This window comes from Protopterus annectens, chromosome 12.part0 (genome assembly GCF_019279795.1).
Source record: "Protopterus annectens isolate FY-2018-M chromosome 12.part0, PAN1.0, whole genome shotgun sequence".
Classification (NCBI taxonomy): domain Eukaryota; kingdom Metazoa; phylum Chordata; order Ceratodontiformes; family Protopteridae; genus Protopterus; species Protopterus annectens.
The window spans coordinates 1,503,168,881-1,503,313,059 of NC_056746.1; positions in this window are offsets into that span (position 1 = coordinate 1,503,168,881).

Consider the following 144,179-nt stretch of genomic DNA (forward strand, 5'->3'; position numbering starts at 1 on the left):
ATAAATGTGTGAAAAATAAACAGTAAGCTTAGTTATACCCTTACATGAGGGTAAGTGCAGCAGGAAGTTTAGGGAACTTACAGGCCTGAAAACAGCAGTGGCAGGGAAAGTCAGAGAAAATCATGTGAGGAAAACTTGTAGTGCTTCCAGACAGCAAGCAGTACGAGTTCATGGCAGGTAGGATTGGTTGCTCATATCTGTTTTATGGTTGGTGTGGAGAACAGGGGATATAAATCACACCTGCTGCCAACAAATATATGACAAGCGGAGTGGGTACTAAATTACTGAGGTACAGCAATGACAACAGCTTAAATACGAGAAACTTTAAACAGTTACTTTCATAATACTTTGGGGAACTTCGTTAGAACTAAGCATTCACATTTAAGTCATTCACTCCAGTGGAGCTCAGGAAGTTTGCACTGTAACTTCCAGTGGGCGGAGCATACACTTTTTGACCAAGTCAAATTATGTCCTCACATTTCAAACAAATGTTCATTTCTCTGGAACCGTAGGGGTTATGAAAGTAGTATAAATGGCAAACAGTTCAGCACAAACTATTTTTATAGTGGTAGTATTCTTTAGGTTCCAAGTCTAAAGTAAATATTGCATTTGTAATATTTTGTAAACAACTTTAATATCTCAGCAACCACTCAAGTTACACACATACTGTCAGTAGCATTTTATTCATCTGTCTGAGGGCTTTCATATGAGGCTAATGAGTTTTGTTTGTGTTACTTGGTTGTTGAGATATTTAGACAAATGTGAAAATTAAATTGATATAAATTGATATCATAAAAAGTTAATATCTAGTTACCTGCACTAGACAGAGGTCAAATGTTAATGCAGTTGAGTTTACCATTGTGTAAGCTTCAAGATGATATCTTAAAACCTTGTACATAGCATGGCTTTGGAATTACTGATGCAAAGATGAACAAACAATATTTGATGCCTAGAGGTGTCAATGGGAGTGAACTGCAGATGCACCTGGAGGCGTCAGTCTGATGTAAGAGTTAAACCCCATTTAAGTACACTTGAAGTAAAAGGTCGTCTGATAATATCCACAGAATACAAAGAATCAATTAAAATTCAACTAGCATCATATCTGAATTTCAAAGTAGAACTGATGGAACAAGTAACACTCTCCAGGTTAATTATTTAATTATTTTTCCCCCCAGTTATATTTACTTTTCCCACCTTAACTTGTATCTTCGTTTCTTTTTTGTATATACTATTTCCCAGTACTTGCATTTGTGCTATTTTCTTGCAATGTATTATTGCTTGTTATTGTATTACTTTTGTTGTATTCAGGATTGTTTGCTGTAGTGCAGTAATGTGGAGCTTTTCTCCCCGGGTCTCCGCTGAAAACGGGCCCCTGGCCCAGTCGGACGTACCCGGTTAACAAATGTAATAAATAAATAAAAGTATAGTCTAACTCAGGTTAACTCATGGCATTCATCTAAGTTGCCATTTCAGTTTACTTTTTCTAAATGCTCTTTTACTATAAATCCCTTGGATTCACTTTTTTACTTGTTCTATCACAAAAATAAGACAAAATGTTTGCTAAAAGTATTTACATGTTTAAACAAAGCATTTGCAACTTTTCCTTACTGCATCTAGAACTGGTCTAAATGGTGGGCTCTCCAGACACTTGTGGATCTTGGGGATCCTAAAAATGCCAGCTGTTACATGTCTTTCATTCGACATATAATCACATTCACGTTTAGATATTTGGCCTTGCATTAGCATATCCTCTAAACATCCTTGAAAAAGTTATATTAATGTCATTGCGTGGAAAATCTTCCATCAGTAATGCATTCATATTAGTCCTCTCTATTCATTAGGACAAGCCCACCCCCTTTCTCCTGTTTCAATAGCCTGATGTTCCTGACTTCAGTTAATCTTACATCAGTATTGCATATGTTATAAAACTTTACAGTACTTGGTTGTTCCAAAACATTTCTAATATCCAATTCGTAAATTCTTTCAAACACTTGGACATTAAAATTAAAATGCGGGGGGGGGGGTGCAGTGGGCAGTTAAAACCCTTCTGTCTATGCACTAAATTAGTGCTTAATGTCCTTTCACCTAAACCAAAGTGCCAGATTTAATTTACGAGTGTACAATGTTAAGTCCTCCAAAATGTCTACAATATTGGCTGTCCTAGCTGGAACAAAGGTAAGACCTCTAGATGAAATAATTTAAATCATTATGTACTCACTTGACAGCATCATTGCAGTCATAGTCAGCCGTTAAACGACCGTTCAGAATTTCTTGTTGGAATTTTAATGGGCCTGGCCCCTGTTTGTAAAATACTTCATCACTCTCTGGCTGTCTTCAAGAATTGTTCCGATAATTCCTGTTCTGGATTCACTTGAATATTTACCTATATTGGTTAAAAGTAGGACAGATGCAAGCGAGGCTTTGCTGCGCCTTAACAAAGAAGCAGTTTCTGAGGGTAATTAACTTATTACCATCTATACCCTTAATAGCAGAGACATTGCTAACGGTATGTATAAAACTGGGATATCTTTACATTCGATAGAACTATCATGGAAAAAATAGGTTAGAGACCCCATATTGTATACAAGAAAGACAAAGCAGTCAAACTTATTTAGAGCATAATAAATATAAGGAGGATGGCAACAAGTAAGGTTTATGTGGGATGTTGGGTGCTGCTCCTAATGTGCAAGTATTATTACAGGTGATAGTTTCACCTCTTATGCAAAAACATTCAAGATTAATGGTCATTTTTCCTGTAATTCAAAACAGGTTGTTTACCTAGCAAAATGACATTTTTGTTCAGTGTTCTATAATAGGGAAGACTTCTAGGACGTTAAAAGAACATGTATATGAACATTTGTTAGATGTAAAGGAGAAAGTTACAAATGCTTTGTTTAAGCATGTAAATATTTTTAGCACACATTATTTTGTTTTTTGTGATCGAACAAGTAAAACGTGATGCCGGATGTATGGTGAAAGAGCACTTAAGAAAATGTGAACTGAAATAGCAATTTAGATTAATCCAGGATAGCTCATTGTATTCAAATGATACTTGTTCCATCAATTAAGTTTTGAAATTGAAATATTATGATGCTAGTTGAATTTTAATTGATTTAATTGATTCTGCGGATATTATCACTTGACTTTTTACTTCAAGTGCATTTAAATGTGAGTGGTTAGTTCTGACAAAGTCCTGCAAAGTATGAAGAACAAAAGCACTTAACTGACCATAATAAAGTTTCTTGCATTGTAGCCATTATCATTGCTGCACCTCGGTAATTTATTAGTTTGTTGGTTTTAGATTTGCTCAGGTCCATAGTTTGTAAGCAGTGGGGGTATGTTTACGCAATCCACAGTACTGCATGCTTATGCAAGGGACAAGCTCTAAAGGCGTACAGTAAATGCACTCTGCTGCCAAAGATAATGGTGAGCACCTGCACTTTCAGATCAACAAGATCAGTTATTTCTGGTTTCTAAGGACTTCACCCACTTTAGACTGAGCTTAGTGCCTTCCAGTGCAGTCTTGCCAACAATAATTGAAGCATGCTCAAAAGCATTGTACATGCAGGCAGAATTTTCCAGAAATAGCATCATATGTGATAACTCCACCGTCAGTACCCTTTATTCCCGATTTTACATTAATATTGCCATTTGACACTCTACCCTGCCAAAGAACACAAATTGTTTTTTTTTTACCCTTAAAATAAATCAACTTTTAAATATTTGAATTATAGCCTTCTTCTCTCAGCAGTCAAAAACATTGATAGGCAAATGCCAAACCATTACTATCAATTCAAGGCACAGCCCTTTGAGCCCCTAAATTAGCCAGGAATATTTAAAACTGAGTAGTAAAATTTTATTTGAAGTAAATACAATTTCACTTAAAAGATGTATACAAGCAGGAATGATTTGGAAGAAAATTTTTAATTAAAAGTTATAAACAGACAAATGAGACACTGCAAACTATCTGGTAGTCTAGGCCAAAGTTTCTGTTAAAGATGCACTGTGTTCCTGTTACTGGTTTAGGTCTTGCGGGTAGTATTCTGTCTCTCTCTTTTTTGCATTCTCCAGCAGGGAAATCCAGCAGCGCACGAGCCAACAGCTTTGCATTTTAAGATGCCTTTATGTAGCTGCAGTTACTTCTGGGAGATTCCAAAATAAGCCAATATCTTTTGACCTAGCATAGCATCTTCAAGGAGTGTTGGGCTTTAAACAGTGCAGATATGTACTCAGAGTTGGTTTCACTTTCAAAGTGCAGTTTAATACCGCAAACATATAATTCTATATGATTATTCACATATGAAAATTGCATATTTTTGAATATCTTTTGAAGAATTGCTTACATTTTAATTCAGTACAGTTTTAGTACAGCTTAGTTAAATTCTCCTGCATTTCTCTATTGAAAGAACAGTTGCATTTTTCACAGCTTATTACAGCTTTTTGCACCTTGCAATTAAACTTGATAGATGTGGGCTTCCTGGACTTCAGGAAAACCGTTGACTTTGTCCCACATAGAAAGCAAGTAGAAAGTCTTTAGTGGTTGGTGTAGAATCAAGACTAAGGAAGTGGACTGCTGCTGTGATGCATAATAAGACTAGGATTTGTGCCAAGAGGAATCCTTTTAAGCATATGGAAGGTGAATGGTGATGTACTGCAGGAGTCGTCATGGATCCAGTACTCTTTTGTGTGTGTGTTTCAAACATCTCAGAGAACAGTCTCCGCCTGTTTGTTGACATAAAGAAAGGTGCAGCAGTGAAGGACAAAGAGGAGATTGTAGGGGAGGAATTGGAAAAGATGGTCAAATACACTGAAAGTTGGTAGTTGAAGTTCAGTACAGACAACTGCAAAATACTGCATTTGGACCACAACAACCCTGGTGTGAACTACCAGCTTGTTGGAGAGAAACGGACAACAGAAGATCAGGAAAAGTTTTTGAACTCATGTGAACTTTGGACAATTAGCTGCAGAGTAACCGTGTCAACAGCCAAACAATGCTGGGTTGTAACTCTGAAAACAGAGGTGGTGCTTGTGATCTAAAGGGCTGTGGTCAGATGACATCTTTAACTGTCTGCACCTCTGGAGAGGCTTCTGGCAGGAGTCCAGGGAAAATCCACCAGATCCATAGTAATTAGGTTGCCAGTTCCAAAGGCCATACTTAAAATGACCAAGCAACACTTGGAATTGCCCTTTTCTTGAAACAGACTAAGCTTATACTCCTATGCCCAACCAAGGCATCCAGCATAGACTGTCCCTCCACCACTGTTACAATATTAAATGCCTTATTCTCTGTTCATTGTGCTACCATTCCTCACTTTTCTTGTGTCTTCTGCAATTACTTTTTCTCCAGGGACAAATGCACACTTTGCTGTACCAGCTTCTCTTCCCTCAGTGCTGACGTATGTAGTGTGCTGTGCAGCCCTGTCTGTCTAGCAGTTTAGACATCCACACAGCAGTTGCTGCTGCTACCCAGTCAGATGTTGACTCTGCAAACTCTGCCAGTTCAGTCACTGAAACCCTTCTCCAGTATGTCATCTGTGGGTGACAGATGAGTCAAGTTGTACCACAGGATACAATGGAAGGACTTCAGCTACTTTAAGCAAAAAATCCTTGAAAGTCATTGTGAACCAGAACTCCCTTGAATGGTCTTGAGACCATGTGCTTAACAAGGAATTTAGAATCCCCTGTAGTCACCCATCACCACAACATATCTGACAGTCCAGAGTTTGAATTCTTCCATCTAATGCAATAGAAAAGGGGCATCTCACAGACACATTCTCTTCTACAAAGAGAATGCTGTAGGAAGCATGGTTTTCAACTCGCACCAAATGGGTGGCCCCACCCTTTGTGGATATCTGTATAGTGTCATCTAGGCTGCATAGTACAGTCCTGACCCATTAGACTTTCTGTTCAGGACATCAGAATATTTTGCTGCATAGGGATTGGTCAGTCTGGACAGAGACTCCAGAAAGTAAACTACTATGTAAGCAAACAGCCTTGAAGAAAGCTTCTGCTCCTCTTGACCCCTAAGTTCATTCACCAGATAGGGAATCCAAAGTGATGTATTAGTTTGGGAAGTGTTTGCATCCCCCACCCGTGGCTTATCTTTGAGGACTCACTGAACTATTTAACCATATGACATATTTCCTTAGACAAATCATTGACAAAATTCCCCAGGTAGCATAGTAACTGACAGTTTGTCAAAAGAGGGAAGTGATTAAGGCCAAGGCGGACACTTCTTCTAATTTAATGATCAAGATGGTGTATAATTTATAACATAGATAAGAGCTCAACCAGAATCACAGCCCAGGCAGTAGTGTCATAGCATGTATGGCTCAGACCCACTGACTTTGCAGAAGCATTCTTTAAACAGAGCCTTTCCTTTGTGATGATGAGGTCAATATGCATCCTAAAAGTAGGGAAGAGCATGGCAAACCCCTGATAGCTGTATGTGGGTACAGAGTTCTAGCTTCCACAAAGGTCCATAAGAACCATCGCTGGATATGTTTTCAATGCATCTTGTACCAAAATATCAAACTGGGAGCAGAAAATGCTGGAATCAACACTCATTCTATAACTAACAGACAGACTTAGGCAATGACTGCCAAATAAAAAATTCTGTGGGCATTTCATGGACAGCAGTGCTCCTGAAGTTTTTCCTGGCAGCTCTCCACTGGAGGCAATTGGGGAAACATTTTCAGTTGACTTTGAAGCATGTTTAAAACTTAAACAGGACAAGTGGATAATGTAAATAACAGCTGGAGGTTTCAGAATTCCCTTCAGAGAAGTCCCCCTGCAACTGATGACTCCGATCCACATCCCACTATGGCATAAGGTGACCAACTTCCTAAAGAAAAAGCCTTCCAAGAGGCCTCAACATATCTAAAAGGTCAAGACTACTATTCCACATTTTGTTAGTGTGAAAAAAGACAATCTCATTTTAGACCTCAGCAGTCTAAATCAATTCCATAAAGGAATAATTTTGAATGGTCTCTGTGCAAACAGCTCTCATGAGTATAGAGGATAGATTGGATTTGCTGTTTGGGCCTCTCTGATGCCTACCTTTACATCTGGGTCTCTTGTGAATTTTCTGTGTGACTTAACAAAAAATTTGCTGAAGAATTCAGGAGCTACCAAAAACTTTGTCCATGAGCCAAGTGCTGCCCATCCAGAAGTCTGACTTTTGATCTCACAACGTCTTTGGGTACATTCAGTATGTGCACAATGGTAGTAGCAATTTGCTAGAGACTGAGACAGCAAAACATTCCTGTATGTGGGCGGTTATTAACTTTCTGCAGCCTCCATGAAGCAAGTAAGCAATCATGTACAGTCTCTAACCAGGATGTTGAAGCCTCTGGGCACCATTGCTAACACACGAGCCATAACTTACACCTGTCTAGGTTATTAGTTTTCTTAGGTTTGTAGGCTTTGGTGTCCAATGATGCCCTTCTATGCATATGCTGCAGTATTTATAACATGAGGGAGTCTGCCTCAAGCTAACTTGTATGTCCAGCCAGTATACAAAAGTCTAATGCTACTGTAAGATACCTGTGATGCCACAAATCAGCATACACTGGTCGTAAAGAGACAATGGTTATAAAGCGGACATCAGCATGTGCCAACCTCAGAACTTTTCTGCCACCAGTCCGATCACCGCTCCAGTCATCTCTCACTAGATAAGTTATGAACATTCGTTCAGATAAGTACCCTGCTGGGTTTTTCTTTAAATTTTGGCTACTGTACTGTGCTGTGATTAAATGTCAACAAGGAAGGGCAAGTGTCATTGTGGCAGGCAAGTTTCACATAAGGACTGACACTCTCTTTCTCTTTGTTTTGCTTAGGCCCAGATCATGACCATACCACCTGTGCTATCCGTAAGCCCTTTGTAACCAAAACCCTTTGCAGCCGTCTAGCTTCCCTGAAATTATATCTTGGGAATCAGCACCTTAAGCGTCTCACACATGATATGGCGGCACCGTCTGTTCCTTCAGACAAACCACAACCCAAAAAGGCCAAGAAAACATGGTCTGATCTTCCTGCTGTTCCATCTCTTCCAGGCATCCTTCTCAAGGCAGATGTGGGCCCAGAGGCTGTCCTGGAGTCGGTAGATGCTCATTTGATGGGTACCGGTGAGGATGCCATGAAGGACCCTACCAGCATATCCGCTAGTGAATCACAGGTGTCCGATGCGGGCATAAGGGAACCACTGCTTGTAATTACTGAAGGTCTGTGTGGCGTCACCCAAATCATCATGCAGGAGGATGTGCCTACGGACATTGTGGAGTGCAGGCTGACAGTCTAGTCCTTCCACCTAAAAATAACAAAAATTAAAGCTAAACACATTTCTCCGGTCCCCCAGGATCAAGCAACGGATTGGCAGGCCTTCTCCCAATGCCTATTCAATGCCTTTATGGGCCTACGTCAGACCTTGGCTCCCTCTTTCTCTTCTCTTGCCTTTCCTCCCTTAAAGACCCCTCTGAGGATATTTCCTCAGATGATAAGGAATCATCAGGAGATGAAACCCTGGCTTATTCGACCCAAATTTCTTCCCCTTTGGGTTACGCCTATCCAGAAAAAGAATCTAATGGTACAGATTCCACTAGGGAGGATATCACCTTTGGGGAAACTATTCTGAAAATGAGAGTTCTTCAGGTGGGACTGTTGCAAAGTGTCTGACATACAAATGAGGTACTATGATCTCCTACAGATGGACTCTGCCTCTCCATCTGCCATTCCCCCTGTCTTGCTTGGCCACCTTAGATGCCTTTACAGCTGCTTCTAAGTGCCCTGACTCCCAGCCTCCAGCCCCTAAGTGCCCAGACAGATTTTTAAGGTACCTGAGGACTCCAAATTCCTTTTCAAAGCCTTCGCTGTAGACCCAGCTACTATCTCAGTCTCTGCAGAGAAGGCATACAAGTTACTGCCTTCTACCTCCTTGCTTCCCTCAGATAAGAACAGCAAATCATGGAGAGATTTGAGAAGAAGGTATACACCTCTGCTATCATGTCCTTCAAGGCAATTAATTATCAAAGTCATATGGCTAAATATTCCCTAGCACTCTAGATGCAGGAAAGATTCTTTTTGAGCACCTGATTCTCCCACCAAGGCTAAGCTCGCCTCCATTCTAATTTCTTCTACACATGTTTCAAGGCACTCCATTAAGTGCAGTTATGATGCCATGGAGGCATCCGCTAGGGCGGCTGTATCTGGGTCACTCCTGAGAAGGTATTCATGGCTCTCAGGCTTCAACCTTTGCCAGATGATGTAAAAGGTGAGATCATGGATGCCCCTCTGGACAACAAAGTCTTGTTTGGAAACTCTGCTGTGGAACTTTTTAAATCTTTACAAGAAAAGGGAAACGAGCTGCAAAATCTAAAACACATTTGATCCCCCTGTTCAAAGGTTTCAGAGGAACTACCCCACCAAAACCTGTTTTGTCAGAAAGGTAGCTAGGCTACCATCTACCAAAGGTAAGATGTATTCCAGGAAACAGGTCCCTTCAAAATCTGCTTCTTCTACTCCCACTCAGAAACAGCCCTTTCAGGCTAAGCCTAGTAGTCTGTGACTACCCACCTCCAGGCCAATCAACTCCCTTGCCTCTTTGCCTCTCTCTCTCCCTGCTTGAAATCAGAAAACCCAGGATTCCTGGGTCCTTTCCATCATCCAACAAGGATATTTCTTGGTGTGGAAAACTCTTCCCTCCTTCAGGGGCATTCCACAACCACCAAAAGCACAACTGGAATACTTTTGCAGGTCATAAACAGCCGTCTCTCTCAAGGAGCTATTCAGTAAGTCCCACTCTCTCAATTGGGAAAAGGATTTTATTCTAGGATGTTCCCGGTTCCCAAGAAAGATGGCCTCTGGAGGCCCATTCTAGACCATTGCTATCTAAATACCTTTCTGAAAGTTCCCACCTTCTGTATGCTAACCTTACCAACCTTTCTCCAATTCATACTTCCCCAGGCCTTCATAGTGTCAGTAGACATCAAAGATACCTACCTTCATATTCCCATTCTCCTTCGGTTCAGGAAATTTCTTCAGTTTTCTGTTGCTTCCTCACATTTTCAGTTTTGTGCTTTGCCCTTTGGTCTGTCAGTGGCACCGAGGGTCTTCACAAAATGCTTAGCTTCTATCTTGACCTACCGCACACAACAGGGTATACACATTTTCCTTACCTAGATGACCGTCTCCTCCAGGCCCCATCCACAGACATCCTTCAGGAGCACCCTTCTTCACAGTGTCTCTCCTGGCGAGTCTAGGTTTCATGATAAACTATCAGAAGTTTACTCTAACCCCTTCTCAAGACCATATTTTCCTTGGCTGCAGGATTAAAACAGGATGCTAGCCTCCTTACCTGCATAAAAGGTCCTGTTCCTTATTTCCAGCATCTCTTGCCCCTTCAATCTCTGATGGCCAGGGACTTTCTATGCCTTCTGCAGTTTATGGCCTCAATGATTCCCATTCTCCCCTTAGCCACGTTACACATGAGAAGATTCCAGTGGTTCTTAAGGACAGGTTAGATGCAACACGCTCATCCTCTGGACTTTATCCCACTCATGCCCTGCTTGAAAAGGGAGTTAGACTGGTGAATACTTCAGGTAGCAAGGAATCCAGGACTACCCTTACAACAATCTCTTCCCACTCATGAACTCTACATGGATGTTTCAGATATAGGATGTGGTGCAGCACTGGAATCCTGGAAGGTCAGAGATGTCTGGTCTCCAGTTCAAAGGAGCCCATCAACGTAAAGGAAATGAGGGCCTTGATTTTTGCTCTCCAAATCTTCAAGCCTATGCTTTCCTCATGGGTTCTAAGGTGGTTCACAGGCAATACCATGGTCCTCTGGGATGTCAACAAATGAGGACAAAGTCTTGCCTTTTGTGTAGACTGGCTGTACAGACCTGGTAGCTAGCCTTGCAGAGTTGAGGTTTCTGGACCAGGTCCATCAATGGGGTACACCTCACATAGGTCTCTTTGCCTCCCCATGACCAGACAACTTCCCAAATTTTGTACCAGAATCCCACATCTGTTGAGATGGAAGGTGGATGCTATATCTTTCTGTTGGTAGGGGATGTTTCAGTATCCCCCCTTCCCACTTCTCCAAAAGGTCCTGCTGAAAATCCAGCAGGAGCAAACAATAATCTTGCTAGTGACCCCCTTCTTGCCAAGACAGCATTGGTTTCCCTCCTCCTCTTGTATTTAGCCAAGGGCAATCACCACAAGTTACCCCACAGGATGGACCTACTCACACAGGACAAGGGAACCCTAGTACATCGCAATGTCAACTTTAAACCTGACTCTGGGTGATAGGGTTTTTGATTTCCTTCAGCCACCCTTTTTCTTAGGACATGCTTCAAATTCTGCAGAAGGCCAGAAAACCCACAAACATGAAATCCTAAGTTTCTAGTGTCTCAAAAAGAATTTACAACCACTGTTAAGGACAAGACCACTGGGACATCCAATATCTGTGTGACTTGATGAAGAGTGGGCTGTCTTACTCTTCAGTTTAAGCCCATCTTTCTGACATCTCTGCATGTCTGCCTTTAGCTTCTAGGTTGGAAGTTAAACTTCCTAAAAGGCATCCTTCACACTAGACCACGAAGGAAACCAGTTCCTCTTCCTTGGAATTTCAACTTTGTCTTGGAGAAACTTACCCTGGCCCCATTTGATCCAACAAGTTCCTCTTCTCTACAACTTTGCACCTGGAAAACTGTTGTTCTCGTGGCAATTGCTTCTTCCAAAAGGGTATCTGAGTTATAAGTTCTGATGTCTACCTCCCCCTTCACAGTCTTCCACAGGCATATGGTCTTCTTACACACTAACCCTCCATTATGCCCAAGGTGGTTAATGAGTTATCTCCCAGTCTATCAGCCTTCCAACCTTTTTCCTTTCTACTCAATCCTCCAGTGAGAGGATTCCACACATTTGTAGACATGCACAGGCAACTCGGGTACTACTTGAGCAAAACCAATCCTATCTGTAAGTCTGAATGCCTGTTTTTCTTATCACCCCAGGACCTTGGGTCAACCTGTTTCCAAGCAGACATATCTCCTATTGGATTTCCAAAGCTATTTCCTTCAGTTATTTGGCAATAAAAGGAATATCTCCTCTCCTGTTAGGGCACATTCCACTAGAGCAGTGTCCTCATCTGGAGCCTTCTTTAAAGGCTTGGACACCTGCTCTAACCTAGAGGCAGCTACCTGGTCTTCTGTCCATACCTTCACTAAACACTATAAACTAGATATCATCTCCAGGTCCGGGGATGGGTTTGTGGAAAATGATTCTGCTCCTCTGCTGCCCAATTCTTCATCTGCATGAGCTGTGGCATTTTCCCTCATGTTATGAATACCACAGTATATGAATAGAAAGACATAGAATAGTTGTGTAAAATCTTTCCATAACCATAGATGTCCTCTTCTATATGCTGCAGTATTACCTGCCCCCTGCCCTCATCCTGATACTTGCCTAGCCCCTGGTGGCACATTTTTCCCCACCTAAATATCAGGCCAGTGCTTTTGTGGCATACATTTCTGAGTTTGGTATGTGCTGACATCCACTTGCAGCATTCATTTCTGAGGTTGGTATATGCTAACATCCACTTTATACCAGTCATCTCTTTATGACAGTATGCAAGCTGATATGTGGTGTTGCACATACAGTACCTTACAGTAGCATTAGACGTTTGTATACTGGCTGGATATACAAGCCTGTCAGAAGTGGACTCACCTGTGCTATAAATACTGCATCATATAGAAATGAACAGCTATGGTTATGGTAAGATTTTACACAACCATTCTTTCACCTTTCTGCCAGAGGAGAATATTCTGGCCCTGCAAGTTTGTTTTCAACCATGTCTGTGGAACATGAAAAGCATTGTGGAATTCATACCCTAGTCTGGAGTGTATTGCTTCAGTTCTGTTTGATGCCCTGTTCTGTGTTTCATGCAAGACCACTGTTGTGAGTGCTAAGGCTGCAGCAGCAATACTGCAAACAGTCACCATCACATGGTGAAGCATGAAAAGCTTATGGTGGTGGCTCCAAGCCCCAAACTTTGCATTAGCAAACTGTCCCTGTCTCCCCTTTCTATTACTTCACCATGAACAGGGCATTTCTAGTGTAGAGTGGTTCAAGGTACTCATCCTGTTCTTCACATCTCAGCATTAGTGTCTTGAAGCTCTGTGTTTTCAGCCCTTACAAACTTTAAAATGTTCTTCCTTGGGGGATCCCTAAATATCCACATGGACATCATGTCAGTGGTCTGATGCCTCCACGAAAATGAGATCTAAGAGAGAGAGAGAGAGAGAGAAAGAAGTAATATTTAGCTTTCAAAATGTCCCTAGTTATACAATCAAATCCCGATTAAATGTACAAGTGCTACATATCAAATCTTCATTCTCTAACCCAGTTCTCTTATACTGAAAGAAAGAAAATGGTACTCCTTAATTATCACCTTTTCCATACAATTGAAATAATCACACAGCTGCAGGTCATTGTGAAAATACATACAAATTTTATAAAAACATTACCGCAAGGAAATCGCATCCAGAATCCAGAGTCAGAATCCTTAAATAAATTTTGAATGCTGAAATTCCACGCCACCAAATGGCTTATGTGGTGGCTCCATATCGAGCACTAATAGAAACCTAAGTAACCTCCTACCCAGTAAAACAAAAATGGTAGTGGTACCAGAGTACAAAGGGGGCTGTGCTTAAATCAACCACAAACAATTTAAGACCCATTAACATGACCAGGATTCTATGCACACTTGTGGCAAGACTAATATTGGAGCTTACTCATAAGGAGAGGGATGCTTACTTATGTTGGATAGGGAAAAGTACTCGTTTAAGGGCAGAGTTTGTCTTTTGAATTTTGTGGCATTTGAAAAGTTAAAAGGAGCACAAGAGAAGGCTTGGCCAAATATAACTGCTTATCCCAATCTTGCAAAGGCTTTTGACAATTGCACATAAGGGAGTAACTGCTAATTTAAAAGCATTGGCCATCGGTGTAGAGCATTGAACTGTTCTTGGCTATAATAAAGTTGGGAAGTGTTCTCTAAATAACCAGATAAGGTAATGATTGCAAACTGTGTAATAAAGTTAACTTCAGTGAATATCAGAGGTCCTCCATGATAGCCTACAAAATCACATGCCTTCTGTAACCGTAATAATCTCTTATAAAATGTTAATAAACATTGACTAACATAATTCTTGCTAAAAGGACATAAATCATTGCAAAATAAGTGACCCAATTGTAAATAATTACATTATCTTTAAATATCTAACTTCAAATAAATGAGCAGCTGGGGGCACACTACCACAACTTTATCAACACAAATTTTATTTTTTACATTTGTTGACTAGGCTAGTCTAACTGGATACATGTCCATTTTCAGTAGAGGCCCAAGGAGAAAAGCTCCGAAAAAAGAACAGTTTATACAAAATGCAAATAGATACCTATACATTCAAAAACAATTCGATAACTATGCATTCATGTACACTTATTTCAGCAGCAGTAAGCAGATAGGGTAACACTATGAAGATTTTTGCTTCAGTCATTTGGAGCAACAGTTAGTATAGACAAATGTAAGCATTAGTCCATTAACATATTGTGTCGAGGAAGTTGACAAAGCACAGTGATGGGTATGAAGAGAACACATTATTTATATTTTTAGAAGAGAGAGCAGTAGCAAAGGTAAAAGAATAGATGTAAAAAAAGGCTAAAGGCAAGGGAAGATAGGCTTGGTGCAAAGGAATTCACCAAAACATAACGTAAAATCCATGATATAGACAATCAATACATTATGTTCTCAAAATTAAGTGCTTTCGTTCTTGATACAATGGGACTTCATAAGAATAACACAACAAGGAACCATCTTTACTTAATTATTTTAAACTCCTCCCAGGCAATCAGAACACAACCAAATTAATGAATAACATTGAGGGTTTAACCTCAATGTTATTCATTAATTTGGTTGTGTTCTGATTGCCTGGGAGGGGTTTAAAATAATTAGGTTTTAACCTGCGGTGGTGGTGCTGCGGTAGCATTGTCGCCTTACAGTAAGACAAGGTCCAGTTCGATTCTCAGCTAGAGCGTCTTCTGTGTGGAGACATACGTGAATGGGCATACCTTTGTTGAAGGTTGTGCGTTGGGGCTGGCAACTCGGCACGTAAAAATCTACTGCCAATCATTAGCGGACCGGAGTTCCGCTGTGGCGACCCCTAACCGGGTAAAGCCAAAAGACACAACAACAACATTGAGGTTTTAACCCCTACATTTCCATGTATCATATTTATCAGAGTGAACATCACAATTTTTTTGTAAATGTGTTTAAGTTTAAAACTGTATGAATCCTACAAATAATTAAAAATAGTAAACATCAGCTAAAATTGTATTTTTAGCGTAAAAAGGTATTGTATACATTAAATCCCAATCCCTGAGTTTAGCAACATGACCTAACTTTCAGTACACTACTGATGGAAGTTAGTGGTGAAGATCCAAATTGCTCATACTTGTGCATAGTTTGTAACAGCTTGTGTGCTGGCATGATGTTACTAGGTTGGTAGCTTCCACCTGCTGACTTCTGCAATGTGCCAAGAGCCTTCAGCTTTTCCTGTATTCCTTCATTGGATTAACTGGGCATTCAGAGATGGAATGAGTGTTCATAATCTCTTCCAAAATTTAGAAAAATTTCCTTTTCAATCAGAGTTAACATCCTTCAAAAAATATATATTGGTGTTTGTATATGATAGACACACACTTGGCACAGAGATTAAGGTTGTGAACTGTAGTCCTTGTGCTGCAGGGTTTGATTTCCCTCAACCCTCCTTTGCCTATTGTGACATCTTGAGCAAGTCGCTTAACCAGACATTGGTCCTGGTCGCCTCTGAAAAGGGACTGTGTATCCAGTATTTCTACATGGTTAACAAATAGGATTTATATATATATATATATATATATATATATATATATATATATATATATATATATATATATATATATAGACCTACTTTAAATTCTTGAAAAGCTATAATGGTGAGACAAACAAAAGTTTACATTCATGAATGTCCAGATTGTCATAAGTTTTTGCTGCAAAAAGAGTCAGTTGGCTAATGTGGTGAACTTTGCTCTTTTATCCAGTGTAGTAAGATCTCAGAGTTGGTATACTTAGTTGGGGGGGGGGTGAATCCCCCCACTTGGATGAGTTTTATTTCCTTTGATTTGTTTTTTTAAGTTTTGTTGGTGATTGTTTACTTAGGGGAAAATTTAAAACTATCTGGATGTTTGTGAATATAAACGTTTGTTTCCGTCTCGCTGTTTTGTAACTCGATGTTATGGTAATTTATTTTGACATAGATCCGTATACATACATATACATATACATACGTACTCATGGATGTGTTTATAAATATGAATGTAACAAGTCCAAGAAAACCGTGCATCCTGTAAAATATATATTTTATTCTCCTAGCCCCATAAGGGTAAAACAAAGCAGTCTTTAGAAATTTTTTTCTCAAGCGTAAACATTTATAGGCCATTTATTTATTTTAGCAATGGGCTTCTAAGTCCCATCTGTTGGGCTTGCTCAGACCCCCCCCAACAACTTCATGAATAGCCTCAAAATGATGGGCTGTGCTTGTCCCACATAAATTCTCTAGGTTCTTCAGCTGAATTTCTGCTCACCCCTCGTTGATCCCACAGATGAGAAGCTATTAGTCTTTGGAACTAGGACCCTATATATATATATATATATATATATATATATATATATATATATATATATATATATAAACAGTACAGAGTTCATATTCAATGACTAATGCAACCAATTTCTCAACTAAAAGGCTGGGAGAGTTGCACAATTCACTTAAAGATACATACTCCATTTTCTAATGCATGACATTTTATATGCATTTAAAGACATATATTTTCATTTGCAAGATGTTACAGCTAACCTCAACAGAAGACTACGCGTTTTGAACTCCTAAGGTTTGGTTATAAGCCCTTGACAACCCATCCGCATTTCTGCTGGCTAGGCTGTGCATACTGATCACTGTAAGTGATAGGGCCATTAGCATAACTTTGTTTTGCCATCATTCTGCCTACTCAGCCTTTGCAGTGTGGGCATGCTCAGATACCAAATGTGAAGTGCCTGCCTAAGAAGTAATACTTCAAGTATAGCAGGCTGACTGTACAGCTACACCCACTTTTTTTCAATGGTTGAGTATCTCCTTTTGGCTTAGCATCTTGCTGATGTAGCATACAAGGTACTCCTCACCTTGAATATCCTGGGATAAAACTGCCCAAATCAATCTGTGATGCATTGGCTTATAAGGTAAATTGGTCAGTAAAATCAGAAATCAGTAACAAGGTTCAGAACATAGGATCCTTTTAGTTCATTAAATGCTCAGTCTGCCTTAATAGACCATTGTACCTTGATGGGAGTTGTCCCTTTTGTCAAACCTGTTAGAAGGGCTGGGAATAGTTACATATTTAGGCATTAATTTCCTGTAATACCCAGCTACTCAAAGAAAAGCCTCCACCTGTCTACCAGAGGAAGATAGTCCATTTTTATGGCCTGTAATTTTTTTTTTTTACTTGTAATCCTATAAGCTATCTCAAATACCTTGCTTCCACCATGCCTTAGGCCACATATTCCCAAGAAGCCATCTCACTTCCAGAATCTTGTGCCACAACAATGACCTGGAATTTCTTCATATCCTTTTCATGGTAAATACAACTCAACACCTTATCATATACATTTGTCATACCACAACCTTATAACTTGCAACACATGAGGTATATGTAAACAAACAGATATCCCTCCTTGTCCAGCCTAACACTGTTCTTTTTTGTGACTTGCCTATCCCTCCATTAACTGGGAAAACCTATACTACCTCAAATATCCACAAAGATTCCTGGATTACATTAATGCCAGCTCCTCTGACCTAATAGTTCTCTTCCCAACTAGGGGTTCAAAAATATTGGACCTAATTCTCATCAATTTCACCATGGTATGCTCAACAACTACAGTTATTGTGTCAAATGCTTAGTGAGGGTAAAACCTGATGTACCCTAAAACCTTTCTGTCTTTAGAGACTAATCTAAGGCAAACTTAATCTGGCTCACAGTTGACCTGATGAAATGAAAGCACCCTCCTCATCTTAATAACCCCATTTTGCATGCTGCCACATTTGTGGATAATTTCAATGCCTACTTCAAAGCACATATTGAGGCATCTGTCCCCATAAGACTTGTAAATACAACTCAATTCGGGAATAAACCCCTTTGGTGGAATATTGGTATAAACAAAGTATACAACAGCAAGACAAAACTTAAAAACAAGCTTAATACCCCATCATCAAGAGATGAACTGAAAAACATCAATAAAGAACTCAGAAAACAATAAAATCCACCAAAAGTAAGTATGAATTGAGAATTGCAACTTCTGCAAAGGACAGCCACAAAGCCCTCTGGAGCTGTATCAGAAACCTTAGAGGTAATGCCGAGCAATGCTCAGAGTTGATAGTTAACACTTTGAGGACATAGCCAATATCATCAACTCCTTTTCCCCTTTTTAAAAGGGGTCAGGGTATCCCATTAACTACAGTCAATGTTTGTATCACCACTATTTGTGGATAAATTTAGCTCCAACTTTATTTGCCTATCTCCCCCTTACTTTCCCCAACTTATCACACCCATACCACTCCCTATGACTAACTCAGAGCTGGTCCTGAATACTCTCTCTGGCCCCCCCAAAAAATTTACTGTCATTTGTGACAATATGCCAGGCTGCCCTGTTATCAACAACAGACATGGTCTGGAAGACTCACTACTACACCTAGTCAATCTCAGCCTCTCCACTGGACTGGTGTCAGAGAAAAGGAGAACTGCAGTAGTCATTCTGTCCAAAGGAAGTATACAGCATTGATCTAGGAAACTTTAAGCCTCATCAACCCTATCTGCAAAGAAAGGAAAGCATCATTATGAACTTTGTAACCAGGAAATAGGCAGTCTACAATTCCTGGACCCAAGCCAGTTTGGGTTTGTTAAAGGCAGATCCTGAATCTGGTTGGCTTCTTTGAACATGTCACTGATGCATTAGACTCTGACAAATCAGCCACACGTGCCTGGAGCTGTCACAGGCCTTTGGTAACCATCCTACATTTTGACATTGACAAACTAACCAAACTAAATGGAAACCCATATGTTACCCATAGTGTAGCAAACTGGCTGACAGAACCCAATCTATTAGTGTGGGAGGCCCACTCTTTTTGAAAGGAGTAGTTAACAGCTGTGTCCTGCAGCATTTGATCCTAGGGCCACTTCTATTTGTTGTTTATTGTATCCTCTATCTTCCCCTTCCCCTTCCCTCCTCACTCAATCTCTATCTCACTTCATCTCAACTCCAAATACCTATCCAAGTGACTTTGCACCTAGCTTCCTATCACTACCATGTACACTACTCACTCAGTCTTCTCTCTTACTCCTCTATCTTCCCCTTCCATCCCATTAGCCCTTCTAGCTTGTTCCACCTTCATGTGGAGCCTCTGCTTTATATCTTTTGAGTTTAGTACAATATTTCTATATAAGATTTAGGTATATGAGTTTAGAACAGTATCTTTAAGCTAATCTGTATATACATCTTAACTTTTTATTCCTAGCCTTTAGCTAGATATTGGTATATTTGTTCATTACTATGTTTCATACTGTATGTATAGCTAATGTTTGCTGCAGTATGTATTATTTACTATTGTATGTATATTTATATGTTCTTCGTGTACTCTGCTGCTCATTTATTGTTCTGTGGAGCTTTTCTCACTGGGCCTCCACTGAAAAAGGACCTGTGTCCAGCTGGAATTTCCCAGTAAACAAATGTAAATAAATAAATAAATGATTTATCTGATGTCAAAGCAGACATCAAGTGGTTGACCAATCCTGCAATTGACTGCAAACTTGGAGCTGTCATTAACTCCGCATCTGGCTTCCAAATTCTTCATGATAGAATATCATGCTCATATAAGTGGTGTCTAGAATATCATGCTCATATAAGTGGTGTCTGGACCATGGCATAAAACTAAATGCTAAGAAATGCAGTATTGTGCTCTTAGCAAAACTGGGCACTCAAGTACTTACAAAAGCAAAAATTCAAGACCTGGAAATGTAGGGATAGGCAAGAACCAGTTGAAAGACAAAAACTTTATTTCAGTACAAGTCACAAAGCTTTCGGAATCTACCCTTCATCAGTGTATAATGCACAAATTTAAAACATTTAAATACTGAATTTAAATCACTTTGTTCAGTGAGCCTGTCTTTTAACCTTCTTGTACATTTCCCTATATAAAAAGCTGTGCATGCCACACAGCATGCCGTATACACAATAGCTGAGGTGTTTGTAGCAAAACACTTTCCTGCCTGTATTTGGATGCATAAATTCACTATTTGTTACAATATCATCACAACATTTACAATTATAGCAGGGAAATGTTCAATGTTTTTTATTTCAGATTTTGTCCAATAAAATCTTTATAACCTAATCTTTGTTTGAAATTTGTCCATGTCCGATATGAGAAATATGGGGTATCACCCTAATATTTTTAAGATCTCAGGCATAGTTCTTAAAATTCCCCAATTGTTGATAATACTATCCCTGATACCACTTGACCTTCTATATGTGGTAACACATCACATATGTCTATTCACAATACGATCATTATTCTCATTAGGCCTCATAGGGTTCAGAAAAATGGCCTCACTATCTATTTTAGCTACAATCTCGCATGTTATTTGTTGTAACATTGCATCATTATAACCACATTGTTTAAACTCTGGTCATTCTATTCAATTCAAACTAGCCCTTAACATTTGTCGTTTTACCACAGCTTTAGAAGTATGTGTGTGGATGTAGTGGTTAGTGTGCACCTCTTCCCTATGAATAGAAGTAGCAATATTGTCACCATGCTTAGCTAAACATACATCTAAGTAGGTAATATCATTAGAAAACTCCAGAAACAAGTAGTATAAAGCGCCGCTCAACTCAAAACCCAAAAGATATAGAAATCCAGGAAGATGGTTGGCTCAACACGAGTTTATTTTTCCACAAAGCACATAGAACAAACTGCCACAAAATACACCCCACATAAACGCACTTCTCCCAATACGTTTTCGTCATATAGCTGACTTCTTCAGATAAACACTCTGACCCCAACCTTTCTTTTTATATATATATATATATATATACACACCCACATTAATTAATCAGATGAAACCATTAATGAATTGTCAATCAATAACATTTAAATTTAAAATTTAAAACATTTAAACCATTTTAAATATAAATAAATTCTGTTAAAAAATTCTTATTAAAAACTCATTAAATTCCTAACTTTAAGTTAAATCCACATAAAAACAATTATTGCACATTCACATTGGAATTAATTGTAAAATGATGATACACTTATATAAATTATAAGCACTTTATATATTGTAGGAATATAAAAAAGAAGTAATTATGCCCTCTAGTGGCAAATTGCATATATTACATAAAAGTGAACAGTTCTTTCAAATTAATCTATCTCTCACCTTAAAAAAACTCTCCAAACCAATATATCTAAAATTGTGTGTAAACTACTGTGATTTAAGAGGTTTTTCTTCTTTTGCTCCCTAAAGGTACATGGAAGGATACAAATGTTCTTGTTTAAATATTCATAACTAATACTTCAATCTATAATTTTGCTGCTCTTAATTTCAAAATGGGGGCTATACTGACATATTCATTTAGGCCTGGGGTTTTATTTGCTTCTAGTGACATTTGTCACCACAATTCACGGTATTCTAACCTTTCTTCCCAAGGCCCACCTCTTATGTCTTTGTCTATGTGTTCTAAAACCGTAAAACTGTAGCTAGCTTTCTCACACAATTTGCTATGCTTGTATAGAGCATTCGTCTCTTTACAATTTTTTATGTCATTTAAATGCTCAAATATTCTTCTCTTTAATTTCCTCTCAGTTTTACCTATATAGAACGATTGACATGCATTACACATGCTAATATAGACTAAACCTGTTGAATCACAATTATAAAAATACTTGTCATTAGTTATAGTCTTGTTTCTACTATTAATATAAATGTTGTTAGTGTTCGATATATTTATACATTGGGCACACCTACCACACTTGTAGGTTCCCTTTCTCCTTCTATCCTGTGTTAACACGGTGCTTTTGTTTTCCAACAGATTCTTTATAGTTAAAGAATTTTTAAACACTACCTTAGGTGCTTTATTGATTCCTAAATCTAGTTCTGTTAATTCCATGAACCTGTCCCATTCCTTATTAAAAATCCTTTTTATTTTGTTGTTAAATGTATTATATTCTAAGATTAAAGCTAGGTCAAAATTTTCTTGTTGATTTACTTTACTAGGTTCACTTACATTGTCTGTTACTTTCCCTTTTTTAATAATAGGTGCAAATCTGTCTTCTCTTCCTAAGGAGACTTCTTTTCTTATTTCCTTAATCATTTTGCTTGGATAGCCTCTTTCTTGGAACATACTCTCCAATAAATCACATTCCAAGAGGAAGTCATGATTCTTACTTGTAATTTTACTTCCTCTTACAAACTGCCCTTTTATTATGTTCTTCTTTACATGTATAGGATGGGCACTATCAAAGTGGAGAAACGAATTACAATATGTAGTTTTTCTGTATATTTTAGTTTCTAAATGTCCATGTTCCTTATATATTTCCAAGTCCAAATATTGCACCGAATTATGTGTTACTTTCCAAGTGAATTCTAGAAAACTACTAGTGTTATTCAAGTATGCCAAAAACTCCTCAAGTTTATCTTCTCCCCCATTCCAAAAAATAATAATGTCATCTAAAAACCTACGATAGACTGACATAAATGGTTTATATTTGCTTTCCAACACACATTTTTCCTCCCATTTTGATAGGACCAGGTTAGCATATGTGGGGGCGCATGCCACGCCCATTGCCACTCCTTGGGTCTGTCTAAAAAATTCCCCATTAAAAAATAGAAAATTGTTGTATAGTATCAATTCCATTAACCATTTGCTTACTATCTTGTCATTGTGCGTTATATTCATATTTTCAAAAATTACTTCCTCAAATATCTCTAAACCTTCCTCATGAGGTATAGATGGAAAAAGGTCTATTACGTCTATAGTGACAAATATAAGCCCCTCAGTTTCAATCGTGTCCCCCAAGGTATATAATAGATCCCATGAATCTTTTAAAATCTGTACTTTATGTAGCCAGATGTCTTTAGTTTTTATATCTACGAACTTGGCTAAAGAATTAGTCTTGGACCCATTGGCTGCCACTATTGGTCTCAAAGGGGGATCACTTTCATTTTTGTGTATTTTGGGGATCCCAAAGATGGCAGGTATCTTAGGCTTGTCTACTTTTAGGAAATTGTAGATCTCCAAGTCAATTAGTCCTTCCACCATCATATCATATAAATTTGTGTCAATTCTATTGTAGGCTATATTAATCTCGTTTTTTGACACAGGCTCATATTTATTCTCGTCCCACAAGATTTTATACATTCTAGTATCATACTCTATATTTTCCATAATCACAATTCCTCCCCCTTTGTCAGGCTTCATAACCCTAATATTTCTGTCTGCCTTTAAACTGTTCAAAATCTCTTTTTCTTTTTGATTTAAATTATTGTCATAGGACACCCTTTTAAAATCAGCTTTTCTAATTTCTTTCTCAATTACTCTTTCTAAGTTTTTTAGTTGAGGGTGTAAGGGAGGGTTATAAGTAGATTTACACCTTAAGGAGGGTTCGTTGTCCTTTACCTGTTTGTGAAACATGGTTTTAAAATTGACTTTCCTCAAAAATATTTTTAGGTCCAACAGTGTTTTCACCACATTTCCTTTGGTGTTTGGAATAAATTTTAAACCTTTGGAGAGTAGGCTAAAATGTCCTTCTTCTAATTGCATCGAGCTAAAGTTATAAATGTTGAACAAATTAAAAGTCCATTTATTTCCTTGGTTAGTGATGTTACTTATGGGGGGGTGGGGTTGTGTGGGGTAACCAGGGGATTCAATAATAATGATTCCCCCTCCCCCTCCCTCTCCCTCTTCTCCCCCCTCTCCAAAAATTTCCCTCCCTTTCTCCATATTTATTGAAAATCCTCTCTGACCTCCTAAGGGGGGGAAATTCTTCTTCATTTACACAGTTTTCTTGGTGTGTCTCTAAATTGTCAATAGGTTCCCTAACCTCTCTATTGTTTACTCTTTCTATATTACCTCCACCTCTGTTTCTGAGGTGCGGGTTGGGGTAACATGTATTACATTTGTATTCATTCAAATCTCGTTCCATCTTCTTGTGTTTCCTCTGAATTAATTCTTCTATATTAGTATCAATTTCCTTTCTCATGCTAAAGTATTTTGCTTTCTCTTCTTCTATGGTAAATAATAAATCATTAGTTATAATTTTATCTAGTTTTTCAATTTCACCTAATAATTCTTCCTGTACCCTGTTGTTTTCTTTAATCATCAATTTCAACATTTCAAGTCCACTTCTGTTAAATAAATCTAACAGTTCTAGATGGAAGTTGGACCCATTAATCACATTATTAGGGTATTTATAAAAGCGTAGACCTTTAGGTACAATTTCTTGGGTTATGCATTCTTTAAGGTATGTATTTTCCACATTAAGTACTTGATATTTATTCATTAATTTGTACATACTGTTAATATTATCTTTATATGCAAAATCATTGGTGTTAACAGCATTATAATTCTCTTTTTTATCAAATATGATTTGTCTTTTCAACCAACAGTTCAACTCCTTAACAGGAGAAACAGTACCTTTGTTTTGGTCTATGCCATGTCCAGGATTTGTGCGTTTGTCTTTAGGTTTAGCAGCAGGAACTTCCCTTCTACTCGGTTCTTTAAGCAGCCCAGGGGTATCTGCTGCATTGAAACTACTGCCTTCGTCGATCTCCTCTAGGTTAATAGCTTTTCGCCCATTACTGGTTTCGTTCGCTGTTGTTTCTGTTACTTTCCTCTTCTTATTACACGACCCTTCGGTCCCAAAAGCACCATTTCCATTGTTCGAATTGTGTACTGCCAGTAAAGATGAAGCTACCAGCGTGAGCAGATTGATCAACTCAGTAAGCTGTCCGACCAGCGTACGTGTCAGCCCAAGGTCTTCCTGTTGCGAATTAACAGGGACTTCCTGTATCTCCATAGCGCAAAGTCAAAAACTCCAGAAACAAGTAGTATAAAGCACCGCTCAACTCAAAACCCAAAAGATATAGAAATCCAGGAAGATGGTTGGCTCAACACGAGTTTATTGTTCCATAAAGCACATAGAACAAACTGCCACAAAATACACTCCACATAAACGCACTTCTCCCAATATGTTTTCGTCATATAGCTGACTTCTTCAGATAAACACTCTGACCCCAACCTTTCTTTTTATATATATATATATACACACCCACATTAATTAAACGTATTGGGAGAAGTGCGTTTATGTGGAGTGTATTTTGTGGCAGTTTGTTCTATGTGCTTTGTGGAACAATAAACTCGTGTTGAGCCAACCATCTTCCTGGATTTCTATATCATTAGAAAACTGCATCATAAATTTCAGAAAGTCAGTGGAGTATTTAAATAGTCTACAAATATACATAATTCATCATCGCTTCCAGCTCATAAAAGAAATACATCATCAACAAAATGTAAAACAAAACAAAAAAAAAGAACTTTGTCCCAAAAAGCTTGCAAAGTGTCATAAACAAATTGTTCTTCCCATTGAGATATTACAATATTAGCATATGTGTTGGCCATTGGGTTGCCCATGCCTACCCCATTTTTCTGTAAATAAACAATCATTAAACATAAAGACATTAGCCAATACCAATTCTGCTAATTCACACAACGTTTCCACTTCTGTAGCTGCCATATTAGTATTTTTGCATAGAAAGTTCTGCAACACCTCTAGTCTCTATAGTCAATAGGTATGAACAATGATTTAATATCAAGGGTTACAAACAAAAAAAAATCATAGCCCTTATGTTCATATGCCAAAGATATAATTGTAAGAAATCTTTTGTGTCTTTAAAACTCCTAACCCTATATAAATATTTACTTAAAATAAATTGTAAATAGAAATGGGCTCAGTAGCCCACCCAGAGCCAGACACAATAGGTCACATGAGTGGGCGAACCAGATTTTTATGAATTTATGGAAGCCTATAAAGGATAGCAGTAACAGGACAGGGTACTGTAAAATAATTAACGCAATGTTGGTATCATTATTGATCTAGAACTAATATATGCTTATATTAATCTTGCTTATATACATCCACTTTAGCTATTTCAATAAAAGTCTTATTTAAAAACTCAAGCAACAACTCATTATAAACATATCTATCAAAAATAACCACTGTGCTTCCTTTTTCGTTTGTTTAATGATGATATTTTCTAATTTACTCAGGGCTTCATGTTCAGATAGAGAAATTATATGCTTTTTCCCCCCTCACTGTGTGTATAATAATAATTATGAATGTCTCACACATTTGACTAAACGCATTTAATATGGGACAGTTAACAGGAGTGAATAGGCTAGGTTTCTTGCATACCTGTGGTTGAGTAGATGGAGAATCTTTAAAAATAAGTTTCAAACTCACATTTCTAACAAATAGCCTCAGGTCCGTTAAAGCAGTCACCACATTATCAATATCAATATTGGAAGGTATGAAACTCCAAACCCTTCTTTCAAATCATTTTCAGTTAAGTGTACACTTGACAGGTTTATGACAGAGTTTCCTTTTATTCTTTCCGACTCCTTGTTCTGCTCCAAGTTGTTGGTCCTTTTACTGCTCCATTGGTTCTGTTGCTTTCCTTTGGTCTGTTTCCTGCCCCCGACATGTCCCTGCTTCTGTTTTCTATTTTCTCCAGTAATGCTATAGGTATTGTATATCTCTCTTGCTAAAAATCTTCATCTACAAGGCATGTGCCATTTGTATTTGTTGGAAGGGTTGCTTTTATTGATGTAAAGAAGTCCTGTGTTGTAGTTGATGTATTAATGTTAGCAGTCTGTTGTATTTTATCTGTTGTCACTGTATCAGCATTGCTGATATTAACTAATTTGTTTGAAGAAAATTCATCTAGCAAATCCATTGATTCTTTTGTTCTTTGCTAATTAACACGTGCCCCCCCCCCCTTCTCTAGATGTTAACAATGGATGTCTTAGGCCAGGAAAAAATTAGACCATTTTTAAAATCATTAAAGTCTCTAATGAGCTTGTGTTTTTTACCTGCAATTAATTTTGTTTCAAACTGTGTTAATCTTTCGAGTATGCTATGAAAAAGTAATGAACCTTCATGAGATAAAAGTACTTCAAATAGTTAATTTTCAAGAAAAATTATCTCTTTTTGCAGGTCACATTCCATCTTGTAAAAATAATCATGCATCAGTCTCATGCAGTCTGCTCCAATTTTTAAATTAACCTCCTGCCATTTTTTAAGTAAATCGGGAAAGGTATTTTGGTATGGGGGCATTTTTAAAACATTCAAACCATGTAGAACTATCCCGCATTATAAATATGCTACAAAACTGAAATGATGTTCTTTATGTTTCACTGTTGCAGTCATCACATTTGGGTTATCTGCTTGCAGTAGCCCTCAGTCGGCCTGATTATCAAAGTCTTGGGTCCTGCGTCAGTTGCTGTCTCATCTTCCATGACGTCAGGTAGTCAGGGGTGTACAGCATGCAGCCAATGCCATTACATTAGTCTTTTTTGCCGTACGGTGCCCGAAGCAGAAGCAGTTCGCAAGTGCCGGTCGGCCGACTCCTGAAGTTTTTGTTTTCGAGTTTCAGTAAAAGTCAATAATTGTATTTCTTTTGGAAAGCAAATACCTCACAAAGATTTTCATTCGTACTGTATTCCTTGCCTAGGCCCTGACCACCACGTACCTCGCTGTCGGTTTTGTGCCTTATTTAAGCAACAAACTATTAATCATCGGTATAGTTACGCTTCCAAATATTTTGGTACTCGGTTCAATTATTCAGATATGTCTTCGGTAAGCCATCTGACTACCGACATTCTGAAAAAATGCAAAGATAAAGATAGAGACAGGCCACCTAGGTCCAATGCTGCCGACGACGCTTCTAAGCCAGTCGCCAGTTCACCGGTACTCAGCGAGGCACTTTCGCAGCCCCCGATACCCGCTACTTCAGATTCGTAGGCCTCTACTGAGACCCATTCGGAGTCCGGTATGCCGCGAGATGCTTCAGCTGTGGAACCTGCAGATGTCTCTACCTTGGATGGGTCCGGAGCCGCTGTGCAGGCACCGGCTTCTGAGGGTGTATTCAGGCCTACTGACTTGCATATTAAACCAATGCCATCTTCTTCTTCAAGGCCTAAAACTCAAACTATGCCTTGAAAACCGATGCCCAGACTGCATGGTCAGGCCTCTATGCCTAAAAAACAGATGATAAGATTGGCTGAAGACCTTATTACTTTAATAAGGGGAAGCCAACATTCCCCCTCTGAGACCTAGGACTGAATTTGCTTACGATACTTCTGACCAGGATTCTGAGATTTCTGTTTCCTCTGATGCCTAGGATTTACCCTTATCTGCCTATGAGGATTCTGATGCAGAGAACTCTATTCCCTCTGCTTCCCCCCAGAGGATTTCTCTTTTGGTGAAACCTTGCATACTCTTAGGGAGCACTTTCACTGGGAAAGCCAGGATTACTCTGATTCTAAAATGAGGCTTAGGGATTTCTTACTTCTGCCCCAGCACAGGCCTTTAGCTATCCCTCCTGTACTAGACATTGTTGTTGAGATGTTACAGAGTTCCTGACTCTGACAAGTTCCTTTTTTAAAAGGCTATTACTGCCAAAAATCCTACCTACCCCCTCTGATAGAGACTCCAAAACGCTGGATAGATGGGGTAAGAAAGTATAAACTTCTGCAACTTTGGCCATTAGGGCCTTAAACTTCCAGTTTCATATGTTAAAGTATAAGCAGCATATCATTGGATTGCTTAAACAGAAAATTATGTTGATTCCTGATTGTGCTGAAAATAAAGATTTACAGGATTTAATGCATTCTGCTGAACAGGTTGGAAAGCATATTTTGCAATGTGGTTTTGATTCACTAGAGGCATTTTGCAGGGCAGCTGTCACTGGGTCTGTACTTAGAAGGCATGCTTGGCTTAAGGAGCAATCTTTGCCAGATCATGTTAAAGCTAAATTGCTGGATGCTCCCTTAAATCAGGACCGCCTGTTTGGCAACAAAGCAAAAGTTCTTAAAAAGATGATGGAAAAAGCTAAATCTATGCAAACTGTTAAAGATTTCCTACAAGTACAACCTCCAAGATTTAGTAGGCATTGGCCCTCTAAGAATTGGTCTTTTCCTGCCTCTTCCAGGCCTTCTCAGTTCAAACCCAAAACCAGCAGAACACACAGGCTTCAGTCCCAAGGTACGCACAGGACTAAGCGGTGAGGGGCTCCCACTTCCAAATCAGGGAGTAGTAAGACTCCCCCTGTGGTAAACTGTCTCAATGACAACTTTAAAACTTCCAAGCACTTCTCAACTGACTGCTCCTTTAGGGGGAAAGATTGCTCTGCAGGCAAAAAACTGGGAACTCATTACCCAGGACAAATAGATGTTAAATATAGTTTCCCAAGGATACAGATTTCACTTCCACACGTTAACAACCCCAAATGGTTGGCCAGATCTACCCCCCAAATCAGTGGGCAGAGGCTCAAAAGCAAGTACTCGCAAGCATAAAGGCTATTCAAACTGTGCCAGAAGAGGAAAAGGGACAAGGTTTCTACTCAAGACTTTTCCTGGTACCCAGAAAAGACAACTCCTGGCATCCTATCCCAGACCTTTCCATATTAAACACCTTTTTGGTGATTCCAAAATTCAAGATGCTTACTCTTCACCAGTTACTTCCTATGCTAGGCAAAGATGCCTGGTTGGCAACACTGGATTTAAAAGAAGCCTACCTGTACATCCCAATCAGGGAATCTTGCAGAAGATACCTACGCTTCAAAGCAGGCTACATGCACTATCAGTTCTCTGCACTGCCCTTTGGCTTATCTACTGTACCTAGGATATTCACAAAGTGCCTAGCTCCAGTCATTGCATTTTGCAGGCAAAGAAATATTCAGATATACCCATACCTGGACTATTGTCTAATTCAGGCAGAACGCCAGGACATACTTTTGGATCATCTGGCATTTGTACAAAAGGTGCTAACTTGTATTGGGTACACCATAAACAAAAAGAAATCACATTTGGTACCCTGTCAACAAATTATATTTCTAGGAGCAAGCTTGAACACAACTTCCCAGATGGCTTTCCTCACACCAGAGAAACAAATTCGTTTGACAACTTACTTCAAACTAATGGCCTGCCACCTAAACAAGGGACTACCATTCACTCTACCCCCTGCCACCTAAACCCTAACAACAGACACGTCAGACTATGCATGGGGGGCTCACCTGGCAGGGAAGTGCATTCAGGGCAAATGGAAAACAAGTCAAATGCACCTACATATCAATCAAAAAGAAATGTTAGCTGTACAGAATGCTCTGACAGCCTTCAAGGACCACATTCTTCCAGGACAATTAATGGTAAGGACGGACAACGCCACTGTTATGTGGTACATAAACAAGCAGAGGGGTACCCATTCTTACCCTCTCTGCAGACTAGCCATGGCTCTGTGGAACACAGCCTTGAGCTACCAAGTGCACCTACAGGCTCAATTCCTGCCAGGAAAACTAAATACACTGGCAGACGAACTAAGCAGAAATCTCATGGACCCACACGAGTGGAAACTAGAACCAAAGATTTTCAACATGTTGATAAACAAATTGGGGGGCCCAGATATAGACCTGTTTGCCTCCCCCCAGAACTACCAATTGGACAAATTCTGCACAAGGACTCCCAACAAACAAGCTTGGAAAGTGGATGCTCTGTCCTTCAGCTGGAAAAATATCTCAGTTTATGCCTTTCCTCCTCCGCCTCTCCTCTCCAAAGTACTACTAAAGATCAGACAGGACAAACCAAGGATGATACTGATTGCACCAGACTGGCCACGCCAACACTGGTACCCCCTCTTGCGTAGTTTGCTGGCTCCATGGCACCTGCCTCAGACCCCTACCATGCTGTCATAGCAGGAAGGCCAGATTCTGCACCCTCAGCTTCAAACCCTGAACCTGGCAGCCTGGCTAATTACCTAATCTCTCCATTACCATCCCTCAGTAAACAAGTGTTGGATGTCATTTTGGAGGCAAGGAGGCCTAATACTAGAAAATCTTATGCTGAAAAATGGAAAAGATTCTGTGCCTGGAACCAAACTCAAGGGATGGGCACAGAAGTGCCCAATTTACCTCAGATTCTTTAATACTTAACTGAGATGCTTCACAAGGGCCTTTCTTTTTCCTCCATCACAATTCACGCCTCAGCTATTTCAGCTCATTAAAACACAGAACCACCCCTCTTCTCTCAACCACTAGTCAAGCAGTTCCTCAGAGGGGGCCAAAAACTTAAGACCACCCAGGAGAGCCCCAACTCCAACCTGGGACCTTAACTTTGTATTGGAAAACTCACTCTTCCTCCTTTTGAGCCAGCTGGAAGTGCAGAGTTAAAATTTCTTTCTTGGAAAACAGCCTTCCATTTATCAATTACTTCAGCAAGAAGGGTATCTGAACTACAGGCCCTTATGGCAGTGGAGCCTTTCATCATCTTTCATGTGGACAGGGTGTCCCTCAGGACCAGTCCCTCTTTCATACCCAAGGTGGTATCCAGTGTGGCTCTTAATCAGTCCATTCATTTGCCAACCTTCTTTTCTAATCCACAGAACAAAGGGGAATGAATACTGCATTCCTTGGACGTGCACAGACAACTTAGATTTTACTTGGACAGGACTAAACCTCAAAGGAAATCTGAACAACTGCTGCTGGCATTTGCTGCAGGGGCAGAGGGGAAGGCTATTTCAAAGCAAACCATTTCTAAATGGATAGGCCATTGCATTCATTTCTGCTATAAGCACCATGGAAAACCTATCCCACAGAGGATTAGACCCCATTCAACCAGGGCTGCATCTACCTCTACAGCCTTTCTCAGAGGTGTACCTACCAGTGACATCCTAAAAGCTGCTACCTGGAATTCTGTACATACTTTCACCAAGCATTACCATTTACCAATTTTCTCTAAATCCAGAGCTAGCTTTGTCACTGCAGTCTTGCAGGGCCTTATAGCTGGTCCTAATGCTATCTAAATGCCTCCTCCCATCCTTAGCTTTGGGAATCTACCCAAATGTGATGTCTGCATTAGTGAAACATTAAGAACATAATACAGTTGTGTACACTTACCATAAATGTAGATGTTCGGGTGTATTCACTGTTGCAGTCCTGGTTACCCTCCCCTCCAGCCCCCCTGACTTCTTTTAACTATACCTTTACTCTCCTTTACTATGCTTAAAAGCTTTTTGGTGTATTTACTTTTTTGTTGGAGGTGTAACCTTGTATATATATATATATATATATATATATATATATATATATATTTATTTATTTATTTATTTATTTTTTTAATTGCTTCCCATTGGGGGGGGGAGGTACCTGACATCTGGGGCAAGAAAAACTGATGTAATGGCATCAGCTGCATGCTTTATACCCCTTTCTATCTGATGTCATGGAAGATGAGACAGCAATCAATGCAGGACCCAAGACTCTGATAATCAGGCCGACTGAGGGCTACTGCAAGCAGATAACCCAAATGTGATGACTGCAATGATGAATATACTCAAACATCTACATTTATGGTAAGTGTACACAATTGTCATTTGCCACTGAAGTCTTTTAAAAGAGTCCGTTTTACATTCTAATGCAATTAATTTAAGCCTCAAGTTATTAGTAATTAGTTATTAGTAGAGTCTGTTCCATTATTTGCTTGATCTTCATTAGAGTCTTTTAAGCAGACCAACAGTGGATTCTTTTGTATAAATAGCTTTTGGTTTAAAGACCGATTGCTGCATTACTTGTAGAAGCCATAGACTGTGTCATGTTATCAAATTGTTCTCCCAACACGCATGGCTGTTCCAAAATTCACTAGCAAAGTACGAAACACAGGGACCAGCTCTCAGATAAACCAATTTGGATAAAAACAAGTCAAAACAAAAGCAAAAATCCAAGACCTGAAAACATAGGGATAGGGAAGAGCCAGTTGAAAGACAAAAACTTTATTTCAATACAAGTCACAAAGCTTTCAGGATCTATCCTTCATCAGTGTGTAATGCACAAACTAAAACATTCATTTAAATACCTAATTTAAATCACAATACAGTCCATTCAGAATACCTAACACAGTCAAATTCAAATAATAATAAGGCTTACTTTCCAGTGTGAATCTCAGCAAAACTGGGCACCCATGTATTTACCACATAGGTGACACCCCTTTGAAAGTTGAATCTGCCATTAGGGATTTAGGCATCTTCATAGACCATGAGCTAGCCATTGATTACCACTTGTCCACTGTTGTCAGGAAACCCTTTTTTCTAGCCAGAGGAATCACTAGGGGTGTTTCTTCTACCTCAAAGGAAGTTACCCCTCTCTGATACTCCCTCATCAAATCTGTAATAGAGTATAATTGTCCCCTTTGGCATATATCTGTCTAAGCAAATTACTCTGCCTTGTGGTAGGGGTGCTTCTGGTCTGACTTACAAGTATGCCTCCTAATTATGTTTGTCCATGTAAGGGCTGCCTGCTGGTAGTGATAAAAGTGTAATTTCTTCAAAGTCTGTGGATTTTTTTTGGCCTTAAGTAATGCATATCTTTTCAACTTTCCATAGATGAAATCTGAATGTTAAAAAGGAGAGCAAGGGTCATGAATGTCAGTGGGCAGCAAGTGGGCCAAGGTTCTTGTTTCTAGGGAAAGAGCAGTCAGTACTCTTCCTGTTCGTTACATAAATGTGATAGAAAGTAAAGTACATTTTCCCCATGACCTTTGAGCTCTATTTGATGTTTCACTCCTTGTCTTTCATCAGCAGGTGGGGAGATCCTTATGAAGAACTTTTGAATGAATGGACTGTGAAATGCATTGCTTACACAAATGAAACCTAACAAAGGTCTTCTATCAATCTCTGTAACTCTGGTAGGGATTGCAGACTTCTGTCACCAGATGATAAAAAATTCCACGTCAGTGACATGTAGGCTCTAGAAAGCAGGGTGTTTTCTAGTTTGTGCAATGGTGCTTTAATGTTGGTAGAGGAACAGTAATGTGTTCTTTACATACTACTCAACCAGTAGTCATATTTACAGAGGCCCTTGAAAAGTAGATAGATCCAATCAAAAATATGAGTGTCTAATTAGCATAAAATCTGAATACCAAATGTCATAGCTCATCCCATCCTGCTTCCAGTAGGAATGTGGGATAATACTACAAACATGTTTAAAAAAAACTAAGTGACAAAAATTATGCAAAAATAATCACATTATGAAAGAGTAAAATCTATAGACATTAATGAACTGTATTGCAAAATTCTACCACACATCCTCATTCATTTTTGCTCTGAAAAAAAAAAAAGATGTAAGATATGTATCCTCTAAATTACAGGTGCAACTACTATTTGTCATGTAGTATGCGTTTCTGTATGATAGACATCTTCAAAAAACATGTTGACAGGAGGTTCAGAAAATGTATTAATGGGGTAAATCATGCCTGAAAATAGACATACCTGTAAAAATAGGTAAATCACATGCAAAGATAAATCTGGCCTGAAAACAGGTACATTCCTCCAAAACAGGAAAAGTCGAGAGGTCTGGTTCTCTATTTTTATGCTCCTACAGAAGGTGAGGCTTTCTTGAAATCAAACTAGCATATCTGGTAAGGTAGTCTTGAATTCAGAATATATTCTTGGTAATTTATTTACAGTTATAATGACAATCTTATTTTCAGTAGTTTGATTTTGATACATGTACAAGAATAATAAATATGACGTGCTTGTGTGTGAGTACTGTGTCAGTAGTTTACTTTTTTATATAGATAAAACACCTGTGTTCATTTCACTGCTGAAAGAAGTGTTCCTGGTAGTTTTCTGGCAGCCATCATTCTGGAGAATTTCACTTTATAGGTGTACTCTTAATGCAAGTATTAAAGGAAATAAAATTCTTTTGTTTTGCTGAGATTTTTTATCAGTAAATTGTGAACAATCCGTACAGGTATAGTCACAGACAGAGGCTAGTTTTTACATCTGTATTTTAGAGATGAGAGCAGTTTGTCTCGTATTGTAAGCCTTTCAAAAAACGGACTCCTCCCCCTTTGTCAAGAAGCGCTGAGGATATGGGAATATTCTATGTCCTTAACAGCCAGCTGCCTTCCATGAGAAGCCAGCTGTCTACTGGATGGGCTCATTCAAAATGTCCTCATATTGCGTGAATGTCTCCTTAGCCAGTCAGTGACATGAAAGATTTTCTGTCAATGGGGAGACACCTTAGTGCAACCTGTTTGCATCACTGACCAATAAAATGCAATTACTTCTTTTATCTCATCCCTCCTCTGAGGGAATCTTTAAGGGATGTGAAGGCCTCAGGACTCCATCATGTTTTTCCTCCTCTTAAAATTATTCAAAAAGCTAGGCTGAGCAAGTCTAAGTTCATTCTTAACCCCATATTTATCACAACAAGTTTGTTTCCCTCTGCTTTGGCCATATCTTCTGGAAAAACCTCTCCATATGAAGAGCTTCAGAACCTTCCTAGCACATCTATCCTGCACGCTTCACCAGGACTTTCACTGCCTCTGACTAACTGCAAGGTTACTGTAGTTCCAGTAATGGAAAGTACCTTTCCAGTCATGAGAGACTTGTTCAAATTCTCACTTCTGCTCAGCGACCCAATTCAAGAAAAATGTACAAGAGTAAATGAACATGGAAAAAGAGTAAATGAACATCTCTTTATATGGGATATTTCTAAAAGTTTGCAACTTTTAACTGTTTCAGTATTGCTTAGCAGATTTGTGACACTGAATTAAGTTATTCTTCTGTTATTGTGCACTAAGCAAGCAATTTTGAATTTTTGTCACTATTCAACCTCATTTTCACTGGATGTCTTGCAAGTTTGCAAGGCCTTTCTCAGAGATACTTTTCTTATCTGTCCTCTTATCCAGAATCCTGTACCCCCTTAGCATTTACAGTTTACTTTAGAGATGCTGACTTCCCCATTTGAACTGGCTACTACAGCAGGAATTAAATATGTATCTTGGAAAACTCTCTCTGGTGATTGTTACAACAGAATAATTTCTGAATTACAAACTTTGTGTGGCAATCCTCCAATCTTTGATTTCCATGAGGATGAAGTTTCTTTCTGAGTTACTGTTACTTATGTCCAAAAGTAGTAACTGAAACAAATATCGGTCAGCTTATTAATCTACGTTTTCCTTCCAAATTATTATAACAGAGATGCATACTTGTTAGACTGTTTGAAGGGCCGTAGGTAACTCAGATTATACTTGGACAGAGCTTGTTAGTGTATGAATGTCTACAGGTAAACTGGATTCCATCTGGACAGAGCTTGTCACATTGTATAGATGTCCACAGGCATTTTTAAATTGAATGGACCTCTGCAGGTAACTCACATCCTATGTGGACAGAACCAAATGTATTAGAATTGATTCACAATTATTCATCACAATGTAAGTAAAAGATGAGCTCCAAGTTTCTAAAATTATCTTTTCCATGTAGTTGACTGGCAGTATAAGTTCTGTTATGAAAATATAATAAAACTTTGCCTTCTGTGCCTAGCACTCACTCAACCAGGGAGTGACTACCTCTCAAGGTTTTTGTTTTTCAGAAAAGCATTTTTGGATGATAATTGTACAGCAGCTTTTTGGGTTTCACTGAATGCATTTACAAGACAATGCAAAGTACATCTGATTTCCTGATCTAACCCTGTTTTGGAGTTATCACAAAGTGGACTTGATCTCCCGATCTAGCATGTCTTTGGGGGTCACAGCTATTAGGGGTATGTTCCAAAAGGATGACCACTTGGGATGAAAAGTTGAGACTCTGGTTTAGAAACTGATGAGGCTGGACTTTTCCTCCTGTCAGTTATGAAATGTATGTACTTATCATAACATCAGATCCAGATGGGCAGTTCCATCCTCATCAAAATATTCATATTCCTACTACTGTACTACCATAGCAAAATGTTTCAATACTCACTTAATACAGGCAGTACAGTCATCAACCAACCAGGCAACTAATCAAGCTCTTGATGTCCCTACTCAATTGAATACCCTCCTTCAACATTTCTCCTTCTAACCAGTTCCCACTGATACCATAAAAATACCTAAAAAAATTAAAGCCTACTACAACTGCCCTTGACAGTCTACTTGGCAAATATCTTAAAATAGCTGAGGCTATTGCATATCCATATTCAGTTCTGATAAATCAGTCCATATCTGAAAATAAAGTCCCCTTGCTATGGTGAAAAAAGTAATTATTTCACTGCACAATGGTGGAATCAGTACAGATCTTTAAAACTATGTGCCATTTGCCATTTTATATTTTCTGTCACAAATATTAGAAAATGAATTCAAATGCAACTTCTCATCTTTGCAATATATAACCAGCTTCGACCTTCAACCAAACATGGCTTCTATCCTCAACACAGCAGAACTACTGCTTTACTGAATTTATGTAATATGGTCAACACCCACAGAAGTGCCAGAAGCCTAGTCTCCGCCATCGCCTAGATGTATCAAAAGGTTTTGATTCTATCTCCCACCACAAACTCTTGCATAAACTCTCATCATTAGGGCTGACCAACTCTTCACTGCAATGGTTCCATAACTACCTCTCAGGGCACAGACACTGAAACAGTGAAAACAATTTCTCCACTATTTTGCCAATAACTATTGGTACCCCACAACGATCTATATTAGGCCCCATGTTTTTCAACATATTCATCAATGACTTCCACACTGCTACAAAAAAAATGCTTCCCCAATTAATATGCTGATAACTCAAACCTACTCTGATTTACCAAGTTTGTCTCTTTAAACTCCATGACCTTACACAACAGTACTTCTTATCACATGAAACACAGGTATATAATTCATGGATCTATGTCAGATCGGGTTTTCAGAAACTAGAAGTTCATACTGATGAGATGATATGATTGAGTTTCCAAAAACTCGAACAGCAAAAAAAAAAAAATCTACTTTATGTTTAAGTAGCGGGGGCAAGCCCCCCTGCATCCTCCCACACCCACTACAGCTTACATGTAGCAAATCTGAGATTACACTACAGTGAAGAAAAGGGTAAATTTCATGATCCTCGCTGTACCACAATCTCCATTCAAAACCTTGAGTTTTCAAAAACTCGAGCAAATGTTTTCGACTATATGAATTTTGAGATTCTGGAAACTCGATCAACTGATATGGAGCTTGTAATTCACAACTGCTCAATCCTGAAGAATAAATTACTGCTCTTTATTGCAAAACACAACTCTATTAAAACAATGCTATTCACTATCGTCTCTCTCAACAACACTGTGCTAGAACAAGTAACCACAAAAAATTATTGAGTGCCATTATATATAACCATTTGAAATTCAACCACCCTGTATCATACATGGATAAAAAAAAATCAAAACTTAGGGATATTATACAGAGTAAAAACTTACCTCACTGATATAGTCAGAAGACATATAACCTTTACTTTCTTACTGCTATCTCTTTTCCATGCCGTCCCAATCTTCAATGCCCTTCAAGTTTTGCAGCTATCCAAACTTAGGCATGTTGTAATAAAATAGCCAAATGTGCAGTAAACTATAACAACATAACACACCACTGTTTAGCCCTCAGAGAATTAAAATGGTTTAAACGACCACATCACTTATCTCATGCTTAGCTAACTACAATACACAGACTTTTCTGTAAGACAGAAGACTGCTCAGTCCTTAACAATTTCATCAAAACACTACTCCCTAATAAAAATTTAATCTCTAGAGAAAAATCCCTAATCACTATAACTAAATCATCTAATACCACAGGTAAAACTCAATAGTCAAATACTGTGGTTAAACAATGGAACCATATCTCACTACCACTGAAATCCATAAAGAATAACACAACTAAAACTTCAACTTTCAAACCAGTGGATCTACTCCTATAAATCTCCAGTGAAACAACTACAGCTTCAGCTTGACATATCTTCAAACCATCTGTCTTCAATACAGTCCTATGCCTCACAACCAGTCTTCACCAATACATGAATAGTTTTATTAGCATCTCTCAGCCATACCCATAGTTTGTGACACTGCTCACCACCCACATCTATACAGCTATTATAAATCTTATGATATATATATAGAATTAAGAAACTGCTTTATACCCCACCTCATAACTACAATATTAACAGTTTCTGCCCTACCTATATCCTTGCCTCACCTTAATTTCTTTGAATATTTAAGCACTAATCACATGATCTATTATCTATATGAGAAACCCATTAATGCACTTTTTCAAATGCTCAGTGTTCGACATCTACTAATGCACAAGTATCTTTTACATTGTAATAGTTGTCTTTTTTACATATGAATGTAATCTAACTAGCAAATCTATGTGTAATTGTTAATGTATATTAATTAATGTCTGCTCATGTGTATTTCTGAAATTCTGTTTAAATTGTTTATAATATGTTGAAGTTTTTCTCCCGGGCCACCACTGAAAAGTGTTTTTTATTTTTTATTAACTAAACCCAGTTGGATAAACCTGTTAAACAAAACCAAAAAAAAAAAAAAAAAAAAAAAACTTTCTTCTGGCAGTATTAAAGAAATCACTAATTATTTTTAATTCTACTCCATCTCAAATCAACCCACCAAACTTCTCCCACCCAGCACTACCCCATTAGCTGAATATGTAGCAACATTCGATTTTAGAGAGATCTCAGTAAAAGAAAACATTACCCTCGTGAAAATAAGCATAAAAATCCTCCAAAGCCTACCAGTTATATCACACCTGCCTAAAAAGAGCAGCAGATAAAATTGCCAAACCTTTAACCTGCATATATAATCTCTCCCTACAACAGAAACAGTGCCTCTGATTTAAAAAAAAACTTCATCATAATTGCTCAACCAAAAATACCCTCTCCCAAAACAATCATGGACTTCAGACCTCAACTTTCTGCCCATTTGCAAAAATCCTGTACAAACAAATAATGAAACGCATTAATAGCTGTCAGGCAAACATCATGTCTTCATGGTTTTAGAAATGCTTTTGTTACCAACACTACCTTACTCACTGCAACTAACTTCATTTTTTGTAACATTAATGGTGGTTTGGTCACTGCTGGGATACTTGTAGATATAAGCAGGGCATTCAAAGCTGATAACCGCAATATTCTTATGAAACTGAAAAACTTAATGTTGACTACAGCACTATCAAGTGGTTCCAAATTTAACTGGAAAATAGAATATTCCAAGTGCAAGCTAACAACCTCTTATTATTGCTTTGGTACCCTTAACACCAGTGTGCAACAAGGTTCAATTCTGGGTCCCATTCTATTTTCGTTACTTATAAGGGTTGGGAGGGTGGCCTAATGGTTAAGGTTTTTGCCTTACAAACACAAGGTGCAGGGTTTGAGTCTCACAAGGGATAATTGGCTAGGCTTAAAATGGCTTGCAAGGGCAGTTAGCTTAGTACTAACCTATGAACCTAAGTGATCTTACAGATGACCTCCCATCCCTTGATGTCATGCTGTATGCAAATTGCATCTTTCTATTTCAAGCCAGTAAATGCTCTTCTGGCCTCCAGAACAAACTACAACAGTCATTCTCTAAGTTATGCTGCTGGGCTGATTGTAATCACCCTCTAATTAACCACAAAAATGCTATTTACATCTCCTGAAATAGTCCCTCATCCTCTTACTAACATCACTGATAACCGCAGCATTATTCCTCTTGTTTCCAAATGCAAATACCTAAGAGTTAATCTTGATCCTTCACTAACTTTGTCAGATCATGTAGACAAAATAACACTGTACTATGCCAAACTCTGCTGTAGAATCCCTGTTTTACTCTCTCTTTCAGACCACTTTTCTCTAGCTAAAAATATTTTTTTCCTAAATTGGAATATGATTATTCAATTGTACTCTGTACTCATTAGGTGATCAGAGTATAATGCCACTTTGGTACTAAGCTGTCCAAACACCTGGCACAACTTGAGCAATCATAATGTTTTGCAAGGGCCTATATCACAAAGTTACACTAATCATCTCAAAGCCTTTTCCTTGTTTTCATTATCTTACAGGCTACTGAGGAGTGATCTCTGCCTCACTTACAGAGCTTCTACCACCCCATCCTTTCAGATTTTCTGCACATCCACATGTCTAATTAGTGGCAAAAATACCCACTCGAGATCTCAATATCTTCTGAAACTAGAATATGCTGGAGAGATAGTTATGTTTCACACAGAATGCCACTTCTCTGGAAACATCTTCCTCTCCATGTAAAGCCAAAGTGTGTCCTGGTACCCCTGAGTTATTCTTATTCACACAAGGGGGCTCTGGGTTAATCATGCTAAAAATACTAGGGCTAGAAACTTATTGAGAATGCAGAGTAGGTTTCTGAACAGCTTTATGCATCATTACCCTATTAAGTATACATGAACCTATGGTCTTCCGCATACTACAAAATTCCCAAAGACTTCAGATAACAGAAAATAAAATATTTAGATTTGCCTTCTTTGACAGAAGATCTCACCACTGTAACCTCCTACAACATCTAAAATAGCTTCCTGTCACCAAAAGGCCAACTTAACTCCTGAATACTCGCATTCATAAAATGCTAAATAGTGAGTATTGCATACCTTTCAGATGGAAACTACCCATCCAAGACCAGGTTTAATCCTTAAAAAGTACCCAGGAGAAAGATGTCATATTAAACAGACCTCTATGTAAAACAGCTACTGGAGAATGTGCCTTCCCCAGGCTAGGCCTGGCATTATGGAACAAACTCCTACTTAATTAAGGGGCCAATAATCTCTCTCTATCTGAGCTCATGAAGGTTTTCTAATAAACACTTGTACAAGAAAACCAAGTGTTAAGTTCTTTAAGGACAATCCCCTAGATTAAATAAAATCCATGTAGGCCTAGCGTAAAGCCTACACAGAATGTTACAATGTCCATGTACATGGTTCCCCCTTGGCAGCATGCCATGCATATTAAACATGGTGCATTGCCAAGGGAGAGCCATGGGACAGGGAGCGTGGTGCTAACTGTGTCCATAGATGAGTAAGACACCCCCTGCACTGTCCAGGAATATACCAATATAATTTTAATTTTATTTTTTATAAAAAGCATGTTTGCGCAGCATGGAGTGCAGAAGTGCTAAGCGGTCCTGAAACACCAGACATAATAGAAAGTGGATGTATTTAAAGGTAAAGTTTAAGCATAGCTGAGCGGGTTTGCATGGTGTGGCATTCAGCACTGCTTAAAGGCAGCTCAGAGGTATATGTAAAGGTATAACAACATTTCACAGATCATGTAGCTAAGTGGTTAGAGTTATGGCCTCATGTGCTGTAGGTGTGGGGTTTGAATACATGGAAGAGCAAATTAGCATTTTTGTTGGACATTTAAATTATGCAAATTATTTTTAAATACTGGTCTGCTGAGCTCAGCTAAGCTCTGCTAAGATCTGCTAAGCACTGTACAAACAAGGAACAATGGCTAATGTTTATAAAATGCTTGGCTGGTTTGCGCATTGCTAAGTGGTGCTAAGCAAATGGGTTTTTGCAATGCTCAGCTGAGCTGTGCTTGTTTGTGCCATGTTAAGTGATGCACTGCATTTTTAAGTATTGCCCAATGGCATGTAAGGGTGGGAAAACAGGATATATTAAGCCAAATAGGTGGGAATACAGCATAATCCATTGGAGTTCTGCCTCTGAAGGGTACAATGGTAGACGCTGGAGAGTGTTTGTGCTTTCGGCCACAATGTTGGGGCATTCAGGAGTCCAGGGTTATGGTTGGACACCTTGTAAAAAACCATGAGGGCCAGCTGATGCAGGGAGGTTACCAGGACTCAAAGTGCAAGGCAGAGGCCTGGGACCGGCTGGCAAAGGACCTCACCAGTGAAACTGGTATCCCCTGCTCAGGTGAGCAGCGTCATCCCCACCATGATGACTTTAAAAGATGGAAGGGGGCTCTCTGGACACCTGGGTCTAAGAATTTCAGGCTGGGAATGTCCCACATGTATGTAAGTACCATTACCTGTGTTTGACCAATACTTAATCTTGAATGTGTGCTAAACTGGTATGCATAATGGTGTCCTTCTCCCCCAACAGCTGCAGAGGAGAGAGCTCACAACATTGAGGCACATGCCAGGTTGTGTTGTGAGTGTGGTGAGTACAGATGTATTTTGCTACCTACCTATCGTCAAATGAACAAGAAAGAGTAAAGCATTAATTGTGATTAGGTATATACAGTAAAGATCATTTTACAGTGAATGTGGAATTACACCTGTACTGCAAGATGTGCAAACTGCCAATGGTAGTGCCATAAGCAGGGAAGACTAAAGTATTAACTGTAATAAACTATTATATGCAATAAAACTTAGTAGTGCAATAACTGGAATTAGAGCTGTGTTGCAACACCTGCATAATGACAACTGTTGTACAATAAAAACATGAAATTATATCAGTAATTGATTGAAGGTTTCTGCAATAGTCTGTTGTACAATGACTGTGGCAGTAGGGCTGTTTTTTAAGAAATCAATTATTAAAACTGTTCTGCAATAAAAACACGAAATGGTATGCATACTCACATGAAGGTATGTCTAATAAAGTCTGTTGTGCAATAGAGCTGTTTTGCAAGAAATCAGTTATTACGAGTGTTCTGCAATAAAATCAAGAAATAGTATCAGTACCTGTAAAGTCTGCTATGCAATAAGCGCAGGTTCAGAGTTGTTTTGTAAGAAATCACTTATGACAAGTGGTCTGCAACGACACATTGACCAATAGCAATAACACCAAGGTAAATGTGTACAGCAGGATTGTCTTGCTTTCACAATTGCTTGTCAGCTACAAGCATCCAGGCTGTGAGGTATGGTGCTGCAGTCAAGTATAACAGTCTACTAGTTGTACACTGCAAATAATAACACATAATTGGATACTGGTTGCAGATTTCACAGATATTTAAACACACTAACAATGTAATGTGTACACCTGAATTCCATGTAGTCATATATACTTTAGCTAGTATCTCTGTCATGCTTGAATGTGATGCATGTGTGCTCAACTGTAAAACTGTACCACTATTAGGTCATATTCTGGTGCCAGGTGAGCTCTAGGCAAATAGTCAGTCAGTAATCACCAGTGACTCAGTAGCTCAGTTTGCTAAATGCTGTGAATGAAGTAGATTGCTATGTAGAGCTAAATATTACAATATCAGTCATGTAATGTTTACAGATATTCTCTCCACAGAACTACAGGTAAATGGGTGAGGTAGCCCATATTATGAGTACATTATTGTATGTTCACCTGTCACAGAGTGTTACAATCATTAACAGGAATGTGAAGATACAGCATAAAAACAGGAAATAAGTGTAATAATAATAAAATAAAATAAATAAAATGTGTAAGCTCTGGTATGACTGCATGCCTGGAGTGTGTGTTAAAGGTAGCTGTAGTCAATTAATACATTTTATGCAGATGTCCACTGCTGTCACTGCTGTTGGGTTCTATCCCCATGCCTGCCAGGCAAGGCATGGTAGTTTGTTTTCTTTGTGTACTGTACACATACATGTCACTCAAGTGTCACACTATCATGGAATGTAATTATCATTGCATAATCTCTCTGTCACAGATGTATCATCGACTTGATTATGTAAATAGCAAAGTAACACTGCATCAGCCCACAGTACACCTTGGTAGTATTATAGGTACACCTGATGTGCAAGTGTTCTGTGTGGTTGTTCACCCACAGTTGTTATTGCTTGGCCCATATTGTCCCTTGCAGATAGCTTGAGAGGTATGTATGTGCTACAGCAGCTATATGGCACTTTTACACATAAAGAAAGGACAGACCTGTAGAGTATATAGAAGTACTGTTGTCAACTATATAGCCTAGGATGGTATTAATGGACTGTATTTCTCTCTCTCTGCACACCTCTTATCTTCATATATTTATTATTGTGCATTGGTTATGGTTTACAATTAACATACATTGTTCAATGAACTTTATTTTGGGGCATGTGTTTTATTATTGTCATGTATTACAACGGCTGCATATTAACATATCGTGTTGAATTACCTATTCTGTTGGTCATATGTCGTAACTGTTACTGGCATGCTGTTAATATACTGCCTGTTCTGATATTCATTGTTGTGTTTCACATAATATGTACTGACTCCAATGTTCTGGCATGCTCTTATTACCAACAATGATTTTGTTCAAACTAACCTAAATGTATTGCATCACCTCCATAATCACAGCAGGTCAGGGTAGACCAGTTCCTGCTGATCTGACTATCCTACCTCAGCCAGCTGTGGCACTGGGTACCAGCAGGTCTGGGACCCAAGCCAGTGGTGGCCCTCTGCTAGCCCTGCACCACCTTCAGGTGGAACTGCCTCAGGGGTCGGGGTCCGTCACCCCCCCTTGGGGCAGTGGCAGAGGGGCTCTAGTCACCAAGCATCAACTACTGGCTATGGTGCACAGGATTCTTCATAGGAGTTATGAACAATGCCTGCACTGGCTTGAGAGCAGACTCGACAACCTGGTGGGGCTTGCTGGCCCTCATGCCCAGCCTCCAGCACAGCCACCTTCGGGGCAGTAAAGGAGCAGTGTGGACTGCACATGGGTGCGGCCCTCAGTCACACTACTGCCATCTAGAGGCACATGCACTTTGGATTCTATAACACCCTCCCCATCCATGGTGTTTACCCCCCTCATGTGTCACACACCACCCTGTCCACTGTCTTGTCTGTCTGCAGTTGCATCCTCTCTTACCCAGCTTACCTCTCCACATGTACCTATATCCCTTCCCCAACATTCCACACTCTCCTTATACAAAAAAAAAAAAAAGTGGGCACCTGTCCCACAAAAAAATATCGCCTTGTACAGAGCTCTCCATTTGTCATATGTGTCCACTGGACACAACTAATTTGGTCCAACTGGCTTGACAACATATTTATGTTGCCCACACCCCTTCCTCTGGGGATTGAGAGTCCAAACTCATCCTCAAAGTCTGTCAAAATCACAGCTGTTGCTGTACAAGAAATGGAAAGTTATGATTCTTCCCTGCATCCATCCTGCACATCCCTACCTGCCTTTCACTATGTTTTTCCCCTGCTTGCCCCCATTTCACCACTATCCTATCACCCCCTTTTTCATTTCTTTTTAATTTTTTAGCACAGGTTTGCATAGAGCTATGTAAAGCACTGCACCACACAAACCTGCTTAAATGAGCTTTAAATTGTCTTAATGATCCCATTTGTTTCTCACAGTGTTAGGCACATGTATAAAATAATATCCCCTGCCATGATTCTAACCCAGGTCCCTTTCAACTACAGCCTACTGCACTAACCCACTAGGCAACACAAATCTTAATTAAAGCAGGTGTTTTCAGAAAAACATACTGATTGCCACTGATGGACGGCAATTGAACCTAAAGGGAGAAATGGGAGTGTACCTTTGACTCTGATGCAAAAATACACCAGTAGACAGACAAATAAATAATAATGGCAGTATGTGGGGTCTGGGATAACAGGTAAATCTTCACTTTTATCTGTAACATCTTCAAACACACCTGCTAATGCATCAGTGGCACAGTACATATGTTCAGCTGGGACCCTGCAGTAGAACAACTGCCTGTGAAAGCCATGTACATACCAGTGAATGCAGACAATGTGCATCACAGCTGTATGTATGCACATATATCTGGCAAATACACATGCTACACCACTGACTCAGTAGCTCAGTCTGTTAAATGCCTTGCATACAGAACATTTTGCCACACACAGTCCCAGGTTCAAATCCAGTGTGTTGCACTTCAATTACATTGTGAACACAGCAAGTAATGACTGGCTCATGCAATTTAATCCCCATAGGTTACTGCTACTGAATTATAGGGTCTATATTACATTGTCAAAGCGGCATTACAGCAAATGCCATTTCAACAACACATAAATAATGAAATGCATAAACAGTGAAAGCTCAGCAATTTTTTCCTAGGGAAAATCACTTGGCCTGAGCTGTGACATTGCCCTTTCCCCCACTGTAGTGTGATCTCGGAGTTAGTATATTTAGTTAGGGGGTGTGGGGGCACAGCCCCCCACATTTGGGGGTGTGGGAGCAAAGCCCCTCACTTTGAAATGTTTTTACTGGTGTGTTTTCTGTTGTTGGTCTACCATTTTTTTTCCCTAGGAAAAAAAATGGTGACCTGGGGTTTCACTTTTTATGCATTTCATTATTTATGTGTCATCAAAATGGCATTCACTGTAATGCCATTTCGACAATCTAATATAGACCCGAATCTTCAGCTATCCAGTTTTGCAAGTCACAGGCCTGCAGGTAGGGACACACTGCACATATTCAGATAACCTAACTATATCTCGCCTACTACTTTGCTATTGGCAGTGTTGCATAACAGATGTACCTTAAGCATATGCCTCAACTGGACTATAATGGATACCCTTACCCTAGCTCTGCTGTAATGGCAGGGCTGCCACAGCTACATGTACAGCTTGCAGGCCTCCAAAGTGTTCACCCCCCCCCATTGTGTCCTAGGCTGCAGCTGCAGCCTGGGGCATACAAGCCTGTATGTTAAGGTAGCTGCTACAGACCGACCATACCTCCCAACCCCCCAATAACAAGGGATCAGGGCACAACCATACATAAACTGGGGGCAAAGGCCCAGAGATAAGTACAATTTTCACAGTTTGCTCCTACAAAGATAGTAAGTTGATAGAATAGCTGCTACTGCATTACCATGCATGTTCTGACAGTTATGAAGTGTGACACTCACCCTCTATGATGCTGTAGTCTCCACACTTCAGTAATGTCCATCTCAAAAACTAAGAAAAGGGTCAAGGCCTTCATGAAGGCCTTATATATTGCAGTGTGGTGGCATGTCATTGGCTAATGATAGTGCAATTCAGCTGTTTTGGGTGCAGTTAGCAAGACTGAGCCACAGATTGGTGCACAGGCAATTACATGTTAAAGAGCATTACCTACAACAGGCAAGCAACTGCTTATGGGAAACAGGTCTGTAGGTGGTTTTACTCACACAGACAGTATATGTGCAAAGCATTTGCAGAGGAACCCTTCAATAAAAGGAATACATTACTCTACCAGTCATGTACTACATTTCCCCATAAAAAGGGATGCAGATGGGAGGATGGAGGTATGGGGAACAGGGATTAAAACAGTAGGCTTGTATTAGATCTATGATACTGATATGTCAGGGATACTCTGATGTCCAACACTTGCAGGCATGCCTCTTAATTGTCCCTGCTTTGAATCACATCTCTGCTCTGTCCCTGTCCATCCCTCCCACAATGGTCATCTGTTATAGTAAAGATAGTGGATTAAACTTAAGACATAGTGGCACTAAGTAATGGTGTGCACACCTGTAACATCAACCTGTGGACAGTAATTCACCTCCTCTCAGTCTGTCGATGTCACACATAAATAGTTGTAAAAGTGTCTCTGAATGTCCCTGATGTACTCTGGGTAAGTCCCTGTTTTGTGTACGTTCTTCTCTATCTGGTTGAGAGCTATGCCTAACATACCTCTCAACCTCCTACAGAAAGAAATCAGGACAAAGCCATATTTAATGGGGGGGGGGTCAAAGGCCCAAACTCAATGACAGAATAAACATATTGGCTATACAAATTAAAAATGTGATTAGAGTAAAGCTATTACTGTAGCATAAGTGTCTGAGGGTACTGATGGGTGACAGATTCTGTGTCAGTTTTCTGACAGCAACCATCAATCAGTGGACAACCATTTGTCAGACATGCACAAGTGTGTGCAAGAAAGATCACAGCTATGAGGCAAACATGGTGACATTCTGCAAACATCTGCATAGTTGAGAGGTACGATGCCTACAGTGAACATATATGACAGCAGGTTTGCATTGCTGTCTGCCATTGTGCCACACTGATGTGGCTGGACTGTCCCCATATTGTTGTTGGAATAGCACACTGCTATTTGTCCGACAGTGGTTGTGTCACATATTAGTGGGGACTGGCCCACATTGGACACACCAAAGTACACTGCAGTGATGGCTGCAGAGATATACAGCAGAATATGTCCTATCACACAGGGACATTACCCAGTATTGCTACTATCTTGGTGAGAGCCACATATGTAGTGCATCACCAAACTGTGAGGTATGACATGTGAGGGAGCAGTGGATAGCGAGACCATTATAGGTATGTAGGGTGTGTACACAGTGGACATCCATGTATCTGGTTCTGTAATGTGTTCCCCTCTTGTTGTCTTGCAGGAACGATATACCAATGGAGACATCCTCCATTTTCATCTGCAGAAAATGATAATATACTGGATGCCCTCAGATTCAGCCATCACATCCTGCTGTCAATGGGTTGCCATAATCATGAACAACAGGCAGCATTGTGGGCCAACCTTGTGAGGGCTGTTAATAATATTGGCCAACAGGACAGGACCTATGAGTAGGTTCAACACCACATCACAGACATGGTCAATGCCGAACATCAAAGGGCAACTGCTGTTGCCAGGGATTGTGCTGCCAGCAGTGGATGGCCTGCAACAGAACAACACTCGCAGCCACAGAGATATTCTTGGCCGTACCCAGGATCAACCCACAGCTGCCAGCCAACCATCATGCCATACATCCTGGAGGTGGGTGCCAGAGTGTCCAGGTAAGCTGACTATGTTCACCAGTATAATACATTTGCAGTCATTGTAGCAGGCTGTACAGACCAGTACATGGGTGTCAGGTCTATCTGCATTGGAGGGGGGGGTAATTTTCACCGCAGTTGTGCACACATACTCAGGATGTCAGCAATATAGCCAGTACATGTGGATATATACACATATTACCTTGTAACACTGCAACATTTGGTGTTGCTGACAATACCTCTCCCTCACCTTTTCACAAGTACGTCAAGTGTGGCCAAAGCTTATGGTCTTATACCTGGTAAGTGTGATACTGTTGTTTTGCCAGATCAAATATACCCTATGAATGTTAAACACTATCAATTTACCTTTTGCACAAGTGTTGTACTTAGCTAGAGTAGAACAATTGTATGTTCCATTTCAAAGCAGCTAACTACAGTGCATAGCCTAGGGAATGACAGGAGTGTATTTGTACAAACATTAACATGCTTGCAGTCATAGTTATCAACAAGTATGCAGCCTGTTATACATGAAGCAATTACTCCAAGATTCCCATGCAAACACAATAGGGAGAAGGTACATACCTGAGGCAGTGGTACTACAACTGGCATATCATTGTCAAGATAGATGTACTGGGTTTTATGCATAGTTCTGTCACATACACTGTCATATTGCATACCTCACAGGTGTATTGAACTGGCAATGTTAACCGGATGTAGGTGATGTGCATGTTATACAGGGCCTGGGTTGTCTGTGTATGTTGTGAGTGTGTGTGTTGTGCATGGCATCAGAGATGAGAATATATGGGACATGTAAAGCAGTTGTGGATCCACATCTGCATGGGTCTGTGTGGATTACCATACATAACAGTGCAGGTGGTAATTTACTGCATTTGTCTTGGTTCTCACAGGTGAATGGAGGAGGTGGAGTCTGTCCCCCTCACAACCTGATGTCAGTGTCTCATCAGACTCTGATAATGATGGTGGTCATGGTGAGGCACAGGTGGGGTTGTTGGTGGCTGAATCTGTCCCAGAGGTTGACATCTCTCTTCTACCCCCATTCTTCCTGCACACAGTCAGTATGCCCAGACATGCCCAGTCACTATTGGCCACAGATGTTGGACAGTTAGAGGGTTGTGGCATAGTACAGGACAGTGTGAGAACTATGGTGTCAGTGAGTGTAGATACTGGCCATAGCCAGAGAGCTGGCGAGGTCCCACACAGGCAGATTGACAGGGGTGCTCAAAAAAGGACTGCTGCCCATCCACTTCCTGTTGCAGGTTTCACATTGTGGGTCACTCGCTGCATGTTTCAGGCTTTCATGGAGGCACAGGCATGAGCTGAATGCAACACCAGATGGATGCTTAGGGTTATGGATGAATCATAGTCTGACATCCATGACTGCCTCCAGAACATTGGTGACGCCATGGAACATTTCACTGATGAAGTGGACAGACGGTGGGCTCAGACAGTGTCTGTCTTTGAGAGTACATTGTCTGTGCTGGAACATGTGGTTGGGGTTGGGCATTGGACATGTGGACGTAGGCCAGCAACACCATCTGCTGGGACTCCTAGTGGCCACGCACACTCATGTTCCCATAGTAGCAGTACCTCCAATGCTACAGAGGGAGGTGTTCTGTCCATACCATGATGTGGCAGGCCATGGACACATGGTCCTGGATGTTTCCATAGGGGGCACAGGCCCAGCAGACAGCAGGCACTGTCAGGTACTTAGCACCACATCTGACCTTGGGCATGGTGCTGCCCATGCTACTCATGGAGAAGCCAGTTCCCGTGTTCATGACTGGAGACAGTGAACTGTCCATTCTACCATGTAGAGTCCACAGCTGTACACCATACACATGTCTAGGGCAAGCACTGAGCTTGACTGTGCACATGAACACACTCCAACACCACTGTCACATGCAGGTCACCTACAGATACACACAGTACCTCTCCATGGCCCATGTCACCAGTACCCTTTCCTGACTCGCACACATGCTGTCAACTGTTTGGCACAGCCAAGGTCGCTGGCATCCCCACACCACACCCTGTGCATGTGATGATACCTGTGCCCCATCCCTGCCACCCATGCCATCAATGTGAGGACCTGCATATATGTGTCTGATGCATAGAGTGACTATATAACTTTACATGTGCTTGTGTAGTGCAGTAGTGTTATGCTATTGCAGTTGTTTTGGACCACGACAGGTACTGCATGCTGGCATGTGTCAGGATTGCACATCAAACATTGTGTATCATTTTTGCCTGATGCTACACTGGTCATAGTGTTACAGAACAACAGGGGTGTCACAGAGCTGTGTATGTTTCTGTCCCAGGAGTCAGAGCAGTGCAACTATGGACACATGGCGGAAATACAGCGGCACTGGATGGCAAGGCAGCACAGCAGAGATATGACATCAACAAGCTATGACAGTATATGTCCACGGCTCCCTAGGTGCATATGTGTAGAACATTGTGTCAGGGACAATGGGGACAGTCAGTGTCATCATGCTTTCATACCCTGTGACACACTTTATTACCCTTGATACATGTCACCTGGATAGTCTGCATGTACAACTATAGCTGGTGGCAGATATCAATTATGCTTATGTAGAGGAGGACGATTTAGGGTCAGTGGCTAGTCACAGGGTCATAAAATGCATAACCAATGCACTGGGGTAGGCCATATGGGCATGTCTCTAGTGCTGTCGGGGGACATATTTACACACATACAAGTTGGATGCTGTGAGATTAGAACCCCTACTTATCTAGATATTACACACGATAGCTTGTAGTACTTATCACATGTACCACACTGTTTATCTGTTGTTAGATAGTCAACCAGTGCTCTTAAGGTGGATGATATCCACAGGCCTCATAGAGGAGGGAATTTAGAGGCCAGCAGCCAGTCACAGGGCCATAAAATGCATACCATTGCATGGAGACAGACCATATGAGCATGTCCATAGTGCTGCGAGGGAATATTTTGATACCATACACAGAGTTGGAGGATGTCAGATTAGAACTCCTACCTATCTGGTATTACACACTACAGCTCACAGTACCTATCACATGTGCCACAGGTTATTTCTGTTGTAAAGGTTAATGCAGGCACAGTACTTGTGGAGTACACAAAGTAGCATTGTGTTAGACAGCATGTGTGGCCTGTAGAGTGATACTGCTTGGTACTGTTATTGTATATAGTATTCTAGAGGTGGGATACATGGTAGTACCCCTGCTATGTGGGTACACTTACCAGTCTGGCCATATGTGGCTGTTTGCAGTTTGATAGGCAGTCATGTGACCAGGGACAATATGGCCTGTCCAAGAACTGCATTAGACCCATTCTACATTACACCACCTGCGTACCTATGCCTGTCTGGAAGGTGATAGCCCACAGGCTCAGGGGTCTGTGGGTGAGTGGATTATGCACTGTTGCATCCTTGGTCTGATGCCATCAGATAGCTGTTGTGATGCGCATGTGCATTTAGGGGTATCTGGGAACATTCGTACACCTCTGCCCATATCTATATCAATGGTGTATAACAGGGTTGTCTCCTTAAATGTAGTTGGGTGTGTCAGAAATGTAAATGTGTTCTGTAGAAGTATGTGGGGAGTCTATGTATCATTGTACTTTATATAGCTATATATACATCTTGTTGTTTTTTATATGTATATATATATATATATATATATATATATATATATATATATATATATATATGCCACATACTGATAGAAACAGTAATCAAGCATGAGGAGGATAGGGAGACACAGATTTGTATACATAGCTGTATGTCTGTAAAGACATATTTCCACATAGTAGGTCTTTGGGAGGTAGAGGCAACAGACTTGGGCTCAAGTTAGCTAAGTGTAGGAGCATGCCCAGTGAGATTGTCAGTACTTACACAGTGACTCCAAGCCTGAGCTACCTGTATTCCAGTCTGAGATTATCGTGTGCTGCAAGCTATTGGCTGCTGCACCTGTTACCACAGTACTGCAGTTGCCTGATATTGTCCAAGGCATTCCCCGGCTGTTTGCTGAGCTTAATATGTGACTCAAACTTCAGAACTGTAGAGAGTTTCACAGAATGTCGACTCTTGCCGCATATTTTTGGCTCATTTCACATAACATTCTGACATATTAGTGGCAAATCAGTCAAGACTGAAGTAAATTAATACTGACAGATATTTCAGTTTCAGACTCCATGCATAGCAGGAAAGTCATGCTAATGCAGGACCTGTTATTCTATCCACATTCTATGCTTGTAGGAGCAATTATTTAAAACATGTCTGAAGTTGTGCTCCTTGGTCCCACTTTTATTCACTTTATTTCAACAGATTCCCTGCTGTCAGAGATTGAGAGGTATGATGTGACTGGGGTACATGGTGAAACACCACACACAGAGTAATAGTCTGCATACCTCTCCCTGTACATGTTTTTGCAGAATGTCCAGCATTTTGCCCCATATCTCTACTGTGTTCCTCATACATTTGTGGTTTCCCAATGCTATACTGTACATGGTTGCTGACTTGTTGTACCTACTGACACAATTAACTAATGGTCTTTTCATCCTTCAGCTAATCTGACCTATTGCAGCCTGCTGTTAAACTAGTCACCTGCTAGGTTACTCAGAGTGTGTATAATGTCTGTCTGTAGGTATAGCCCTTTGTGCCCTCAGTCACTCTGTCTTTGTCCAGCTTTCTTGCAGTAACAGATTGAGGGGTTCTGACAGTCTGTGGGACTACGTGTACCAAACATGCAAAAGATGTTGAATGCTGCCAGATTCAAACCATCAACACCATCACACATACTACTGTGCCTGGCCCACTGAGCCACACCGACCGCCAGACAGAGAGGTTTCCTCCCTCACACTATCAACAAGATAGGGAATTTTCTGGTCCGCTGGTATATCATTGCAGACTTACTGTTACAGTAACTGTATGGCAACACTGATGTGTTTGGGGTGGGGGACAACCAGCCTATGCTCTGCTGGTATAGACAGTTGTGCGACTCTCCTGTGACCCCAGTGTTTAGCGTCTTCCTGGACTACTGTCATGGAGTTTCCAGCCATGTGGCCTAGTGGCTAATATGGGACACATACTGAGTACCTGTTATCCCAAGTGGCTGTTAGATCTGCACAACTACCCCAGTATCCAAGTATAGATCTCTGCAAGTAGCCCAGTAGCACACTGTATATAGCCCACTATATTCCCTTGCATACATGCGGCAGGTCCATACATATGCTACCATATTATAGTACTCCTTACAAGAGGTGTACAGGAGAGTGACTTACCTTGTGAATGCAGCAGTTGACAGACCTGTAGTTTGGGGCTGCCTCTGTCTGATGCAGGCAGTCCACAGCCAATACATGGTGAGGTACAGGCTGCGTGGACTGGCTGGCATAATATTTACTGATATGTATGCAAGTTGGGGTATGGTTTCAGTCCCTAGAGTCCTAGGTTGTCAGTGCATGTGCTATGTGTTGTCTCTTGGCCAAGGCTAGGGCATATTGGGCACACCTACATCTGCCTACAGGGACAGTCTCAAGGAGTTCCTCCTCTGATTCCCCTTGTGGGTATAGCTGTGGTGACCTAGGCACTGGTGGGCAACTCTGTAGCCCTTCCCTTTGCTGATCCTGCTGCAGCTGTTTCCACAGGATCATATTATGTAGCATGAGACATACTGTGAACATCTGTGCACATGTGACTGGAGAGTACTGCAAGGCTCCACAAGACATATCGAGGCACTGGAACCATGACTTCAACAGCCCAAAAATACACACTCTATGATGTCCCTAGTTTGTGTGTATGCCTCATTATGACATTCTTTGGTGGGTGTGTGTGCATTTTTGATGGGTGTCATCATCCACGGTTCCAACGCATAGCCAGCATCTCCATGTAAATGGCCGTGTGGGATGATCACTTGTAGCAAACATCTGGTATAGCTGTGATGCATGCCAGATATGGGAGTCATGATAACTGCCAGGGCTGCCAGCGCACACATTAATGGTAATGGGCTGGACATTGCACACAACCTGGCAGTTGATGGACTATTACCCCTTGCGGTTGATTACGCTACCTTCTTCACCAGGTGGCACCTTGATGTGTACATTAGTGCAATCTATGGCACCCAGTACCTCAGGTAAGTGTGCTACACTGTAGAAGAGTCGCATACTGCTGACCCTCTCCTCAGGGGTGTGGGGAAGATAAATGTGCTCACTGGCATGTGGTAGCATGGCATCCAGGAACTGGTGAAGTACCCTGGAAGCAGATGCATGTGAGACCCCATCATGAACCCAGCGGGTCTTTGGAAAGTACCTGTAGCTAATATCCTAAGGGCTACACATACCTTTGTTTTCACTGGGATGGGTTCCCCTCTGTTGGCTCTGGGTCTGAGTTGAGGGTGGCAGAGCTCACTGAGTTGTTGTAGTATGTCCCTGTCCACCATGTAGTGCTCTACAGTTTCCAGTTCATGTAGCTCCTGGTAGGTTACCCTGGGCCTGAACACTCTTCTCCTTCTCAGTCTAGGCCTATGGTCAGCATCAGTAGCAGCTGCATTGACCTCAGCATCTAGTACATACATATGTACTAGCAGACCTGCAGCAGCCCCTAGCATTCTCTAGGTTAAAATTCCCAAGTCTGTACTCCAATGGTGCAGAGTGTGGGGAAAAAGCAGATTGTAGGATGTATGCATACTTTATAGTACTCTGCTGTAGGTGTACTCTGTGTGATTGGCTAGCTATGATGCATTCCACCTGCCAAGTACATTATTAAGGGGTTTAATGGCCCTAGTTTAAGTGTAACAGGGCTCATCAGTAATTAATATATCATTGGCTTTCTCAGCCAATTTTTTTTTTTGACAGCCTTCCTTGCTGAGCACAAACCCGCGCTGCACAGATAAACAAAGCTCAGCGGTCAGTAGACACATCCCCATGGCAGGTCATGCTCAGCATGGCAGCGTGCCATGCAAACATGCACAAACTTGATATAACACGTGCCGCTAAGGTAAATAAAGCTTAGCATTCACCAGACACACCACCCTGCTGAGCAGAGTGACGCACCACACAAACAGGTGTCACTGAGCTCCAATGAGCTTAAAATTTGTGGACACACCCTCTTTTGATGTCAGCTACCTCTTCTGTGGACCCCAACATGGTTCTGTGCCTACTCAGATGGGATCTGCAGACACAGACACCCACTTGTGCTAGTCAGTAACCCCAGCTCATTTGCATACAAATCAGTGTGCAGTACCTGGTAACTACACAGATTCATGCCCTGCCTCACTAGCAACCACAGCAGTCCTAAACTGTACATACACCAGACAGGGTCCTGTAATACATTACTGTTACATACTCACAAATTCTGTTTTTTACAATATTTTTTTTTCCATAACAGCATGTTTGCATACTGCAGTGTGCCACACAAACATACCCAGGGTATTAAAAATATATATTTTACATTATTTTCCATACAGTTTTGGACACACAGTGGATACTTTTGTGCATATCTGTATCCTCTATACTATTTCTGCCACTGTAACTCCACTTTTACAGCCCCTGGTATCATTTTTACTTCTTGTACATGGAGGATTTCCGTGTACATTACAGACACCAACATGGGGTCTACACGATTGTCTGTCTGCTTACTGGATCACTCTACTTGCCTCATTTGCATGCATTTCACCTGCTTATGAGGTGATCTGCATGTTGTGGGCACTTATGTGTTCACATGCTCGTGTATGCCCCTCACCTTTCTTTACTGGATCACACATCTGCTTACTTCCGTGTAAGCCCCATGCCACTATGCCTTTATGGCATATAAGTACATATAGGCTTTATTATATTCCCCTAATGTTTACCCTTATCACTTGCTATCAAACAACATACTATCTCTAGCAAGATAAACACCCTGATATATAAATGTATCACCAGCTATTTCTTTACCTGCCAATCAATTGAACAAATTATGCCAAAACACCTTTCTGCATTTCTCAAAAATTTTTTGCATGTGGCAAGCCCCACTTTCACCAAATTATATTTATCTACTCCAAGGTCACACAACAGCTCATACTGTAAATATTGTAAACAATTTTGGTTTTACTATTAACTCTTTCTCTGCAACATGTCTGCGTACATAAGACTCTAACAAGCATTAAGGATGTGTAACAAGCATATATTTGTTCCAAGAACCTTTTAAAACATTTGATTTTGAATTTGTTCTTATGTATTGCATGCTTCTTGATTATTCATTTTGTTAGCTTTTGTTTCTGTACATTCGGGTTGTGGCTGAAAAGTGTTTTTTTAACCTGCCCGCCTTTCCAGTAAACGTATAGTAAATAAATAAAAGTTTTCAACTGTTTCATACAGCTGCCTCACAAACATTTTAACACATTCAGCCTTTTGTTGTGTGAATCTATAGATGCATGCACTTCCATGAAATATAATTCTTTCTGGCACAAAATGTTCATTGAGTTTGCTAAACATAGTCCTGTATGTAATCACTCTTACCCTCTCTGAATGAAAAGGAGCTGTATATGGCTTATACCTCATGACCAATGGATAAAAAGTGTCTTTACCTGAATTTATCTGTTTCTTTACCTAGTTTAGTTGTTACATGAAATTTTGTTAACCTGTGGCTCTAGGTGAGCCATCTAAAACATTTTGAGAAGTCAAATAGCTGCAATATGTTAATTTTTCTTGGCTAAACAGCCAAATAACAGTAACACAATAACTCTATGAGGTAAAACATATTTTTATTGTTAAAATATTTGATTCTTGAATGTGGCATAACTCACTTGCCCCACAGTTTATGTAACTGTTTAGGCATTTTCTCAGTTTTCATTAGTTGAAATACTTCAAAGTAATAACTTTGGAGGATATATCACTGAAGACTAGTGGGAAGGGCTGAATCTACACATAACAATTTGAAGTGAAAACTTATAGTCTGACTGACAGGTATGTATAAAACCTAAATTCTGTCTGACAGATATGTGTAAGGTTAGGGGTATGACAAGTAAAAAAAAAAAAAGGTTGAGGGGGTAATTCAGTAAGGCCTACATGGACTTAGGTTTATAGGTGTTTACTGGGCTAAAGACCACAGGGGACTTTTTAAGCCTAGCCATGCATCCCAAATCTCTGACAAGTTTTGATACCCTTGAAAAGTGTAAGCATGGGGCTGGGAGATGAGCCATTTATAGGTTACCTGTTTGCATTAGAAACATAGGTGCCAAACCAAGGATGAATTTCCATTTTCCCATCCAATTGTCCAAGCTTAACTTGAATTGGGTTAGGGAGAAACTCTGCTTCACATGGATGGGGAGCCTGTTCCATAGACAGGGTAGTCTTTGGGATACATACCTTTCTCTCCAGCAGGTCCTATTTACATCACAGGCAAAGTGTAAGTCTTTAGAATGGGTAATTCTGGTACTGTTTGCTTTGTGGATATGCAGGAGGTCCATCAGAGTTGGGTCTGACAGTACCCTGTATGCCAGGCATAGATCTCCCCTCAAAAGCTTGTAAGAGACAAAATACAGGGATAGGGCTTTGAGGCAGCCTACATAGGACATATTACTTATGCCCTGAATTCTTTTAGTGAGGAACATCTGTGGAAGTTCCAGCTGTTGGATATGCTTGGCTATGTACATACCAAAGAGGGCATTGTACTCAGTGATAGGTCTGAAGAATGCCGAATACAGTGGAACAATGACTTCCTTGGACTTAAGATGCCATACCTTTGTTTATAAGTTGTGCAACATAGAATTATTTCCTCACCACTGTAGACACATGATGGTCAAAGGCTAGATTACTATCTATGTGTGTCCCTAAGTCCCTGACCACTGGATCAACTCTAAGGGGTGTGTTGTCAGTATGATAGTTACCAGGGATGGATGACTTCCCAAAGGATACTATTATGTATTTCTTGGCATTTCGTTTTAGTCCGTAGCTCTGACACCAGTTGTTTGTCTGTGTCAGCCCCTGCTGAAGAACATTTGTGTCAGTGTGAGATTCAATGACGGCTCCTAATTTGCACTCATCTGCAAATTTAGTCAGTCAGAGAACACTGACATTGGTCTTGACTTCTGAGAAGTAAATACCAAAAAAGAGCAGTCCAAAGACTGATCCCTGAGGGACTCCACTTGTGACTGGCCTCTTTGTAGAGGTGGACTCCCCAGTTCTAACTTCCTGGGTCCTGTCAGTGAGCCAGTTGGCTTTCCACTGGGTGACATACAGGTTTCTACCTAACCTCTTGAGTTTGTCATCAATGCCCGAGTGGGGTATTGTGTCAAATGCCTTGGCCAGGTCAAGGTATGCAGCGTGAATGGTTTTGCCCTCATCCATTGCTTTGTTGACCTTCTCAAAGAAGTCCACCAGGTTCAGTAGGCATGATCTGCCCTTGATGAAACCAAACTGGGTTGGGTCCAATGTCTGGATGTTTACTATATCTCTATTGATCATCTCCATGATAATTCTTTCCATGGCTTTACATATAAGACTAGTGAGACTTATGGGCCTGTAGTTTCCAGGGTCTGTAGATGGCCCACCTTTGTGCAGAGGGATGACTGTTGCCTTTCTTCATTCATGAGGCACGAAGCCTGTTTGGAGGCTGCAGTTAAATAGTAATTCCAGAGGCCCTGATAGGTCATGTTTCATGCTATTTAGAAGGCATCCTGGGATATTGTCTGTGCCCATTGATGCAGTGTTCTTTATCTTAGGGAAAGCATTAAAGACCTGCTCCCTAGTAATAGCAGGGGGAGTTATATTTGATGATATTTCCTGAGGTAAGGTTGAGGGGGAAGAGAGGAGTAAAGTAGGAGCTGAATCTATCAGCCAGGAGGTTTGCTATATCTTCTGGCTCAGTATAGGTGGCTCCTTTTACAATGAGCTCTGCAAACAATTGTGTATTGCCTTTGAGACTGCGGACATAGCTAAAGAATGCTTTGTAGTTGTCCTTGGCCTGGGAGGCCAAGCGTATATCAAATTTGCCTTTGGTAAACTTTATTTGTCCTCAGAGTTGTTTGTTTAGTTTGATGAAAGTGCTTTTGTCCTGCTGGGTGCTGCACTTCCTAATTTTTGCCATGATTTTCTTCCTCCTGTTATACATCTGATTAATTTTGTGATTCCACAAGGTGGCTTGTTTTTTGAGTTATTTCTATACTTCTTCCTGGTGGGTACAGCTGCCTCTACGCAGCTATTAACATGCTTGTACAGGGTTTCTGTGAACAGTTTTGCATAGGCAGGCAGAAGTGTTCTCAGGGTTTATGGGGGCTTGAAATGTTGCCAGGTTCTCACTTAACAGCAGGAGGTTAGCCTTAGAATAGTTCCTGAATATTCCTGGTTCAGCTGGGGGTCCAGGTTTTATTTTTACTTCAAAGGAGACCATTTTGTAGTCTGACCTTACCATGAAGGCATTACAGTAGGGGGTGTGCAGCAGTCTCCCATATTAGTGGGGACCAGATCCTGTATGGTTGCACCCCTGGTTGGTGTATTGACTATCTGATCAAGGGAGTTTGTGTTTACAAAATCCAGGAATTTCTATGCATGTACATTTGATGTTGTTTAGGATTCCCAGTTAATTGTGGGGTCTTTAAAGTCACCCATGAATATGGTGTTGGGTTGGATGGTTAGTGTTTCTAATACATTTAAATACATGGTATGGGTTTCCTAGGTCATAGAGGGGGACCTATAGCTTGCAAGGAAGTGGTACTGGATTTTTCCTATGGTGATTTGAACATGAAGCAGCTCAAGTGCATTGTCCTGTTTGACCAGCCTTGAAGTATATTTTTGATGTAAATAGAGACACCTCCACCTTTAGTCCCTGCCTGTGAAGTAGCTGGTCTAAATGTGTGGAAGGCATTATAACCTTGCACTGTTGGTATCCTCTCCGTGGCTTTAAACTATGTCTCAGTGACCACACAGACATCAGCATTCTCTATGGTAAAGAGAGCTTCTAGGGACGGGATTTTATTTTGTTTAGGCTCCTAGCATTGAGCAGTAACACCTTTAGATTTTCTTGGTTTTGATTTGTTATGTCGGAAGTGCATTCAGTTTGTCATTGCCTAAAAAAGGCACTACAGGGGAAGACAATATTTTAGCTAATATTTGAAAGCCTAGAGGGAAGAGGTGCAGACCATCCCTGGCAAAGCAGCTTGGTCTGTTGATCATTTCTTTCCATGCTGACAAATATTGCACCCCCTTAGAATAACACCAGAAACTAAGCCAATTATTAAAGTCAATCATCTTTTGTTCATATTGTGTAAGAATTGATAATACTGTACTGTACTGCAATGGATGTAGCTGGAAACACTGTGATGAGACTGAAAAACAGAGGTCTTTATTTGTTAATTACCCAAACTCATGCTGAACAGGTGTCAGTGTCTCCTTTATGGACCAAGTCTTGTGTACTTTTCAGAATGAATTCTCCAAACATGGTAGTTCATTTAATAAGGCTTTATTAGATGTTTACAATATCCGAATACTGTCTTCATTAACAGTGCTGATAAACAATTAGTGTACAAAGTTACTGCATATCATATTCTACATGTCCTGAGCAACATCTTTATTTGACTTGTCTTCTGTACTCAGGCTCAAATGTCTGTAATCTTCTCTGAAGGAGCAGGTTGAACAAACTCACTAACCTTAACTGAACTGTTATGAGGAACAGACCAAAAATATGAGACAAAAATCTGGACATTCTCAAAACCTGTAATGTTGAGAGCTATACGTCCCTCCACACATTCATACATGAACACACATACACATGTACACCTGTACTCATGCATACTGGCACACACGCACCCACACAGACTCACACACACTTGCATATACCAATGCACTCATGCTCACTCACATACACACACTCACTCTTGCATGCTGTACACTCTTTTGCAAACACTCGGATACAAGCTCTCACCAACTCTTACAGACAACCATGTGCACGCGTGCACACACACACACACACACACACACACACACACACACACACACACACACACACACACACACACCTTCTCTTTCTTAGGGGAAGAATAGTGTGATGTCCCTCTACACACATGCACAAACATACTCAGGCACACATGTACTCACACAAATCTACTTCACTTGACCTAAAACTCATTTGACTGACACCCATTTGACCGACACCCAATTGACCTAAATTTAATTTGACTGACAACTCATTTGATTGACTCCCATTTCACTGACAGCTTACAATGCTGAATTTCAACATACTAAATCTTAAACCATAAACAAGCACACTTAGAACACCAATAATTGACCCTTTCCAGAACTTAAAAACTACTTACCCTCTTAACAGAAACGGGACAATGTACAACCAAACTAGGTGGAGGGCTGTGCCCCTCCACACTCCTAATTATATATACTAACTCCAGGATTGCACTACAGTGGGGAAAAGGGCATATACCTTTTACTTGTCTTACAGTACTCTACACGCTGCCACTACTGCTGGGAACTCATAAAACATTTGCCAAATTACTTTAGATACTTCCCATAAAAAATGTAAAGAGACAAACCCACATCCGGAAACACTACAACACTACTTTCTGCATGACTATCGGAATTCTAATAGCACTGTAAGTTACAGTAATTCTTTTTATCACAACCAAGTCACAGGTGAAGGAAAACCCACAAGTCTATGTCTTAAATGTCGGTGAAATGGGAGTCAGTCAAATGAGTTGTCAGTCAAATGAAATTTAAGTCAATTGGGTATTGGTCAAATGGGTGTCCGTCAAATAAGTTTTAGGTCAAGTGAAGTAGGCCCACTCACACACATTCGCGTACACACACTTGTGCACATGCACATACATATACTCACGAACTGTAACTCTCAACCATCCATCACCAAAATGAGAAACATTTTGACTTATAATGTGGAACAAATAAGCAAAATGTGAAACCTTTACTAACAGCTTACTAAAAACTTCACCTAGGAAGCTCATAGGATGGTTAAAATATGTTATTTTCATTTATAAAAAGTTATTTTCATAAATTAATATGATTCAGTTCTCTTTATCATGGATATCAGTTAAAAAATTCCTAATACTGAGTGTGTGACAGATGCTTTCAATGTGGAACTTTGAGGAACATGAACTTTTTAAGACCCCCAAATGAGGAAAGTTCCACATAATGATGTACACTTGAGAGGTATGTCGCGGACACTCGCAGACAACCAGACATGTATACACACACACACACACACACACACACACACACACACACACACACACACACACACACACACACACACAGGAGTCAGATGGGGGCACATTTGATTAGTTTATTTAAAATGGGGGGGCTCTTGCACCCCCTTGCCCTATGATTCTGCCACCCTTGCTGTTCAGACATGAGCACTTGAAGAAAAGGGCTGTGCTAATAATTATATGATAGTGGATTTAAAAACACAAAAGTTGAACAAATTGATGACAGAACTGTGATGTGAGTTGGTTGATGTAGAAATGTCTCAAAAGTCATTCTTACTTTAGAAAAAAATGATACAAATTGCCAGAGAAATAAAGTATTTGAGAAGCAAAATGTTAGTGTAAACAGGGCAAATAATATGCATGAGGTAAAACAAAGTTAATTGCATGTTTCAAAAGAAGTATTATTCTGATCACAGTAATGAATATATGAGAAGCAGAGTGACTATAAGCTTGGTAAATGCATGAGGTATGACTGTTACCGTAATGAGTCAGAGAAGTGTACTGCACATGGCAGAAGGTGTTAAGAAATGCAAGAGGCTGTTTCTCATTGTTTGTAAGATAAAGCTAATTTAAAAACTGTTTCTGGAAATTAAAAAAGCAGTGTGCAGAAAGTATTTTTCCTGGATTCAGTCACTACTGTGTCAGATGCAGAAACAAACTGCAAGTTAATATACATATTCACAGAACTCCCATGAGTTTCAAGGTAGATACTGGGGGCAGTGTTACTGTGATATCAAAAACTACACATAGATGAGGGCATGGCCAAGATACCAGTCTGATAGCAGCAGAAATCCATAGCTCTGCTTAGATTTTAATATCCTGACAGGAAATATACTTTAATTTTTAGAAATCTAACTTAACAGTATACTAAAAGTTAGATTAACATAGACCCTTTATTATTTTCTAAAAATTAATACATAGTCAAGATATTTTTTAATTATTCCTATCAAGAAGTTTTCTAGTGGAGATCTCAAGATGAGCAACTCGAAGAACAGATACCAGGAGAGTGCAGTGAAGAAAGAACTACAACCTATAATAACAAACATCCAAGAACTGTCACTAAAAACATGAGCAACGTGAAGAACCCACACCAGGAGAGTGCAGTGAAGAAAGAACTACATCTTATAATAACAACCATCCAAGAACTGTCACTAAAAACATGAGCAACGTGAAGAACCCACACCAGGAGAGTGCAGTGAAGAAAGAAATACATCTTATAATAACAAACATCCAAGAACTGTCACTAAAAACATGAGCAACGTGAAGAACCCACACCAGGAGAGTGCAGCGAAGAAAGAAATACATCTTATAATAACAAACATCCAAGAACTGTCACTAAAACATGAGCAACGTGAAGAACCCACACCAGGAGAGTGCAGTGAAGAAAGAACTGCATCTTATAATAACAAACATCCAAGAACTGTCACTAAAAACATGAGCAACGTGAAGAACCCACACCAGGAGAGTGCAGTGAAGAAAGAACTGCATCTTATAATAACAAACATCCAAGAACTGTCACTAAAAACATGAGCAACGTGAAGAACCCACACCAGGAGAGTGCAGTGAAGAAAGAACTGCATCTTATAATAACAAACATCCAAGAACTGCCACTAAAAACATGAGCAATGTGAAGAACCCACACCAGGAGAGTGCAGTGAAGAAAGAACTACAACCTATAATAACAAACATCCAAGAACTGTCACTAAAAACATGAGCAACGTGAAGAACCCACACCAGGAGAGTGCAGTGAAGAAAGAACTACATCTTATAATAACAAACATCCAAGAACTGTCACTAAAACATGAGCAACGTGAAGAACCCACACCAGGAGAGTGCAGTGAAGAAAGAACTACATCTTATAACAACAAACATCCAAGAACAGTCACTAAAAACATGAGTAACGTGAAGAACCCACACCAGGAGAGTGCAGTGAAGAAAGAACTGCATCTTATAATAACAAACATCCAAGAACTGTCACTAAAAACATGAGCAACGTGAAGAACCCACACCAGGAGAGTGCAGTGAAGAAAGAACTACATCTTATAATAACAAACATCCAAGAACTGTCACTAAAAACATGAGCAACGTGAAGAACCCACACCAGGAGAGTGCAGTGAAGAAAGAACTACATCTTATAATAACAAACATCCAAGGACTGTCACTAAAAACATGAGCAACTCGAAGAACCCACACCAGGAGAGTGCAGTGAAGAAAGAACTACATCTTATACTAACAAACATCCAAGAACTGTCACTAAAAACATGAGCAACGTGAAGAACCCACACCAGGAGAGTGCAGTGAAGAAAGAACTACATCTTATAATAACAAACATCCAAGAACTGTCACTAAAAACATGAGCAACGTGAAGAACCCACACCAGGAGAGTGCAGTGAAGAAAGACCTACATCTTATAATAACAAACATCCAAGAACTGTCACTAAAATGAACAAATTCAAAAACAAAATGGATATTATCAAACAAGAATGCAGTAAACAACTGGAACTTCTAAATGGAATAGTAAAAAAACAATCTGAACAGATTCTTGCCTTAGAGGAAACAGTAACTGACCTAGATACTAGAGTGACAGAAAATGAATATCACAATGAATTTCTTCTGAAACAAAACACCAGGCTGATTGAGAAACTGGAAGACATTGAAAGTAGATCAAGGAGGAATAACATAAGAATATATGGAATTCCTGAGAAAGAAGAGGGTGCTAACATGATTCAATTCCTCAATAAGTGATTTTCATCAGCACTAAACATGCCTGAATCCCTCTCTTTTGGAACTGAGGGGGCTTATCAGTCTCTGTCAAATCCAGCTTCATCTCTGAGTTCACCTAACTCCAGGTCTATAATAGTTAGATTTCTTTCCTCGCAAAACAAGAACATAGTGCTGAAATTAGCTTGGACTAATTCCCCTATCAAGATGGGTGAAAATTTTATTCGCTTTGACAATGGCTACACCTCTACAGTCATATCCAGAAGAAAGGAATGTGTTCCTATAAGTCCTTGAAAAAAGCCAGTATTAAAGCTCAAATTATTTTTCCTGCAAGAATAAAAATCACCTTGCTAGAAGGAGTGAAGATCTTTGATTCCCTACAAGAAGGAGTAGAATTTATCCAAAAGAAGAAAATACTGTCGGACATAGAAGAACTGGAATGGCTATCCCAGAGTTTGTAGAGACAGGCAACAAAAAATGGATGGTCTGTAAAGGAATGAGCAAGCAAAACTAAGAAACTAAAGGACAAATGAATAAATTCCTTCTAATTTTAAATGCTTTGTTTTATGAATTATAATATATTTGATTCTGGAAAGTCTCAATGCTGTAAGGTAATGTGAATAATTTTTATTATTAACTTTCTCTTTTCCTTTCTATATCTACTTCTTTTAATTACATATAGTGCTAAGTATTTAAATAACTTTCTCTCTCTGGGCAGGATTCACAAAGCCTCCGTGTAAGAGTTATAACTCATACACGGAGGCTGCAGTTAAACGGAGTGATGTCAGCATGCCCTGCATATTCATGAGAGCATGCTGAATCACACTTAAGGCCAACACGGTCCATGTAAGACAGTAGGGGCGTGTCCGTAGGCCAAGCCCTGTAAGCGGACACTCCCCCAGAAGAGGAAAAGTACCCAAAGTAAACACCCACGACAGAGTCCACGGAAATGTGAATAAACAGAACACAACACATGCCCCCACAGACTATGAACAGAAAACATATAAATAAACACGTTTTATATATTTTTTTAAATTGTAAAAATGTTTAACCGTGAGTGCACTCGTTTGCGTGGGCATGCCCGTAGCGCAGCTACAGTTAGCAGTCAGTGGGAAAGCATATAAGAACTAAATATGCAAAATAAGCCAGGAAGCAATAGCGTAGTGGTAGAGATGTTGGCTGAAGAGCAGGCATTCATGGTTCGAGCCCCCACAACACCATTTTTTTTTTTTTGCAAAATAAGCAGGTAACAAGTCCCTGACAAATATGTACACATAAAACCACAATTTATGTAAAATGTAATGAAATAGCCCATTTATATTGAAGAAATGTGAGGTAACAAAAGAATAAAAAATGCCAGATGTGCTCATAGCTGAGCTACAGTTTAACAGAGTGAGTGCATCTGCCCGTAGATGAGCAGTGGTTTAACTGGTGCAAAATGAGTGCCCGTAGCTGAGCAGTGGTCTAACACGCTAAATCTATGTGCCCCTAACTGAGCTGAGTGTAATATGCGTGCCGATAGCCAAATGAGGCTTAAAGCAGCATACCCGCTTGCGGAGCTGCGCATCGCGCAAACAAGCTAACCGACGGGCAATGTTGAGCAAGCCGTATCAAAACTGCCTTTACACAGACACACCCATCAGCATGTCTAGACAGTCATGAAAAATAAAAAGCAGTGGCCAGGTTCGAACCTAGGATACTATACACCATAGTCAAGGTACAGAACCACTAAGCCATGACAGCAGTACCTTTAAATGCAATAATATCTAATATATAGGAATGAATACAAACTAGAGCATGACAGTGCAGGTTTACTGAAGTTGATACAATTCCAAAATGGCCAATCACAGATATGTGCGGGAAAAACGGACTATATAAGCCCCATAGGCGGGAATACACAACTTAAACGATTGTAGAACTGACCTGCAGGCAGAATGACAGGAGTAGGAGAGGGTAGTTGCTTTTGAGCACAGAGGTGGGGTGTTGAGGAGTCCAGGTACATGGTCTGGCTCCTAGTCCATAATCATGAGGCCCAACTTATGCAGGGCCAGGTCCTCTGGGGAACATACAGGGCCGAGGCGTGGGACCGGTTGGCTCATGATCTCACTAGTGCCACAGGGATTCCAAGGACTGGTGAGCAGGTCCGTCACCACCATGCGGACCTGAAGAGATGCAAGCAGGACCAACTGAACCTTTGGATCCAGGAGGCCCGGCAAACACCCAACGCCCCACTACTGAGTAAGTAACATTTAATTATGTATGTAAGAAATTAAACTAGCTGATATTATGGAGATGTGTATTCCAATATTACTTCATTTATATTACAGCTGCAGGTGTCCGTTCTGCGAACCGCAGAGCCTATGGCGATAGGCTGGTGCGGTTGCACCACCAGGCAGGTCAGTAATCCACTACCAGTAACTGTAAAGAAATATAAAAGTATGACAGTCAGCAAAAGAGTGCAGTGTAGTCAGTAAGAAATAAAATCTACAAGTAACAGTGTGAAAGTGTATGCAAGTATTGCTTGATTACAAAAGTGTGTTTCAGCCTGTAAGTTAAACCGAAAAATGAAACTGTCTGACATATATTCTGAAATAAAATGCCCTACCTGTAAGAAAATAGTACACAACCTGCAGCAGGCTGAAAAGTATAGCTGCAGAAGATGATGAAATCACATGTGTGAAATATATCCCTGTGGAAATACTGAAACATGACAGAAGTGAGACTGCTGGAAAGGATTGTAATAACTACAGCTAAAACATGCCAATAAAGCCTAGAAGTAAGTACCATCCTGAATAGTAAAATGAAAGCAAGTGAGAGAGTGTGAGAAAGTGTCATGAATCCAGCAATACAGTAGTAATAACCCCTGAATAAAGTATACTGCAGTCAAGACAGAATGAAATGCATGTGCGATTCAAAACCAAACAGCGAAATCTGTTCAAAGTGTTGCTGCATCTGGAATGTGTATCCCAAAATCTGAATATGTTGCTGTCAGTCTGCAATATGCAGATAGGATGATTGTCTGATATACCAAACATCCACACTTGTCTACAGCTATATAAAGCAAATGTAGCAGGATGATGTAGCTGAACAAAGCTAGATATGAATGTGTATGAAGAACAATAAAATGTATATTGATGTTGCAGTAACAGTCCTATCACCAAGTTGAAATAGTTATCATATAGGAAACTAGTTAGAACAGTAGTGTGTATATAACTGTAGCTATTAGAAATGTACAGCATATGTATTGTTATTCGAAGGTGTTAATATTACTTTCTTTACCCCACCCTATAACCACATATAACCCATTCCATGTGAAAATGGTATGTGCAATCACAATTAACACCCCTGGACGTTTGTCCTGTTGGGTCATATATATTTGCATGTCCGTTGATGCATCTGCCCTGTTCATACATCCACACCTAATGGCCTGTTGTCATCAATTAACCCTGCATGTTGTTGGACTGTGTATTTCTGTTCAAATTATGCATGTGTTATGCACGCTGTTCAATGGTGTGAATATCTGGGTGTTTGGTTAATGGGAATACTAATGCATGTTGTTACAACTAATTGTGAATGGTATTATATGTCACTAACCCAAACTGTCATGACATAATGCAAAACATAGGATGACAGGGAAGGCGGGTTCTAGCGGACCCACCTCTCCCACCTCAGCTGGCGAGTGCACCTGGCAGTAGTGCCGAGTCCGGACCCTCCTCCGGTGGCCCTGTGCCACCTGCGGGTGGAAGCACTGCAGGGGATGGGGCTCGCCCCCCCTCTGCAAGTGTGGCTGGAGGAGAACCACCACTCACCCTCCATAGCGTCCGGACTGTGGTGTGTAGGGAGATTTGGGACTCTGTTCTTGAGCCCCTACGCCAGCTCGAGGCACGGGTGGCACAACTAACGGGCATGCCTGTTGCCCCCCCTACACAGCCCCCAGCACAGCCCCATCCTGGGCAGTGAAGGAACAGTGGCAACTGCCTATGGGTGGGGATATCAGTTCCACTGTTGCCATCTGTGGGCTCATGGGCTCTGGATATCCAAACCTCTGTCCCCGTCAATTGTGTAACCCCCCCCCACACGTGTCATACACCGCCCCTGTATGCGTCTTGTTTGTCTTGTCTGTTTACCTACCCAACCTACCTCCCCAGCTGTACTGACTTCCTTCACCTGACATACCACTCTCACCTGAAAAAAAGGGTACTCTGTACCCACAAAAACATTACGCCCCATACATAGCTGCCCATTCCGCACACATGTCTGCTGGACATGGAACCTATCAATTACAATTGGCTGTACAACAAGTATTATTGTTGTCCTGACACCTCTCTCAGGGGTGGAAGGTTTCAAATGTCACACCAAATTACATACATATGCACAGCTGTTGCTGATGAAGAAATGGGCAGCTATGGGCCTTACCTACATCCCTCCTGCACATCCCAAGCTTGTTCCCTACTGTCTTACCCTCTTTGTGACCCCTTTTTTACCACTTTCCTGTCTCCCCATTTTCTTTCTTTCAAAGAAAATAGCCGAGTGTGCCAGAGTAAGCACTGTTAAGCGGTTGTAAGTGGGTGCGCTTGGTGTGCGGAGCTAAACGCCAGTGCGCAGTTGAGTTCCGCGCAAACCAGCGCTAACCCGGTTACAACTGCTTAAAAGTGCCTTAGTCACTTTGATTGACAGGTCTTGTAGTCAGTTCAGAAGCAAAATAAAATCCCACTGGCAGTCCCGAACCCAGGACCTTGGAAACAGTAGTCTGCATGACTTACCACTAAGCCATGACTCTTATACAAGAACATTGTGCTAAAATAAATATATCATGTAATAGTAGGAATGAATGTAAAGGGAATATAGATGTGTAGTACACAAAGCATGCCATTTAGAATTACTATCAAAACTAGTGGATTTCCATAATAGTAGTGTGTGAACAGAAACAGCCATGCTAGTTGGTAGCTAGTAGGTAATAATGTCACTATAGCACCTTGCAAGCCACACACATACTCACAGCAGGATAATCACTGCCCATACCCCACAACCTCTTACAGGAACACATCTGGACCAAGTAATAAAATATGTGGAGCAAAGGCCCAAAACCAGGGACACATTACAAATAATGTTACAACAAATGCAGACAGTTCAGAGAGTAACAGGGTCTGCATTTTGTGGGATGTTTGGAAGGGTATGAAGTCTGAAACTTGAATGTTTGTCACCATATTCTGACTTGAGCCCAGAGTGATTTGCCAGAAAAAGGTGTGCATGAGATATTGACCAAAATATGAGGCAGAAATTTGGACAACCTGCAAATATCTGTACACATGACGGGTCTGACACCACCATATTTGAATAGTTAAGAGCCTAGACATAGAAACAGTGAATGACTTACAGGGATGCCCCACAGACTCCATGTGAAATGTACAAACAGTAGGCAGAAAGGTGTAACACATGCAATGGTAACTATGGAGTCCTGAAAGTATTCACCACTTGCATGGCAGAAAAAGTGTAGTAATACATATGCTCATGCTAACCCACAGTCACAACTGCAGCATACCAGACATTTTAATGGGTGTACCCCACTGATATGTACCATTCCATGAGGCAGATAACAGATGAACCTGAAAGTCTCTGGGGCCTGCTCAGCAGCATACTCAAATACCCTAATAGATGTCAAGGCCCACACCATGGCCAGACCACACTGCATGCTGTAACACCCTAGCAGATATAGCAAGCATTCCAAGGTGTGAATGTACATGGAAAATAGGAAAGCTACAGCAGCACACTACAGTCAGGACACCTAGCAGGCATGCAAGTAGTGACTGTAAAGGGCAAATATTGAAGCCTTAGCAACAAAGTGCAAGCAAAAGTGAAAGGAAAGCACACACACACACACATTAACAGTAGTAGTAGTTGTAGGTGTCAGTGTACATACACAGTTAGTACAGGAAACTGGAGAAATGAATGGAGAAATGTTAATCTACAACACAGCTGGAAATATGAGAGAGATACCAACCTTTACACTCACACAACATTGTCCACAGCATAACAGCATGGTCCCTGCCCTTAAAATCTGAAAGGGCTATGCCTATCTCACATACCTTTTTATAGTACTGTTCTGAAATCACAGTGAGAACTGCAATCAGTACACAACTGGCTGCATGCAATTAGCAAATGCTGGCTAACAATTGGTGCAGAGGCCATCACATGGGCATATGCAGATACCTACAAAAGTATGCTGTACTCCCAGTCCACACATGCAATACTTTCATTGTACCCTGAGAAGGACGTGAGAGACAGACAGACAGAGAGAGAGAGAGAGAGAGAGAGACAGAGACAGAGAAAATTGCAATTAAGCAGACACAAACAAATTGTTCAGCAACAGCCACCTGAAAGCTGACAACTGGGAAGTGGAGCAGCAGGACAGAGAACCAGATGGCAACACAAGCAGCTGTGACAAACACAGGTAATGTAAGGTAATACTATAAAGGTCTACATACTGTGAACCCTCCATATGTGTCATTGGTCTGTATCCATATGTATATGAAGATGTGTAAAGGGCAGGGGACATACAGCAACTATCAGTGAAGGCTGTACATACATTTGTATGTGAGAGCATCTATGTGCACATATCAATGTTGGTTGATTGTAGGTTGTAGTGCCATGTACAAAGTAGGTTTCACAGTTATGTATGTTTAGCAGTATGTTAGTGTGTGTATACAGTATGGTAGACAAACATGTTGATATACCTGTCTATCATATGGATACGCATGTATGTCAACATATGTATGTGTATATATATATATATATATATATATATATATATATATATATATATATATATATATATATATATATATGATATGCATATATGTATACATACATTGAGAGAGAGATGTAGGAATACATAGACAGATGTAGATAGAATATTGTACAAACATATATATGTAATGCACACATACAGATATAGATATATGTAGATACATATACATAGACAGACTGATCTGACTATCTACAGGTATGACTGTATATGACGACCTTCAACACACCCTGTCCCACCCACTCTGTCAGTCTCACCCCTCTGTGTCCCTCCACATCTATAGCAATATATGTACGTCAATATATATATATGTGTATATGTATACAGACATATATATATATATATATATATATATATATATATATATACATATAGATATATCTATATACACATATATATATATAGAGAGAGAGAGAGAGAGAGAGAGAGAGATGTATATAAATTCTGAGTGAGGCACATGTGTACAGATGTATTGCAACAGGTGCCTGGTGACAAAGGCATGGAGTGAACACCAGTGTCAAAACCGAGTACCATACCACATATCAAATCACCTACACCAGTAACCACCAGATATGTGATTGGCTGCCCACCACTGCATGTGTCAGGGGTGAACAGGGTCATAAATGTGTACAATAGTGGCCCCACTGATATTCACAGTGGCACACTATCCCTGGAATACCTGCACATGGTATGTGTCAGCGAACATGGTGTGCCAGCTATGGACATGTAGGTCGGTGAAACCCTCCACACCACATAATGGATGCCATGGTATGGACCTCACATGACAGCTACAGATATGGAGAAGGACACAGTGACATGTACAACACTGTGACAATGCACTCAAACACATTACCAATGCACAGTGACTTACAACACCACAGAGTACACATATACTACCCACATAGAGGTTACCACTCCCGGATTTACATATGTAAGTCACACCCATGACAGATGTCCAACAACCATAGTAACACCTCACACCATCCACAACCTAAATGACTGCTGTGTGTCGTCCGTGCCACTGCAATAGTGTGCACATGTGGAGGTAAACGTTCCTACCCACAGATAAGACATACCCTGCAATAAACCACACAGTGGTAAGAAGCAAGACTCCCCATGAGTACATGTCAGACATACCCCTGCTGAATGTTAGTCAGATAGATAATATGCCATATGAGTCACCCTGTGTAACTGTGTGACAGTAGCAGGTACCATCACACCATGTGTCACAATGGTCAGGGTAGCAGAACAGTACGCTGCTGTAGTCCCAGGGGCAATAGCATATTGTATAGTATTGTATTGTAATGTAATGTATTGTGTTGTATTGTATTGGTATGTTGAGTTGCCTCCTTCGTGGAGTGGAACCACTGCTGCTGTGCGCCAGTGTACAGGTACATATCCTGTAGTCAGGCTAGTGTTGCATAGCACTTCTATATGTGTATTTAGCTCCTGTCAGAGTTTATGTACCATGCAACTGGGGATACCATCAGGTCCCATTCATGTTGTGTATTCTGCTGTCCTGAGGGTGGCTCTCACCTGGACATCTGTGATGACAGGGAGGTTACAGTCAGCTGGGACAACTATGTCTTATTTTGGGGGAGAGGGCAGGGTGACATCTGCACTGAACCTGTCTGCCACAATGTTGTCAATATCTGTGGTGTCAGTGAAATATTTGTTGTTGTGTACTAACTATGGGCATAGAGGATGGATTCTGACCAGGTTGCTAACATAACTGAAGAAGGCCTTCTGGTTATCTGTAGTGTCCCTCTTGATTTCCCTCTCAAAGTTGCCCATGGATGTTTGTATGATGTAAAATAGATCCTTACTAGTGCAGCTCAGACATGCCCTCCCTTTATGGAATTATGCTCTGTCTTGCAGTAGCTTCCATCTTCTGTAATACAATCTGTCTATGGCTGGGGTCCACCAGACAGGATGCTGTCCCTTTGTGGAGAGTGTCTTGGTCATATATGGGATTGCATGATCCATGCATTCTCGGAGATGTCTGTAGAAAGCAATTGTGTAGGGGTCAGCATTGTGGGTTGTATCTGCCACTGGCCCAGTGGGCTGAAAGGATACCATGTCACTGTTACAAAGTGTAAAGTTTACATCTGTAATGTTATTCACTATAGTCGTTTGTGCTGGTGGTGGAGGTGGGATATGTATATCCAGGGCAATCAGTGTGTGGTCAGCTCACAGTAGTTGATGATGTAGGCCATACAGTACCTAGATACAAACCCCCAGAGTGAGGAGGTGCTCTTGACCTGAATCAGTGTTCTGACTGCTGGGGTTTGGTAGTATACAAAACTTTGGCGTTGGACAGGATCGCTATAACGCCTTACTTAGGAATCACTGGTGCAGCAATACTGAAACAATCTCTGCTCACAGAATAAAATTCGTCCAAAGGTTAAAAAATGAAGACCAGAATTTATTTAATACAAGGTTTAGCGCTTTCACCTACAACACGTAGGCTTCCTCAGAACAAACAAATTAACTCCTCAAAACATTTAAATACTTGATTTTGGCGCCAAAATTTAAAAACATTTAAAGAGACATTCACATAAATGTAAGCCCCATACATACATACACCTTTACATACTACTTATATATACTCCTTTACTTTCACTTAGATGCACATATGTATAACTTCCTAATAAAATGAATTAATGACATTCATAAATAAACATTAATCACACAAAACCATTAATATTAATACACAACAAACTAAATCTACTTAATACTAATGTAAAATTATGTAAAATTATGTACATTCTAAAAGTGTTTTGGTGGAAATAAAGTCATTAAGGCCAGGGGGGGTGGTAGCATCTGTATATATTTGCCAATAACTCTCCTTAAATGCTAATCTACTTTTCATATTCCCACCCCTGGGGTTGCTTTTAATGACTTCTAAAATACCAAATTTGAACTGATGTTCAATGCCCTTTATCATAACGTGTTTTGCCAAGGCATTTTTCTCATCCTTTTTCTTCATACAATATGTATGAGCATATATTCTCTTTTTAAAATTTTGTTCCGTCTTACCTATATAGTAAGCGGAACATATATTACACTTGGCAATATACACTAAGAATTTGGTATTGCAATTTCCCTTTTTAAGAAATAAGGTGGTTTTATTATAATTATCCAACCTTAATTTATCTGTTTCAATAATAAAATTGCACTGATTGCAATGTCCACATTTACTAGTATGTGTCCTAAATTCCTTATCTATCCTACTGCTATCCCTTTCCAAAATGCTTTTTAAATTCTGCCCCATTTTGTATACCACAATAGGTTTTGGTCCTATAATTCCTGGTAGCTCTTCCTTTGACATTAATGTATACCAGTATTTGTTTAATATATGTTTTACTTTATTACTATGTGGTCCATATTCAACTATACATGCCCTTTCGTATGACTTAATACAGGTCTTATTGGACTCAACTACTATATTCTGTTGTGTTTCTTTGTATTTGTTACCTAAGAGGGGAATGATGTCCCTTCCCCATCTGTTAAATAGTTCATTACTAATATCTTTCATCATTTCCTTGTCATAACCTCTCTCTATAAACAAGGATGTAATAAATCCAACTTCTTTTGTTAATTCTTCCTTACTGGATGTCATTCTTAAGGCCCGAATACATTGGCCTTTGTAAATGTTTCTTTTAGTCTTACTAGGATGACAGCTGGTGTATTCTACATAGGAATTTGTAAATGTTTCCTTCCGATGTATTTTAGATTGGAACCCCATGTCTGTTCTAACTACAAGTGTATCTAAATATGGTACACCTATGGTACTACTGTGCGATGTAAATTTCAAATAATTACTACTCCCATTTATATATTCTAGGAATTTTGAATAAGAGTCATGATTCCCTTCCTATATTATATAAATATCGTCAAGGAAGCGTGAGTAGTATTTGATCTTACTAAAAAAATGACTTTTAAATATAATATTCTCTTCCCAATTTAGCATCACAAGATTAGCGTATATGGGGGCACAAGCGGCCCCCATAGCCATACCCTTGATTTGTCTATATATTTCTCCTTCGTTGTATACAAAGTTATTATCCAATACTATAGACATAAGGTCATTAACCAACATGTTTCTCTCATTGGTTAACTTACTATGTGAAATGACACTCTCCAAAAAGGCTTCTAAGCCTTCTTCCTTTGGAATACACATAAATAAGTCAATGACATCAATTGATGCAAAAATTAATTCTTGTTCGCTTAAATAAGTGGGGTAATTCTGTAAAAATTGCCACGAGTCTTTAACCATGTGGTTAACACTATCATAAATATGTTTTAATAAATGATCTATAGCTACCCCTAATGGATAGGTTTTGGATTTGCTACCCGATATTATTGGTCTAAATGGTGGGTCACTCAAGTTTTTATGTAATTTAGGAATGCCCACCATGGTAGCCAAAAGGGGTGTGTCAACTCTCAAGTAATTATATAACTCTTCTGTTATCCTATTGTCCAAAAGGAATTCCTCTATAAATAGATCAATTCTCCTGTAAGCTATATTTAGTTCATTCAGGGAAATCGTCTCATAATTCCCAGATTCGTGCAAAATACTATAAATTTTGTTGTTATAAGTCATTTTGTCATAAATGACTACCCCCCCCCCCCCTTGTCCGGCTTCATGACCCTAATACTGTCACTAGTGTATAACTCCTCTAATACGTTCAGTTCTTCTTTAGTTAAGTTACTTTTAGGTTTTTTTCATCTTTTATTCATGGTGTACAAATCATGAGTTACTAATTTCTCATATCTACATACATCCTGATTCATTACTGGCATATAACTACTTTTCTTTTTTAACATATCACTCGGTGCTTTGTTAACACTACTTTTGTCATTGAACATTATAGCTAAATTTAGCTTTCTAATATATTTTTTAAATTCACATATGCTATCTACTATCCTAAATCCTGTAATAGGAATGTATTTCATTCCTTTGGATAGCAAGCTGAAGTGTGCCTTATTCAATGTCATACTGGTATAATTAAAAATCTGAAAGTTAGAATGTTTATTCACTATTCCTTCATGAGAAGTAGTGATAACATCTTTATTCAACAAAGTAGTGGACCCTGCTCTTTGAATCAGAACAGTACGCTGCTGTAGTCCCAGGGGCAATAGCATATTGTATAGTATTGTATTGTAATGTAATGTATTGTGTTGTATTGTATTGGTATGTTGAGTTGCCTCCTTCGTGGAGTGGAACCACTGCTGCTGTGCGCCAGTGTACAGGTACATATCCTGTAGTCAGGCTAGTGTTGCATAGCACTTCTATATGTGTATTTAGCTCCTGTCAGAGTTTATGTACCATGCAACTGGGGATACCATCAGGTCCCATTCATGTTGTGTATTCTGCTGTCCTGAGGGTGGCTCTCACCTGGACATCTGTGATGACAGGGAGGTTACAGTCAGCTGGGACAACTATGTCTTATTTTGGGGGAGAGGGCAGGGTGACATCTGCACTGAACCTGTCTGCCACAATGTTGTCAATATCTGTGGTGTCAGTGAAATATTTGTTGTTGTGTACTAACTATGGGCATAGAGGATGGATTCTGACCAGGTTGCTAACATAACTGAAGAAGGCCTTCTGGTTATCTGTAGTGTCCCTCTTGATTTCCCTCTCAAAGTTGTCCATGGATGTTTGTATGATGTAAAATAGATCCTTACTAGTGCAGCTCAGACATGCCCTCCCTTTATGGAATTATGCTCTGTCTTGCAGTAGCTTCCATCTTCTGTAATACAATCTGTCTATGGCTGGGGTCCACCAGACAGGATGCTGTCCCTTTGTGGAGAGTGTCTTGGTCATATATGGGATTGCATGATCCATGCATTCTCGGAGATGTCTGTAGAAAGCAATTGTGTAGGGGTCAGCATTGTGGGTTGTATCTGCCACTGGCCCAGTGGGCTGAAAGGATACCATGTCACTGTTACAAAGTGTAAAGTTTACATCTGTAATGTTATTCACTATAGTCGTTTGTGCTGGTGGTGGAGGTGGGATATGTATATCCAGGGCAATCAGTGTGTGGTCAGCTCACAGTAGTTGATGATGTAGGCCATACAGTACCTAGATACAACCCCCCCCCCAGAGTGAGGAGGTGCTCTTGACCTGAATCAGTGTTCTGACTGCTGGGGTTTGGTAGTATGTCGTATGGAGTGTGCCAGGTACTGTTGCACAGTTGCTGGCTGAGCACTGATACCCGGCCATTTACATGTGTATCCACCAATAGACAGACAGATGCTATATATGTGAGATATGTTGTATCATAACAGTCGAGTAGCATGTGTAGTATGTGTGCCAAATTCTGCTGACATATATTGCTGATATCAGGTTATTTTCTTTCTCAGGTACATGGCCCACCCGCGGAATCCCACTTACTCCACAGCTGAGGATGAGGAGATACACCAGAGCCTGGTGCGGGATTATGCAATACTCTGTTCCCGCACCAGCCAGAATCAGCAGGAGAGGGCTGCACTGTGGCAAGACCTTGTCCGTCGGGTAAATGACATAGGCACGCATAATAGGACATATGAGCAGGTACGACATCACTGCAGTGATTTGATCAGACATCTCCGTCAGCGTGCATCGGACATCCACAGGCAACAGGTCGCCACAGGTGGTGGGGTGGCTACACATCCCCCACTCACCAGACTGGAGGGACTACTCATGAGTGTAGTGGCTCCAGTCCGCCAGCAACAACAACAGCAGCAGACATGCATTATGATGGAGGCTGGAGCCACGCAGCAGCAAGACAGTGAACGTGCAGGTAATATGCCATATGTATAGTTGACTGTTGTGTACACTGGTAGTTAATGCATGTGTGAGGTGTGTCCTTAGTTTGTAGCTGTCACCATAGTATTTAATGTGCAAGTGTGATATCCTCAATATTAGCAGCTGACCTGTGAAAGGCGACTGTTGTACTACTGATCTGTATCATACTCAGTAACAATGGCACAGTTGTGCCCACTGACATTAGTTTCTTCCTGTCTGCAGGTCCCTCTGGTATAACAGCAATGCAGCCTATCCATGCTGGTGAGTGTGTATTAACAATTCCTGTAATAGTCTTGATAGTAATAGTACTATTTGGCTCACTTAGTAGTGCTCTTTGTATGCATGTAGGTGTGTCTGTGTCTGTGTGTTGATATCACGCATACTGAGTACTGTACAATTGTGTGAAACTGTGTGCATGTGTGCACCTGTGCATGTGTGCACCTGTGCATGGGTGCATGTGTGCATGTGTGTACCTGTGCATGTGTGCATGTGTACATGTGTGCACCTGTGCATGTGTAGATGTGTGCACCTGTGAATGTGTGCATGTGTGCACCTGTGCATGTGTGCATCACTGGTAATGTGTAGACATTGTAAACTGTGTTTCCTGTTTCCCTCACACAGGTTCTGGTGCTGCTCTGGTGTCATGTAGCAGGGAACCTGAATCAGGTGCCGTGGGTACTGATAATGATGACATCTGTGTAATGGCACAGGAAGGTATGCCAGGGTCCGCCATTGGTCAGCCGATTGACAGTACACAGCTGTCGACCCCATCAATGCGCACAGTTATCCTGCCAATACACCCTTTGTCACCAATGTCCCTAGGTGATGGACAGCATACAGTGGGCATTAACCAGGGTAATGTGGTATCTGTGGCACATGCCTCCCCACACAGCAGCCATGGGCATGGCCTAGAGATGGTACCACACAGACAGATGTCCAGGGGTTCTCGTGGGAGCATCCGTGGGCGTACTGCCCCTGTCAGACATGCTCACAGAGGTCTTACAATCTCAGCTATGTTTCCGGCTGTCATGCAGGCACAGTCACGTATGGAACGGTACACCAGACAGGGTCTGAGGGAGCTGACAGCATGTCGCACAGCCATGACTGACAGTATGCGTGACATTGCGGCTGCCATCCGTGATTTCACCAATGTCATAGACAGACGTTCTGGGGACATATTAGACCAGTTCCACAACTACATGTCCATGGGCCAGGGTGATGGTGGGCGGTTGAGGCGTCGACGTGGCCGTATGCCAGCAACAGCAGCAGCTGGCAGTCATCGCGGACGACAACAGGGCTGCGGCCGCCCCCGTAGTGCCAGCAGCAGCCCCAGCAATGCTTGGTCTGTGCTGTCATCAGACTGCCCCAGGAGACCACGTGCACGTGGCTCTGGCCAGGCCTGACAGGGATCTGTGTCCAGTCAATGAACACCTGCTTCTGATGACAGAACCCAGTCTGGGTTGGTACCAGATACGGTCCGTAGCACCCCTGCAAGGCACAGGTACCGTGTCCGTGGCCAGAGACACTGATCTGTATGACCTGGCAGGTATAGTCTGTGGCTGTCCACAAACACCAGTATATGGCAGCCATGAGGTGGAATTGTGTGCATCCATACACACATGCAAATTGACAACACCTGGGGCTACCGCATACACTGCATCAACATTGCCCCACCTTCTACTGCTGTTCCTCACCAACACACATACACATACATGTCAATCGGTGGTATCGGTGGCTGACTCAGGCATACCAAGTTCACACCCTGTGCATATGATGAAACTGTGCCACCTCCTGCAATCTGTAACAACTGTGCAGGGACAGGTTAACATGTTGCTGATGCACAGGGTGACCACATAGATGTGTAGTAATAGTATCATGTTGTTAACAGTACTGTGTGCTGAATTAATTGTGGGTATATCACAGCATGCCTGATGCAGTAAGTGTGTGATTGTCATGTACTGTTGTCTACACCCATGGTAAGTACCATAGTGTATCATCTGCACATGTTGGCATACTGGTGGTAATGATGTCAACAGAAGGCTACATACATAGGTAGCACAGGGGATAAGGTAATGATTGTAGTAATATGCAATGATGGACATGTAAACTGCAAGTGGCATGTTGCCCACACTGGACTCTGCAATGCAGATGTTTGAGGATGTTGATATGTGTGCAGTACTACACGACTGGTACAAGACACACAGGAGCACCCTAGCACTGCAAGCTCACATCTCATACCATGCTAGACAGCCCCAACACACAAAACTAACTGTCACAGGAGGGAGAGTCCCCATATATGTCAGGGATACTGTGGTGGCAGGCCAGTTAGCATACATCCTACTAAGTATGGAACCACTGAGTGAAGGCTCAGTGTCTGTTATTTGACGTGTATTACTGCAGGTATGAGCACATGGGTTTCCATCCAGTTATTGTACATCCTGACAGTACATGGTCTGTACACTTGTGTGTGCTGAGACTGGACCCTAGCCATCTGACCCGTGTATTTCCATGTACATGTGCATAGTGCCTGCATATTTGCAGTGTTACCTACTGGAAGTGGTGCAGCTTGTTTGTTGTACAATGGACTACATGCAGCCCTGTTTACTGTAGCTTTGTCTGCATGCATGTTTGCTTGCAATTACCCTGGAATACTGATCACACCTGCAATGCATAGTTATAGAGCTTCTGTGGACTCCTAGTGCCATCTGCATAGCTTACTATATGTATGTCCATGTCCCACTTGACAGGATGTCACTGTTTGTCCTGTTCACATGTACATTGCCTGTGACACAGTGCATATGACTTACCTGGCATGTGTCCATGTGAGCAGTCATATATGCTACTGCTAACTAATCACAGGCACTACACCTTCACATATTCATCTTCTGTTGAACTACCTGCTTCACTAAGGACGGCCTGCACCTGTCACCCCTGGGTTTTCAGATATTGGCAAAGGCTCTTGCTACCCCCATAGTGCCTATGTTAGGCAAGGCTCAAATGACAAACCCACCTTCATAGGTATCACAAGGGATAAGAAACTAAGAGTAATGCTACCCAACGCCAGAAGTCTAAACCTCCAGATGCATGCACCCGAAACTCTCCTTGGCATGGAGAACATTGATATCTGTGCAGTAACAGATGCCTGGTTCAGGGCTACTGAGAGCACACCAGCACTACCAGGTTTAACCTGGTTGATTTCTTTGAAACAGTCACCAAGGCCATTGACGAGGGAAGGTGGTTCACACAGCCTACCTGGACCTCGCCAAAGCCTTCACAACAATACCCCACTTGGGCATTCTAGAGAAGCTCACCAGCTTAAATATAAGCCCCTATGTCACTAGATGGATTGCACACTGGCTCAAGGACAGAACCCACATGGTTAGAATTGCTGGAGCCATGCCAGACTCCAAACCAGTTACGAGTTGTGTCCCACAAGGCTCAGTCCTGGGACCTCTCTTGTTTGGTATATATTTATCGGAGGTACAGGCCAACATGGACGGACTGTGGCTGACCAAATATGCAGATGACTGCGAACTGGCCAACATAATCGACTCTCCAGCCGACACAAGCATCTTCCAAAGGGGCATCATAGAAACAGACAACTTGTGTCAGAGCCATGGCCTTCAGCTGAACAGTGTTTAGAAAGGGAAATGTGCATCCTGTAGTCTGTTCACCTAGTTGCCAAAAGGGACATTTCCCTCACACACACTAACCCCCCCTCAGCCAAAAACACACACTTGCTATTTGCAGGATTCAAACCCCTACCTAACTATGTTATGACACTTGAGACGGACACATTAGCAGAGTGCACTATTCGCTTTACTGGGTGGTTTCCCTTCTCCTGCTATACTTATAGAGTGCTGACATCATCGGTGTTTAGAAAGGGGAATGTGCATCCTGTAGTCTGTTCACCTAGTTGCCAAAAGGGACATTTTCCTCACACACACACTAACCCCCCTCAGCCAAAAACACACACTTGCCATTTGCAGGATTCAAACCCCTATCTGACTATGTTATGACACTCGAGACGGACGCATTAGCAGCGTGTGCTATTCGCATTACTAGGAAGTTTCCTTTCTCTTGCTGTACTTATAGGGTGCTGACATCATCAGTGTTTAGAAAGGGAAATGTGCATCCTGTAGTCTGTTCTCCTAGTTGCCAAAAGGGACATTTCCCTCACACACACAAATCCCCCTCAGCCAAACACACACCCTTGCCATTTGCAGGATTCAAACCCCTACCTAACCATGTTATGACACTTGAGACGGATGCATTAGCGAAGCACACTATTTGCATTACTGGGAGGTTTCCCTTCTCCTGCTATACTTATAGAGTGCTGACATCATCGGTGTTTAGAAAGGGGAATGTGCATCCTGTAGTCTGTTCTCCTAGTTGCCAAAAGGGACATTTCCTTCACACACACGAATCCCCCTCAGCCAAACACACACACTTGCCATTTGCAGGATTCAAACCCCTATCTAACTATGTTATGACAGACACATTAGCAGAGTGCGCTATTCACATTACTGGGAGGTTTTCCTTCTCCTGCTATACTTATAGAGTGCTGACATCATCGGTGTTTAGAAAGGGGAATGTGCATCCTGTAGTGTGTTTTCCCATTTGCCAAAAGGGACATTTCTCTCCCACAGACTTATACACACACCAACCCCATTCACACACATACACACACACACACACACACACACACACACAGAGCATTTGCAGGATTCAAACCCCTACCTAACTCTGTTATGACACTTGTAACGGACACATTAGCAGAGCACGCTATTACTGGGAGGTTTCTTTTCTCCTGCTGTACTTATAGGGTGCTGACATCATCGGTGTTTAGAAAGGGGAATGTGCATCCTGTGGGGAGGCAGACGCCAAGCACACTCTGGCTAAGCTGTCATTCCCCAGGGCAAACAGCCTAGTGTTGACCTCTACACCCGTATGTTTAATTGTCAAATGCACATTATTTGTTGCTGATAGACTGTTTGCACATCTTTATTGCCATAGCATTCCCTGTTTGTATGAACAACTTGTGCATCTGTGGAAGATGTTTGCATATGGGAGGGATCCACTATATCACGTATGTCTCTGTAGTCATTTAACTGTGTGCACTGGGCAGACTGCTGTAATGTGGTTGGTTCCTGGAATAACACGTAAAAATACCAGATATGTGTGGCCAACTGCTAAACTGAGATTTGGCCTAAGTGTGTGAGCATGCCCAGTTCAGCCTTTCCATGGCATGTTGTCTGACATATGTCTCATTTATCAAAGTGTGTGAGCATGCCCATTGTGAGCATTCTATATGTTGAACTCTGCAGCCCACCACATTTGTGGATGAGTGTGAACTTCAACAAATATCACCCGTTTATGGTTGTGTGTTGTGTGTCATGTTGTGTAGTTACTGTACAACTGCTTTGTGTGTGAACACAACAGGATTATACTGTGCCTGCAGTGTTTGCATGGGATACTTTGCATACAGTTGTCAACATCCTTTCACACTGACCTAACACTGTAGTACTGTATAGTGTACTGGTAGTACTTTGACTGTGGTGGACAGTATCCTGGGCTTTAGTGCTATCACTGCTTTACATTTCGATAGTGAGCACAACAGCCTGGTTAGGGGCCAGTTGTGTACATCTGACCATGTTGCATTCTGTTCAGATATGAACTACTTAAACCAGGCTTGTCCAACATTGGTAGTGTATTCCACAACATAGGTGTACATTTGCAAACACTAGCGATGTGCCCTAGTCCATGTCTAATGCTAGTTGGAGAGTGTGTTTGTCCTTCAACACACATTGTAAGTGGAGTTTGCCATGACATATGTCATGGTTAGTATACTGTGCCTCTGTCTACCTGTGACATGACAGTGATACCCAGGATAAAGCTACCATCTCCCATCCACTCATCAAGATTCCTATTGAGGAAAATTGATAAGTGACTCTATGGGTAGCCTGTACTGGGAGTTCACTCATGGGTGGGGGTGGCTTCTGTGTTATGGATCATGCAGTACAGCTTGTCCTATGTAAGTCAGTGCTGGGGTTCAGGTCTCTCATGTGCATAGCTCACTGCCATTCAGATTGTACAAGGTGCAGCATGTTTATTGATACCAGCAACACAGGCAACACATGGCATCTGTGCAAGCTCTTTGATACTCCTGGTGAGGTACTGTTGGGGACTTTACGGTTGATGGAGGTGTCTGCTGAGGTACATCCCACAGGGGCTATTATAGTCAATTGTACCGCTGATGAAGGATGACTGCAGAGCCACAATGACCTCCCCTTATCTAGATCTGACAACCTTCATGATTAGGTGGGTATATGGTATGTTTCTGTAAACACTACAGCACATGTTTGTCCAATGCAGGATATCTATCACCTTGTGTCCCCAGGTCTCTCATTACATGTTAACTACGTAATGGGTTAACACCTATGTGGTAATTGGTGGGCACTTGCTGTATATCCACGGGGGTTGACTATACACTTTTCTGAAATTAGCTTGCTGACATGGCTATGGCACCAGTTGTCTGTTTCTATGTGGCCCTTTTGTGGGATGCTTGTGTCAGCTGGTGGATCATATATGGTGAGCAGTTTGTAGTCCTCTGCAAACATGTTCAGACACAGTCCTTCCATGTTTGCCTGTACCTATGGGACATATATACCAGACGAGGGAGATCCCAGGACCAAGCCTTGTGGGATGCCAGTTATATCTGGTTTGTAGTCTGACATGGCTGCAGCATGTCTGACCATGTCTGTTCTGTCCTTGGTCTGGTTTGCAACCCCTCTACTGACATAGGGGTTTATATTTAAACTGGTGAGCTTATCTATGATGAACACATAGGGTATTGTATAGAAGCCTTTGCAAGGTCCAGCTACGCTGTGTGGACCACATTGCTCTCATCAATGACCTTAATGACTGTTTCAATTGAGTCAAACATGTTTAGGGGCAGGATCTGCACTTAAGAAAGCCACACTGGGTAGGGTCTGGTGTCAGTAGGTCCCCAATATCTTTATGTCTGTGGTACATGCTGATCCTTTCCATAGCTGTGCAGACCGAGTTACTCAGGATTCTGGGGTAGTAGTTTTCAGTATCCATTCAGGCAACACCTTTGTTGAGAAGGACCACTGTTGTTGTACACTGCTCTTTGGGTACATATTCTGTAGTAAGGCTGACATTGAGCAGTAGTGTGATTTGGCATTCCATTCATATTGGAGTCCATGTTGGACTCAGCCCAGGACACCATCTCATACCATTGCTGCTGTGTGTTTTGCTTTGTAGATGCTGGCTGTTACCTCAGCATCTGCAATGTCAGGGGCCAGCAGTCTGCTGGGATAGATATGCTGCATTGTGGGGGGGGGGGTTGCACTGCACCTGTCAGGATGTATGTTGGCAATATGTGTGTGTGTTTGTGATATTTGTGTGATTCAGAGCATATCTGTGAATTCCCAACATGGTCCCTACCATCAGTTGTGAAAGCCTTGGGATTATCCTTAGTGTCCTGTACAATTTGTATCTTCATAGGTTCATACTAGGCTATCCACCCTAGGGCATTTGTTAGCCTAGCCAGAGTGTGTGTGGCTTTTGCCACCCCTTGCTATGTGAATATTATGGCCATTTATGATTTGCTTTGCTGTGCCTCTGTCTGGACATGACACAGTGAAGACCCCCAGTGTAACTCTACAATCATCCATCCACTCGGCAAGATTCCTGTTGAAGAGTGTCAGTGAGGCGCTCTGCCTAACATGGAGTGGGATTCTGGTCCAGGGTGTGGGGAGCCTCTGGATTATGTATCTATCCCACCAGCACATCCTATTTCATTATTTGTTGAGGTTGACATCTCTCACTCTCACAGCTCCGATGGCTTTGAGTTTTCTGGGGTGGAGCATGTCCATTACTCCTGTGTTGGGCATGGCCTTCTACAACAGGCATGCAATGCCTCTGTGTAGGCAGTATGTGACTGCATTCAGCTGGGGTGTCTACAGCCAGGCAGCATATGACATATATTTGAGACCCTTTATCCTCTTGGTGAGGTACCTTTGAGGTCTTTCTAACTGCTGCAGGTGTCAGGTAAGGTACATCCCATATGAGGCATTGTACTAGATTATGGGTGTGATAAGAGAACAGTATAGGGCACAATGACCTCTGTTGACATAGATGTGAATCCTTTCCTGATACGGTGTCAAATGTAGACAGTCTTCCTAGCCACATTGGCAATGTGAGTGTCACATAACAGGTTACTGTCCACTTGTGTCCCTAGGTCCCTGATTACTCCTTCCATACATAATGGTTTACCACCTATGTGGTAATTTGTGGTACCTTGTTTGGTATTTGGTGGGACATTCATACTGTCCAGTGTCTTCAGGATGGCTGGGTGGGGTTCCTGTGTGTGAGAGTGTGGTCTGTAGCATGCTACAGACTGTACAGCAGTCTTGCCTACAGTTAGTTGCACATGGGTGGACTCCAATGCCTTGTGCATTGTCAGTTACCTGGACGTATGGGTGTCTGTGCTGAATATGGATACTCACCCTCCTTTTATGTTTTGTTCCAGGTTTTGGGGCCATGACACCTGATATGTGGTATAACCTGGTAGTGCTGGTGTGCTGTCAGGAGGCTTGCAGCAGGTTTCTGTCACTGCACAGACATCGATGTTCTCCATACTGGGGATGGCCTTGGGAGCATGCATATTGGGGTTTACACATCTGGCATTGGTCAGCATTACCCTTATGTTTCTTTCCACTTATGTTTTCTAGGGTGGTGGGTTAGTCTTTTCAGACTTGCCTACAGAAGGCTCTATGGAGGTGGCAAAGGCCTTATCCAATATCCAGACGCCCAGGGGTAACAGGTGCAAGCCATCCCAAGAACAGCTGCGTGGCTTGTCAAGCATGACATCCCAAGCAGACAGACATTGGATCCCCTTGGAATGACACCAGTAAGTGTGCCACTTGCTATGACTGATCATTCCGTGTTTGTACTGTGGCATTATTCTTGGTAAGGGTAGGATGCTGCAAACGGTGAGTGTCATACCGGCCTGGACTACATAATCAGAGAGCTCATCTATGTCTCTTTTCATGTAGTCTAGGGAGGTACATCTCAGGTCATTCACACCAGCATGGACTATGACTGCATCATATTTCTACTTGCTTTGGAGTGACCTGCATACTTCTGTTATGTGGCGTATTGTGGCAGCCTACAGGCAGCTTACTGTACCCTTTCCCTTGTTCAGTCTGGTGTGCGGGACAGCAGTGTGTCTGACTATGGAGTCACCTATTACAACTGTATCAGGCATGTTGTTTCTCCTTCTGGCCTGTGACTGTTTGGCACACCAGCTTTGTGTACTATGTGTTGCATGTGCTATGTTTGGAGGTTGTTTGATTGGGTGTCTACTTTAGAGGCATCTGTTGGTGTGCTGTGTTTGTAATTTGTGACTCCGGGAATGTTTCTCTGTGTTTATGTCTTTGGTTTGCAGTTGTGATAGGTCTATGTGGGACTGTGTTTGTGGTGTGTGTGGTTACCTTCTTTTCCTGACTAGTTTTGGGAGTACTGAGTGGAGGGAGCTCAGCCTCCAGTTTGGATAGACGGTTGCATCTCTCACATATATTTGGATTTCTTGGGTGGAGTTGGGGGTTGTCTGTGTACTTGGGGCAGGTGTAACATTGCCTCAGGATTCACAGATTCAACTTGCTGTGGCTGGCCTTAGTGGATTGTATGTGTGGACATATTTTATTGCCATACTACTGATCAGTGATTACTTCATTGTTTATGTTTGCTCTATCATGTAGTAGCTTCCTCATTCTCTTGCATGGTTTGGTTATGGCTGGTGTCCACCATGCCAGATGCCTGCGTGTATGGCATTGTGTCTTGTTTTAATTTAGGATTGCATAATCCAAGCATTCCTGGCAGTGTTCATGGAATGGCTGTATTACAGGTTCTGAGGTGTGGCCCATATTTTGCACCTGCACAGGACCTTTAATGGATTCCACATCAGTTTGGAGGAGTGCAAATATTGCTTTACACATGTTTTCCACTGTGGTTTTCTGGCCAGGGACCGTGGTCAGGATTTGCATATCCAGTGTGATGACTCTATGGGATTACTCTATGGTCTGGTTTTACCAGTGAGCAATACACTTCTCGTCTTGCCATCCAGTACCCATGTTGCTGATTATCACATCCAGTATGCTTACCCCTCTTGTGGGAGTGGTACGTTGTTCCTGGGCCTTTTGGTTTATGGATTCTATGAACTTTTGTCCTACACTGTTGGAGCTAGTATAATGCTCCCAGTCTATGTCTGGGTATTTTCAGTCACCCAATGTAATGTGGTTTGGAGGACTTGATATATTCATGTATTCCAGCATAGGCCAGGTGCAGTTCCTGGTGTTGAGACAGTAGTCTGTAGCAGGCTATAAACTGGGGGGGCAGTTTTAGCCACTGTTACTTGACCATGGCTAGTCCATGCTGCTTCTTGTTGTAGTACCAACATGGGGGTGTGGTTATCCTTGACAATTCTTGCTAGTCACCCTCCTTTTGTAGCTTGTTCCATGTTTTGAGGCTGTACAGCACAGTATGAGGTGTAACCTGGTAGTGTTAGGGTGCTGTTGTGAGCCTTGACTCAGTTTTCTGTTACAGCACAGATATCAACATTCTCCATACTGGGTGAGTTTAGACTGCATGCATCTTGCTGTTTCGACTTATCTTATTCTTATCCCTTCTGATACCTATGGAGATAGGTTTGTGTTTTGAGCCTTACCTATTCAGGGCACACTGTGGGTAACAACAGCCTTTGCCAGTATCCATATGGCCTGCACTGATAGGTGCACGCCAGTCCTAGCAGAGCATCATGTCATGCTCAGCATGTCATCCCAGACTGGCACACATTGGATCCCCTTTGACTAACTGCGATACTTCAGTCAATTATTGCACTTGATCATCTCATTGTCATATGTGGCATGATGCTTGGTGAGGGTAGGATGTTAGTCAGGGTCCTCAGGTGTGCATATAGTACATGGTGTTACATTACTTAACACATGGCATTCATGCCTCAGGTGGTGCTGCAGGGCTGCCTCTGTCAGATGCGCATATTACACTTCCCTGTACATGTTTGTGAGCAGGTCATGTCATTGTAGGCATCCATGTTATTATTTGAGTGAGTCAGAGGGGGTATCATTCCCAGGGTTCCTACTGAGCCAGTGTATGTGCTATGCGTTGCCTCTTTGCCAAGGCCAGGGCATACTGGGCATGCCTCCTTCTGCCTACTGGGGCAGGCTCAGGTTGTTCCTCCTCCGAGTCACGCCCTGCCTGTGATGGCCTTGGCAATGGTGGGGGGCTGTTTGGCCTGGCCCTATGCTGGTCCTGCTGCAGCTGTTTTCGCAAGATCATATTATGTAGCATAGCACATACCATGACAATTTGGGTACATGTAGTTGGTGTGTACTGCAAGGCTCCACCAGATGTGTCCAGACACCGGAACCGTGACTTGAGCAGCCCAAACACACGCTCTATTACATTACGTGTTTGTGCGTGTGCCTCATTATGGCATTCCTGTTCAGGTGTGTGTGCGTTTCTGATGGGTGTCATCAGCCTGGCTCCAGTGCATAACCTGCATCCCCCACTAGGTGTCCGTATGGATGTCCCCATTGGCAAATGTCTGGTACAGCTGCGTCAAATGCCAGATGTGGGAATCATGGTAGCTCCCAGGACAGCCAGCACACACATTCATTATTATGCCCTGGGCATCACACATGACCTGGCAGTTGATGGAGGGGAAGGCCTTGCGGTTGATGTATGCCCTACCCCGCTCACCAGCTGGTGCTTTGATGCGTATGTGCGTGCAGTCTATTGCACCCACTACCTCAGGGTATTCCGCTATTTGCTGGAAGAGACGCATATTGCTGGCCAATACCTCACGGGCATTGGGGAAATATACATGATCACCGACATGTGCTGACATGGCATCCAGGAACTGGTGCAGTACCCTGGAGGCTGATGCCTGTGATATCCCCATCATATCACCAGTTGGTCTCTGGGAGGTACCTGTTGCTAGTATTCTTAGGCCAACACATACCTTGGTTTCCACTGGGATGGGTTCCCCTCTGTTGGTTCTGTGTGTGAGGCGTGGCCTGCACAGCTCCACTATTTGCTGCAGGAGGTCTCTGTCCACTCTATAGCACTCTACTATCTCCAGCTCATGTAACCCGTGGTAGGTGACCCTGGGCCTGTACACTCTTCTCCGTCTCCTCACTGTGGGTTGTCTGGCACCATCTGCATTGTCACCACCCTCAGCAAGTCGCCTATGTCTCATTATGACAGCTATGGCAGCCCCTAACATTTCTGCTCTGAGTTCAGCTTTTTTAGTTTTCACTTCTAATAACTTACTCCTGTCTTGCAGTGTCTCTTGAGAGAAACATCCTGCACTGCTGTTTGCAGAGTTTTAAGTGCTGGGCTGGGCTACTATTCTGCCTGTGTAATTGCCTGCTTCTAATTGTTTTCACCTGCTAGCTCCAGCAGTATTCCCTGCTAGCTTCCTACTAAATCTGTTGCTTCCTTTTTCCTCTCTGTTTCCTCAGGGAGGAGCCATGTGCAAACCAGCAGAAACACGATCACAGTGGCTTACACGCGCTCACACATGCTTACACGGTTCAGAATCTGCTTATTCAGATTAAAACACATGCACACCCGCGCAAACAGTGTTAAACATCTCCCAACATGCTCCCACATGCTCAGTCTGCCTTACACGTGCGCACACTGTCTTACTCGCTCTTCATGGCGTGCACACGTGCGCATGTACGCCCAGCAAGAAACTTTGGTGTAGGCAACAGTGTACACCTTCCATTTCTTGACTTTCTCATGTTTATCTAGTGGCACACCTCTTTCCATGATATCTGTCTGACATCTGTCATGTAACTCTGACCTCCAATGAACTGCATTTCTTTCTACCATTCCCCCCCTGTGATGTCAACTATCTCCTACTCTGTTCCTCCCCCTTCTGTAACTCTTACACTACTCAGACTGTGCTCATTTGCTATGTGACAGTGGAATTCAGTATCCTAACACTCATTTGCATCAGATTGCCTACTAATGCTTAGTTACATCTCTTAGACTCAGCTTCCCCCCTTAGCAACCACTACACGGTGGCCATGTTGGTTTTGGTCTGCTGGTCCCTGCATTGACATTCCATGTATTGCATAAAACCCACATTTGTGGGTTTATAACCTTTGTTTTTATGTTTTATACAGCGCAGCCTGTTTGTGCGGGGCTGCGCTGGGTTTAAACATCAGCGATCGCAGGAAAAAAAATATATATATTTTTATTACTTTTGCATCAGGCTACCTTGCCAATGGCCACATATTTGGCCATTGGCATGCTGCCTGACACATATGCACCCTTTATTTGGAGCTGACATGGCTCCGTTGCGGTTTTTGCAGAAACTTACTCAGTTGTCAACTGAGTACATTTCTGTAGCTAAAACGGCTCTTACACGGGCTGTTCTGGGCTTCTTAGATCGCTAATCATCCTCATTTGCATGCTATTCGGCTGCAAGTGAGGTGATTAGCTTATCCACGCCCACTCCGTGTAAGAGACGTTTTAGCTTGTCTCTTACACGGACTTTGGGCTGTTCCTGGATCGCGAAGGCTGCATGGAGTCTTACACTACTCTTAGACTCCGTGCAAGCCTTCATGAATCCTGCCCTCTCTCTTTTCTTTCTTCCTATTCTTTTTTGTTACCAAATGTTCTTTTTCTCTCTTTTCCCCATTATAAGTACTTTACATACTTTTCCCTTTTAAATAACTACAAATGATGGATGTCTTCTAATTCTTCAGTAATAGTATAATTTGACTTAATACCAAAATGCATTTTTTCTAGTGGGGCAATGGTGGGGTAACAATATGTTTCTGATTAGTGCTTCTAATTAGATGTTTTAGACTCTTTGTTTAGATACATTTAAACATCAATACAGTATATTAATGGTGTTTTATAGATAGCTAAATATAATACTAGGTTCCTTTATTTTCTCTCTCTGGCCTGGTTAACTGGTGGGTAAATGATTGAAATGTTATAATATGATTTCTGATTTGAGGCAGCTGTTGTTACTTCTAAATAGCTTATTTTATATGAAAGGGTTAATTTCTTCATGATGTTGAAGTATTGTGAGGAAACTGGTGGTCTGTGTGACTGTTCTCATTGTAGAGATTCATGACATGCACTGACAAGGCAGCTTGAGCATTTCTTTTTTTGTTGCTCTCTGTAAACTCTAAAAGCTTCAAGATCTGAATTTCCAACCGAAAATGCTTTTTTCTTCACTAGAAACAACTTCTGTTGTGCATGAGCCTATTTAGATACTTTTTAACAAGTTTATGAACCTGCAGCTTGAGGAGAAAACAGTGATGGCATCATTTGACCTTTTGAACTTAAGTGGTTGTACTTAGAATTATTTTCTTTTGAAATCCTGTTATCCTTCACTAGATACTTTAAATGGTAAATAATTAGTGCTGATATAAGTGTTTAACTCCATTGAAAATGCCTATGTTCTCTTATTGATGCATACATTCTGCAGATTTAATGACACTATTAGTAACTAAATGACACCAATTGAACTAGGAGCTGTATTAGAAAACTCATTATGCACATTAACATCAGATTTATGTTATATAACTAAATCTTTAGTAACTAAACAGAGGGTTGTGAGGCCCCCTTTTTTTCTCTCTCTCTCTCCCCCCTTCCTGATGAAAGATGTCAACATAGATATTGTTAATACATATGAGTAATATGTGTATAATTGCAAAATATAATAGTTATGGTGTAATAAGTGTTTTATATATATATATATATATATATATATATATATATATATATATATATATATATATATATATATTCAACAGATCTTTACATGAAAAAATGTTAGATAGATGGCTGCTAAAATGGTTAAATCATCTGATATTTCTTGAAAAGTCCTTGAAATATTGACAATCTTCTTAAGCTTCAGCTTCTAATGTTTATACATACTTTGATCTGATGTATATTTCTGGCATATCTACATATTAGAGGTACTATTATCATATGTGACATATTCATATAGCTTCAGATATATTGGACACTCTCATTCTAATGTATATTTCATGGATTCAGATTTCTTTACTTGCTTTCATAATGCTTTTCTTTTTTGTTTTTATACTATATTCTAAGCAGAGATGGATAATTTGTGTCTTTTGGTATTGGAGAGGTGGTGGATGGATGGTTTAGTTAAGTTTTTAACTAAACCAGAAACTTTATGTTTCATGTATGTGTTTTTAAATAGTTTGGGGTTTTTGAAAGTAGTGCTTAATACATGTTATGCATCCATGATAAGCAAGTTTTCAGTAGATTTCAAGCCAACATGGAAGAAAGATCTTTCAGTTAGTAATAACATACACATTATAGTCAATGGTTTATAAATGTTTATCATTAAATATTAATGATTTGAACAGTAATGTCAAAAGAGCTGGTTTGCTTAAATATATCAAAATGCATAAAGCCCAGATAATCTTTTTACAGGATTTTACATTATACTTTGATTAATACATACTGGATACCAGGACTGAGTACTAAATATGTTGACAAATATCTGGACCTGACTACTTTAAATGCAAAAGGGGAAATAATAGCAACAGGTGATTTTAACTGCCTATTATCAGGCAATGATACTTCTAAAAATGGTAAAATACAGTTAACATCTTAAGCCAAGAAGTTAAATGACTTTACAAACCAGATGAACCTTAAAGATATACATGGTCTAAGAGAACATTATTCCTTATTCTATACTCACTATTCATATTGGTTTGGTACACAAACAAACATTGATAAGGTCTTTGTGTCAAATAATATATACTCTAAAATAAGTGACGTATCTATAATGACTTGTCCACTTTCGGACCATAATGCTATAAACTTTACATTAACTATGCATACAGATGATTTAAGATTTCTATAGAGAATTCCTGGTTACATAACTAAGTTAAAATACTTTAGGGAATGGAAAATGAAAGAAATAGACATGTTTATGGACACAAATGATAATGGTGAAGTGACTGATACTATATTATGGGACACCTTTAAAGTTTATATATATATATATATATATATATATATATATATATATATATATATATATATATATGTGTGTGTGTGTGTGGGGGGGGGTAGAATAAAATCTTGGTACCTTCAAAAAAGGAGAGAGTGGGACAAAGAACTTTTAGACTTACAAAAAAACACAGACAAGATAAAAATGAACGCAAAACCAAACAGCAAAGTAGCACATAACAAAATTACTAAATTAAATAAAAAATACTTAGAAGTTCTGAATAATAAGGTAACCATAAACCTGAGTCAAAAGGCAACCACGAAATGAAACAATCGCCACCAGGAAGTCAGCCAAAGCTCTTTATTCCAAAACCAAGCAGACAAGGCTGTCACCAGCCATGAAAAAACATGTAAACGCCTTAATCCTCTGATAACGGACAGTATGCGTTTTCGTCAGATTCTCGACTTCTTCAGACAATCAGTACATTCAATTAACACAGTATATATAACGTTGACCATCAATTAATTGATTGAAATTATTAATGAGATATACCATGAGCTGAAGGGACTTGGCAGCTGCTGTCATATGCTGTCAGCATGTCAACCATAAACCTGGAAAAATTGAAATTATAATCTTATGCTGTAAATCCCAAATATCTACATAAAATAGCGGTAAGATACAAAAAATTAAATATAAAAGTGATTGTTCAATTAAGAGTACATCTAACTTAATGGGCATATTAGAAGTGTTCAGAAACTACTATAAAGATATAAATAATAACACGCCATTTTTGGAGACAGATAATGTAATAAATACTTTTATTCAAGAAAACATAACTACTAAGGTGCCAATGCAACAAAATAACATATTAAATAAACAAATAACACTAACAGAAGTGAAAGAGCAAATAAAAAATTTAAAAGATAATAAAGCTCCAGTACTAGATGGAATAAATCCTGAACTATGTAAGATTTTTCCTGAATATATAATAAAAAAAATGATGAGTGCCTTTACTATGGTTAAGCAAAAATGTATAACACCCCCATCATAGAAATAATTATCTCCCCCATATTAAAACAAGGTAAGGACCCCAAATCTTGTGATTCATATAGGCCAATTTCGTTACTAAACTCTGATTATAAAATTTTCATGGCAATATTATGGCTAATAGGATAAAGAAAATATTACCTAATCTAATACATAATGATCAGACAGGGTTCATTCTTCATAGAAAAGTGCAAGATAACATTATTAAATTACTATCATTAATAGACATAGCATGCACATACAAAAAACAACTATTATCAGCCTAGAAATATAAAAGGCTTTTGATTCTGTTAGTTGGTCTTATCTACAAAGAATTCTGATTGGTTTGGAATTCTCCTCAGATTTTGTCAACTTATTAATGAAAATGTATAGTAGGGCACACGCTCATGTGAAAACTGGATCATGTCTATCCTCACCACTAGAAATCCTCAAGGGAACTAGACAAGGTTGTCCTTTGTCACCATTATTGTTTGCTCTTTCAATGGAACCTTTTGCTACATATATAAGAAACAAGCAAAATATAAAAGGCTTTCAAATTAATAAGGACTATTGTCCTAAGATACAATTATTTGCTGATGATATGTTGTTAATGTTGGGTGATATTGATGGTTCTTTGCAGGATGTTATAAATACCTTAAGCAAGGTCGAAATAATTTCAGGGCTTAAATTGAATCAAAATAAATTCAAAACATTACTAATTAACAAAAAAATCAATAAAAAACTAAGAGAGAATAGCCTGTTTAATTTGGAGAATGATGTATTATAATATTTGGGTATCAGTATAAAGAGTACATGGAAAGATTCTGTTAAACTAAACTATAATAATTTAATAACCACCATTAGTGAACTAATCAACAGATGGAATAAAATGTTTTTTCACAATGGAGGATAGGCTGCCTTTAATGTAAATGATAATTTTACCTAAAATTTTGTTTTATATACACTCATTGATACTACCCCTTCCCAAAAACTTATTTAAAAAATTAGATTCCATGCTACTTAAATTGTTATGGTTCCCCTTAAAACCTAGGATTGTATATAAATGGCACATTAGAGCTTGGAACAGTAATGGGATAACATTCCCTAGCTTAGATCTTTATTCCAAATCAGTTATATTTAATGTAATATTACATTGGATCACACCTACCTATATATCTGACTGGAAAACAATATATGAGATTCATATAACTGATATCAGTACTATAGAAAATCAGTTTAAGAAACAATATGGAATAAGTATAGTTCATTGGCTTTTACATTATTTTTTTTTATTTAATAAGAAGTTTGATCACTTTTCTTATGGCATTAATCAAATATTTAATAACTTTAAAATATAATTGATTGTAATTACAACAGTAAACAATTTTTATTTCTTATATTCCCTATAGCATACTCCCCTGATTGCCTAGATTCTTTCACAGTCAATGCGATTCAAAAATTAAAGGAAAATAACTTGATATTCTGGCATCAGTTTATTGAAAATAAGAGTATTAAACCTCTAAACTCTCTTTTATGTAGTTTTGATAATAGTCAAGACGGTTGTTTATGCACTCATTACGGCAGTTTATAGAAAACAAAATGAGAGTATCAATCAGCCTAGAGACTGAATCTATACCTAGTTTGATTCAACTTTTTATTAGGTGTCTTAAAAAGACAGATAATCAAAAATGAAGCATCTCACCTATCTGTAAGAGAAAACACTCTAAAGTTTGACTCAGATTTTTTGGAATTACTATGCAAAGATTAATGGAAAACAAATATCTGATGAATCCAAAATAATTGTTATTGAATTCTACATATGGTACCTTTTCTTCATTATATTAGAGATTGTATACATGAACATTTATGAACAGGAGTTTCTATACTCCATATAAAATAAATCTTATACTCGAAAACAGTGAAAGTAAATGGAAATGTGAGGAATTACTAGAGGCTAACTGTGTTCACATGTTCATTGATTATAGAAATGTTTAATACTGGAAAGACTTCAGATATTTTGTAAATGCTTTATGGTCTGATAACTGTCATATTTCTAACTCACTAATCCTATTTAATGTTCCTATACCTAATGGAATACCTAAATCTCAGATTCAGCTAATCTGGTCAATTCTTGCAATTGCCAGTAAAGTTATTACTTTGAACTAGAAAAGTAAACAAGATTTGATGTTTAAAGATTTTATTAATTTAGCAAAAGTTGTTTGTAAAAAAGAACTGCAAACCATTTGTTATAGAACTCATAACATTACTCATAAAAATAGCATGGCAAAAATTAGAAAACCTTTTGAACAAATATTGATAAATTCTCATGGATAAAATAATTGTTTATTATGGATGAATATAAATATTGTAAATAGTTTTGTTATTGTTTTATTGTATTTGTTATATGTACATTTGCATATGTTTACAATGAAAACAAAATAAAAATGTTTTTGAAAAAAAAAATACACATAGACATTTCTCAAGGCATCCAGAGTTGCATGAAGCAGGGACTGGAATAGGTAAGCACAAGTACATTAGTAGATTTCTAGCCATAGCTGATTGGGAGGAACATAACTTTGAGTTTTGGGTTTATGTGCTAGATGGTCCATACATAATCTGCTCTGCGGGTCTGTGGCATGCAAGATGAGCTTTATTGTAAAAATAAATTAAATCAATATAGATGTGTTTGGTAAACTTGGCCTGCTTGATTGTCAGCCAGTAAAAATTATACATCTAAATGACACCCAAGAGGGTGCTATTTCCTGTTCTATCTAAAGTATAGGTGGAACTTTAAAGAATTCCAGTGTTTAAAAGGAACAGTCAAGTGCGAATATGTGTTGATTTAAAAAAAGCTCAGAGATCCAGTTGTGAGAAAAAGGTTTGTCCCACCTACATTACAAGACACAGCAACAAAGCTTATTAATGCTAAAGTATTTTCCACACTAGAAGTTCCTACAGGATTCTAGAAAATGTCTTTAAGTAAAGAAAACCAAAAGCTGACAGTCTTCATTACTACATGGGAACCATTTAGTATAACCTCAGCACCTGAAATCTTTCAACATATAATGACTGATGTACTCAAAGGGTAGATGGTGGTGGTGTTGTTATGGATGACATCCTGATTTTTGATTCAGATAAAGATACACATTAGAGGCAGTGTGCCAGACCATCAAAAACTCTAGTTTAAAGCTAAACAAAGACAATTGCTGATTTACTGAAAATAGAGCTCCAGCATTTTGGGCACTACATAAGAACTCATTGAATCAAACAAGATGCAAACAAAGTCAGAGGAATAGCTGAGTTCCCAAATCCACTGTGTGCGATTGAGCTGGGACACGTCCTTGGCATGATTAATCACTTGAGCAAGCTTATCCTTGATCTGTCAATAATTCTTCATCCCTTAACTGATGTTATAGAAAAGTGTGCCTTGGTCATGGGTGTGATGTTATAAGGTATTGCCAGCTGTAACAGGAGAAGTAAGACAGTGCATGTGTGGCATATGCCAGCATGGCTGGCTGAAGTTTTTTAAATAGTATTGTGTCATTTGACTGTCACATTGATTTGTGCAGATGCTTGTATTAAAAATGTATTTATAAAAGTTGCTTATGTTACAAATGCTGCAACAGAATCTTAACAGAGTTCTGAAGGTGAACAGTGCCAGAGTTAGTGACTAGATGTGATGTCATTCTATAATCATCTGAAGGACGGAACTCTGGCAGAAGCAGTTTGTTTTTTGCTTTTTCTTTGAAACCTGATAAAAAGATCTATGTCAGTTGTCACAGTTCAGTTGTTAGTTGTACACTTCAGTCAGTGAGAAGTATCTCATCTTGCCTTGTGGAAGTGAGCATCTCAGCAGTACATCTTGCCTTGTGATACTAAGTGAGTTAACTAGGGAAAGTTTCTCTTTAGTTCATTTAGGAATAATACAGTGAGATTAGTTTAGTATTAGTTTCTTTTTTCTGCATCTGTGAGAGACTGTCCAACTGTGTTATTTTTATATTTCCTATGATTGAAACTCTGTTTATTGTAACTAAATATTAAGTACTCTCCTGTTTTTTTTATTATCCATTATTAAATATTTTTATACCTTTTCATTGTGGCTGGTCTTTTAGAGAATACTTTTAATATCTCAAGAGTACTTGCGCTTATTTTAGTGATACTGTGGCCACTCTGATAAGTCTTACTGCTTCGGTCACACTCTACCATTTATATTAGTATTAATTTGACATAGTATAATTGGTTACCCTTTATAAGAGCCTTAAAATATCTGGCTGGTGACAGCAATCTACCTTGTAGTTTAGAGAAAGGGGACAAATGTTCACTCTGTGCCAGCCTTTCCCAGATATGTGTGTGTGTGTGTGTGTGTGTGTGTGTGTGTGTGTGTGTGTGTGTGTGTGTGTGTGTGTGTGTGTGTGTGTGTGTGTGTGTGTGTGTGTGTGTGTGTGTGTGTGTGCGTGAGTGTGTGTGTGTGTGTGTGTGTGTGTGTGTGTGTGTGTATGAAATCAGATACTTGGAACAAGAAACAGTGCTCCAATGTGGGTCTTGTTTGGGATCTGGAGAGACAGATAGTCCAGTACCAGTAGAGCATGTTCCCTGTGTACTCTCGGGAAAATTGTGGTTGATGCAGAGAGCTGCATTTGAAATACTGTGTAAATTCATTCCTGTTTTAGTGGTGGTCTCTCACTGATATCAGTGGTGAGGATTGAAGTTCCTTGACTTTGGGCCTGGGTAAAGAGGGCTCATCACAATGGGGTCCTGCTCAAGAATAAGCATTCAACAAAGCAAAATAAATACTTACTACAGCTCCAGTATTAGCCTCATATGATGCCATTAAACCAACAATGGTAAGTGCTGATGTCAGTAGCTATGGCCTAAGTGCCACATTGCTCTATATGAATGGACCAGTAGAAGTCTAGTTGTTTATTGCTTCAGAATGTGAACTGATGCTGAACAGAGATACTCACAAATCAAAAAAAGAATGATTTGTGAGTCTGTGGGCATTGAGTTGCCAAAGTATGTTGATGACCTCGACTAGATTTAATGCCAAAGCAGCACCTGTACTTGAAAAATAACTAGTTGTAGTTATGCTGTTAAGAAATGCTATATGTGACCAACCATTATCTGATATCAAAGATGACATTACTGTTTATTTGCAAAGCATAATGATGACTAGACCCATAACTACTCAAAGACTAGGCAAGCTTAAACACATTATATTAATTGACAAAGAATTGCTAGTTGTTATTTCACATAAGGGAACTGAATGACCAAATCAGTGGACATTATGCATAAGTATTGCACGGTCAGACACAATTATCTAAACTAGATGGTTTGTTTGTTGTTATTCAAGACAGAATTGTAGTACCCTCATCGCAGCAAGCAGAAGTAGTATAGCAAATACATGAAGGTCATCAGGTATGGAGAAAGAGCAAAAATATCATGGAATTGAGCATAAGCCATCACACAGATAAGAGCAACTTATGCCCCTGCCCTTACCTCAAGATCTATGGCAAAACAGAATCAAATGATGAACTTGTGAGAGCTGCATAAATCACAGAAAGATAATTTGACAAACAGCCTCTCAGAACTCTCATGTGTTATTGTTGCTACTCCACATAGTGTCACAAGAGGACTCACTTTACAGCTTATGTATGGAAGACAAATGTGGTCTGAAGTCAGTATTAGAGTTCAGAACTTTAACATAATGCAATTCTATTTGACATAGTCAAACAAAATGACTAAAAAATGAAAGCTTCTTATAAAACTTTCTTTGACCAATGTCATTCTGCTCGTCAACCATGTATCCTGCATCCAGGTCAGGTTGTTTACTTGAAATTAGAGGGGGGAAAAAGTGGGACACAGCAGTTGTTACTGTGCAGAAAAACTACTGAGCCATGATCCTACATGGTGCAAAGATGTATAATGCTGAAACATAAGACATATACATCTGGTTCCTGATGAGTGTCAATCTGACTGCAGTGTTCCAAAGTACCTTTCTAACCAATGTGAGCTAAGAATAACCAGATCAGTGTTCACTAAATCTTCACCTGTACTGCAATTAGTCTACCTTAGCAAAATATTTGAAACAAGGGAGAAAGTTTGATTATTTGCTGACATGATGTGCTGTCCAAACAATGCAAGGGAGTGCAACTAATTGAGTTTCTGATCCATTTTTCATCACCTTGTCAAGTAATTGTAAAAGTTTCAATACATGTTTTTGATAGTCTCAGAATTTTCCTTCCACACAATATTCATCTGTTTCAAGTCGCAATTCAAATGATGCTCTTGCAACCTAGTATTGCTATGAAATTTATCCATCCAACAGATTGCTAAGTAGAGACAACATTGTTGGGGTAGTCCAATGATTCTACAGAATACATTGCTAATGTTTGATAATAATTAAATTACTTGAATATGTCTGACGGTGTGGTGCATTGGTTCATAGGTCTGAAGGTAGTTACTAGGAATGTGATCAAGGAGGAGCATGAGTTAAAAAAAATAAGATTTTTCACTTAAAGGGAGAGATTTTGTAATAATGTTTACTCATAATGTAAATGTAAAGTACTTTCATTGCCATGAAAGATCGTTGCTTTTTTAAGAAAGCATCTTGCCCCTAATGCACTGCTGTCTGTCTCTTAGCCATAGTCAGTTTGGTGTGATCTGCTGAGAGTGTTAGCATCATTTTCAGTGAGTGACCATGTTATTCTGAATACGTTGTATTCATTTTACAATTCTGGTATCCTAATATTTTTGGAGGTGATAACAAATATGACTGATTAATTGCAGAACTTGCAGTTTTGATGCAGTATATTAGTGAACTGCAGAGAATGCCTTCTAGTAGAACAATGGGAGTAAAAGGAGAGGGGCTAGTAGCTTGGAAAAGTTGTATATACTGGTCTAACTAAAGGATTGTGGCTGTAGTCCTATCAGTGGATGGAGATGAACCTGCTTATCCGTATCTAAGATTATGGTAAACACTAAACTTTCATTCACCTTAACCTTAGTTCATATAATCATCCCTCTAGCTCTCTAGTGTCTCTTATACAACAACTTGGAAGAAACCAACCAGAAATCCAAACAAATACCAGTGAAAACACTAGTTACAAAAGAGATCCAAAAACGGGCACTGCTGGTGAAGGTAGACACTGCATATTTATTTAAGTTTGTGCAATGCACAATATAGCTTTCCGTCTGTGTGCAACATACTTCAACAGAATCTAGAATACGCACATCAACTGCTGTTTTTAAATGATTCTTCCCTAAAATAAAATGCCTGTAATCAGATCTTAAAGGTATAACACTCAAAAACTTTCCAAACATATTGTATATATTAAAAATCAACAATTTTAAATATAAACATATAAAATTCAGCTTAGCTTAAATAACCAACCTATCATATGTTTATTTTAAAATACAACATAAAAAATGTTTTATTTCTAGAAAGCACAAAAAAAAAAAAACAAGATAGAATGATAATCCCCGGGATTCATGAAGCTCGGCGCAAGGCCGGCGTAAGGCTTGCGCCGGCGGTGCAGTGAATAGCCGGCGCAGTAGCGCCATATACATATTAATGAGAGTGCACCGGAACCACAGACACGTGCGTAGTGTACGTGAGCGAGCCCAGGTAGGATGCGTCTGGAGGCGTGTCTAAGCCGGCATGAGGTGAGCAACCTAATGTGCTGACAGCCACGGTCCGCCCATAATAGTAATGGCAGCAGCCAGGTCCCGTGCAGAATGAAACGCACGTAGAGTATGCAACATAGTACCCGTCCCAAATTAATGGAGAAGCAAATACAAGCCACGAAGGCATAAGTGTACCCGTCCAAGGAGCAAAGGATACGCATAAGACCGCGTTTGTCCCGCAATGCACCGTCAGTGCTTACACTCAGAGAAGGTGTACAGCAGCATGTCAGCGGGGCGCACCGAGATAGGAGCAGCGACTAAGGTCACCACCTGTCCCACTTTGGTTGGGGCAGTCTCTCTATGGCCAGTTGTGTCCCGAAAAACGTATTAAAAATGGCAGATGTGCTATGATTGTAGGACACAATGATATCCCGTATTTAATGTAATGGTAGCATGAATTGGTTATTTCTGTAACAGAAATACCTAAATGACACAAGAAACAGAATAAGCAAGCAAATTGCCACAACAATAAGCTTTCATTTAGGCAAACAAGTGAAGTTCTATGCTATATAGTGACCGTGTGTATGTGTCGGCCTGTAAAGTCAGATGTGAGTCCCGGAAATATCCCAGATTGGAAACTGGAAAAGGTGGCAACCCCAGTAGCGACATGGGCATGGTCACCAGGGTTACCTGCTGTCCCAATGTGCCATGGACAGTCCCTGATTGGACAGTTGTGTCCCTGCAACAATCGGAAAAATGGAAAATGACCTCCGATCCTGCCAAGAAAATTCCCGCAATATACATGTAATAGTAGCATAAAACATATACATTACTATATGAAACACAGACATGGCATAAGAAAATGAATAAGGAACCCAAATGCTTACAGAATAAGCTTAAAGTATGGCAAACAAGTGAAGTTCTGTCAACTGCACTAGCCGTGGGTATGTGTAGTCCTGCAAATTCCGAAGTTTCCACATAACATGCCCCACTATGGGCATTGGAAAAGGTGCCAACCATAATGGTCACAAGCAGTAGTGAGAGTACATAGCTGGGTAGCTGTGTTGACATAACAACAGTAAGGAAGCAAGATACCTCAAACACAGGCAAACATGTGCATAGCAACATATCCCACACCCAGCAACGTCTCTGTTGCATACACTGGATGGCGTATGTTGAAGTGTAATATCCAGAAGCAGAACCCATGCATTCAGATGTAATACACAATAGCCTCATTGTACATGTCAGTCCCACCCATGTACACCTTTGCACCCTAACCTGCTAGCATCCGTGTGCAGCTATACACCCACACACAATGTGCATACCTGAAATGTGGTAAGATGTTTGTGTTAGGCAATGCCACGCTGGCAAATCATTACCCACATGTCACCAACCCACCTCAGGTACAGATATGTAAATGGCTGCATGTGAATGTGTCTGCAGAATGTGTACATCCCGCATGTGGTATGTACCCGTCCAAACCATATAGGTTTGCATACGACACGGTGCACATAACTGTACACATGTGGACAAGTCGGGTTGTTGGACCACCGCATCGATGATTAGCTATGCAGTGAAGTCGATCACATATAGCGGAACACGTGCCTACCAAACAGGGCGTCCTAACAGGGTGCTACAGGCAAAGAAGGGGAGGGTGGGACATCACATGTGGAGAGTGTAGCGTTGCTGGACGAACAAATACACACGGTCAAGGTAAAGGACGGAACAACATGCATATGGCCGGATGGCTGTTGTTCGAAAAATATATATAGAAACACATATGAAGTGCCAGTTTAGACTCGAAATACTATATAATGCATTGAATTGTACCGTACAATATGGCAGTAGAACTAAGCCTGCATGTAATTGGTGAAGCTAAGCTGTAGTGTGATGGAATTCTGAACCTGGCAGTAAGCAGTACAGCAGGCTTATGTCTGTCAGCATCAATTATTTGCTGGGTTACAGAACAATAAATGTATGTACATGCATAACATCACTCCTTCCCTGAGGAGGATGGCCTTGTGAGCTCTATCGAAGATAACAGTACAACTCCTTACCAGAGAGACAAAGCAACGTATTAAGAAATTAACTGTCCACTGTATCGGAACAGTCTAGGGTCCTTGAAACAGCTACAATCACAGAAGGACACTGTAATTTACAAGGTGCCTTGCAAGGCTGTGTTATTCTCATGGGAAAACATTTTAAAAGCACGACCCCAGCACCCACGTATGTATAGACTATTGTGGACCATAGTGATGGAAATGCCCTGTGACCGACCACGTCAGTAAGGTGGGCAAAAGCTGATTGTAAACACTATATAAAGAAACTGCTTACTGTATAGAGTCAGACAAAACTCTCATACTTGGACTGTATATTATTTAGCCTGCCTGTGTACACTACTAAAACTTCCGAACCCGAGCCTCCTGTGTTATTGGCTGTCACTTAGAAAAGCCTACTGATAACTACAGTCTGGTTTTAACAACTTATTTGACATTGTGATCCTTGTCATCCGGAATTCCCTTGGTAAGCTACAGGTCAGAGTGCATGGCTGGTTAGACATCTACGCAGGAGAATTTGCATAAATGGTTCTTCTTGAATGAAAAGACCTCCGACTGAATTGTTGTGTGTAAAGAGGCTGTTTACTGTCTGATCTGTGGCTGAAAAGCGGAAAACTGGATCCCAAGAAGAAATCGTGCAGCCTTAAACAGGAGGCCCAGGTAAGGAGTGTTTGCCTCTTTGTCTCTATTGTAGATCAGGGACCAGACTACATTGTGTTTCTGTTAACAGTTGTGATAGCGGGTCGAAGACCTATCCAAATACTGTTAAATCTGAACATAGGTCAGGGGAACACACAGCAGAGTAAATAGTGATTGTAGACACTACAGTGGATACAGGGAAGGAGACACCACGTGGTATGAGAGAAGGCACGTAGCAGTCGTGTAGAGGATATGGGAGATTATTGAAGAAACAGATCATGTGATCCGCGTTTGATGGGTGACGTGAAGTATATGCAATCGCAGAGAGCACATAATGTGAGTTATGCAGCAAAATGGGGTAATAAATATGACATTGATGGTATATTACACAAAATATCGTTACTGAAACATTGTAATCCCTGAAAATGTGATGCACATGTCCTAGGGTAAACACCTGTCCCACCCTGAGAGGGACAGTCCCTCTTTGGCCAGTTGTGTCCTGCAAACAAACCGAACAAATGGCAAATGTCCTGATATCTCAGGAAAAACATTTCCCAGATATCTTTCAAAATGGTAGCATAAAACAGTAATTTTGTATCTGGAACAACAAAATATCATAATAAACAGAATAAGCAACTGAAATGCTCCAACAATTGGTCGCTCTCCTGGCAAAAAGTGAAATCCTGTCCTATGTACTGGCCGTGGGTATGCTTTTACCTGGAAAATTACACGTTCCGAACACTAATGTCCCACATTGTGCATCTGAAAAGGTGGCAGCCCTAAGATGTGCAGGCGACAAAACAGCGACAATTGGGTATCCGTCATGCACATAGGTGGATTGAGGTAGTGAACGAAGGGAACACAACACTACAAATGGCAAAGCATCATACGTACACAGAAAAGATCATAATACAGTAGTACCGATAGCCCCCCCCCACAACCCCCTACCACCTCCGATACCACATCCAGGATATGAAGCGGGAGGGCAGGCTAGTCCCCACACGTTATCCTGTGGCAACAGAGGTAGCACAATGACCAAATGTAACAGAAGCTATTGAAACCACATCCCGAACTCGTAACATACCTAGGGACACCCGAGTAAGAAGACAGTCACTAGAACAGAGTGAGGATATCTGTCAATTAATTGAAGTACCGAACCCTCATGCAGGACAGGAAGGCCAGGACCCAACCCCCTTGTGTATAGTCCGTGGACACCAGAAGATATCTGTAAAGTCACAGTGCGAATTCCCCATCTACAAAGTAATCGCTATTCACCATGCAATACCCCTGTATCTTCTGATCGGAAAACAAAGGGGGAATGGCGGATGGTACAGTATGTACAAGCTGTAAATCATGTAATAATACTTAGGGTAGCGATGGTGCCAGACCCACACACTATATTCAATGCTATGAACACGCCACAGAAGTATCTTACCGTGGTACATATAAGCTATGCTTCCTTTGCAATACCTATACATCCAGATAGTCCGTATTGCTTTGCATGTACATTCAGGGTAACAGATACAGCCATACCCGGCTATCGCGGGGATACTGTGAAAGTACAACGATATTCCCACAGGGGATGGCTAGCTACATTCCGGTGTTAACTCCACCGGGGCCAGTCAAGTTCTACTTTATGTGGATGATATTCTGCTTGCGGCCCCTACCCAGCAGCAATGTATGGAAGATACAATAGCATTATGGAGATATTCAGCAGAACAGGGACATAAAGTAAGCAAGCATAAATTGCAACTACAGAGAATACAGGTCAAGTACCTGGGATATGTGGTATCCAAGTAGGGTAGAACATCACATGGCGATAGGAAGGTAGCAATTTCATAAGCACCCAAGCCAACTAACAAGAAGGGAATGAAGTCCTGTCTGGGCCGACTAACATTTGTCAAAGCTGGTTACCAAACAATGCTTTGGAATCCGCTGTATTGTCTGCCTTAATCTTTAATACACCTATGGCAGCACAACACATACTACACTGGATTACAGTAGCAGAAACAGCTTTCTGCAGACTAGAACGATTGATAGCTTCAACATCTGTAGTAGGTCTCCTGAATAATCATAACACATGTTGTCAGACTGTAGATTGTAAGCGGAGATATATGATGTCAGTCTCGATGCAACAGCATGGAAGTCATCAACGCTACATAGCTTACTACTCATTGCAGTTGGACACTGTGGCATGGTCAGTGCCACATTGTGTACAGGCAGTTGTTGTAGCACCCATGGCAGTACAGGCCCCGGCCTTAATGTTACTAGACCACCCTCTCACTGTGAGAATGTCTCATGCAGTTGCGATCAGTCTGCTGCAAGAGAAGATAGCATTCCTGACCCGTGCTAGACATCTGTCTTGTTTGACCCTACCAATGAGTCAACCTCATATGGTGATTGAGCGTTGTACAACATGAAACCTATCAACGTCACGTCCGACACCTGTGTATGGCACACCACACAGTTGCCTATACGAAATGGATTAAATAACTACACACAGACATGATATCACTGATATACCCTTAGATGATGCAGAGGTGACAGTTAATGTGTGCGGATCATGTAGACAGAGTCCTACAGGAGCGAATCAAGTAGATTATGCAGTAGTTATTGATAATCAGATTGTAGGCGGCCAAAGCGTGCAGCATAACGGGGCTGCTCTAGCAGCAGAATAGATAGCTTTAAGGCGTGCTTGTACTGTAGCGGAAAACTGATGTGTGGACATATGTCCCGATAGTCAGTATGTTGTCTGTACAGTGCATGTTTATGAGCAGCAGTGGAAGAATAGGGGAATGATAACATCCACGGTAAACCGATTAATCATGCGCAATTGATCCTGAATGCATTAGACTCCATTCAGTTACCCACTAAAGTAGGTAATTGTAAATGTGCAGGTCATAGAAAGCAACAGGATAACAGTAGGAAAGGTAAGGCATGAGCTCATGCATCTGCAAAACAAGCAGCCTCACAGTTGGAAAGTGTTTGTGTGAATGAGGAATGACAAACCTCAGACAGTTTAGAAGTAGAAATTTTACAAACAATGCAAACATCAACTACGAAAGCAGAAAAGCCGCCGTGGGTATGACGAAGAGCAATCCTTGAATACGGACTGCACATATCCACAGTGATAAAGCCAATATTAACGTCTAATGTATTCAGATATGCGGCTTTGTGGAGCCATGGGTAGAGACATGTCTCAACAGAGGGATGGTACATTTGGTTAACAGAATACCCCTAACATACGGAATTACGAACCACATACAAACATCATGAGCAGCGTGTCACATTTGCAGTAGATATCATGCACAGGGAGCATTTAAACCGAAGGGAGTGAGTTTACCCACACCACCATAACCGTTCCGTACTATTTGTATGGAGTTCATACATCTGAATAAATGTGAAGGGAACAAATACTGTTTAGTGATTACACATATATATAATCAAAATGGGTAGAAGCATTCCCAACCATGAATCCGGATGCAGCAGCAGTGGCAAAGGTGCCAGTAAAATAAAGCTACAGTGACAATAGAACACATGTAGTGAACCAGACAATCACGCAACCTGGGGGATTAGTTTGTATTACCATGAATGTAAATTGCATGTACAACCCACAGTCAGCATGACTGCTGGCCCGTAAAATGGGATCCCGAGAAATAAGTAGAGGAGGTTGGTGGGTGACATCCAGACGAGTTACATGTGCTGTCTACCTCTAGCATTGCTGAGCATGACAACAGTTCCAAATGTAAAGTGCTGCACCCACTTCGGAGTAGTATGTGGAATGGCATATCATGTGCCAGAGTGGAAAGCTGTCATGCCTGCAGAGCGAGGTCGATGACTCATTAGCAGGTGACATGAGAGGATTGTTAACCAATAACACTGTTCTTCAGTTAAAGTCTTTTACAGATAAAGAGCAAGCGAAGGCGGACGCATAGCTGACACCAGTATCCTGTGTGTATGTCACTGTTATCCAAAGAACATTATTGCCAAGTGGAAATTGTGAAGGTCTGTACGGGTACTGTTGGCAGCGCCTACTGCAGTAAAGTTTGCAGAGAGGTCGTCCTGGGTCCACCTCACATTTTTCAAACCGGTAAAGGATATCAAGTCTGATTGACATCTTGTAGCTGATATACCAAAGAGCCTGAATCACCGGGCAAGACTGTATAACAATACAAAGCAACCCCAAAGACATTTTGTTTGCTGTCCTAATGATTATACACCTATTAACCATGTTTGTGTTTACTTTACATTTGCTGGGACCTTACCTGCATATAACTACACGGATACAAATACTGATACGTGATGAACTGGCCACAGAGTGTCTTCCACACTTCAACAGATACCTAGGCATGGCGTGTGCATATAGAGACTATGAACACTTTAAATTGCTGTGTTTGTACTGCCATACCTACATCATATGGAGGACTTCCGATGCATGTTGTCCCCTTGGGGATAGATTGAGACTTGTGAATATTTACACTTTGATACAGGTTCTGTGAGATCACAGGACAACGTGGCAATGTACTTACCTGTTACACAAAAGGAATTGTATGTTATCATAAACATGATACAGTTTCAGTTGGTGGGAGTATTTGTAACATAACTGTGTCTTACGAATGTCATATAACAGCCAAAGATCACAGTACTACTTGTAGCACCATTCATTATTTGTATTGAAACATCATGAGAACAATGTGGAAGGATGTGCAGAAACATCCTGAATTGTATAAACAGTCCTCTGTTAGAGACAGGAAAATGTTACATGCAGAGGTAACCCGCATCAGTAGTAAAGTAGAATATTGTTATGTTGTTTGTGGGAAATAAGCATATCAATGGTTACCTGGGAATTGGTCCGGCAGTTGTTATTTGGGTTATCTGGCTCCAGTCACATGACATACTGCACAATTGCCTCTGGAGTGCGAAACGAACTATAACACATATAGCTCGAAGAACTGGGAACACAGTCGAGAAACCTACTAATCCAGTGGGTGAAATGGAAGCTGTTCTGACATTCCAGTCTTCTGCAAGAGATAAAGGAATATCGATTCATATGGACTTGAGTGACAGCGTCATAACCTGGGCTGGAACACTCCCAGCTTGTGGAGTAGTGAAATCAATCAGGGAACAGAGGAAGTTATCAAAACCTGTCGGAGGAAGGATGAATGTGACTTTCCGCTCTTGAACTTGTGACTGATGAACTGGATGCAATGAGAACTGTTGTGTCACAAAATGTAATAGCGCGACTGCACCGTGGCGCTGAGAATTGGTGCGTCTTGGCTTATTGAAGAAGATCGCTGTGTCCAACTACCACATGAAGAGACCAAAATCAACGCCCACCTAGAGGTAATACAGCAGGTGTCATCCATGGCGGAACCAGGCCCAAACCCACTGACGAACCATTTCCACAAACCATTGGGTGGATGGGGTCAGTCATACTGAATATCATGATTGCCATTTGTGTTGTTCTGCTCATATTGGGAGCATGTGTCTATTGGGATACTTTGCATGTAAGTATTAGTCAGGGACTCTGGCGACATATCTGTACCGAGACTATGTATCAAGACCTGTAGTGGTATTTGTCAATAGAAAATGCAATCATTCTTGAAATGTACAACAAATTACTTGCCTAGTTAAGCCTTCCACAGAGGAAGAGGCTAGGGAATGAAATAATGTTGTATATGTTTCTGGATAGAGTAGAAGCAATCAAAGGAGGGAGAATGTTAGCAAAATACATATTTAAACATATATATGACGTGCAACTTTAGAAGCAAATAGTGTATAATGCATATTATTCTACCTTACAATATGGCAGTACAGCTTATCATGCATGTAATTGCCTGTAGTGTAGCTGCAGTGTGATTGAACCCTGACCCTAGCAGTAACCAGTGCAGCAGGTGTATGTCATTCAGCATTAGTCATCTGCTCGGTTAGAGAATAATACATGTATGTACAGGTATATCTGTCATCCTTCCACTGAGGAGGATAGGCTTGTGAGCTCTAACACAGAGTACAGCTGCTCAGCAGAGAGACAAAGGAACCTAGTAGGAAATGGAGTGAGGACTGGATCTGAACAGTGTTGGAACCGTGACAGAGCAGAATTTACCGAAGTACAGTCTAATTGAATATGTGGCTCGCAAGGTTGTGCTATCCTCATGGGAAAACATTTAATAAGCATTACCTGAGCACTGTTGTAGGAATACAACGTTCTGGACTCTAGCGATGTAAATGCCTTGTGACTGACCACATCATTAATGTGTGCAAAGATGATAGTATACAGAATGCTCATACAGATGTAACATGTATAGAGTTAAACAAATGTCTAAACTTTTACTGCATACTTCTTTGCCTCCTGCTGCACAGTAGTAAAACGTTATTAATCTCAGCTTCCTGTGTTATTGACTGTCATTGTGAAAATACGAATGAGTGTTACAGTTTGATTTAAAAAACTTAATTGACAGATGTGTACGTTCTAGCATGGGAATAGGTCAAGCCAACCATCACAATGTCCATGTGTACCACATACAAACAGCCAGTAACACGCAGTAGTAGTGCATGAAGGCATACATGACTGTGGGAATAGTACAGGACATATGGCACGTGCCAAGTGCAGATGCATGACACAAACCCCAGGATGGGTGTCCTTGCAAAGAGGAACATGTGCCAACTACACCTCCCACAGATGTACCGGCAATAAAAACACATGTGAAACACACAGACACACTACTGTCCAACACATGACTGCAGCGGAGCCTGGTCAAACACCAACATGAAGCATGCACAAACAGGGACTTGAGTAATGTTTGCCTTAACACGCCCCCATAGGCCAAAGAAGAATAGAATGGACATATGCATGTAATGTTGTGAAGGATGTGTGGTAGTCCTCAGTATCACAGTGTTAGGGACACAGATACACTGTCATCAACAGTGGTGTATGTGCACTGTACACAGCATACCTGCATGTAATACAGAGGACAATCATGTGCCACAGAAATATACACTGGAGAAAGAGTATAGTGGATAGACAATTGTAAATGTGACAAACTATGAATATAGGTTCATCGTCCATAGGTACAGGGTAGGCCATCGTCCCAGGTTCAGCCATAATACTACACCATAGTTAGGATGACTTTGCCAACCTTCTGTGCTTCAGATAAAATACTCATGATATTGCTGTACCTCCGTCAAGCACTGATAATGATGTAATCCCTGGCCTATACCTGCAATTCTCCATCCAATGGACAACATACCCGTGAACAAGGCTAGGAAGGATCTCTGTCTCACATGTACTGTGATGTAGATCCACAGCATAATGAGTGTCTGGGTGATATATGTGTCACTCAAACACATCCCATTAATGACCGTGACAAGGTAAATGTCACCTGCCCTAGTGGTTCTGAGGGATGCAGATACAGTAGGTGAAGCATACACATGACATATGGGTTGACATGGCCTTGTATGTCAGGCACAGGTCAACACTAAACAGCAGGTATGTGGCGTAATGTGGCAGGGGTCCTACAAGTGGGGCAGCATTACACAAAATGATGTCATCCTGCATCTGTACAACAATTAACCTATGTGGGCTTCCCAGCTGCTGTAGGTGTATGGTCAGATACAGTCTGAATGGGGCAATGTAGTAGATCATAGGTGTAACACGTAATGGGTACAAGGAGACAATGACCTAGCCTGATGTAGATGTGAATCCCTGCACAAACAGGTGGGCAATGTAGAAGTCCCACACAACCACGATAGCAATGTGTGTGTGGAATGAATGGTGACCGACAAACTCTGTCCCCTGATCCCTGGTAATCACCCCTGTGCTGAGTGGACAGCCACCTATATGCTGGACAGGGGTGACCTAGTAGTTCTCCACAGGTATGATGTTGCATTACTTAGCATTTAGCTGTGGGACATGTCCCTGACAGCAGATATGCATACCTGGGAGGCCCTTTGAAGGATATCTGTGTCAGATGTCCGTCCCACTATGGCACCTGTTTTGCAGTCATCTACAAACACTGTTGCCCATAGCACCCCTGTGTGTGCCTGTACCGTGAAAATGTAGGTGTATGACAGGAGTGCACCCATGGAAGGGCCCCATGGGACACCACTTGTGACAGGCAGTAGGTCTGACATGCTGCCAGCAACTATGACCGTGTGGGTTGTGTCACATAGACAGTTTACAACACATTCTGTGATGTACGTGTTCACATCCCAGCCAATGGGTTTATCAACGATACCTGAAAGGGGTAATGTGATGAAGGCCTTTGCCAGGTCGAGGTAGGCTGTATGGACTGCAACACCCCCATCAATGGCCTCGGTGACTGTCCCGAAACTGTCAACCATGCTTTAAAGGCATGAACCGCCCCTGAACAAGACAAACCGTGTGTGATGCAAAGTATGTATGTCCCCTATGCAGTCATGTACGAGCTGCAGTATGATCCCTCCCCATGTCTTTGCAGATAGGTCTCCTCAGGGTAATGGGACAGTAATAACCAGCCTCAGTGGAGGTATTGGCCCTGTGACGTGGGACTACAGTTGCCATGTGACACAACCTGGGTACCCTACCTGAGGTGAGGCTACAAAGAAATAGCTGTCCTAACTGTGGGTCCAATTCCTAAATGAGATAGTGGAGTACACAGCGGGGTCACCAGCTGGTCTCATGGATGCTATGTCCACTACCCTGGAGAGAGCATGTCCCACCTGTGTGTCACAGAACATTTGGTGACCACAAACCGCTGGTACACACATCTCCTCATGTGTGGGGGAGGGTGTGGAGATGTCCTCACTGGACTTGTCAGCCTGTATGTTGGCAATGTGTGTATGTTGAGTAAACCCCACCTCTATGTGAACCCAGTCAGAGCATATGTGGGAGTGAGCTCCCAGGTGTTGAGCATAGCAACTGAAGGTGGTATGATTGTTAGCCAGGTCCATGTAGGTATATCTGTGGAATGTGCCCTGGACAATTTCATGACAGTGTGTAACTCTACACATATGATGACCAAGGGTGTCATACCTCACAAGGTGTCTGCTCCACCTTGTAGTAGCCACCTCCTCGTGTTGTACATCCTGTGTATGGCTGGGGTACACCACACTGGATGCTTGGCATTGGTACAATGAACCACAGTTGGGTAAGTGAATGCCTGGTTCATGCAGTCCTGTAGGTACTGGTAGATGGCAAATGTGATTGATGCAGTGGCTGCAGTACTGTCGACCACTGGCTCAGGGTCCTTAAAGGAGACCACAGTAGTGTGCAGAATTGTGTAGTCTGCCTCTGAGCAAGCAATGTGTATGGTAACTGGCAACACTCACAGCAACGGATGCCAAAAGCAGAAGCCAATGTCCAAATAACATAGATTAACTTCTGCATGACAATATGTCTTATCATACATGTATTGACACGTGTCTGCTAATTACAATTGCAAATGGCGGTAAGCCCCGCCTAAAGTCCGTGTGATTTACACAGTCTGGAGGTGTTGTTCCGATAATAAAGTGGCAATACCTTCCAATCGTGACCTCTGGGTATGACAGTGTTTGTTAACCTGCAACATTGGATGTACACCATTGGGTTGTGGTATCGGAAAACATGGTTCCTGTAGCACTACACAGTATGGGTAGTCAAGCAGACATCTGCGATTGTTGAACACACAGCATCAGTGAAACCCACTGCTCACAAGGACACAGTCTGACAAGCTCTACACTTTACATATGCACAGTGGTGTCCATTGTAGGACCCAAAAATTGTCGAAAGAACAGAATGATGTCTTATTTCAATGCGTACCTGAACTCATTGTCGTCACAGGTACACATATGCACCGCAAGCATGTTTAATGTTGCTGATAGCTGTCCATGTAATGCAGCACAGATGCACAGAAATACCCAGGGTAGCGGGTCCATAGAACTGCGTCCACATCACAGTCCCGCACACATGAAGGATGTGTAATGGGTACTGTCGATTGTTGCAGTCAAGGGATTCTGGGTATGTAGACTGTGGTCTCGGTGTTGTTTCGCAGGCAATCCTTTGTCCGCCCGTGGGAGGGATGTGTCGTAGCACCTGCCTTACTCTCCGCTAATAATGCAAACCATCCACGGAGAATGCTAAATGCAGGTGTGAAATGTGTACAGCCCTATACTAGTGTCCAGTAGGCAATTGTCATGGATGGACAACCGTATGGCCAAGATGGCACCCACAACTGCAAACCGGGGAAATTACACAGCAGCGGTAAGGCATAACACAGGAAATACACATAGGGACTACAGTTGACATTCCACATACACAGTCGGACCGCGTGCCAACACCGGCGTACACAGCACTCAATCTGCCAGCAACAGAATGAGGAGCACCGCTACCATACAGCGGAACAGATGTGCGACCTGTGGAACACATACTAATGGCACACACACACCGTCAAGTAGGATATGTAAACTATGGCATTCCCACCTATGAAGACAACATGGTTAAATGAATATATAGGTGATCAACATGTTCGGTGGTGTTATATTGGAAATACAGTGGCGGATATGTCCCATTGGGATGTCTGAGGTTCATATGAAGCAGTTGCTAACCAGCATCTTTGGATGTATGACATTTGTTCACAGTACTAAATCACCTGGTTATGTAGCACCATCTAGAATGGGTAGTCAAACACACATCCGCGATTGGGAACATACACCAGCAGTGAAAAGCACTAGGCAGGTGGACACAGTCCAGCAACATCTAACTTGACATATGCACATCGGTGTCCATTGTAGGACCCAAAAATTCCACTCATGGAATGCCTGCTAGCTTCCTGCATTACTCACGTGATCTCATTGTCGTCACCACGCCACAGGTACACATATGCACATAGCGTGTTCAATGTTGATGATAGCTGTCCATGAAATGCAGCACACATGCACAGAAATACCCGCGGTACGGGTCCATAGAACTGCGTCCACATCAAAGTCCGCACACATGAAGGATGTGTAATGGGTACTGTCGACTGTTGCAGTCAAGGGAGTCTGGGTATGTAGAATCTGGCCTCGGTGTTGTTTAGCAGGCAATCCTTTGTTCCGCCCGTGGGAGGATGTGTGCGTAGCACCTGCCTTACTCTCCGCTACTAATGCAAACCATCTACCGGAGAATGCAAAATGCAGGTGTGAAATGTGTACAGCCCTATACCAGTGTCCAGTAGGCAATTCACATGGATGGACAACCGTATGACTAAGATGGCACCCATAACTGCAAACCTGGTGGAATTACACTGCCGTAGTAAGGCATTACACAAGTAATACACATAGGGACTACAGTTGACATTCCCCATACAACAAACACAGACAACCAGCCGATGAAGTCCAAAGCAAAGTCGAGGTACTGTACACACCGTCAGTGACCACTCAGAGCACACCAGGAATTAAATGCAGTCACCATAGTTTATTTAAGCTGTTTTCGTCTGCTTCATAAGCAGACTTATTCAGAATACATACAATGCAGTCCAACCTACTACATTTACAACCCTTAATTGGTCAGTAAATTAGATGTGCTAGGTATTAATTACATGCCTTAAAGGCAAACAAGCAAACAAACTTTACTTGGGTTACAGATTCCACACAGTGAGGACATCAGACATTGCTTCGAAAGGTACATTCTTCATAGAAATATAGAAATATATGTATATATATGAAAGATGAACCAACAGAATGTTTTCCAAATGTCTGACTGTGTAAGCTACATATATATGTTCTACGGATTGTGCCAATATATTAACAGAACTGCAGACACCTAGTAATATAAATGAACCATAATATATACAGATAATCCGTATGATTATGACTAATGTAAAATAGACCAACGAAATGTAAAGATTCACAATGTGCTAATGTAAATATTCATTTAGAAGGTTACTTAAATAAATCAATTCAGACATCCATGTCAAACTACTAACACAAGGCCAGCGAGGTGCTTGCCCTCACATGTACTGGGATGTTGTTCCACAGCATAGTGAGTGTCTGGGTGATGAATCTGTCCCAACAACACGTTCTATTAATGACAGTGCCAAGGTGTATGTCACCTGCCCTTGTGGTTCTGAGGGATCTAACTTCTTTAGGTGAAGCATAGTCATCAGATCTGGGTTCGACATGGCCTTGTATGCCAGGCACAGGTCACCTCTGGGCAAGTGGTATGCAACTGTATACAGCTGGAATTCTTTCAGTTGGTCAGTATAACACATATTCCTGAGACCCTGCATCTGTTTGTTGATGAACTGTTGGTGCCTTTCCAGCTGCTGCAGGTGTTGGGTCAGATACATTCTGGACGGGGCATTGTACCCAATCATAGGTCTAATGAGTGATGAGTACAAGGGGACAATGACCTCCCCTGATCTACATGTGAATCCCTTCATGATGATGTGGGCAATGTGGAAGGTCTACCTAACTACATTAGCAGCGTGTGTGTCTAACGAACGGTTAACAACAACCCGGGTCCCCAGATCCCTGGTAACTCCCTCTGTGCTCAGTGGATTGCCACGTATATGGTAGCTAGGGGTAACCTTGTTCTTCGTCAAGGGTATGACTATGCATTTCCTGGCATTTAGCTGTAGGCCATGTGTCTGGCACCACTTATCCACATCTGTGAGGCACTCCTGAAGGATATCTGTGTCAGATGTGTGTCTGACTATGGCACCCAGTTTGCAGTCATCTGCAAACATTGTCACCATACCCCCTGTGTTTGCCTGTACTTTGGTAGCGTAGATGCTGAAAAATAGTGGACCCAGGACTGAGCCCCATGGGACACCACCTGTGACTGGCTGTGAGTATGACATGGCCAGCAACTATGACCATGTGTGTTCTGTGACTTAGCCAGTTTGCAACCCATATGGCGGTGTATGGATTTACGTTCAAGATGGCGGGTTTATCAATGCTACCCGGGGGGGGTATTGTGTCGAAGGCCTTTGCCAGGTTGAGGTAGGCTGTATGGACTGCTTTACCGTCATCAATGGCCTTGGTGACTGATCCTACAAAGTCAAACACGTGTAAAAGGCATGATCTGACTTTGACCAAGCTAAACTGGGTTGTATCCAAAGTATCACGAGTCCCCTATGTCTTTATCTATGAGTTCCATTATGATCCTTCTCCATGGCTTTGCAGATAAGGCTTGTCAAGCTAATGGGATGGTAATAACCAGGGTCAGTGGAGGCACCATCTATGTGAAGTGTGACTACAGTAAGCCTTGTGCTACTACTCGGGTATGTATCCTGAGGTGAGGCTAAGATTAAACAGCTGTCCTAAGTGTGGGTTTAATTCCCCATAGAGTTCATGGAGTACACAGCTGGGACACCATCTGGTCCCATGGATGCTGTGTTCACTGCCTTGGAGACAGCATTTCCCACCTGTGCGTTACAGATGTTCCAGGATCTACAAGTCTCTGGTATAGATATCTCTCCATGTAGGGGGGAGGGAGGAAATGTTAGCACTGAACATGTCAGCCAGTATGCTGGCAATGTGTGTAGGTTCAGTCATCTTCACATCATTGTGAACCCGGTTTGAGCATATCTGGGAGTGTCCTCCCAGGTGTCCAACATAGCTAAAGAAGGACATATGAATGTCTGTTGAGTCCTTGTTAATTTCTCTGTTGAATTTCCCCTGGATGATTTCATGACAGCTTGTAGTTCTTCACATATAATGAGCAAGGGTGTGTTACCTTACAAGTATTGGACTTTAACTTGTAGTATCTACCTCCTGTCGTTGTAGAGCTTGTTCATGGCTGGGGTCCACCAGACTGGATGCTTGTCTGTGGTACAAAGAGTCTCAGTTTTGTATGGGATTGCCTGATCCATGCAGTCCTGTAGGTGCTGGTGGAAGGCATATGTACGTGATGCAGCGGTTTGAGTAATGTTCACCACTGGCTCAGGGGCCTTAAAGGAGACCACAGTAGTGTTCAGAAGTGTGAAATCGGCTTTTGAGAAAGGCATATGTATGGTAACCGGCACCACTGTACACATGGAACATCATGGCAATACACCACGGCTGGATGTGGGTAATGCTGGACATACCCACGGCAGACGTGGCGGCGTTCCCGAGTCCGATGCCGGGGACCACACACATAGCGGCCTTAGGCATAGGTCAAGTAGGCAGCCGTCTGGGCGTTGCTCTACTCGGGTCACCTTTCCAGACTTTCTTTGGTGTAGGTAGACCAGGAGGGGGGTAGCGGGTGATGTGGCGGTGGCAACTTCTGCCTAGGGCACCACTTAACCTAAGGCCACTCTTCCCGTGGGTAATACAGCAGTACCCACACCCAGGCGGGACATTGCTAGTAAGGCATATCATCTAAGGCAAGAAATCATATATTGCGAGACATAATGGCACAGCATAATGCCTGTCCGCCGCCCAAAGCGCAGACATCGTCACCAGCGGCGGTGCGGGCGTACTCTGGCGAGATGTCCGTTACCAATGTCGACATTGTCTCGCTTTGTGAAACGCACTCAACATAGCGATTCAATAATAAACAGCGGCGGAGAACCCGATGTCCCGTGGCTGAGCTGTTCAACCTGTTCCGCCATGTTAAATGTGTGTAGCACAGCGGAACCGGCCCAAACCAAGCAGCGGACATGTCTGTGGCTCAGTGAAAGTCGTCACGCAATGGTAAACCCATGTAATATTGCGACACAGGTCATACATACCGAGGGTTAGTAATGGAAATAGGTCCGTTCGACCGGACCGTGTGCAATTAGTATAACATGATCTACAGCGCCTACACCGGCCAATCGGCGCTGCGGATATGAATAATTGGGGGGTGACATGGTACCATAGACACGGACAAAAGCGTGCCCATGTGACTCATCTAACATTCGTACGGTCAGGGCAGTTCCGTACACTGGGCGGACAAGACCAAACCCAAAGCACCACAGCAACACCCTGACAATCGAAGGCCTGTATGCGTAGGGGATATAAGCACCTGTCATCTGAACATCCCTGCGGTCACGACATATGCATCCTGGGCCATGGCGAGGGAATAAGGAATGTTTAACATGCAGTACCGCACCTTTCCCAGCAGGAGAATGGATGCCTGTGGCGTCGCGTGAGTGCGGGGGATATATAAATGTACGTAATTACCATGGGTATGCATGCTGATTACACCGAACAGCTACCGTGTAGTGGTCACAGTAACCGGCAAGCGTGAATGCAGTCACGTTTGAATTACGACTATAGAACATATAGATGTGAGCGATATGCGTGTCGTCCATGCTGCAAAGACTGTTACATGTATAAAGTTGTAAGTGCGTTCTGCACCGTCCGTCAACGGATCAGACATATGTTACGGAATAGTCACAACTAACACAAAACGTAACCACACAGACCCAGTAAACATATATAAACAGAATACGGATATGCGTAATGTGCCTGCGCGTAACCCACAATTGAAATGCGGTGTGCGTGTGCGTGTGTGATCCACTGGAAGCAGGGAAGGTTAAGGATGTGTCCTCCACTCATTTACATTCATAATTGTAAAATATATGCTTAAATAGTACTTATTGATTCCATGCTTTGGAATCGTAATGCTACAATTATACACATTGATATAAAATATCCTGATCAACACACTACATTCCAAGGTTTACTCACAACAATTATCAACTATGTTTCAAGATACTGATTGTATTTACCAATATTGTATTTATATTAACACATTGTTGTCGTATTATTGTTTCCATGAAGTAATGTATGCAACACTGATTTGTATATGTCACGTTATAATCAAGACTTGGAGCACTGTCCACTTAACTATGGCGGGTTTATTGATTATTTGACTTTAAACTGACTCTGAAGGAAGTGTATAAGGGCGACTATGTCATGCATTTCGTACTCCGGCGATGCCCCATGTTAGTAGGTGAAAGAGCTCAGTATCTTTTGACTGTGGAGTCTATCGTTTTGTCATTGTCTCTTTTGGCGATATATGTTCCATAATGTCGTTTATGAAGATGGGCAGGGCCTTAAGGTTTGCTGTATTTCCGCTTACTGGCGCGTGGATATAGATAGGCCAAGTAATACATAATATGGGTAGTCAAGCAGACATCCACGATTGGGGAACATACAGCGGCAGTCAAAACCACTGGCCAGATGGTGACAGTCCAACACGTTCTACACTTTACATATGCACATCGGTGTCCATTGTAGGACTCCAAAAATATTTGCGTTTACACCTTCATCCCATTGTGATCGACCAATCAGAGTACAAGCCGTGACTACGGCACAGCTAGACATATGCACCACCAGCGTGTGTAAGGTTGATGATACCTGTCCATGACATGCAGGACATATGAACAGAAATCCCCAGATTGTCGTGTCCATAGAAGTCGTCCACATCCCAGTCCGCACACATGAAGGATGTGTAATGCGTGCCGTGGGGGTTGCAGCCATGGGATCCTGGGTATGCAAAATGGGGCTCGCTGTTGTTTGGCAGATAATCCGTTGTCCGCCCGTGGGAGGGCTGTGGGTATAGCGTGCCTTAGTCCCCACTAAGGATGCAAAGCATCCACTGGGTAATGCTAAAAGCAGGTGTGAAATGTGTTCAGCCCTACATCAGTGTCAGTAGGCATTTCCCAAGGATGGACAAACGTACGGACAAGATGGCACCCATAATAGCAAACCTGGTGGAATCACACAGCCGTAGTAAGGCATAACACAGGAAATACAGATGGAAACAACAGTAGACACACCCGTAGACATCCATCCTGCCGTGCGAATCCGGCGTACACAGCAGCCAAGGTGCTAGCAAGTATGTGGGGATCACCCGCTTCCACTCCACGGAACATACGGGCGACCTGTGGAACACATAGTAATGGCACACCAACAACGTCAACTAGGAAGGTCATAGCATGGTTAAAGTATGGCGTTCCCACACATAAAGAACATCCTGTCATGAATATATAGGTTCTACATGTACCGGCTGTGTTATAATGGCAATACAGTGGCGGATAGTTCACAATGGGACCTCTGAGGATTACTTAAAGCAGTTGCCAACCTGCAGGACCACAGTAACACCATATGGGTTAATTGTGGAAGGACACGGGTTCCGTAGCACTACATAATATGGGTAGGCAAACAGACATCCACGACCGGGGAACATACAGCGGCAGTCGAAACCACTGGCCGAATGGACACAGTCCAACATGTTCTACACTTTACATATGCACATCGATGTCCATAGTTGGACCCGATCATTTGTCCTTAGGTGTTGGCAACAGGCTGCTATCGTGCGACCCAGAAGAAGTGACAGCCGTGACTACGGCACAGGTAGATATAAGCACCACAAGCGTGTACAAGGGTGATGACAAGTGTCCATGAAATGCAGGACATATGAATAGGACTCGCCAGGTCGCCCGTGTCCATAGGCGATGCGTTCACATCCCATACGCGCACACATGAAGGATGTGCAATGGGTACTGTCGAGGGTTGCAGACATGGGATGGTGGGTATGCATAAATGGGTCTCTGTGTGGATTGGCAGATGGTTCGTTGTCCGCCCGTGTGAGGGGCGTGGCCATGGCATATCGTTACACCGCACTAATAATGCCAATCATCCACGGAAAATGCAGAATGCAGCAGTGTAATGTGTACAGCCCTATACTAGTGTCCAGTAGGCAGTTCCCATAGATGGATGAGCGTGCGGCCAGGATGGCACCCATAGCTGCAAACCTGGGGAATCACACAGCTGTTACAAGGCATAACCCAGGAAATACAGATAGGGACTACAGTAGACACTCCCCATACAAAGCCAGACCGCTGGGCAGATGCGGAGTATACAGCACTCAATCTGCCAGCACATAACTGGGGATCACGGCTTCCATACAGCGGAACAGATGGGTGACCTGTGCAACCATACCAATGGCACAATATCAGCGTCAGCTGGGAAAGACATCACGATGGTCGAACTATGGCGTTACCACCAATGAAAGACATCCTTCATTGAATTAATAGGATTGATGTCAATTGACCATGGACAACACCTAATCAACAATAAAGACTTCGCTGGCACCCTATGGCCACAAACCATGTCACACATAGGTAGATGGTACTGTCAACATAAACATATCGTGCTACTCAGGTCACATATGTTATCCAAAGGTTCCTCATAGACATGTATGCGCTATCACCCGTAGGCCCGTGAGACTAACACATAACATGGGAGCATCCAGGCTTTAAGTATCCACCCTTACACTTCCATTTGTCACTTTCAATGCGAACAATGACCATGTAGCCACAGCATAGAAAGCACAGGCGCACTGCTAACGACACACCGCGTATGTCAACATGTCAGAAAGCATCCTATGAACACCGTATTACATGATATTGTACTATGCCGACCCCTCAACAATCAGAGACCTAACAATGTATATGGAAGATATGCATAGCATATCACTGTAATACAACGGTACAGAACTGACAGAGTGGACAAATGTATGTTAACCCTACATCTGCAGCTACACTACATTCCGTTACGGTGTTTGCTCCACCTGCTTCTCAAAGGATGCCTCAACAGTTATCCATCGGTCAGCCCTGGTGTGTGGCCAACCCTCCACCTACTAATCTATCTACATCGCATTCTTCAGCATAGCTGAGGAGGTCCCTCCTGTGGTGTTATACTCTAGGCGTCGTACAACACCGACTGTAGGCGTGTGCCTTGTGATGTGCCCATAGCCGGCCGTAAGCATCGCCAATCCTGCGGCTGCCCAGGCCGCCGCTCTAGTAGGGCCACCTGTCTAGTAGGCGTGTCACGTAGGTATATCAAGATGGGTGCACCATGTGTTGTGCTGGCGTGCGCAATGTAGCCCCACAGCCTAGGGCACGGGCGATCTAAGGCGCTGCCGTCAGGGGTAGTACAGTCTGCAGGTATGTGCAGACGTGCACATGTAACAGCGGTCCACAAGGATACCCATAGTGGCGACAGCTGCACACATGGCTATAGCGGGACACACACACACACGGCCATGCATACAGCACACTTAGACATACACACACCATAAATAGGCAAATACACACAAGGTGTATGTCGTGTATGGGTAAAGTGTCAGGACAGCAAGGATAGCTGTCTGCCATGTAATCCAGCAGATGTCTATGAGGTGTTCTGGAATACGGACAGTGCATGGACAATGTGTGGATATACAGCGTACCACAGTAATATGTGTCAGCCGTGCAAATATGCGATACATGGGAAGACAGCTGTCCATGGGAGAGCAGCGATGCGGCCGCAACATAGGTACATAGATATACAAAGAAAGAGATACCACGGGCACATCCGGCAGGCCCGTGAGTGTAATGCACACAGCAGCACCCACCACACCATAGTAGGGTACCGCGTGGAGAACACGCTTCACGGTCGCCGACCACAAGAAGCACACAAGCAGTACCGTGCTGCGTCCGCCATCCACAAACCCATGGATGGCGCCAGGATATGGGTGTTCAGCGTAAACCTCAAAGCCATACCGTATGAACCCATGCAGCTGGGAGCTTGGACACACACACACATGTAGCGCATGGTGATTGACCACACCCACATACCCAACTGCACAAGCGTACAACACAGGTATGGTATGCTTCGTGGACCACCGAGCACACCACCAGCAGAGGCACATGTACAGGTGGGTGGCAACAACCCGTACAGGAATGGCGGCTGGTAGGCAAGGTATGTGTTGCGAAGCGTCTAAAAGCATGTTCATCCGCAGAGGCAGCTGCAAAACACACACACACACACACACACAAGGGCGGAGTCGAACCTCGCCTATCTACATGAACTCACTACAGTATGAAGCATTTACAGAGCGCTAACGAGTTTACTGAGCAGAGTGCTGTCAGTGGCATACTTGTAGGCTGCTGTCGTCACCCGCGAGACAATAGTTGGCAATAGGCAAGGTATGTGTTGCGGGCGTCTAAAAGCATGTTGGTTCGCAGAGGCAGCTGGAAACACACACACACGCACTCACACACAAACGGAAGGGAGGCGAACCTACGCCTATCTACATGAGCTCACTACAGTATGAAGCATTTACAGAGCAGCTACGAGTTTACTGAACAGAGGCTGTCAGAGGCATACTTGTAGGCTGCTGGCGTCACCCGCAAGACAATAGTTGGCAATAGGCAAGGTATGTGTTGCGGGCGTCTAAAAGCATGTTCATTCGCAGAGGCAGCTGGAAACACACACACACACACACACGGAAGGGGGAGGCGAACCTCGCCTATCTACATGAACTCACTACAGTATGAAGCATTTACAGAGCAGCTACCGAGTTTACTGAACAGGCGCTGTCAGAGGCATACTTGTAGGCTGCTGGCGTCACCCGCAAGACAATAGTTGGCAATAGGCAAGGTATGTGTTGCGGGCGTCTAAAAGCATGTTCATTCGCAGAGGCAGCTGGAAACACACACACACACACACACGGAAGGGCGGAGGCGAACCTCGCCTATCTACATGAACTCACTACAGTATGAAGCATTTACAGAGCAGCTACCGAGTTTACTGAACAGAAGCTGTCAGAGGCATACTTGTAGGCTGCTGGCGTCACCCATAAGACAATAGTTGGCAATAGCCAAGGTATGTGTTGCGGGCGTCTAAAAGCATGTTCATTCGCAGAGGCAGCTGGAAACACACACACACACACACACACACACGGAAGGCGGAGGCGAACCTCGCCTATCTACATGAACTCACTACAGTATGAAGCATTTACAGAGCAGCTACCGAGTTTACTGAACAGAAGCTGTCAGAGGCATACTTGTAGGCTGCTGGCGTCACCCATAAGACAATAGTTGGCAATAGCCAAGGTATGTGTTGCGGGCGTCTAAAAGCATGTTCATTCGCAGAGGCAGCTGGAAACACACACACACACACACACACACACACACGGAAGGGGCGGGGGCGAACCTCGCCTATCTACATGAACTCACTACAGTATGAAGCATTTACAGAGCAGCTACCGAGTTTACTGAACAGAGGCTGTCAGAGGCATACTTGTAGGCTGCTGGCGTCACCCATAAGACAATAGTTGGCAATAGGCAAGGTATGTGTTGCGGAGCGTCTAAAAGCATGTTCATATGCAGAGGCAGCTGGAAACACACACATACAGACACACACACACAGAGACACACACGGAAGGGACGGGGGACGAACCTACGCCTATCTACATGAACTCACTACAGTATGAAGCATTTACAGAGCAGCTACGAGTTTACTGAACAGGCGCTGTCAGAGGCATACTTGTAGGCTGCTGGCGTCACCATAAGACAATAGTTGGCAATAGCCAAGGTATGTGTTGCGGAGCGTCTAAAAGCATGTTCATTCGCAGAGGCAGCTGGAAACACACACACACAGAGACACACACACACACACACGGAAGGGACGGGGGCTGAACCTAAGCCTATCTAGATGAACACAGTACAGTATGAAGCATTTACAGAGCAGCTACGAGTTTACTGAACAGAGCGCTGTCAGAGGCATACTTGTAGGCTGGTGACATCACCCGCAAGACAATAGTTGGCAATAGCCAAGATATGTGTTGCGAATCGCCTAAAAGCATGTTCATTCGCAGAGGCAGCTGGAAACACACACACACAGAGACACACACACACACGGAAGGGCGGGGCGAACCTCGCCTATCTACATGAACACACTACAGTATGAAGCATTTACAGAGCGCTACGAGTTTACTGAACAGGCTGTCAGAGGCATACTTGTAGGCTGCTGACGTCACCCGCAAGACAATAGTTGGCAATAGCCAAGATATGTGTTGCGAATCGCCTAAAAGCATGTTCATTCGCAGAGGCAGCTGGAAACACACACACACAGAGACACACACACACACACACACACGGAAGGGACGGGGGACGAACCTACGCCTATCTACATGAACACACTACAGTATGAAGCATTTACAGAGCAGCTACGAGTTTACTGAACAGGCTGTCAGAGGCATACTTGTAGGCTGGTGACATCACCCACAAGACAATAGTTGGCAATAGCCAAGATATGTGTTGCGAAGCGCCTAAAAGCATGTTCATTCGCAGAGGCAGCTGGAAACACACACACACAGAGACACACACACACACACACACACACACACACACACACACACGGAAGGGACGGGGGACGAACCTACGCCTATCTACATGAACACACTACAGTATGAAGCATTTACAGAGCAGCTACCGAATTTACTGAGCAGGCGCTGTCAGGAGGCATACCCCTCGTGGGTGGTATCATTTGCAGAGGCAATCGCCCGATCGGGAGTTAGCTCAGAGTCGCGATCACGCAGCCTGTTAGCATCCCAAGGTCGCCCGTGCAGTAACTGCGTTAGTGCTGCAGTCGGGAATACCTACTACCTACTGATCAGTACATTACTGCCTACTGGGCATGCTCAGACACTCAGACTCGGCACAGAGCAGACATGCATACACATGGTGCGGCGGCATGGGTGGCGGAATGTGGACCGTCGTGTGTGTCCAGCCACACAACAGCAACCTGGCCATGCCACAGACGTGGCCGTTGCGAAGGGATACAGGCATGCATCCGGGGTATAACTGCAGTCGGCGCGGTGTGCACTGTGCTGTGTGTCTATCTACACAGCTGCCTACTGGGCATGCTCAGACATAGACTCGGCACAGAGCAGACATGCATACACATGGTGCGACTGCATGGGTGGCGGAATGTGGACCGTCGTGTGTGTCCAGCCACACAACAGAAACCTGGCCATGCCACAGACATGTCCGTTGCAGCGGGGAATATCTAGGTGCAATTAACCATGTGTATGACTGGCCTACAGTTTGTTGCAAGCTACAGACAACCCTCCCAAACACAGGATTACCTGCACAGACGTCCTGAGGACACTGGTGAGTGTGCATGCTCTCACAACAGCGCCGTATTGGGTGACATGAACCACCCATACATAGCCTGGGAACATTACCCATGGCACAACACACTATGCCACCGGTCCCAGGTGTTCTCACACCTGGCCACTGTTAAACAGCCATGTACCATACACACTAGGGGGGGATGTCTGACAGTTCCGCCCATCACACATGGTGTGGATATGCCCCACACAGGATGTACAGCCCTCAATGGTGATGCCAGACCGTATAGTGGATCCACTGGTCATCCACATCATGCACCCAACACCGGCATGGGGGACCTATGTGATGACCTCTCCACAACAAACCACACACATCATCGACCGGTGTGGTACCCTACACGTCCTCCATGCCAGTGTTGAACACAGGCCAGGCTGCAAACCGCCTAACGACTGCCTTCTCTGAGCACCCACATGCATGTCTGCAACAGGCAAACATGATAACATCAGGACCTTGTCCACCACAGGTAGGCACATGGTGTGGTGGACCCCAGCCACTGACAAGCTGTACATCACCAGTTGGAGCTAATACATGACAGAGTAATGTCAGTACCAGGGATACCATCTCCCATCCATACCGGCGTCACCATACGGCCACACATACACTCATCCACGGCTGCTTGTGGGAGTGGTACTGCAGAGGGCACATGAGACAACCATAGGGCCTTCCCTAACTGTGGTAAGGACATGGTTGGGGGCGCACAGACATGGCTGGAAATGGTCCGGAATGGTACAGCGGTAACTGCACCCACAGACATTGTCAACAAACCAGCGGACATGTTCCATGCACATCCACCCCAAGAGGGACATATCCATCCCACCAGACTGTAGCCTCGAAACATCTCATATGGCCTGGAGTGATCCCATATCTCTATGGCGGTTGACACAGCACCAATGGGCACCGATGGTGTCCCTGGCTGTGTGCTACCCATCCTCATTGGCGCCCTCGGCCCACACATGCGGCCACTGTGTCATGTTAGCCTTACTATGGGCTATGCCCCGATGGATGGCATGTGGCATCTGTGGACCCACTATGCCAGGGTAGTGCTCTTATGGACTGTAGACAGCCACACCCTATCAGCTTGACAAGCCTTGTCTGCAAAGCTGTGGGGAGGTCCATATAGGTGCCCATGGATACAGACAGCGGTGTACAGCCAATACCGTGACATACCCACAACAACATAGTCAAGTGCGGATCCTGCCTCCCGAACCTGCTCGTCCTATCTGGAGTGGTCACCAAGGCCATTGATGGGGATATGCGGCTTTGCACACAGTACCATGCCTGGTGGTAGCGTTCAGAGCACACTTCACATGGGACTCATGGAAATGCTCGCAAGCATACATGTGGGGACATATGTCACCCGATGCTTCTCAGAAAGGTTGGAGGTCACACCACACAGGGTTGGTGTTCCTGTTGCCGTGTCACAGTCATCTCTGGTCTCCACTGGAGGCCCACAGGGCTCAGTCCTGGGCCCCTGCCATCTGACATTGAGCGTCCAATGTGCATACAATCATAGGGGGATTGTGGCAGACAAGGTATGCAGATGACTACACACCGGCCACCATACCCAACACCCCATGTGACACGGACATCCACCTAGGGCGTCATAGACATGTATAACTGGTGCCAGAGCTATGGCCTGCTACTACATGCCAGAGAAGGTGCAGCCCTACCCAGTGTGAAGGACATGTTTGTCCCAATGTCACATGTAGGTGATGCGCCATTAAAGATGGTGGACATGTTCAGGAAATGGCTACCACACCTGTCGGTAACCTCTGTCAACACACACAATGGCAATGTGGGTGTGAAGACATTCCACTGTGGCCTCCTGGTCTGGATGGAATCGCATCCACATCAGGGGTGTTCATTGTACCCTGTACACATCACACACCAGAGCAATGACTGCGTACAATGGCACATCTGGCCTGTAGCTAACCTGGCGCCTGCAGCACTCGGAAGGACATAAGCGTTCCACAAGGCGGGGATGGCGGTGCTGGGACATGTGTCACAAGCTGCGGCCAAGGGGACTCCGGCTGTAAATCTTCACAGCACATCTGCTCCGTGGTGATCTGTGCCTGGCATACCGCGGCCATGTCTGACCTGGGTGACATGGGCATATTCCACCTACCAGGCTCCAGGCAAACATGGGCACAGAAGCGACTGTCAAACACCTCAACACAAAGATGAGTGAGGCGTGCTGGGGAACAGGGTTAACGGCCAGACACCCCTACAACACGGAGGAGTGCCAGCCCATGTGAAGGAAAGGCCCTGACTGCCTTCGTCCAGGACTGATAATGGCGTGTGGATGTGTGGCGATAGTTATCGCCAGGCAACATCTGTGTGTCACTGCTAGACCAGGGACTGGGGACTGATGGATGTGGCATCCCCATCCTGAGGGTGTTAGCAGCCACACACAGTCATGCTAGGTCCACACATGTCGTAGGGCACATACCCTGTTACGTTCGTAATGGCCTATGTACCTATGTAGGGGTCCATGCGGATCGCGGGTAACTGTGCTATGCTGATGTTGCCAGACATGCCTGTGGGTACCCACGACTACGTGGGGAACTAATTACAGTGCTCCCAGTAGGCGCGTGCAAGTACACCATCAGTATCATGCGGGTTAACTGCACCAACATGGTGCTACACATGTAACCACCACACATACTGTGTACACATATCAATGAATGCTGCACCTGTCCTGCATGGTATGTCTGCTGCATGATGTCAGTGCACAACCCACATCACATACACACCTGTCACCAGCCATACACACACACCACAACATACACATCACGTACTATGCGGACACAGGTATCACATACACCTCTCACTATCTTGTCCACCCTGTGCATCAGAATATGTTAGCTTAACCGTGCAGTGATGGTGTAGCTCACAGTTAGCGGCAGAGACTTCATCATATGCACAGGGTGATATGTGTGCCACAGGCATGGGCTGTACCAATGGATGACATCATGTGTGTGTGTAAGGGCCTGTGCATTGACTGGGCATGACTGTGTAGATTGCATGTGGGTGTGGTGGAGCCCTACAGTTGTGTCTGCTGTGTGTGGGTTTGTGTGTACACAGTTCAGTCATCTGTGATGCCCTGACGCGGTATGCTTGGCACCCCCAGACTGTACAGTGCAGGTCTTACGGCTCACTGTGTCTGCGGCGGCGGCGTGACCAGCGCCTGCCTGGGGTCGCGGACGCGACCGGGTGGAGATGCGGACTGTCCACTCTCCGATGTCACATGTCCGCTGGAAGCGTGCCGCGGGGCCGTCCAGGGCCGCGTCCGTGGCCTGCTCTGTCCTGGTGTGGTTGGTGTTGTTGCTGCTGCTCTGCTGCTGCTTCCCGCTCTGTCTGGGTGGGCCTGGGAGGTGGCGCGCTGCGCTGACCTGCACCAGGTGGTGTTGCTGGCCGCCCACGTGCCCTATGCCTCACCCTACCTGGTGTTCCTGCACGGACTGCGCATGCTCAAGGATGGCCATGCCTCGGTCCAGGATCCCAGCCATGTCACCCAATCTCCTATCCAGAACATCGGCAAGATGCTGTTGTGCATTCGCCAATGCCTGGATGTTGTCATTCAAGATGCGGATTGCAGACCTCTGCAGCCTCTGCCCTTCCTGGTTCTGCCGTTCGGCGCGTGCCTGCGCCGCCATTACAGTCTGGAACATCGTCTGGTTATACCAGCTGCTGCACCATATGCGGCAGGTGTATGTCTAGCGGTGCTCCGCCTACGAGCAGCACCTGCCACATGCCTGCGTGGCACTGCACCAGTCCTTACACTGGCAACATCGTGTGTACCCACACCTTCTGCAGCCACCACACATTCCTGCTCGGTGCCAACAGGCGCTGACTGACCGTCATCTATGGGCAGCGGTGTTGGGGTATGTGTCGGCATCTGAACCGTGGCGGGGTTGAAAGGGGCGTAAGTGTGATGTTCTCCATTGGCACAGTGTCTGCCTGTGGTGACCCTGCCTGTGCCTCATGCACATGGTCATCAACACTAGTATCTGTGGGGGCACTAGCATCAGATTGACGCGGGAGGGAACTCACCTACAGCACCTGTCAATACAAAGACATACCATCGGTTACAATACAGACACACACACACACACACACACACACACACACACACACACACACACACACACACACACATCATGCATGTGATAATGCAGGTGGCATGCAGCATTCACACAACACAGACCAGTGAATGCAGACCAGACATTCATAGTGGCAGTATGTACACTGCCCTGGTGGGAACAGTACAACAGGCAGGTGTCTTTTAGTAGGCATGCAGTACACACATTCATGGTAGTTTGCATGCATCAGCGTGATACACCGTGTGGCCACAGGCGAGTTGACAGTACACATGGCTGCCGACACTATGTAATGTACACTGCAAACATGTGCGGTATCATGTGGACATGTGACGATGGTGTCCACCGCATGCACCACATCACAACGGCTGTCACGGTGCAGTGTTATGTGTACAGTCTACAGATACAATGTATGGGTAACAGGGATGTCTGTGCAGATACAGTTGCTGTGAGCTGTGTACATAGCTATACAGTGTGGAGTGCGGGCTCTGTGCCACTGCACAGTAGCAGGACACAGTTATGTGTCTGTGCGATCGTGACCTGGACACATTACATTGCCATGTCTGTAAGTCAGTTCAGCTGCTCAGCAGCACATATATGGTGGACATTGGAGGCACCTGTAGTAGCTGTGGAGAGGCATTCCATGTCACTGGTGTACTACATCGGATGTCCAGGGGGTCCACTACAGTGATGAACCCACTATGTGTGTACAGGGTGCAACGGTGACTACCCACTGTGGATGTGCTGTGTGGCAACATGCCTGTAGGTATCGACCATGGCCTTGTCTGTCTGGGTCATTGACAATTGTGTGTGGTGGACATCGTGCACACAGCCCTGTGGTGGCCCATGTGACATACAACCATACTAGTGTGAGGTGTCACATTCCCTACGGATATGCAGACAGTGTGGAAGTCTGCTATGTTGTGCATAGGTCATGTCATGGTGTGACAATGCTGCAGCCAGACATCCACGTGCATGGGACATGGCATGTGCCATGTCTAGCGATGTGCACCCGATGCAGGGGCATAGGTCACATTGGTAACACCTGTGCTCTGGCCAGATCACAGCTCACTATGTGGTACTGTGTGCATACTGCACTGGCATACCAATGCATACTACACATGCAGCCATTGTGGAACACCTACACCATTGTATGCATAGCTGAATGCACGTAACACACCAATAGGTTGTGTGGTGTCATGCCACTCTATGCTAACGGTTGTATCTACTGTACATGGGTGGTGTGTGTGTCGGGTGGTGCAACCTGTATACCGTGACTGGGGCACACACAGGTGAGCATGTAATGCCTGGACACATGGGGAATATCAATACAGCAGTTCATGCCTTTGACTAGCAACAGACTTACCTGCAACAGACCCTTGTCCTTGCGACACGCCAGACGTACCTGTAAAGGGATTACACAAAGGTATACACATTAGCCATTACTATCTCCACGGTCAGCACTGTGCATGTCACATCATGCATCTGTGAGTTAGCATGTGCTATGCACATGTCTGCTAACACAACATAGCATACTATAGTTTGCATCTTGTGTGGCCATATACCTGGCATGTATTGCTATATCATGTGTTGTACTATGACACCCACACCCACGTCGCTCATCATACAAACATGCAACACTGACTTACCAGGCGGCTCCAAGCTCATAGTTCGGGACACACCCCCCTCCACGATGGCCGCATGTGTTTCTGCGTGTTGTTCCGTGGGTGTCCCCAGACTGGCCAGGAGCTCCTCCGTGGCTGTGAGTGGGGGCTGGGTTGGTGGCCCACCACCTGTCCCACGTTGTTGCCTGGCGATTGCAGCGGCATGCTGTCTTGCATGCTGGATCAGGTCTGTGCAGTGCCTGCGGATTTGCTGATAGGTGCGGTTGTATCCGCCCAGGCTGTTCACCCTCCTGCACATCTCCTCCCACATCTCCTGTCGTTCCTGTGCCTGCTGTGGCACATGGCTGAATAGCGTGTCGTGGTTACTATGGAGGTATGGGATTATCACCTCCTCCTCCTGTCGACTGAAGGTGGAAGCGGGAGCGTGGCATTATCTGGAAGACCTAATGAAGGTTGCAAGTCACATTCCCACCGCTGTGCTGGCCTACTGTTGGAAATTCCTTGCTATGACATATGCGACATCTGCACAGTGATCTGTGAAGGCATCGTGGCAGTGACACAGCCGATGTTTTGGCTTAACACCATTGAGCAGTGGGTGTCACATCATATCTGTGTGCCACCCCATCACACTGTACCGCACCATGTAGATGTTAGCCTGCTGTGGACATGTGTACCTGGCTGCACCTATGTCCATATCACTTGGCATAGGTCCCCATGTGGCGTCGGTGCTACTGTTCACCTGGGCTGTGTATATGTCAGTACACATCCGTCTGTGTCCATTGTGAGCGTCAGCAGCGGCACTGTACACATACACATGGACACCTGCACATGCATGTGTTGTGCCATGTACTTCCACACAGCACTGTGCGGGTGTTGGACAACTTGCCACAGCTCACCTGTGTTGCACATGTGATAGACATGGGGCAATGTGTAACCATGACACATTAGCAGGAAAGGCCATGCATAGCATGTACACACACACATTGTGCAGAGCATCACACAGCACCTGTAACACGACAGGGTGCATCACCGCCACATTACTGCTGTGTATGGTTGATAGTGAGAGTGCCTTTTGTCCATTGCACCATGTAGGACTGTGATAGCTCATGCAGCCTTGCTGGTCAGGTCTGCATGATATGGCAGGGTATGCCACATACATGGCACTGGGTTGTGATCCACCTGGGGTTGGCGGTATTGGCAGGGTGGCTGTCCATTCCATATGTCATTGCTGTGTGTATATGGACATTCAACATGTTTATCACCATGGTGTGGACACTGTCCTCAAGCGAGGTATGCTATGCGCTGCTTGCTGAGGGTGTGTCTGGTGCATGCAGGTATCACACATCCATGCATACACTGTAGCCCTGGCAGGTGCTATGTGCTGGGATATTGATCAACACAGTGCTGTATGTGGACACACACGCTATCCCGTGCACATGGATGGCTGCCTGCACTGATGTGGGTACCACATATGTGTACATCCAGTGCCTGCTGCCACCCCATGTCTGCTGCTGCACTACACCACCATCCCTCCCTCTGTGAATGTGGTGTTGGGCACAGCATAGGTATCCATGTATGGGGACAGGGATGTTCACATAGCAGGCCCACTGATGGTATCGTCGATCTGACCATACCGTATGGCGCACCCCTCACACATACAACCCATTCATATTGTTGTTCACAGCGGTGACACAGCTATATTGCTATGCGGAGGCATTCACGAACATACATACACAGAGGCATGCGCGTCCATCTGTGGCATTGCCTGGACTATTGCTGTGGTTCAGCACATAGCGTGTTTGACTGCAGCTGGCGCAGACCTACTGTGCACATGTCTACGGTAGGCCTGTTCTACAGTAGGCATCTGTGATGTGCTGTGCACATCTCATATCTGCACATTTGGTTGGTGTCCATCGGTCCACGGGCCAGTGGTGGGACATACAGGGATGTTGCTGAACATATATGCATGCAACCCTGTACAGCTGTAGCGCTAGCCTCTCAGATGCTCATGTGTCGTGGGCGTGAACACCGTACACACACATGTGGTTGTGGGCTGCCGTCCGTACCCATCTCCACCTGTGGGTTGCTATCATCCCACACACTCCTTGTATTGTATGTTCAGGCTATGCACCTATGTGGGGCTTGTGGCCATGCAAGGCGATACTATATGCCTTTGCACCCATCACAGACAATGTCACACAGGTACACCGGCGGCCGTACGCGTCACAGCCTGTTGCCAGCACATCACATGTGGTGCACACATACAACATCTCCTGTGGGACATGGTCAATAGCGCGGGCATGTCCAGCGGTCACATGCCACAGCTAACCCTACATGACGGCTATGCAGCACATGTGTCTGTACACCTACTGTCACATGTACACGAGCAATGCCCCCCTACCTACATCACATGGTACTACCTGTGGGGTATGTGCGTCTGCATCCATGCTATGGCCATAGATGACAATTGTACATCAATATGTGCAACATACCTAATTGGGGGTTGTCATGTGCACATGTTCCGCGTGTCAATGCATTGTTTGTGTCTGTTGGCCGGTCATTGTTGTGCATGGTTAACATGGCTGCCATAGCGTACTGTGTGTGATTCCAGGTACTTCATTGGCCTACCAGCATTGTACATTTCCACAGCACATTCCAGCCATCATGTAGCCATCTTAGATGACAGTGGGAGGTGTTCCACCATGTGCACATATGTCACACAGTGCGAGGGTGACTGACACACATTGTCAGGACTGGGTTCTGACTGCTGTAGATGTGTGTAATGGTGTTTACGACCATGACTGCGCCAGATGGTGTCATCTGGATGTGTAACATTCACAACACACACCTACATTCACATAGCAGCACATCGTCCTGACGATGGACATTTACTGGCATGAACACTGTGTGCGGTATGTCTGTATGACCACTGCATATATCACTGGTAGCCACCAGCATGGCTGCCTACAACAGCAGTGTGTATCCTGTGCAAACATGAGTTACACCTGTCACAACACACCTGTGTCAGATGGCCCTGTAGTGGGTGACAGTGCAGTTCCATACATCCTGTAACAGTATACATCGTGCACCACTATGTTGCAGACATGTGACCGGCTGTGCTACTCGACATATGCACACATGAGACATCACCTGGTACACCGTGTCTGCCTTGCCACCTGCTATTGGGGCCACCCTGTGATGACATTATACGGCCCACATAGACTGGCACACGTGCTCGCTCAACGGTGAACTAACCCTCCGGATGCGTGTGTCTAGCCAGGTGTCCAGTAGCCAGTGGTCTGCGCAGGGATACTGGACATTGCCCTACTCTGTCACTGGGACTGTTGACTATGGTCATACTGTACTTATGCAGGCATGTGGTGTTTGTCCAGTCTGATAGTCGTGTTCAACCACACTACCGTGGCACACATGACCTGTGGACATCTGCCTAAGGTGTGCAGCCCACATGTCCATCTTCACATGCTATGCTGCCTGTGCAGCACTGTCACATGTCTGTCTCCGGCAGGGCTGTCACAGGTAGGCACAGCATGCAGTGATGTGTGACAATGCTTACACCCTCCACTGTGCTGTACACAAGCACTGCACACACAGTATGGCGCGCATGTCATTAATCTGCAGTGCCTGGGACCTGCCTCCATGGCCTACGGCACACCTGCCAGTCCAGATTGTACACAGATCATACCTCCCAGGCACATACCTGGACTGCATCACACATGGGTGGGTGGTTCCCACACAACACAGTGATTTACACACATACTGTATATTCGAGACACATTGCATCATGGGTAATCCATGTTCAGATACCCATGTTAAGTGACCTCGCACATTGTGACACCTGACGGTGAATACACTGTACACCACAGGTTACATGCTAGCCGTGTTGGCATACTGTACATTGCACCTAGGACAGTTGCTACTGCCATGTATTGACAGCATCACACACTTCCTGGTATGGACTCCCATGTACCCACACATGCTTGGCCATGCAGTACACATAGCTGGGTGACACATTACACAACACATACCACACCTACACTACCCTCGGCATGCACCAAACCTCCATGTGTCTGTGTGCTATGCCTACAGACATCCCCCCTCTGTTTGCTGAACATCCATGCTTCTCAGCCCTACTAGCCACACCCTAGACACCCGACCATCGCGGCATGCATGGTACATATGCTCTACAGCGGTACTACCGACATCCACTGACAGAGGTAGTTGATGGCATGGCACCCCGTACGATGGACAGTCTACGTGACCATGCCGACACATATCACAGTGCACTTCCGCTACATTTACGCAGTGGTAGGGACCATGCTATTCCACACAGGGACATGGTGGTACTGGCCTTTTCACAGGCGCCACAGTGGTATGCCTGTTCCATGCACATGTGCTGTATGGGCACATGTGCAGGCTGTTGCATGGTACTTACTTTCACATGTGTGTGGTGTGTCACTTGACAGTCATGGTGTGTCGTCATGGTGAATCACATACTCCACAGATAGCTACCTACACATGACTGCCATAGATTGCAGTGTGGGCCCTCACTCGGTGTGGTGGTATGTCTCTGCTGTTTGGCTACATCCACATTCAATGCAGCATACAACACTCATGCAGGCATTGCCGACTCAGATGTTGCTGGCATCGTGCCTGCCAATGGGGTACCTACCAACAATACACAGTCTCACTCACTACAGGGTTCCAATCCATGGCTGGACATTGTGTTAGCCCTGTGGACACATACATAGTACTGCCATGCACACATTATGTCCTAGAACACGGTCCCAATGTCACCTCCAATCTCCGTAGTAGTTGTATCCTGCCAACCTGGCTGTTACATGTCTCTGCAGCAGCACACTGCATTGACTGCTAGCCCGTTCATGTACGTTGTGTACCCTGACCACCACATTACCACATCTATCACACTACACATGGGTGGTACTGCATTGCACGTATTGGGCTGCATTTGTACACCCATGACTGGGCCATTCAGTATGGCACTGGGCCACATCCTCACATACATGCTTCACACACTCATTGACGACCTCCATGCCTTTACTGGCACCCTTGTTGGGCTTCTGTGTGCCACAGCACACCACATCCACATGCTGGCCACCTGTCATACCATTGCATGGGTGGTTGGTGTGGTACAGATGGTATCAAATCAGGCATTATCCGCTCTTTGCCCTTCAGCGCCATTCCACTTTATGGTATTGCCAATGCGCATCCAGCATCACATGCGTACCCCATGTCTCAGGATGTTCGCCATGTGCCTCCTGTACAGGTCACACAGTGGTGCAGGCATATCATGCTAACTACAACAAGTCAGGTACATGTGACATTGCACAGTCCTCAGTCATGTGGCCCCTCATGCTCACTATTTACTTACATACACTACATGCTGTCACAGGTATTGTCCATGCCTATATATACCACATCTACATACCTGGCGGCATTCTAGCTCATCCTAGTCATATTGCTAACAACCATACAGGTGTCAGTGTGGCAGATATATCATGTGGATATCATTGCATCAGTTACATCACACATAGTGCATACACATCACCTTTGCATAGTGACAGTCATGCACTGTGTATCTCATGGATACTGTCCCTATACATGCATATCACATTGTACATGGTTGCTGTACACACACATGCCCCACATGGTGCTGTGGTTGCCATATTCCACTATGGCGTGGGTACACATGTGCAGGGCCACGCATTTCTGGACCGTATGTGTGGCTGATACATTGGTTGCCCTTGTACCTGTGCCATACACACATGTACCGCGGGCAGTGTTACAATACCACATATGTGGTGTACCTTACACAATGGATACACCTTTACATGTCTCAGTATAGTCATGCCGTGATGTCTGCCCGGCTCAGACTGTTTACACATGCAAATGACAGTCGTGAAACACATCTGTGCTCACCTGCATACCACTAACACAGTGGTGTCCTCTACTCTGCCATGGGCCATGTTCTCCACATTACCGATGCATGTAGTACTCCTACATGGCGTTTGCAGTGGGCAGTGTGGGAGGGCCACTCCTGCATGTGTGCACACATGCCACATTGCTCAGCCTGGGCGTCTGTGTGACCTCCACAGACTGGACACACACCGTGCTGTGGGACATAGGTCCTGTGCACATCCTACAGGGACACACTGTGTCACTACTCATGTGATAGCTCCCTTACTGGTAGGGTGACACAGACCCATGCTACCACCACAGCGGAAGTACTGTATAAACATACAGTTGACATCCACCTCTGCCGTTCAGTGGACACTACCATGGGGGGGGTTGACACTACTGTGTACATTGCACATATGTTTACACCGCGGCCCTACGGACATCATTGTTGCACACATTGCACCTGCTACGGAGCGTTTGCACATGGTTACTTGCTGTTCACTCCATTTGGTACCTATTCTGCTACTACTCTGTCCCACATGTGCAGGCCATACATATCCTGTTTATGTACATAACATTAGTCCATCCCTCCATCATGCATGCTATGCCTGTGATACTGTCTATGATTTCTGAACATATCCATCATGACAGCTTTGCATTACACATAATTGACATCGTCACCCTACTCGCGAGGGATGCGTGCGCGTCGTGCGCACATTCCGTATGGCATCGGCGGTATATGCCCATGCACATGTGTGCTGTGACACTATACATACATGTCCTATCCCCTGCTGTGGCACTTCATTGTTCGATATCCACTGACAGCAGCAGCGTGGGTGGTGTCATTGGTCTGTGTTTGAAATCCCTATTGGGGACCTTGGTTTATCCGGCTGTGTACATGTTGTCCCACTGCTGTGCTGCGTTGTCCACAGGCGTTGGTATGCTCAGCGGCTTAGCATTACATAACCACCTTTCACCACTGTCTGCCTGATGGACAGGTATCTTTACTTACACACATCGTTCACATACAGTGCAGATTAGGTCATACGTATCATCGTTACACAACAGTACATATCGTGGGTTCAACATACCTTTCCGGCCTTTGCTTCTGTATCGTAAATATCTTCTGCTTGCTTGCTTGCTTGCTTGCTTGCCTGCTTTGGATTCAGTATGTGTTCGGTATGAACATACGGTTTGAATATCCAGGAGTCCTCCTTTTATTAAGTCGTCACCTGAGGCATGTGGGTTCACCACCCCAATAGCTGTTGCTCGGTGTGTACTTATCGCATATCACGGTGATCCTCCTCCATTAAATGCGTTCTGGCGAAACTAGGCCATGGTTCATTCCTCGTGTGGCCGTTGGTTATTTGCACTACCTTCCATTGGGGATGGTATGTATTGTATCATGTTTGTGTGACTACATCCGCTATGTGTGGTGTCAGGTACATATCGCTGTGTTGTTAGCCGTAGATTGTGTGTGTTGGGTATGATATTTTGTTCGACATGTAGGTGTCCGTGTCCTGGCGGCGTCTGTCCATGGCGTTGTGCATTTAGATGTGTAACATAGCTGTTATATCCCTGTACACAACGGATGCAGGGAAGCATCGGCTGCTGCTAGTGTTTCCCACGCGGCTTGTTGCGGGTATGCCGCTGTCATTGACTGCCTGTATGTGTTTGCTACGGTTTCGGCTGGTATCCCTTTGATATAATGCGATGGGGTATATCTGCGGATGTGGGTGGCAGTGCGGGGTGTGGGTCTTGCATTTATACATACGATATGCTTGTGTGTGTGCTCCATCCCTGCTTGGGGAGCTGCAGGTTACCTGTCTGTT